The sequence below is a fragment of the Hoplias malabaricus genome, chromosome 7 (genome assembly GCF_029633855.1).
Source record: "Hoplias malabaricus isolate fHopMal1 chromosome 7, fHopMal1.hap1, whole genome shotgun sequence".
Taxonomy (NCBI): domain Eukaryota; kingdom Metazoa; phylum Chordata; class Actinopteri; order Characiformes; family Erythrinidae; genus Hoplias; species Hoplias malabaricus.
In genome coordinates this window covers 8,030,956-8,173,245 of record NC_089806.1, presented here as the reverse complement: position 1 = coordinate 8,173,245, position 142,290 = coordinate 8,030,956, and the positions used below count along the sequence as shown (strand labels likewise).

General features: G+C 45.4%; 3 protein-coding genes across 3 annotated transcripts in view; all 3 read left to right on the top strand.

The window, feature by feature from the left end:
• Positions 1-3,440: 3,440 nt before the first annotated feature.
• On the top strand, positions 3,441-6,133 carry si:ch73-111k22.3 (pleckstrin homology-like domain-containing protein). The gene is made up of 3 exons (XM_066676358.1): positions 3,441-3,603; positions 4,684-4,859; positions 5,631-6,133. Coding segments are annotated over exons 1-3 (390 nt in total). The 5' UTR covers positions 3,441-3,602; the 3' UTR covers positions 5,844-6,133.
• A 15,616-nt stretch (positions 6,134-21,749) lies between these two features.
• On the top strand, positions 21,750-79,340 carry cnksr3 (cnksr family member 3). Its single transcript, XM_066676813.1, has 24 exons — positions 21,750-22,029; positions 38,629-38,792; positions 44,972-45,174; positions 45,943-46,030; positions 48,442-48,483; positions 49,438-49,557; positions 50,042-50,101; positions 50,358-50,426; positions 50,509-50,655; positions 52,558-52,682; positions 54,702-54,898; positions 55,355-55,441; positions 56,776-57,059; positions 59,651-59,713; positions 59,922-59,984; positions 62,268-62,304; positions 64,489-64,658; positions 69,760-69,833; positions 71,659-71,730; positions 73,203-73,264; positions 73,693-73,784; positions 74,545-74,746; positions 77,562-77,743; positions 77,982-79,340. Exons 1-24 carry the CDS (start codon positions 21,978-21,980, stop codon positions 78,219-78,221), a joined length of 2,895 nt encoding a protein of 964 aa, XP_066532910.1. The 5' UTR covers positions 21,750-21,977; the 3' UTR covers positions 78,222-79,340.
• Positions 79,341-121,522: 42,182 nt separating this feature from the next.
• The window catches only part of LOC136701911 (rho guanine nucleotide exchange factor TIAM2), a 32,857-nt gene continuing 12,089 nt past the window's right edge, over positions 121,523-142,290 (top strand). Inside the window, exons 1-16 of the mRNA XM_066676700.1 lie at positions 121,523-121,661; positions 123,855-124,186; positions 124,409-124,781; positions 127,469-127,843; positions 128,208-128,368; positions 128,680-128,972; positions 130,046-130,218; positions 131,750-131,974; positions 132,353-132,538; positions 133,102-133,248; positions 136,432-136,491; positions 137,719-137,889; positions 139,152-139,256; positions 139,470-139,548; positions 140,440-140,529; positions 141,758-141,982. Coding sequence (XP_066532797.1) covers positions 123,861-124,186; positions 124,409-124,781; positions 127,469-127,843; positions 128,208-128,368; positions 128,680-128,972; positions 130,046-130,218; positions 131,750-131,974; positions 132,353-132,538; positions 133,102-133,248; positions 136,432-136,491; positions 137,719-137,889; positions 139,152-139,256; positions 139,470-139,548; positions 140,440-140,529; positions 141,758-141,982 — 2,989 coding nt within the window. The 5' untranslated portion in view covers positions 121,523-121,661; positions 123,855-123,860. The remainder of the gene's footprint in view (positions 121,662-123,854; positions 124,187-124,408; positions 124,782-127,468; positions 127,844-128,207; positions 128,369-128,679; positions 128,973-130,045; positions 130,219-131,749; positions 131,975-132,352; positions 132,539-133,101; positions 133,249-136,431; positions 136,492-137,718; positions 137,890-139,151; positions 139,257-139,469; positions 139,549-140,439; positions 140,530-141,757; positions 141,983-142,290) is intronic.

Here is a 142,290-nt window from a genome sequence, read left to right as displayed (position 1 = left end):
AACCAGCTGCAGCAGAGATCATGCATTTGCTTGTATCCGACTCACGACGGCAGCTCGTAAAATTACGCCGTGGTCTTTTGAAGAGGTTCAAACGCTCCATGGATCGGTGGCCGACAAAAAAATCTCCAGCGAGAGCTGGACGCTGCAATAAGGAAGGAACAAACTCTACTGATCTGTCTGAACTGATGATGGAGCTGTGTTCAGTCCCAAACAACAACAACATGCCAATACACCATGAGTAAACATCGCTTAACGTTACCGCCGCCGTTGTTATGGTTTCTGAAGCCTGCTGTTCCCATTGGAGACAGTGTTTTGCCACATCGTGAGTTACATTTAGCTGCACGGCTGTGGTAGCTGAATCAAATGAGGGACCAGGGAGCAAACAGTGAGTAGAGCCGAGCAGAGCCAAGTAAATTAAGTACCCAGTGGAATAAGTACCATGCTGTATTTAGGCCTAAGATGATTGTGTCTGTACTGAACATGAACTGAACAAGACTGCTGTTCTTCTCACTATTCCCTGAACCAATGAGTATAACAACAATGAACTGTGTTTACACAGTTGTAGGGAAGATAGTAATCTAGTGATCTAGTAATCTAGTCTTTAATATCCATGGATTCTAGTGTCCTAGGGGTCCTAGAACCAATCCCCTGCAGGTGCCTTCAGTTCAACGGTCTGTGATTTTCCTATTTGCGTGGTTCCTATCACCACCACCGTAAGTTTCTGTAAATCTCCAGAACATAGTATTTCACTTTTTCTTCACATCATTTGTTTGCATCTTTAGGATTTAATAACGAGGACAGGTTTAAACATGGGATTTGTTATTACCTTCTGGTCGACTATAGAGCACACCAGGTCTTTGACGGCTGAAAGGGACACGTCGCTGGCGTCCAGATTAACAGTTTCCCTGGTCAGTCCAATCTGGAGGAGGAAGGAGATTCCATGGAAGGACCCTCTGGAGTTGGTGGGGCTGGGAGCACTGAGGCTGCCGTTGGACAGACGTCCGGAGAGAGAGGCCGAGGGGCTGGGGGACGGAGGGGGTCCCACGGGTGCCACATGATGCTGCTGGTGCTGGACCAAGCCAAACGCTCTGGGAAAGGACGGCGGAGACGAGCTGCTGCAGGCGGACATTTGTGCTCGTTCGAGGTCTTCTTTTTCCACGTGGAGAAACCAGAGCAGCGGCTTAAACAAAGTCAGGAAAACAGGAGCATGTCCAAACTCCAGAGAAACGACACCACCGCGCTGGGCCTGGCTGAGCCTACGGCGCTCTTAACATGCTTGTGCGAATGTTCCACCTTATTTTCACTTGTTTACCCTTCTGACGTCCGTTTTTCCACTTTCCCCTTGGACGAACTTCAGCCTAAGTACCAGCGCAGCTCCCACCCTGCCAGGCTGGGACGTTTATAACATTGTTATAAATCCAGTACAGACAGTCATAGGGCTTATCCACACACGGAGGGTCAGGGGCTTCGATCTCAGACGAAATCCTCCTTAAAGAACTGCGGGGACATCTGTGATCGCTGCAAACAATCACAAAACCAGTTCAGGGCATGAACAGCAGAAGTGGCTACAAAGTAGAATAACACTGTCTCAACAAAAACCTTATATCAGTCTTTTATTTTGACAGAATCTGGAGACAACAGCAGCTCTTCACATTGTGTGAAAACTCCCTGGTGAAGAGACCAAGAGTCATTTTAGTCTCTACAGTCTCCGGTCTGGAGACATGAGGTTGTAGAACATAAGGGAACAAGCGTACGTCAAAATGAACAATTACATGACATATCTGTAACACAGTAATAACAGCTTTGTTAACGCTTTTGCATATGTCTCTCATCTCATATCCTGCTTAGCACACCCAACTATACACACAGAACAAAGAGAAGTCTTCTACGTGTAGATACAAGACCTCAAATGTTTCAACTGAACTCTTATCAAATGGTAGTTTACAAGTAAAACCGTATTCATACAGCTACTTCTTCCTGTAATAAATGTGTTATTATACGTTATTACCTCCAACTGAAACAATGTAACTGTAATTCACATGTTATTAGGGATTTAACTTCTACTACATATTATTATAGTGTATTTAACCATAATTTTTGCTAACTAATGTGTTGTTATTACACCCTACATAACAACTAATTTGGTAATTGTTTTTATTACATGTTATTACATTCTAATTGCATCATCTTATCTGAGATTACAGTGCTACTACAATGTATTACAGCTTACATACTCATCTTATTCATAATTAATGTGTTATTACGACATTATTAATTTCTACTAACATCATTTGTAATTCATATGTTATTATATGCTATTACAGTCTAATCACAGCATCTTATTTAAGATTAGAAAGCTACTACGTTTTTGCAGCCAACTACCTTAAGTTATTAAAGGGTTCTTTTGTGACAACAATGGTTCTATTCAGAACCAAGAACCATCAATCTGGAGAACCATTTCACCAGGGAATTCTGTTGAACACGGTTCAATGTAGGACTTTTTGAATATGGTTCTGTTTTACACTAAAAAGGGTTCTTCTGTTGTAACGCACTGGATGTAACACATTTTCAAAACCATATACAACACATTCTGCATTGGTTTAATGAAACATTTCACTATGCAAAAGACCATTTATCCAAATTATTTTAACTGTAATCAATGAGTTAATACAAGTAACAACCGATTCTTTGTTATTAATGTGCTACCACAGTTATTACACACTAATCATCTCCTTTGTTATTAATGTATTACAAGAAGGCTATTACAGTTTACTTAAGAAGCATCTTCTTGGTAACTACAATATTATGTCATTGTATTAGAGTCTAATATAAAGTTTATGAAAGCCTTTAGAGTGAGACACTGAGAAGAACATCAGTCTCCACATCTGGACGGATCTGCATGTGTTCGTGTTGGAAGAAAGCACTGAACTACAGAAAGGTGTTGGTGAACAGGTTCGTATTGAAAAGCGATGTAACGTTAATGTAGTAACTTAAGTAAACAAACATTTGCGGCAGAAAGCGGTTGGTTACCTTCCTCGCGGGGCGGGTATTCCTTCAGAAGCAGGATTCCAGCACAGGCTACTTTTATTACACTTTTATTCATTTCACAGAGTCAGAATTCGTCCCCCGAACTATTACTCCGTCCGAGTCTCTGCGGCTCTGCTTCATCTCAGTTTTTACTTTCGACAGCGTTTACTTCGACAGAGAGACCGCTCTCTCTCTCTCTCTCTCTCTCTCTCTCTCTTTCTCGTTCCCTCCCTCCTCAGCGCACAAACTTTACTTCATGCGTGTCCCCCTCTCTCTCTCTCTCTCTCTCTCTCTCTCTCTCTGTTCTCTCACTTCTCATGTTATTCCTCCTGTGAAAGTAAGTGACATTCTACTACATTTCCCATTAGGCAAAGCCAAACGAGCACTCGCCTGCGCAGTCGCAGTAAGGTCTTCATTCCCCACCGGTTTTCCGCCCAAACTGGTTGGCTCTTAAAGTCCAGAAGGTTGAAGACAGGAGGCTCCCAGAGTGGACGCAGATGTGGAGTTGCGCGGACACAGGTCGTTAATCTCCACAGACAGACCGGAAATGAAATGGAGGACTGGCCAAAAGTCCAAGTAAAATTAATCTTTGTGAATTCTATTTAAAAAAAAAAGAAGACTAAATTAAAACAGATCTGAAATCATTCGATAGAGAACTCACACACATCAAATACTTAAAAAATACGTTTATAGATGAATTAATCTGTCTAAAGGTTAAATGTTAGAGCAGCATCTAAAAAAAAGTAAAACAAACAATAATCCAATTAATGATTTATTTGAAAAACATCCTGAATGAAATCAGCTTGATCTGATTGGTTCTGACAGAAACAGCTCGTGCCGGAGACATGGAAGAGTCTAGAATAAATACCAGAAGCCAGTTTTGCTTCTTTTTTTTCTCCACTTTAATCTGATGTTGAGTCCGTTTTTTAGTGGTTTTATCCAGATTATTCTTTATTTATTAACAATTATTCATTAATATCACATTAAAATGTTTAGATAACAGAGATAACAGAACAATTTTATCGAGTTACCGAGAATACACCTTGTTTTCCTGAGAACAGGGGTTCATGTTGTATTATAAAAGTCCCCCTCTTCATCTCTGTTCATCAGAACGACAGAATTAAATGTTATTCTCAAGAAAAAAAAAATCCCCTACTGCCTTAAAAGTGGTTTGTGTAAAACTCTACACCTCCGCCTTCGTTAGTCCACAAGTCTATCTCCAGACGTGTCTTTACTGCTGGCTTGCAGTTTTTAAGCCCTGTCAGGACTGTTTCCTTAGGTTTATGTTGTCGAAAAAAAATAAAATGAATATATTCCCGTGGATGAACACGTAATTGTTCAGGGAGTGTGCAATGTGAACGTCTAGAGAAAACCCTTGTTTGAATTAATTCATAATTTTGAGGTAAATTGACTCATAACCGCGAGTAAAAAGCATATATCAATCATCCAAAAAATGCGAACACATAAACACGCAAGTTGTTAAAAAGTAAAATAAAAATAATACCTACTTAACTGAAAAGTTCGTTAGTTTTTAATTTACATTCAACCCGCTCTAGCCAATCACAGACCAGGAGAATGAACTCTCAACCAATCAGACCTCAGGTGGGGCGTGGCTTCCCGAATACGGGTGTTGATTGAAGGGTTTTCCGTTAGCAGTGATGGCTGAAGGGTGTGCGACCTCTAACGGCGCCGGGGAGAAGAGACTGGAGGATCCGGAGGAGGAGAAGGGAAAGAGCGGATGGCTGTCCAAGAAAACTCAGTTCACACGGCGCTGGAAACCGGCTTGGGTTCAGATAAAACACTCCCAGCTTCTCTACGGAGCAAACGAGCAGGTACCTGAGCTTAGTTTAGCTTTATCAGTGGCCTGGTTCTTAACACATTACCGGGGCTTATCAGCTTATCAGCAGGACTCCACTGAGGGCCACTGTGTACATCAACCAGCACTTTATGCCCCCCCCCCCCCCCCCCCCCCAAACAATTCCCCAAGAGAATTCACTGGGACCGTGTCCCCTCTTTAAGGTCACTTTAAGCTCATGTGGGAGTATTTCTGTGTGAATGAATGAGTCCACTGTAGACTGTAGATATAGTAGTTTTTATGACATCACAAAGTCAAAACTGGTTGATTTTGCATCATTTATTTATTTTTTTAAACCTTCATCAGACTTCTGTGAGTAATATTTTTTATGATTTTAACAATACACAAAATGATGATGATGATGATTTTAACAACACAGACCCTTTAAAGCAACACTCTGTAGGGTAGGAACAATCCTTTTCACTTTAGGGCGAAAGGGCAAGACTGCGTTAATGGGATGGCCCAGTGAGTCATCAGTTCTGCTTTTAAATTCTACATCAGACTCCTGTGAGTAATGTCTTTAACGATATGGGCCTTTTAAAGCAACATTAGGTAGTATTTTCACCTTAAAATACAGCTTCAAAAACATGGTGATGCTCCACTGAACTGTACTAGGGCGAATAGAACCTCTGCTGTTGCTACACCGCCCCCCCGGCCTGGCCATGTCTATTAAACTGAGATCTTCTCTAGCTTCAGTCACTCTACGCTCTACAAACTACTGTTACCCGTGGGTTGTCTTCTCTCCTAGACTGCGGTGAAGGTGATCCGTCTGATTGGAGCTCAGGTCGAGGCTTTGGAGGGTGAAGGACACTTTGGTTGGACCATAACTCCAAAACACAGTAAACGGAGGTTCGTTCTGCGCGCCGATTCAGCCGAGGAGCAGCAGGACTGGATGGTGGCCATTTGTGAAGCTCAGATGAAGTCAGGAGAACACGCTTCAAACGCATGTGTGGTGCAGTAGGACAGATGCACGTCGCAGACCAATGATTCGACTGGATTACAATACGAGGTCTCATTCATTCATTCATCTTCTGCAACCACTTCATCCTGATTATGGTTGCACTGGCTTTGGAGCTGACCCAGAATTATTGGGTGAAAGGCAATAACACCACGAATACCATCATGGGGCATCACACACTCACACCTCTGGACAAGGTCACACACTCACCCTGTCACTCACACCTGTGGACATTTTCACTCACTCACCCAGTCACTCACACACACACCTAAGGACACTTTTGAGTCGCCAATCCACCTACCAACGTGTGTATTTGGACTGTGGGAGGAAACCAGAGCATCCGGAGGAAACCCACGCAGACACAGGGAGAACACACCACACTCCTCACAGACAGTCACCCGGAGGAAACCCACGCAGACACAGGGAGAACACACCACACTCCTCACAGACAGTCACCCGGAGGAAACCCACACAGACACAGGGAGAACACACCACACTCCTCACAGACAGTCACCCGGAGGAAACACACACAGACACAGGGAGAACACACCACACTCCTCACAGACAGTCACCCGGAGGAAACACACACAGACACAGGGAGAACACACCACACTCCTCACAGACAGTCACCCGGAGGAAACCCACGCAGACACAGGGAGAACACACCACACTCCTCACAGACAGTCACCCGAAGGAAACACACACAGACACAGGGAGAACACACCACACTCCTCACAGACAGTCACCCGGAGGAAACACACACAGACACAGGGAGAACACACCACACTCCTCACAGACAGTCACCCGGAGGAAACCCACGCAGACACAGGGAGAACACACCACACTCCTCACAGACAGTCACCCGGAGGAAACCTACGCAGACACAGGGAGAACACACCACACTCCTCACAGACAGTCACCCGGAGGAAAACCACACAGACACAGGGAGAACACACCTCACTCCTCACAGACAGTCACCCGGAGGAAACCCATACAGACACAGGGAGAACACACCTCACTCCTTACAGACAGTCACCCGGAGGAAACCCACGAAGACACAGAGAGAGCACACCACACTCCTTACAGACAGTCACCCGGAGGAAACCCACACAGACACAGAGAGAACACACCACACTCCTCACAGACAGTCACCCGGAGGAAACCCACGCAGACACAGGGAGAACACACCACACTCCTCACAGACAGTCACCCGGAGCACGAATTCGAACCCACAACCTCCAGGTCCCTGGAGCTGTGTGACTGCGACACTATCTGCTGCACCACCGTTCCGCCCCCTTATACAGAAATTATGTTTTTTAAAATTCTCTCTCTCTCTCTCACACACACACACACAGAGCCCATTGCTGGAAAAGATGAATGTGAGATATAATGTATAACATTTTTAACCTAGCAAATAAATTGAAATACTAAACTAAGTGTATTTGTGTGTGTGTGTGTGTGTGTGTGTGTGAGGCTGCTTTACACCAGCGGTGTCTGACCTTTATCTCCAGCTCTGTGACCTGTTGGAGAAAGCCTTTATAAATAATCCACTGGTGGTTTCCATGGTAGAGTTTTCCACCAGAGCAGAGCCTTGCTGCTGTTAATAGAGCAGTGTCCTCACATGCAGCTCTGATTTGTTTAAAGTGGAAACACTGTGTTATTAGATGCAAAACATCAGGGGAATTGCGGAGGCCTGCTCCTCACCCACTCAGACAGAGATATAGTCTGTTAGGGAAGCTTTGTGTTATGCAAAATCATTTTTAATCACTTGAATTGGACTCTCTGCAGGTTTGGCGCCACTGTTCATCTGAAAATGTGTTTACTCATTCACCCAGTCACACACACACTCACACCTCTGCACAGTGTCACACACTCACCCTGTCACACACACTTACACCTGTGGACAGTGTCACACACTCACCCTGTCACACACACACGTAGACAGTTTCACACACTCACCCTGTCACACACACACGCACACCTGTGCACAGTGTCACACACTCACCCTGTCACACACACACACGTAGACAGTTTCACACACTCACCCTGTCGCACACACACACACACACACACGTAGACAGTTTTACACACTCACCTGTGGACAGTTTCACACACTCAGCCCTGTGGACAGTGTCAAACAGTCACCCTGTCACACACACACTCACACCTGTGGACAGTTTCACACACTCACACCTGTGGACAGTGTCACACACTCACCCTGTCACACACACACTCACACCTGTGGACAGTGTCACACACTCACCCAGTCACTCACACCTGTGGACAGTTTCACACACTCACCCAGTCACTCACACACTCACACCTGTGGACAGTTTCACACACTCACCCAGTCACTCACACCTGTGGACAGTGTCACACACTCACCCAGTCACTCACACACTCACACCTGTGGACAGTTTCACACACTCACCCAGTCACTCACACACTCACACCTGTGGACAGTTTCACACACTCACCCAGTCACTCACACACTCACACCTGTGGACAGTCTCACACACTCACCCAGTCACTCACACCTATGGACAGTTTCACACACTCACCCAGTCACTCACACACTCACCCTGTCAATCACACACTCACACCTGTGGACAGTTTTACACACTCCCACCTGTGGACAGTGTCACACACTCACCCTGTCACACACACACTCACACCTGTGGACAGTGTCACACACTCACCCAGTCACTCACACACTCACACCTGTGGACAGTGTCACACACTCACCCAGTCACTCACACACTCACACCTGTGGACAGTTTCACACACTCACCCAGTCACTCACACACTCACACCTGTGGACAGTTTCACACACTCACCCAGTCACTCACACACTCACACCTGTGGACAGTCTCACACACTCACCCAGTCACTCACACCTATGGACAGTTTCACACACTCACCCAGTCACTCACACACTCACCCTGTCAATCACACACTCACACCTGTGGACAGTTTCACACACTCACCCAGTCACTCACACACTCACCCTGTCACACACACACTCACACCTGTGGACAGTGTCACACACTCACCCAGTCACTCACACACTCACACCTGTGGACAGTGTCACACACTCACCCAGTCACTCACACATTTATAATATTCATTCAGTCATTATGTGTAACCCCTTATCCAGTTCAGGGTTGCAGTGGGTATGGAGCCTACCCAGAATCATTGGGTGCAAGGCGGGTCACATGTAATTTATAATATAAAAAATTTATATCTATTAATATATAAGATAATTGTAGAATATGTTCCAGTGCCACAATGTGTAAGTCAAAAGGTTAAATATTCAGCAACATACAGACCACAGTTACCTGCCATAACCCCCTCCTTCTGATCCATTTAAACTCAGTCTTGCTTAGATTGTAAATGTTTCTGTTTTTAGTATTTAATGACTTATTTTACACAAACCGTATATGCTCCACTTCCACTGCACGTCCAAGATCAGTGTTCCTGAGTAGGGAACAATTGATTTCCAGTTCAAACCATCAGAGGGCAGTGCTTAGTAAAAGATCATTTTCAGAACATGTCAGACAGCTTGTTTTGCATGTGATCTGGACCAAAATATTACTGACTGAATTGTAAAGATTAGAAAACACACTTTCAGTGAACATTGTTGTGATGCACCAAGAGTATTATACAAACAGTAAATTTTCAAATATGTATCATATGTTAGAGTTATTGTAGTATATTGTATTGCATTATAGTTTACCTTTGTTATTTTTTAGGTTCATTCATTCACTGTCTGAAACCACTTATCCAGTTCAGAGTCAGGGTGGGTACCCAGAATCACTGGGCACAAGGCAGGAACACAACCTGGAGGGGGCACCAGTCCTCCACAAGGCAACACACACTCACACACTCGCACCTACGGACACTTTTGATTCGCCAATCCACCTACCAACGTGTGTTTTTGGACTTTGAGAGGAAACTGGAACACCTGGAGGAAACCCACTCAGACACAGGGAGAACACACCACACTCCTCACAGACAGTCACCCGGAGGAAACCCACGCAGACACAGGGAGAACACACCACACTCCTCACAGTCACCCGGAGGAAACCCACGCAGACACAGGGAGAATACACCACACTCCTCACAGTCACCCGGAGGAAACCCACGCAGACACAGGGAGAACACACCACACTCCTCACAGACAGTCACCCGGAGGAAACCCACGCAGACACAGGGAGAACACACCACACTCCTCACAGACAGTCACCCGGAGGAAACCCACGCAGACACAGAGAAAACACACCACACTCCTCACAGACCGTCACCCGGAGGAAACCCACACAGACACAGAGAGAACACACCACGCTCCTCACAGACAGTCACCCGGAGGAAACCCACGCAGACACAGGGAGAACACACCACGCTCCTCACAGACAGTCACCCGGAGGAAACCCACGCAGACACAGGGAGAACACACCACACTCCTCACAGACAGTCACCCGGAGGAAACCCACACAGACACAGGGAGAACACACCACACTCCTCACAGACAGTCACCCGGAGGAAACCCACGCAGACACAGGGAGAACACACCACACTCCTCACAGACAGTCACCCGGAGGAAACCCACACAGACACAGAGAGAACACACCACACTCCTCACAGACAGTCACCCGGAGGAACCCACGCAGACACAGAGAGAACACACCACACTCCTCACAGACAGTCACCCGGAGGAAACCCACGCAGACACAGGGAGAACACACCACACTCCTCACAGACAGTCACCCGGAGGAAACCCACGCGGACACAGGGCAAACACACCACACTCCTCACAGACAGTCACCTGGAGCAGCACTCGAACCCACAACCTCCAGGTCCCTGGAGCTTCAACCTGTTTTAATCATGGGTCACCTCATATAGTGGACCAGCTCTATGGAGCCTACACCCATTCCAACCATTGAGGTCATATCGACTATAAATGAATGGTTTCTATGTAACAGACAGTGAAATTTCCAAAACCTTTCCTGTCTTTCTTTGAGGGACATTGTTTATATTTTGTCAATAGTTTTCCCGTGCATTTGTCAGCAAAGTGGCAATCCTCAGATCATTTGTGTTCCTAAAGGGACTAGACCTTTCCTGGACACTGCTTTTGCAAAAAATCATGGCCACAGTCACCTGCTGATATCTCATATTTCATATCATATCGTTATTACATTGTTTCGCACGTCCAGCCCTAATGTGTTGAAGACTTATGTGAACACCATTCACAATGAAGCACATGTCAAAGCACATCACTTTTTTTTTCATACTGTCCCAGCATTTTCTGAACGGAGGTTGTATATAATCGCTTTCAGAATAGTTTGGTGGTTAAAAATAACTAATTGCTCCTTTAAATCATTTTCATTTGGTAATTTTGAGCCCGTACTGAAGCTGTGTTTTGAAAAGGCACCGTTATTTCACAGCAGTCTCTGTTTCACAGTATTATGAATACCTTTACTTGAGTGTGTGTTCGGGCTTCTCCACACACCTCTAATAACAGGTTTTCCGAAAGCACTGCAGTAATCAATGGCCTGTGTTTTGCTCAGAAAGCCCAAAATAACCACTTCAAGGTCTGTTAGGCCTCTGTAAAAATAGAGGGAGTTTAAGTTAAAGGAAAGTGAAAGTAGAAGATATCTTCAGATAGCGTTTCAAATGCTTCAGAGGCTACTTTAAGTTAATAGTGTTTTCCTCTTCTTGCTGCCTGCGTTCCCATAGGAAACTGAAGGTAACGCCCAGCACACAAACACAGCCTCTCTCTGTCATCATGTGAACCTCTACATTTTCCTGTCACTGAATATAAATCACACACAAACCATCACTCACACTTCTGCCAGCTCAGAGATAACTGTAAAAGCAGTGGCTACTGCCAAATGAGATCAAGCTACTGTTTAAGGGGTTAGAAAGTCATTTTTGTTTACGTCGATGTTTTAAAGTGAGTCTCTTGGTGACTCCTGCTTCTGTAGGAGACGGGGAAAGAGCTTCAGTAACAAATCTGTGATCTCTTCAACTATGTTTACACTATTAAGCATTGTATTAAAGGGTTTAAATATAAATGTTTCATTATTTTTATTATTACGTGTTTTTATACCTATACATGTCCTCCCTCTTTTTATAGTAAAGCCTGATTCCTACCAGCTTGCTTCGGTCACCAGGCTGCGAAAGAAGAAGTCTAGCACACATTACCTCAGAAAAACATAAAGCTCCACTGAAATTAAGGGAATATCTGCTCAACACGCTTGGAGGAGAACACTGCAAGACTGAAAGATCCTTGGGGGGGGGGGGGGGGGGGGGACTACTGACGTGCAGACTGACCAATTAAATGTTTACAGAGAAGGTTATCGACTAATAACGGTAGCTCTACAGTCAGACCGTCCAATCAGAAGACTTTAGGCTACTTCACCACGCCCCCTTCTCACTCAAGCAAACCAATCGGAGTAGGGGAGGGCGGGACTAGTTTGTGAACGAAACGCTTCTCGAAGTTCTATGTAAGCTCTAGAAAAACAACATCCCGGACGTTTGTGAAATTCCACCTGGACATTTTTTAAGTCTAAAAAAGAGGACATGTCCGGGTAAAAGAGGACGTCTGGTCACCTAATTTTGGTGTAAAGAAGTACAACCCACAGCAAGGAGTGTTTTGCGATGCAAATGTCTTATGACACTATCTGACACCGTCTTTGCTGTGGGTTTGTCACGCCTTCGTCCTGTCAGTCTGTTGTCCCCGCCATGTGCTTTATTTGCACATGGCTCTGTTTTGTTTATGTTCGAGTCTCCGCCTTCGTCCCGCCTCCTCGTCCGTGTCATCTGTTCACCCGTCCTCCTTGTTATCTGTCCAGGTGTGTCTCGTTTGTGTTGGTATTTAAGCTCTCTTGTCTCGTGTCCTGTTTGTCGTTCATTTCACATTCTCATTTTGTCACGCCTTCGTCCTGTCAGTTTGTTGTCCCCGCCATGTGCTTTATTTGCACATGGCTCCGTTTTGTTTATGTTCGAGTCTCCGCCTTTGTTCCGCCTCCTCGTCCGTGTCATGTGTTACCCGTCCTCGTTATCTGTCCAGGTGTGTCTCGTTTGTCTCTGTATTTAAGCCCTATTGTGTCACGTCCTGTTTGTCGTACATTTTGATTCACATTCTCATTTATCCTTTCTCATGTCAGTCATGTTATCTGTCTGTCTCCGTAGTTTCTCTCGTCGTCGTTTCGCTCCCCAGTCTAGTCTGTCTAAGTGTTAGTTTAGTTTCATTTCGTGTTGTGTTGTAACTACTGTTTCCTGTCATTGTTTTGTTATTTCTTTCATTATAATTAAAATACCGTGTTTTAGCAAATGCGTCCGCCTCCGTCAGTCCGCTCCGTGAATCCTGACAGAATGAACGACCCCCAGGACGCAGCTAACACAGCCGAAATATTGGACGAAATCCTTAAACAAGGGGAGAAATTACTGGCCAGAACGGTGGGTGATCAACCCGCTGTTTTACAGTCTGTTATGGGAGTTCCTGCCGAATTCGAAGGCGGTCCCAAGTGTGATGGATTTATTTTGCAGTGCAAACTTTATTTTCAGTTTTTAACCTGTCCTGCTCCTCCCGACCTGATCCAGGTCATGTTCCTTAAATCCCTCCTTAGAGGAGAAGCGTTGAAGTGGGCAGAGGAACTACTAAAAGAAAAAGCCTCAACCCTTACTGTTGACTCATTTTGTGGACTTCTAAAAAGACGATTCTCACAACCAGCTCCCGAGGACGTCTCTGCAGGAACCCCTGCTCCCGAGGACTACCCCCTCAGGTCCGGGGAAATTTTTGGGGGGGGGTTAAGGGCTGGTACTGTTGGCCTCGTCCCTCAAGACAAAGGAGATGAGGCTAACAGGGGCGCCTTCAGAAAGCCCCACAAGTGTGCGCCCACCAGACCTCCTAACCGTTCCACAGCTCCAGTCCTCGAGAGCGCGGCACCTCCAGCCGCGCCTATCTTCGTGAGCGCGGCGCCTCCAGCCGCGCCTGTCTTCGTGAACGCGGGGTCTCCTGCCGCGCCTGTCTTCGTGAGCGCGGCGCGCGCCTCTCCTGCCTCCGAGGACGACGTCGCTGCAGGTTCCCCTGCCTCCGAGGACGACGTCGCTGCAGGTTCCCCTGCCTCCGAGGACGACGTCGCTGCAGGTTCCCCTGCCTCCGAGGACGACGTCGCTGCAGGTTCCCCTGCCTCCGAGGACGACGTCGCTGCAGGTTCCCCTGCCTCCGAGGACGACGTCGCTGCAGGTTCCCCTGCCTCCGAGGACGACGTCGCTGCAGGTTCCCCTGCCTCCGAGGACGACGTCGCTGCAGGTTCCCCTGCCTCCGAGGACGACGTCGCTGCAGGTTCCCCTGCCTCCGAGGACGACGTCGCTGCAGGTTCCCCTGCCTCCGAGGACGACGTCGCTGCAGGTTCCCCTGCCTCCGAGGACGACGTCGCTGCAGGTTCCCCTGCCTCCGAGGACGACGTCGCTGCAGGTTCCCCTGCCTCCGAGGACGACGTCGCTGCAGGTTCCCCTGCCTCCGAGGACGACGTCGCTGCAGGTTCCCCTGCCTCCGAGGACGACGTCGCTGCAGGTTCCCCTGCCTCCGAGGACGACGTCGCTGCAGGTTCCCCTGCCTCCGAGGACGACGTCGCTGCAGGTTCCCCTGCCTCCGAGGAAGACGTCGCTGCAGGTTCCCCTGCCTCCGAGGACGACGTCGCTGCAGGTTCCCCTGCCTCCGAGGACGACGTCGCTGCAGGTTCCCCTGCCTCCGAGGACGACGTCGCTGCAGGTTCCCCTGCCTCCGTGGACGACGTCGCAGGTTCCCCTGCCTCCGTGGACGACGTCGCAGGTTCCCCTGCCTCCGTGGACGACGTCGCAGGTTCCCCTGCCTCCGTGGACGACGTCGCAGGGCTTCCTGTCCCCGTGATGGCGGCACCCGCCGCTCCTGTCCCCGTGACTATGGCGGCACCCGCCGCTCCTGTCCCCGTGACTATGGCGGCACCCGCCGCTCCTGTCCCCGTGACTATGGCGGCTCCCGCCGCTCCTGTCCCCGTGACTATGGCGGCTCCCGCCGCTCCTGTCCCCGTGACTATGGCGGCTCCCGCCGCTCCTGTCCCCGTGACTATGGCGGCTCCCGCCGCTCCTGTCCCCGTGACTATGGCGGCTCCCGCCGCTCCTGTCCCCGTGACTATGGCGGCTCCCGCCGCTCCTGTCCATGTCCGTAGGTCGGCCCGTAGGACTTCAGGGCCGATCCCCAGAACTGTGCCCAGGCTGGTTCCTCAGACTGCCCCACAGACATTAGCCAGTCCTGGGCACCCCCCTGTTATTTTGGTTCCATTGTCTGTCCCTGTCCTGGTTCCCGTCTCTGTCCTTGTCCCTGTACCCGTTTCTGCCTTTGTGTCTGTCCCGGTCCCTGTCACTGTGTTTGTGTCTGTCCCCCTGAATGTCTTGGTCCCTGTTCCCCTACCTAGTCCAGTCCAGTTTCCTGTGAGTCCTGTCCAGTTCCCTGTCAGCCCTGTCCAGTCTATGTTTCAACCCCCTGTCCAGTCTCAAGTCTCGTCTCCTCTCCAGTCCCCGTTTCAACCCTCGGTCCTGTCTCCATTCCAGTCCCCTGTCCTGTCTCCTGCCCATGTCCAGTCTTTGGTCCCCAAACATGTCCAGTCCCCTGTTAGTCCTGTCCAGGCCCCATTTCAACCCTATGTCCCGTCTCCTGTCCAGTCCTTGTTTCAACCCTCTGTCTCGTCTCCTGTCCAGTCCACTGTCCCCAAACATGTCAAGTCACGGTATCCATCCCGCGTTCAGTCACCTGTCCCGTCTCCTGTCCAGTCTCATGTCCAGTCCCCTGTTAGTCCTGTCCAGTCTCTGTTTCAGACCCCTGTCCAGTCTCATGTCCAGTCCCCTATTAGTCCTGTCCAGTCCCCGTTTCAACCCTCTGTCCTGTCTCATGTCCAGTCTCCGTATCCGTCTAGTGTCATGTCACCTGTCCTGTCTTCTGTCCAGTCACATACCCCTGTCCAGTCTAATGTTCCTATCCTGTCCAGTGTCTTGTCACCAGTCTCTGCTCCCGTCCAGTCCCAGCACCCGGTCCTGTCATCAGTCCCGTCTCCATTCCAGTCCCCTGTTCATGTCCAGTCTTCTGTCCCCAAATGTGTCCAGTCTCCGTATCCGTCCCACGTTCAGTCCCCTGTCTTGTCTCCAGTCCAGTCTCCCGTCAATTCCCATGTGTCCACTCCTGTCCTGTCCAGTCCGTTCTCGTCTCTTGTGGCCCCCCTTTGTCAGTCTCCTGTCATGTCCCATGTCCCGTCTAGTATATTCGGTCCTGTCGTGTCCCCAGCTCCTGTGTCTGTTCCCGTCCTGTCCTGAGTCCTGTCACCCGTTGGTTTGTTGTCCTGTCTTGTTTTCCGTGCCCTCTCCTGTGCCAGCTCCTGGGGGGTTTAGGAGTACGCGCCCAGGAGTTGCGCGTTCTTGGGGGGGGCATCTGTCACGCCTTCGTCCTGTCAGTTTGTTGTCCCCGCCATGTGCTTTATTTGCACATGGCTCCGTTTTGTTTATGTTCGAGTCTCCGCCTTTGTTCCGCCTCCTCGTCCGTGTCATGTGTTACCCGTCCTCGTTATCTGTCCAGGTGTGTCTCGTTTGTCTCTGTATTTAAGCCCTATTGTGTCACGTCCTGTTTGTCGTACATTTTGATTCACATTCTCATTTATCCTTTCTCATGTCAGTCATGTTATCTGTCTGTCTCCGTAGTTTCTCTCGTCGTCGTTTCGCTCCCCAGTCTAGTCTGTCTAAGTGTTAGTTTAGTTTCATTTCGTGTTGTGTTGTAACTACTGTTTCCTGTCATTGTTTTGTTATTTCTTTCATTATAATTAAAATACCGTGTTTTAGCAAATGCGTCCGCCTCCGTCAGTCCGCTCCGTGAATCCTGACACATTTATCCTTTCTCATGTCAGTCATGTTATCTGTCTGTCTCCGTAGTTTCTCTCGTCGTCGTTTCGCTCCCCAGTCTAGTCTGTCTAAGTGTTAGTTTAGTTTCATTTCGTGTTGTGTTGTAACTACTGTTTCCTGTCATTGTTTTGTTATTTCTTTCATTATAATTAAAATACCGTGTTTTAGCAAATGCGTCCGCCTCCGTCAGTCCGCTCCGTGAATCCTGACAGAATGAACGACCACAAGGACGCAGCTAGCGCGGATTACTACCTCAAGGGGTGTGCCGTTCGCCGGACTCCATTCCGCACAGGCCCCAAAGATCCTGTGGGGGAGGCTTTGAAAGCGGCCTCGGAATGGAGTCGCCGGCTCCAGCTCCTGCCTGGCGCTGTTCCGGATCCTATAGCGGTGGAGTCGACTCGGGAATCGAGTCGTTGCGCCAGCGGGAGTCGAAAGAGTCGGCGGAAGAACCGTGCTGGAGTTCCCCCCTCGACGGAGGATTACCCCCTCAGGTCCGGGGAAATTTTTGGGGGGGCGTTAAGGGTAGGGGCTGTTAGCCTCACCTCCGTACCTCTGAGGCCTGAGGCTAACAGGGGCGCACCTCGAGGTGATCTAATGGGTGCGCCTGTGAAACCCCCTAAACCCTTTACAGCTCCAGCGCGAGCCCGGCGAGCAGCACAAACCCCTGTCCTCGAGAGCGCGGCACGCGCCTCTCCTGTCCTCGAGAGCGCGGCGCGCGGCTCTCCTGTCTTCGTCAGCGCGACGCGGGCCTCTCCTGCCTCCTTGGACGTCGTCGCAGGTCCCCCTGCCTCCTTGGACGTCGTCGCAGGTCCCCCTGCCTCCTTGGACGTCGTCGCAGGTCCCCCTGCCTCCTTGGACGTCGTCGCAGGTCCCCCTGCCTCCTTGGACGTCGTCGCAGGTCCCCCTGCCTCCTTGGACGTCGTCGCAGGTTCCCCTGCCTCCGTGGACGACGTCGCAGGTTCCCCTGCCTCCGTGGACGACGTCGCAGGTTCCCCTGCCTCCGTGGACGACGTCGCAGGTTCCCCTGCCTCCGTGGACGACGTCGCAGGTTCCCCTGCCTCCGTGGACGACGTCGCAGGGCTTCCTGTCCCCGTGATGGCGGCACCCGCCGCTCCAGTCCCCGTGATGGCGGCACCCGCCGCTCCAGTCCCCGTGATGGCGGCACCCGCCGCTCCAGTCCCCGTGATGGCGGCACCCGCCGCTCCAGTCCCCGTGATGGCGGCACCCGCCGCTCCAGTCCCCGTGATGGCGGCACCCGCCGCTCCAGTGTCTGTGATGGCGGTACCCGCCGCTCCTGTCCCCGTGACTATGGCGGCTCCCGCCGCTCCTGTCCCCGTGACTATGGCGGCTCCCGCCGCTCCTGTCCCCGTGACTATGGCGGCTCCCGCCGCTCCTGTCCCCGTGACTATGGCGGCTCCCGCCGCTCCTGTCCCCGTGACTATGGCGGCTCCCGCCGCTCCTGTCCCCGTGACTATGGCGGCTCCCGCCGCTCCTGTCCCCGTGACTATGGCGGCTCCCGCCGCTCCTGTCCCCGTGACTATGGCGGCTCCCGTCGCTCCTGTCCCCGTGACTATGGCGGCTCCCGCCGCTCCTGTCCCCGTGACTATGGCGGCACCCGCCGCTCCAGTCCCCGTGATGGCGGCACCTGCCGCTCCAGTCCCCGTGATGGCGGCACCCGCCGCTCCAGTCCCCGTGATGGCGGCACCCGCCGCTCCAGTCCCCGTGATGGCGGCACCCGCCGCTCCAGTGTCTGTGATGGCGGTACCCGCCGCTCCTGTCCCCGTGACTATGGCGGCTCCCGCCGCTCCTGTCCCCGTGACTATGGCGGCTCCCGCCGCTCCTGTCCCCGTGACTATGGCGGCTCCCGCCGCTCCTGTCCCCGTGACTGTGGCTACGGCCTCTCCTGTCCCCGTGACTGTGGCTACGGCCTCTCCTGTCCCCGTGACTGTGGCTACGGCCTCTCCTGTCCCCGTGACTGTGGCTACGGCCTCTCCTGTCCCCGTGACTGTGGCTACGGCCTCTCCTGTACCCGTGACTGTGGCTACGGCCTCTCCTGTACCCGTGACTGTGGCTACGGCCTCTCCTGTACCCGTGACTGTGGCTACGGCCTCTCCTGTACCCGTGACTGTGGCTACGGCCTCTCCTGTACCCGTGACTGTGGCTACGGCCGCTCCTGTCCCCGTGACTGTGGCTACGGCCTCCCCTGTCCATGTCCGTAGGTCGGCCCGAAGGACTTCAGGGCCGATCCCCAGAACTGTGCCCAGGCTGGTTCCTCAGACTGCCACACAGACATTAGCCAGTCCTGGGCACCCCCCTGTTATTTTGGTTCCCTTGTCTGTCCCTGTCCTGGTTCCCGTCTCTGTCCTTGTCCCTGTATCCGTGTCTGCCTTTGTGTCTGTCCCGGTCCCTGTCACGGTGTTTGTGTCTGTCCCCCTGAATGTCTTGGTCCCTGTTCCCCTACCTAGTCCAGTCCAGTTTCCTGTTAGTCCTGTTCAGGCCCCATTTCAACCCTATGTCCCGTCTCCTGTCCAGTCCTTGTTTCAACCCCCTGTCCAGTCTCAAGTCTCGTCTCCTCTCCAGTCACCGTTTCAACCATCGGTCCTGTCTCAAGTCCCGTCTCCTGTCAAGTCCCCTGTTAGTCCTGTTCAGTCCTCGTTTCAACCCTCTGTTCAGTCTCAAGTCCCGTCTCCTGTTCAGTCCCCGTTCCAACCCTCTGTCCTGTCTCATGTCCAGTCCCCAGTTGGTCATGTCCAGTCTCCGTATCAGTCTAGTGTCATGTCACCTGTCCTGTCTTCTGTCCAGTCTAATGTTCCTATCCTGTCCCCTGTCTCGTCACCAGTCTCTGCTCCCGTCCATTCCCAGCACCCAGTCCTGTCATCAGTCCCGTCTCCATTCCAGTCCCCTGTTCTGTCACCTGTCCATGTCCAGTCTTCTGTCCCCAAACGTGTCCAGTCTCCGTATCAGTCCCACGTTCAGTCCCCTGTCTTGTCTCCAGTCCAGTCTCCCGTCATTTCCCATGTGTCCACTCCTGTCCTGTCCAGTCCGTTCTCGTCTCTTGTGGCTCCCCTTTGTCAGTCTCCTGTCATGTCCCATGTCCCGTCTCGTATATTCGGTCCTGTCGTGTCCCCAGCTCCTGTGTCGGTTCCCGTCCTGTCCTGAGTCCTGTCACCTGTTGGTTTGTTGTCCTGTCATGTTTTTCGTGCCCTCTCCTGCGCCAGCTCCTGGGGGGTTTAGGAGTACGCGCCCGGGAGTTGCGCGTTCTTGGGGGGGGCATCTGTCACGCCTTCGTCCTGTCAGTCTGTTGTCCCCGCCATGTGCTTTATTTGCACATGGCTCTGTTTTGTTTATGTTCGAGTCTCCGCCTTCGTCCCGCCTCCTCGTCCGTGTCATCTGTTCACCCGTCCTCCTTGTTATCTGTCCAGGTGTGTCTCGTTTGTGTTGGTATTTAAGCTCTCTTGTCTCGTGTCCTGTTTGTCGTTCATTTCACATTCTCATTTATCCTTTCTCATGTCAGTCATGTTATCTGTCTGTCTCCGTAGTTTCTCTCGTCGTCGTTTCGCTCCCCAGTCTAGTCTGTCTAAGTGTTAGTTTAGTTTCATTTCGTGTTGTGTTGTAACTACTGTTTCCTGTCATTGTTTTGTTATTTCTTTCATTATAATTAAAATACCGTGTTTTAGCAAATGCGTCCGCCTCCGTCAGTCCGCTCCGTGAATCCTGACAGGGTTAGTGCTGGGGGGCACACTGAATTTTACAAAGGAGCCAAACATCGCCATATTCATTAAAGATATTTTTAGAAGATGATTTAGAATTTGTTCCATGTTTTCTTCATAGGTCTATGTGCGAAGGAATTGTTTGTAAAACATTAGTGTACACAGATTTGATCTCAACAGCATCTTAACTAAGAGTTCATGTCTAAGTAACGTTTTATAAACTGAATGTGGTGCAAAAATGTGAAAAGATAAAAAGTTTCCAAGCTGACAGAAAAACAGCCGCAGTGTAGACATTACACAACAGTGAGTTTATAATAATTAGTTGTGTACACATGCAGTCAAATTACATTACAGTAATCCCTCGCTACTTCGCGGTTCATCTTTCGCGGATTCGCTACTTTGCGGGTCTTTTCAGGGGGGGTTATGGCCGCTATATCACGGATATTGAGGGAAAATCTAGGAAAACCGTGAAAGATGAATAGCCAAAATATTTCATTAAATCCATTAAAATTTCATAAAACTCTTTTATGTATCATTTACAAGTATTTCTTACGTACAGTACATGTATTGTTCATGTCCACATCCGAGTGAAATTTACTTACGCTTAGGATATCATGTAGTTCCAGCTGAAAAACATTATAGAACGACTGTTTAATACAAAGCGTGGGTTGTTAACAGCACAGGGAGGGTTTTAAAAGTCCAAATACTCGTTAAATACATAAAAAAACATCTTTCCTCTACTTCGCGGAAATTCGTTTTTTCGCGGGTGGTCTTGGAACGCATCCCCCGCGAAAAACGAGGGATCACTGTAATGGGGTCAGTCAGTCAGTCATTTTCTGTGGTGATTATTCTTCACGTTATGACACAGTCATTATACTGACACCTATTGACCTGTACTTACAAGAGGTTCTGTAAATGTATTTTGACTTGTTTTAAACATGACCACCCCCATTTGAGGGACCCACTCTGTGGAGTATAAACTGGTTCATTCAGGGAACACAAAGTTTACACATTTTGTGTTACATGTATTAGAAACACTGTAGAAAATAACAAATAATCACATTCGTAAATATTGTTTGTTACTTTTTCTTGCTTAAACGGCTTTAATTTAATAAAAAAAGACAAACGCTCCTATAAAAATAAAGTAAGGGTGAGTTTCAATTATAATTTATAAACAGGCCCCGGTAGGAAATGGGACTGGTCATCGTGTGAAGTCGGCCATAAAGTGTGAGTGAGAGTGGTCACACACACACACACACCCGTAAGTTTGACCTGTTGCTGTAACATGATCCTCTCAGCCTCAGTCTAAACGCCTGCGGTTTCTCTCCGCGGCTCCAGTCCAGCTCAGTCGGCTCAGAGAGTGGGATTCTGAACACCACTAGAGTTTAAAAAAAACACGATTTACTTCGCTTTAAATCTTCCACAATGCCAGCGGGACCCTCGCTTCGAGAATACACCTTTCTGTGATCGAGTTTTTACCTCAGAGTCGACGAAAATGGAGCCAATAACAAAGTGGAGCGCGAGCCAGGTTGTGGATTGGCTGAGAGGTAGGAGTGAAACTGGAAAACAGCCCTTTTTTTTACAACTTTTCTTTCACTCACTGCACTATAACTTTGTACTAATATTGTAAACACATTTTACAATAGTTTTACAATTTTTAAAGATCAGTATTCTCCTCAGCAGTAGCTGTGTGAAGTGGAACAGGCAGAGTTTGTCTTTTCTGTGCGGACCGTTTAAGCCACTCTTTCGCTAACCGTTTTTTAACGGTTTTTTTAATTGACATTTGAAAAGGGGTCCTCTCAGGTAATTGTAAATAACGTTATTTTAGAGTGTGCCCAGTTTACTCTCCTGGTAAATGAAGGCAGTATGCTCTTTAATCCTGCTCACTAATTTAAATACTCACTTGTTCATTCACTTTTACACGTAAATACTTACTAATTGACTCCCTCACGCACTCATCCTCACCCAGTCACTCGTATACTCATGTAGAGTATGTTTCTGTTTATCTGCTGAGTTTAACATTGGAGAACACAAGAAAAACAACAATACAACGAGTCATAAATGTGTTATATAGTTCAGACAGACTCTTCTGAGGGAGTACAAACGTTTAACTAACTTTGTGAACTTTTAAAAACATTGTTGAGAACGTTTTAAGGGGCTTACAAAGCATTGGTTTGTAAATATTAGGAGCACATCCTGTGGGAAGGTGATGTTACAGCGGTGTCAGTGTTTGTGACATTTGAGTTATGAATGTACATTTTGTTATACGTCTTAATAAAGAGGCATTTGAAGACAGTACAGATTTTTCGTACGAGAATTTCTCCACCTGGCGGCACGGTGGCGCAGCAGGTAGTGTCGCAGTCACACAGCTCCGGGGGCCTGGAGGTTGTGGGTTCGATTCCAGCTCCGGGTGACTGTCTGTGAGGAGTTGGTGTGTTCTCCCCGTGTCTGCGTGGGTTTCCTCCGGGTGACTGTCTGTGAGGAGTGTGGTGTGTTCTCTCTGTGTCTGCGTGGGTTTCCTCCGGGTGCTCCGGTTTCCTCCCACAGTCCAAAAACACATGTTGCAGGTGGATTGGCGACTCGAAAGTGTCCGTAGGTGTGAGTGTGTGAGTGTGTGTTGCCCTGTGAAGGACTGGCGCCCCCTCCAGGGTGTGTTCCCGCCTTGCGCCCGTCCAGGTAGGCTCTGGACCCCCCGCGACCCTAAATTGGATAAGCGGTTACAGATAATGGATGGATGGATAATTTCTCCACCTTCAGTGGTCAGATGGGCCCCTGTTCTGTAAGTAGCCTTTACAAAAGACCACCATTTAATGTACACAACCATCATGACTTAAATACCCACCCTGCCCGGTTAACGTGTTCTTATTTGTCTTAAATAACCTCTTGTATATGCTTCCTTAAAGCACCCAAGTCAACCCTCTCCGCTGAGAGTGAACGTGACATTTCTTGGGACTGTCACATGGTTGTGTTATGAATGTGGGATATTTTGTGCTCTCTACATTAGCATTGCGGGTGTGATGCGCCTGTGCAGACTGTAGAGAACACACTCGCAGTAAGAGCAGAGCTCATTTCTGTTTGAAGGATTGAATCATGAGTTAAATGATCGAGCATCTGTAACACACACTTGAACTACTCCTCCTCCTCATCATTACACCGTCCCTCTGCAGCATCCTAATAAAGAGGGCTGTGGGCTGTGTGAAGTTAGACCAGAGCTATTGAACGTAGTGATGATAGTGAACTAGGTACGAGTTTCTATGGTCAAGTTGATGAATTAGTTTTGTTGTGAACACAAAACAACAGCTGCTGTGTGTTGGAAAGTGTGTGTTTTACATGCAGTTATTTCTGTTATTTGTAGATGCAGACAGGATACTGTGTCTTTTCCCTTTCCTTTGCCTTTGTGTTTGGTTTAGTCGTTCATTAACAATAAGAGAATACGCCTGACCTGTTTAGAGCTCCTCAAGTTTACGTTCAGCTGCTGCTAATACAATAGAGCTCTAATGAGAGCGGATTGATGAAGGCTGCGTCTGAAGACCCACGGGTCAACAACACGTCACATGCTTTTAATGCATTATGCCTTTTGGTAGACTTTGCCTAATGTCTGTAATGTTACAGATATGTTTCTGTGCAAAACCACAGCAGCACCAGCGTGATACAGTTTTCTTTGGTAGGGTTTGAATGCAACTTAATGTTCCTCAGTGTGGAAATGTGCTGAAAGTGCAAACAGATGCATAAAGAAGACAAAAAAACACATGTGACCAGAGCCAGAGGTTTTCATTAATAACCCTATTCACGTAAAATTATATAATAAAGCAGCATACCACACCCAGGCCGAGAGGTCTGGGATCAGCCGAGAGGACAGTGCTCGTGTTATTCTGCTGAAGTTGGCTGCTGAGCTGGTGTTTTATACAGCTCTGTGTTGACAGAGCAAATTCTACAGCCTCAAATACTCTCTACTCACATCACACACAGCCGTAACACCTGCTGCTCCCAACAAAACACAGTCTGTATGCGTGCACACACACACACAGCATTCAGTTTTACAACTTTCTATTCCTTACAGACTTTCAGGTTGAGTGTGTTATTAATTTAACTCTGTCTATTTATATGATTTTTGATAATGCACATTGAAGCTTGTCAAACCTAGCAGCAAGTTGCTATGAGAGAACACACTTGTGGGTGGAGCAAGGGGAAGTCTGTTATGGCAAGAGTTTCTTATTGTTTAAATCCTGCTCCCACCCAGTCCCTCTAGAGTTTGTCCCGCACCTGCCCACTCCCTCCAAAAAATCAGCGACATCTGTCCCGCTCCCACCCGCAGTTTAGACATTAACGGCTACTCCAGCCTGCGCAGTCCTGCATCCATCCATCCATTATCTGTAACCGCTTATCCAGTTCAGGGTCACGTTGGGTCCAGAGCCTACCTGGAATCATTGGGCGCAAGGTGGGAATACACCCTGGAGGGGGAGCCAGTCCTTCACAGGGCAACAAACACTCACACATTCACTCACACCTACGGACACTTTTGAGTCTCCAATCCACCTACCAATGTGTGTTTTTGGACTGTGGGGGAAACCGGAGCACCCGAAGGAAACCCACGCAGACACAGAGAGAACACACCACACTCCTCACAGACAGTCACCCGGAGGAAAACTACGTGGACACTGAGAGAACACACCACACTCCTCACAGACAGTCACCCGGAGGAAACCCACGCAGACACAAGGAGAACACACCACACTCCTCACAGACAGTCACGCAGAGGAAACCCACGCAGACACAGGGAGAACACACCACACTCCTCACAGACAGACACCTGGAGGAAACCCACACAGACACAGAGAGAACACACCACACTCCTCACACACAGTCACCCGGAGGAAACCCACACAGACACAGAGAGAACACACCACACTCCTCACAGACAGTCACCCTGAGGAAACCCACGCAGACACAGAGAGAACACACCACACTCCTCACAGACAGTCACCCGGAGGAAACCCACACAGACACAGAGAGAACACACCGCACTCCTCACAGACAGTCACCCTGAGGAAACCCACGCAGACACAGAGAGAACACACCACACTCCTCACAGACAGTCACCCGGAGGAAACCCACACAGACACAGAGAGAACACACCACACTCCTCACAGACAGTCCTGTGCAGACCTCTAGACTGAAGGATGGATAGACAGAGGGAGAGACAGACAGAGTGACATTAAAACAGACAGATAGACAGATAGATAGATAGATAGATAGATAGATAGATAGATAGATAGATAGATAGATCAAGAGAGACAGAGAAACAGACAGAAACAGTTTGTATTGTCTTTTAAAATGCAGTTTAATCAGCTGTATGTTTAGGCTTTAATTCACTTCAGAAACCGCTGCTATTCCCTGTGTCACTAATCTTTAGGAAATCAGCCGATTATCAGAAAGAAATGTGACAAACAGTTGCAGTTTCACTGAACTTTGCTCTCAGCAGTAAATATACACAAGCGAGGAAACGAAAGCAGTAAACAATACGACCGAAACTGACCCCTGTTCAGAGGGTCATTAACAGCAGGACCATTAGTGACACATGTATGACATACAGTAAAATACATATACACACGGATTACTCAAGTAGGTATACAGTATAGAGGGCTTTGTACTAGGGGTGTGTATGCAGTATGTTATACAGGCTTTGTTCTAGGGGTGGACGATATGGCCCTAAATTTATATCACGATATTTCAGGGATTTGGCGATAACGATATTTTTGGCAATATAACTATAATAAAATACTTTTATTAATTTCAAGAACACACTATTGCAACAAAAGATATGTTATATTAATATTAAATATATTAAATTAAATATTTGTTATATATATTACTATAATTAAATGGTTTTAACCACGACCCTGAAATGGATAAGGTGACCTTCACTATTGTAATGAAAAACACTTTCTATAACATTCAGAAGATGTTTCCTCACCATTTGCTATTCTCCAGTCGGTTTACGCTGGAAACTGGTTTAAGGTGTTTACGGAGCCCCAATGTCAGGTGTGTTAGGCTTTCTCTCTCTCTCTCTTTCCCTGCTCAAGGCACAGAAATGGCATCTGTCATTCTTTTAGACAATGAAGAGAACTCCAAACATTCACAAGAGGATATTGCTCTATTCCTTCTCCATAGATGTGTAATATATCTGCGGTTTCACATTATTAAAGGTGGAAATATCTCCAAACTCGGGAGGTGGCTAACTGCGTTACTCTAGTTACAAATGAGTTTCTGTGGTAATTCAAACAGTGAATTAAAAACTTACTTCAAAAAGTTATACTTCAGCTGCGCACAAACAAAATTGTTGGTTTCGTTCTCAAACACACAGTTCCACCTTAAAAGACGCGGAGTTTCGGAACGTAAACAAACTGCATTTCCCCACAACTGAAGTCCAGTAGGGCGGCACGGTGGCGCAGCAGGTAGTGTCGCAGTCACACAGCTCCAGGGGCCTGGAGGTTGTGGGTTTGATTCCCGCTCCGGGTGACTGTCTGTGAAGAGTGTGGTGTGTTCTCCCTGTGTCTGCGTGGGTTTCCTCCGGGTGACTGTCTGTGAGGAGTCTGGTGTGTTCTCCCTGTGTCTGCGTGGGTTTCCTCTGGGTGACTGTCTGTGAGGAGTGTGGTGTGTTCTCCCTGTGTCTGCGTGGGTTTCCTCCGGGGGACTGTCTGTGAGGAGTGTGGTGTGTTCTCCCTGTGTCTGCGTGGGTTTCCTCCGGGTGCTCCGGTTTCCTCCCACAGTCCAAAAACACACGTTGGACTCAAAAGTGTCCGTAGGTGTGAGTGAATGTGTGAGTCTGTGTTGCCCTGTGAAGGACTGGCGCCCCCTCCAGGGTGTATTCCCGCCTTGTGCCCAATGATTCCAGGTAGGCTCTGGACCCACCGCGACCCTGAATTGGATAAGGGTTACAGATAATGAATGAATGAATGAAGTCCAGCAGTGGTCCTCATTGCTGTTGACTGGCAGAGCTGCTGATGACGTACCAGGCGAAGTGGAAGATTTTAACCACAACACTATGTACCTTTTTCCAAAGGGCAATATGAAGTGCAGGGGAAAAAAATAAGGAATGGGATTACGTATTACACTTTACGTATTACTGTTGAAAAAAAAATGTTGCCTGCTGTTAATTTAAGGCATTTTTTTAAATCTGAAAAACCAACAAGAAAAACATAGTACATGCAGATGCCAAACAAGATGATACACAGCTTTCATATCACTTCACAAAACACAGCATTTGAACATATAAATAACCATAACCCTGTGTGTGTGTGAAAGAGAGAGAGTGAGCTTGGTCCTCATTAGCTCCTCCCTCTCCCTAATAAAAAGACCACTCTGCAGTGTCAGCATGAAGTTAATCTTGAGTGGAACCATGTGAGCTCCACTTCCCCATTCTTCACCAGCCTGTTCACACCGTACACTGCTTTTTTAATGATGCTCTGCACGTTAACGTCTCTCAGCACTGAGGACACTTCAGCCCCTCTCAGTCATCTAACGAAGCATGCATTAGACGACAAACTTCTCAACAGGCTGCTCTCCAAACTGCGCCGACAGCGGCTTTTAAAGTAGTGCACAGCCGCGCAGGACGGGGTCAAGATGTGAATTTGTCCGTAGTAGATGAGTAATAGATAGAGGTAATTGAAGGAGATGGGCCTTGCATTATTATTAAACTGAGTATGGGAATGGGTGAAGAGCAACAATAGCGCCACCACTTGCTTTAAAAGGAGACAAGGTATTAACAGATAAATTATTGGCCATGGGAAACACAGAAAGAATATTTCATGAAATGTTTTAAAACTAGTGCTGCCAATATTAACCCATTAATGGTTAAACGCTTAAATTTTAAAAGGTGATAGTGCGATAAATCGCAATAAATTTTTATAGACGCCGGCACAATGGTCACAGTCACACAGCTCCAGGGACCTGCTCCGGGTGACTGTCTGTGAGGAGTGTGGTGTGTTCTCCCTGTGTCTGCGTGGGTTTCCTCCGGGTGACTGTCTGTGAGGAGTGTGGTGTGTTCTCCCTGTGTCTGCGTGGGTTTCCTCCGGGTGACTGTCTGTGAGGAGTGTGGTGTGTTCTCCCTGTGTTTGCAAGGTTTTCCTCCGGATGACTGTCTGTGAGGAGTGTGGTGTGTTCTCCCTGTGTCTGCGTGGGTTTCCTCCGGGTGACTGTCTGTGAGGAGTGTGGTGTGTTCTCCCTGTGTCTGTGTGGGTTTCCTCCAGGTGACTGTCTGTGAGGAGTGTGATGTGTTCTCCCTGTGTCTGTGTGGGTTTCCTCCGGGTGACTGCCTGTGAGGAGTGTGGTGTGTTCTCCCTGTGTCTGCGTGGGTTTCCTCCAGGTGACTGTCTGTGAGGAGTGTGATGTGTTCTCCCTGTGTCTGTGTGGGTTTCCTCCGGGTGACTGCCTGTGAGGAGTGTGGTGTGTTCTCCCTGTGTCCGCATGGGTTTCCTCCGGGTGCTCCGGTTTCCTCCCACGCTCCAAAAACAACACGCTGGTAGGTGGATTGGCGACTCAAATGTGTCTGAGTGTGCGTCGCCCTGTGAAGGACTGGCGCCCCCTCCAGGGTGTGTTCCCGCAAACCTGAACTGGATAAGCGGTTACAAAAATTGAATTAATTTTCTAATTGATTGACAGTCGTATTTAAAACACCTTTTATTGCTCCTGTTTGAATTTCTGAACCTTAGCTTATACACTGCAGTTACATAGTGTTAGATGTGTCACATGACCCTCTTCCCATTGAAAAGACAAAAGTTGGATCCAAAATGGCCGACTTCAAAATGGCCACCATGGTCACCACCCATCTTGAAAAGTTTCCCCCCTCCCATATACTAATGTGCCACAAACAAGTTAATATCGCCAACCATTCCCATTCTATTAAGGTGTATCCAGATAAATGGCCCACCCTGTACTGTTCACATCAAAATTATATTGTATCGACCAAACATAAGAAATTTATATCATAAATCTTGGCCATATCGTCCGACCCTAACCACACCACCCTTCAGTAAACCTCCCTGTTCAGAATGGCCTTTTTCAGCGTGTGTTCCTTTAAATAATAACGAGCCTCTCGCTGTTCACCCCGACTCTGAGCGCACAGCAGTGAGGAGCATGGAGCAAAGGCTCCATTGTTTAGGCGTTTTTGCTCAGTTCTCTTTCTTATCCATTCTCATTTTCTTCGTTCTAGTTGTGTTTTGCAGTGTTTCACCTCGTATCTGTGCTCTTACATAAACGTGAGTCCAGCGCTGAGGACTCACTGGAGAAACACAGATGAGGATGATTCTGGAATCTTTGCACTCTACGTGCGAAACAACAAAATATCAGAATTACATTTTTTATCACAGGTTTTCAGACTTGGGCAGCCCACAACAGACAGACTGGGGAATGTTGGTGGCCTCCAGGTCCCCAAATTAATGTATGTCTGCACTGAACAAATGATTTTTTTAAATAAAATTTCCATTTTGACAGAGATGTTATCAGCTTCCACATTTTAAACTCATATAAACATCAGGAACTCTCGGTCTTCGCTTGTTGTGGGGGTTGACTTGTGATAGACTATTGTCTCATTGGCCTTTGTCTGTTGTGTTTCATTTGTTTGTTTATCCTTCTATTGTGTTGTTCTTAGGAGCCGTCTAGTGTAAGGTTCTGTAGGGAACCAAAAATAGTTCTCCTATAGTACTGTTGCAAGGAAAACTTTAATAGCTTTGTAGTTTCTTTGTCTCTCTCTCTCTCTCTCTCTCTCTCTCTCTCTCTCTCTCTCTCTGCCCGTCTGTCTCTGTCGTTCTCCAGCTCACCCTCCTGCTCTTTCTACTCTGCTTGTGAAGAAGATGGATGTGATGAGCAGAGAAAGGGAGTGCTGTTTAAATGCTGTTTTATCGACTCTCCAGTCTGCTTACTCCTCTACTTCTCTAGGTTGGGGGTGGGGAGGGATAATGGGGTAAATATTCTCTCTGTTGACCCCCCAGGCTTTGGAATGCCGTCTCAGGCCAAATTCCACTTATTCACAGCTTAGACAGTGGAGCACGTGGCCGGCGTGATGGACTGACCTGGGTTCAGTCCAGCGCAGACATGACCCACTCTACTACTGGGCTAACAGTAAACAGTGGTGTTTTACTGATCTGGGTTCAGTCCAGCGCAGACATTACCCACTCTACTACTGGGCTAACAGTGAACAGTGGTGTTTTACTGATCTGGGTTCAGTCCAGCGCAGACATTACCCACTCTGCTACTGGACTAACAGTGAACAGTGGTGTTTTACTGACCTGGGTTCAGTCCAGCGCAGACATTACCCACTCTGCTACTGGACTAACAGTGAACAGTGGTGTTTTACTGACCTGGGTTCAGTCCAGCGGAGACATTACCCACTCTACTACTGGGCTAACAGTGAACAGTGGTGTTTTACTGACCTGGGTTCAGTCCAGCGCAGACATTACCCACTCTACTACTGGGCTAACAGTAAACAGTGGTGTTTAACTGACCTGAGTTCAGTCCAGCGCAGACATTACCCACTCTACTACTGGGCTAACAGTGAACAGTGGTGTTTTACTGATCTGGGTTCAGTCCAGCGCAGACATTACCCACTCTACTACTGGACTAACAGTGAACAGTGGTGTTTTACTGACCTGGGTTCAGTCCAGCGCAGACATTACCCACTCTGCTACTGGACTAACAGTGAACAGTGGTGTTTTACTGATCTGGGTTCAGTCCAGCGCAGACATTACCCACTCTACTACTGGGCTAACAGTGAACAGTGGTGTTTTACTGACCTGGGTTCAGTCCAGCGCAGACATTACCCACTCTACTACTGGGCTAACAGTGAACAGTGGTGTTTTACTGATCTGGGTTCAGTCTAGTGCGGACATTAGTTTACTAGTAAATACGTTTTCTTGAAGGGCTGTAGGGCTAATATTACCTCTCCGTGGGAGTTTGTCACTCTTCAACTATAAAATATTACTGAAAGCTTCAGAAAGTCACTGTTTCACGCTGTAGGCCTTCGGTGCAGTGTAGCTCTGAGAAGGCAGTGTGTCCCAGCTCTGGAGTGAGACTGAAATCCTGGAGCAGTTTCAGTCAAAGCCAGAGAACAATAAACATTCCTCACGTCCCTAAAGAGCCACTGAAAAAAAGCTGAAGGCTGATAAGGTGCTACTGAATTTTACACACAATAACTTTCCCACCGATTCTCTATGGGCTGCTTAGAGAGAGAGAGAGAGAGAGAGAGAGAGAACTAAAAATAGAGAGCAAGTGAAACAGAAAGAGGGAAGTGAAATTGAAAAAGGATCAGAGGAAAGCGAGACACAGAAAGGGATAAAGATATAAACACAGAACAAGAAGAACAGCGAGAGAGATGGAGAGGCTCTGCTCTCTCATTTCTAACTGAAGGCTGAGAGGCCAGAGTTTTGTGCTGTTAGTAATTAGAAGCTGGTGGTGTGAGGGGGTGATGAGGATGTGGATTAGTGTGGCTTAGCTGAGAGTTTCCCACTGGGTTCAGTAGGTGACCCTCCAGTTTAACAACACTTTTCACTCACCAGGGCTTCATACACTCCTGGACAACAATTCAGTATCATTCATTCATTCATTCATTATCTGTAACCCTTATCCAGTTCAGGGTCGCGGTGGGTCCAGAGCCTACCTGGAATCATTGGGCGCAAGGCGGGAATACACCCTGAAGGGGGTGCCAGTCCTTCACAGGGCAACACACACACACACACACACACCTTCACTCACACACTCACACCTACGGACACTTTTGAGTCGCCAATCCACCTACCAACGTGTGTTTTTGGACTGTGGGAGGAAACCGGAGCACCTGGAGGAAACCCACGCAGACACGGAGAGAACACACCCACTCCTCACAGACAGTCACCCGGAGGAAACCCTCGCGGACACAGGGAGAACACACCACACTCCTCACAGACAGTCACCCTGAGGAAACCCTCGCGGACAGAGGGAGAACACACCACACTCCTCACAGACAGTCACCCGGAGGAAACCCTCGCGGACACAGGGAGAACACACCACACTCCTCACAGACAGTCACCCTGAGGAAACCCTCGCGGACAGAGGGAGAAAACACCACATTCCTCACAGACAGTCACCCGGAACGGGAATCGAACCCACTGTAAGCAACTGTAAGTTAGACGCAGAAGCATACATTATCCTTAACTCCCTAAGCTAGTTGCTCTGTGGTTTATTAATGGCCGTTAGGTGGTTGCTATGTCATCTCAAATGGTTGCCATGAAGCATGAACTCTTACGAGGTAAAAAATTGGAAATTTCCTTTCCAGTTTTATTTATAGAGAATAGGATCATGACGTAAGGCATTGTGAACAAAGCAAGGCATTATGGGATTTTAGGACACATTAGCTTTGGTCGAGACAGAGTAGTGTTTGTGTTGTGTAAAGCAAAATCATTCTCACAACCGCAGTGGAAAACGTACTGCAAATGGAGTGCGTTTGTTCAGTTTTCCAGGTTGGAAACAACAATGGGACTCAGGTCACTGAGTTAACACAGAGACGTTGTATGGCATGAGCAGCAGCTGTCAGACGAGTAAACATCATTTACTGTACGTGAGGGCGAGGACATGCTTTTTTTTGCATCTGTGTGCTGTTCTTTGACTAATGAGATTATCAGACCACAAACCGTGACATAAACCTTGTGAATTGAATGTGATTTGCGTATCGTCTCTTTCCAATGAAAAACATACCTCTGTTTTTGTCAACGTTAAGTTTACCGTGTCTGTTGAACACTGTCCTTTACATTGTGTCAAAAATTCATTATGAATCGACCAATAGAAATTCTCAAGAACTGCTTTTCACTTTGACTTCCATTGAAAGTTAAGTGCTGGAAGACTACTTCAGTTCGTAGTCTCTTTATTTGTGTAAAAATATTGGATATTGTTCTGCTGAGTGCACAGTAACCGTATCTGAACTGAAAATTCAGGAGGTAAAACAGTAAAGTGGCAGTGAAACCTTCAAACGTAGTTGCCCATTCTCTATAGAGCACTTTTACAGCTGGTTTTGGCTCGCAGCAGCTTTATAGAATTTCAGGTCTGAGCCAGAGTTGACGCATACAGACGCATTAGAGGCAGGAAAGACTAAACCTTAAGAGGAAGGAAGTCTCAAAAGCGGGGAGCCTGTCCTCCTCTGGTCGAAACTGAAGCAAAACAAAGAGCAGGGTATAAACCAAGAGCAGCACACATAGGGGTAAGACATGTCCAATCAAATAAAGACATCTCTCTCAGTCAGACTCAAGATGTCTGGAGTTGGTTCAGTGTCAGTATCTTGAAAACCAGCAGACAGAATAGTCTTGAATATAATAATATTACTACTACTACTAATAATAATAACAGGCTTTAGATTACATTTTGAACTGAATAATATGCCTACATTTGAAGAGATGAACTGTCTGGAAAATGCTCCTCTTAACGATTGTCTTCTTAGTTGAGTTTCACAGGGTCAGCACCATTCTTTCTTCACGTTGTGACTGATGCTAAAATACACTAATTGCTGCATGTTAAAGGCTAAGCACCACTTAATGGACCTCCATGAATATTCCACATTATTGTAGTTACTGACAGATATAAGTATGAATTAAAATGAAAATAGCTGCTTAATTTGCTTTAAAACTGACAATTTTATTAAATTGACGGAAAAACCCGAGCTCGCTACGGAAATTCTTGAACGCAACCATGACGTCACTGGTGGACAACAGCTGAACAACGCCGCGGTAAAACACCGTTATGACTGACTGTTATGACAGTATCTAGCTAAATAACCAACATTATTCATGACAATAGCCTAGCAATAAGCTAAACTCAAATGTAGAGGTACCGTTATTCTTGTAAATGTGATCGAAGTTGAACTCGAATTCATCCGACACTATAAACCTCCGTAATGCAGCTACGTAGCCGAGTATAATCTGAGACACCGAGTTTAGCGAGTCAAGCTAACGTTAACTAACACCAACTAAAGCAGGCGAAGTGAGTGTCCTTACCCTGTTTACCTCCATGTTACAGAGGCTCTTGAACACCTTTCGTTGGTGTCCTTACATGCCCATATTGTTGGAAAAGCGCCAGTGAAATGAGCTACAGATAACGGAGTGAGCGGATGGTCCTTTCCAAAGTGTCCGTTTAAAGTTGACAAATTTAGTCCATTTTCTGGATATTTTGGGATCTTTGTGCCATTTGTTCACAGATGTCCCACTGTACATTGAATGATTGCAGCCAAAAACAACACACCTTTTCGTCATTTTGCATTAAATTAAGTGCTTCTAGAGTTGTTGTCCACCATCTACGTCACAGGCAAGACGCCTATTAGAGTTTCCCAACACCGTTGGGGGGGGGGGGGGACCAACAGTCTTTTAAACCTTATTCCTTGAATTAGTAAGAAATAACATGTTTTCTGACTATCAATAAACACAAGTTAGGAACTCAAACTCCACTGTATTTATTTGTTGGACACTTTCATAGAGCTGGGGCTTAGCCTTTAATTGTTAACGTGGTGATTCTGTAACTGTCTTACCCCAAAAGTCTGGTCAGATCTGCAGGAATGTTCAGACAGACAGCACTGATGTTCAGAAATATTCCCACATTTTCTCAGGCTTTGAAGTGTGTTCCAGTCCTGAGAGCCCAGGCACGCTAGGCGGTGCTTGGAGAGATAAAAACAACACTGGGGATTTGCTTCCAATCTCTTCTTTTGGGAAAGAATTCGTGGACGGACTGTTCACTTCACTTAAGTGCTGGTTACTCAGTTACATCACTAAAAAGTGGAGTGTGTACTTTACATGCTAATTAAGTCCTGAAAAATCAAAGCTGCATGCTAACTGCTATTTGTGAAGCTAGTGCAAGCTAATTATGCTAACTCTAGACCAGTGGACACTCTCTAGTGTGAATTGCCAGTTGTCTGTGTATTTAGTGAATTTTAAAGAGTGCTACACTATGCGAGAAGTTGTGGACACCAGCCAATCTGGCACTTCTTCAGATACGAAGGCTTTAAGCAGGTAGTTCTAATTCAGATGTTCACTATCCATGGGTTAGTGTTTCTGTCAACACGTTTAGTTCTCATTGAGACTTTAAACTATCCACGTCACATTTTTAAACAGAGCTCTGTTCGTCTGTCAGTCAGTAAATGAGCTCAGGCTGCGTCCCAAATAGCACCATACTCCCTACATAGTGCAGATCACAGATAATAAAAGTAATAACACTGCACCCAGTCAGCAATTAGACACTAATTCAGCAGGGAAACGTGAATCTTATAGCTCGCACTGCAGCGTAGAAACATCACTGACTGATCACTCACACTTTCAGACCAGAACTACTTTATTGAACTAAGCCAAAGCAGAAAAACAATCACAATAAAACATGATTACACTCTCAGGGTGGGATGGAGGGATCAGATTATTTATCTGTAAACAGGGGGAAACCAATGAGACTAAGGAATATATGGCTTGTGCCTATAGTCTCTTACACACTTAAACAACACAAGAGTGAACTAAGATGAGTACTCAGTCTTGTATATGATCTGTGTTTGAACAATTCACTCAGATTTGGTCAAAAGAGCAGAGACATGCTAACAGCTAACAGATTGTGACGTGCTAACAGCTTTGCATTAGAGGCTATAACAAAAATCCTAATACGGCTAGCAGAAGGTAAGTCTTTTTCCCTCCATTATGCAACACAGTTGGATCCTTTATGCCCCTGACACAAAGGCAGTGGTTTTCTGTGCTTCTGAGTGCTGTGAGTCTCTCTCCAGGGCAGGGAGAGGAGCTGTGTATGAGATAAATTTATCTGTCTTTCCCATTCGTTTACATTAGTGTCGCACTCTGAAACCGGACAATCGGACTTCAATAGGGTGCATACACACACACACACACACTCACACACACACACACACACACACACACACACACACACACACACAGTCACTGTAACTGAACTGTCCTCTTCTTTTAGGATTTGTCCAGCTCTTGGTTTGAAAATAGATCTATATCAATGCGTGGTGGTCCGGTAATGACGCTGTTGGCCCCAGTCGCTCTCTGTCTTTTCTGAGGATGGAGAATGCAGCTGTTGTCCCTTTGGGGTGAAAGAGGGGCTGCAGTGCTTGGCAGCATTTGACCCTTGCCCCCTCTTACTCCCTGGCGTTCCCTTTGATTGAGAGAAATAGAGTCTACCCCCCACAAAGGGGCTCTATTCACTCGGCTGTCACTGCAGCAGCACAGTGAGAGATGCATGGAGCCATCCCCCTCCCCCGTCACCACCATAAACACAAAATACAGTGGGAAACAGACACCTCAACACAGTCTCTCGTGGGCGTCTTTAGTTTGTGCGTTCACAACTCACAATGGGCTGAATCATGCTTTAACTTTATTGAAGTCGCTCGCCGATGTCGGACGGTTAGTTGTGGCTCACAGATATCACTACAGTCTATCCCAGAGGCACTAGACTGAGCTCAGTCACTCCAGAGAATGTTGAAGGGTTTTATACCGCTCTGTCCAACGCTGGGCATTGGGCATGGTGACCTCAGGCTTGCCTTACCTCAATCTTTCCAGTGGACATCACACAAACTGCTAGCTTAGTACAGATGAACTCCCCTGGGTTCTGCTAAAAAGCTGAGTTCAGTTGAGTTATACCTTCCAACTTTTCAACTTACAGTGTGAGTGCTATTAGCTAAGGGTCATTAGGCTTTTTGAAAGCTAAGGGAGAATAAACAGAATAGGCTGGTGGCAGACACATCTGCGTGAGGGAAACACAAACGCCATCTGTCACCCTGCACGCCTAACAAACAGTGAATGAGTGTGGTGTTGAAAAGCTGCATTTGTCGCCTCTGCACCTTTAGAGCAACTTAGCGAGCAGTTGCTAAACTCTCAACATAGCAATGAAGCACATCAGGCCTTGAGAAAACTCTGAGCTGTGTGTTTTGGGCACTAACGTGTGAATGGTCTCATACGTGTGAACTACACTGGCATTTTGTCTGAGTTTCAGACAGCTACCTGGATCAGGACTCAGACCAGTGTCTCTTGGGTGTTATGCTGGAGATACAAGAGTGTGTTTGGATGTGTGTTTTTTTTAATAGAGGATTATGTGAACACCCACATATGTCTGAACTTTACTCTGACTTTATCCTCCTGTCACAGATAAAATCACACTGAGTACGTGTGTGAACAGTCACTAATGTCCCTGAAATTTCTCTCCATCTCCTGCGCATTCAAACACATGTGCTGCCCCATGCCTAAAGCATGCGGAACATTTCCCACTGCCAGAATACATCTGACACAAAATCTTCTGTTGTGTTCTGTATATGTGAAAGGACAACTCCAGATCTGATACTTCACAGAATCTCTCTGTTCTGTGTTCATATGTGAAAATAGCTTGTGCGTGCGTGTGTGTGTGTGTGTGTGTGTGTGTGGTTGTTCTCAGATCTGAAGTGAGAGTAGAGATTTTCCTCTCTCTCAGATTTAAGTGCTGTTTGTCAGTCGAGGACGATTTGGATGAGACACCAGGACTCGGGTGGTTGTTAGGAGGTTTTAATTATATATTCAGCATTAAAAAAACTCATAAATCAGTTAGATTTTTATACTTTTAGATATTCTATGTATTGTAATATTAAAACTGATATTAGAAGTTGTTTTATTATATATATTTGTAAGTATTAGTTGTATATGGAGACTATCAGTCTTCAATTCTCTCTCTCTCTCTATCACACACACACACACACACACACACACACACACACACACCTTTGTGAAATACACTTAAAGCCTGAGTAAATATATTTTATTGACATACTGTTTGTTCTAACACTCAAATGGTGTCTAAATAGGCGAACCCTTCAACTGTGTGAATCTGACTCTCTCTCTCTCTCTCTCTCTCTCTCTCTCTCTCTCTCTCTCTCTCTCTCTCTCTCTCTCTCCCTCTCTCTCTTCCTCTCTCTCTCCCTCTCTCTCTCTCCCCTCTCTCTCTTCCTCTCTCTCTCCCCTCTCTCTCTCTCTCTCTCTCTCTCTCTCTCTCTCCCCTCTCTCTCTTCCTCTCTCTTCCTCTCTCTCTCTCCCCTCTCTCTCTTCCTCTCTCTCTCCCTCTCTCTCTCTCCCCTCTCTCTCTCTCTCTCTCTCTCTCTCTCTCTCTCTCAGGACTGGATGATAGCCTCCAGCAATACATACCAAACTTTGAGAAGAAGAAGATAGATGGAGAGCAGCTGTTGAAGATTTCTTACCAGGATCTGGAGAAGCTGACCGTGAGCCGCATCGGACACCAGGAGCTCATTCTTGAGGCTGTGGACCTTCTCTGTGCTCTGGTCAGTAGCAGGAATTACACTGGAATGTGTTAATCAGTCTAAGTAGTCGTAAGTAGTTGCTGTATCTCGCCAGGTTCCAGAAGACAACTATCTAACCATCTTAAATTAAACCCCTTATTTCACAAGGGAACACAGCTCTCCAGTGCTCTCCCGCTGTCCAAACAGCCTTGTTCAGAACGAGGAGCGAGGAGCAGAAGCTCTGGTTTTTAGCCATTTTTGCTCTGTTTATTTTAGCTGTTTTTGATCAGGGCTCTTATATCTCCGCGTTCGTTGTCTCTGATTTGCTCCATTTAACCTCATCTTTGCACCATCACCGCAGGTCTAGGGCTGTGAATGGAGAGACTAGTACAGGGAGGTGGGCTATCAAAGATGCAGCATGAAATCAGAAGGACTTTTTTTACACCAGGTTTTCAGACTTAGGAAGGTCACCAAAGGAGTCTGGGTGGTCTGTGTCGATTGGTAGACTCCAGATCCCAAAATTAATGCGCTAATGCACTCAAAAAGTGATTTTTTCCCCCAACTGTCCCTTTTAACAAAGTCCTTGTAGGACTTTCATTACACTCAGCAGCTCAGGTCAACATGCCAACGCCCCTAGGCAGTTACTTCCGTTCATACAACACCAGACTCATATCTCTATCAGTGGGGAGACCCCCTATAATCCTGAAAATGAAAGTCTCTAACTTTTCAATAACATGTGAAATCACTGATATGGAAGCATTTGGCTCGAAGAATGCTTTCTGTTTGTTCTGGCTTCTGTGAATGGACATATCTCCACTGTGACGGTACTCTGCTTATTAACCTCTGCCGTGTGGAGCTTTAAAGGCTTGCCCCTTCATGTCTCCTCCGGCTCCTAGACCTCTTTACCGCACCAAAAACCGATGATGGATTATCTTCTGCTGAAGCCACAGCTCATACTTGTGGGCACATTGTGACCTGGTCACTCAGATGGATGTCAGTGCCACTCCTGGACAGGGCCCTAGAGTGTCACGTGTCTCCATTATTGGGTCTAAAGGAAAGTTGGAGGTAGACAGTGAAGAGGAAAGCAGGGATTTCCCACAAAGCCCAGTCAGCTATTAGACAACGGGCCACATTACATGGAGTCCAGTATAAAGTCGGCTAGTAAATCAAAAGCTCTGTTTTTCAGCCACAGTGCTGTAAAACGCAGTCCAAACAACATGCTTGGATGGCTTACCTGCCTGTCTCCTACATCACCCTTTAGAGATTCTCTGATCTATCTGCCCCTGCATGCTTGGAGAAGGGACACACAGATGTGGGAGAAGGCTTCCAACAAAAAGAAGCCAGAGAGCAAACCAGATTGAACGTCTGTGTAGCTGTTGGGTGTTTTCTTGTGCTCATTTCACACTAGAAATGGTGTAGTGTGAATATAATTTCACACCAGACGTCACACACATGCATCACGAGGCAAAAGTGGTTTCTGTTTGCTCTGTTTTTTCCTGTGATAACTCCCATCTACAAAAGTCTGTGTTATTTGTATAATGCTTAAAGGCAACCTTCATGGTTTTAATATAAAAAAATAAATAAATAAATAAATTTAAAAAAAAAATAATAATAATACGGGTGGCATGGTGGCGCAGCGGGTAGGTGTCGCAGTCAAACAGCTCCTGGGACCTGGAGGTTGTGGGTTCGATTCCCGCTCCAGGTGACTGTCTGTGAGGAGTGTGGTGTGTTCTCCCTGTGTCTGCGTGGGTTTCCTCCTGGTGACTGTCTGTGAGGAGTGTGGTGTGTTCTCTCTGTGTCTGCGTGGGTTTCCTCCAGGTGACTGTTTGTGAGGAGTGTGGTGTGTTCTCTCTGTGTCCGCGTGGGTTTCCTCCAGGTGACTGTCTGTGAGGAGTTGATGTGTTCTCCCTGTGTCTGCGTGGGTTTCCTCCGGGTGACTGTCTGTGAGGAGTGTGGTGTGTTCTCCCTGTGTCTGCGTGGGGTTCCTCCGGGTGACTGTCTGTGAGGAGTGTGGTGTGTTCTCCCTGTGTCTGTGTGGGTTTCCTCCGTGTGAATGTCTGTGAGGAGTGTGGTGTGTTCTCCCTGTGTCTGTGTGGGTTTCCTCCGGGTGACTGTCTGTGAGGAGTGTGGTGTGTTCTCCCTGTGTCCGCATGGGTTTCCTCTGGGTGACTGTCTGTGAGGAGTGTGGTGTGTTCTCCCTGTGTCTGTGTGGGTTTCCTCCGGGTGACTGTCTGTGAGGAGTGTGGTGTGTTCTCTCTGTGTCCGCGTGGGTTTCCTCCGGGTGACTGTCTGTGAGGAGTGTGGTGTGTTCTCCCTGTGTCTGCGTGGGTTTCCTCCGTGTGAATGTCTGTGAGGAGTGTGGTGTGTTCTCCCTGTGTCTGCATGGGTTTCCTCCGGGTGACTGTCTGTGAGGAGTGTGGTGTGTTCTCCCTGTGTCTGCATGGGTTTCCTCCGGGTGACTGTCTGTGAGGAGTGTGGTGTGTTCTCCCTGTGTCTGCATGGGTTTCCTCCGGGTGACTGTCTGTGAGGAGTGTGGTGTGGACCCACCGCGACCCTGAACTGGATAAGGGTTACAGATAATGAATGAATGAATAAAAATAATAATTAAAAAAACATTTTTAGTAATTTCTGAGGTCTTTTCCACAGCATTTGCAGCTCTCCAGTCTGTTTGCTCCCAAATGGATTTTTTCAGAAACTGTCGTTTACATTGGTTTTCCCAAAATCTCAGACTAGGTAGTAATTTTATTTCAAAATCATTGGGATGCTTCACTGCTTCGCTGTAACAGGGAGAATACAGCCTCTGTCATTGCTACTCCTGGCTCAGCGTTTCAGAAACTGCACTATGTAACTTGAGGGAGGTTAGACAACTACCACAGTGCTGTAACATTGATTTCCACTGTGCAGATGTAGGGGGGCCCCCAGGAGCAAAAATACTGAACCTTACCTAGTGTTTCTTTAATTTCCAATCTTTTAATTCAGAGGAGTGGCCTGGATTAGAGCTTTTGTTGTGTTTGACACCTCTTCTGTAGACACTGTATAGGACACTAAACCCACTCTAGGGCCCTGTCCGTGTGTGATATTAGCATCTCCAGTGATCTGGACACAAGTGAACAATGACATATTCAGTCTGGAATACATCTACAGTGTTTCTGTTTTTCTTCCTTTGCCTTGGACCTCCTCCTGGGGCCAGAAAGCAGGAGTTGGGTCTCTCCTCTGCTGTAGGATGTATGGTAAATATATGCGAGGGCTGGAGGGCTTCTCCAGCTGTGGAGGAGACACATCCACCGTGTATGACGTTGTGGTCCACACAGAAAGCTCAGTGTTAGTGAAGTGTAAGCAGTGTGCTGCTGTTTTTGTTGGTGCTGTATACAGTATGAATGGAGCCTGATTAAGCCCTGACTGTAGGGGAGACTATCTGCTCAGCCGGAGTTATCAGTGTCCACTCTCTATTATACATCTGTACTGAATGGGGTTTAATAGCGTGAAACTGTCTGAGTGACCGCGTTAAAGAGACGTGGGGGACATGAGAACACACTGCCGTCCGGAAGATCTCTTTATCAACTTAGGTTTGAAGCTGGTGCACTAGATGCTGGAACATTCCCTGTGAGGACTTGATGTAGTGCTGGTCGGTATGACCACAAATCAATATCACGATTAATTGTACGTTTTACCATGATTATGATTAATGAACGATTATCTTGTTTGAGTATTTTTGACCCTCATAGTTCAGTGACGAGGCTTGTGCTGTAAAAATGCTCCAGTGTTAAAGCTGGGATGTTTTTTCTAATGTCGCTGGGAGCTTGTTCCTCTCTCGTTTTCTGTTTATATTTGGTGTGTGATGGTGCTTTGGCTGAAACTGCTTTTTCTCAGTGTTTACAATTGATTTATTTTTAGTTGCTCGGTCGGCCTCGGTGTTTAGGTTCTCCACCATGTGGCAGATAGGCAGAATCATGTGACTACAGCATGGTAATGTGGTGTTAAAGGGACAGTACACGAACACATAGTGGGGACATAGATTGAAATAATCGATATAGACAAGATTATGTCGATTAGAAGTTCTGACTGTCGATTTCGATTAATTTTCGATTAATTGCCCTGCCCTATTTCTGGATCTTAAGCAGCTCCAAATCATCCAGAATGCAATGGATGGAGTAAACCAATAACTTCATCGCTCTGGAGAACTCTGTGCTGGGGGAGTTCATACTCTTTCACTTGATGCCAGTCATTGGGCATGTTGAATTCAGGCTCATGTGCAGCTACTCCAGACACTGTCCATAATGTGCAGTCATACCATACTTCAACTGTAGCCTTCAGCTGTAATAGCTTTGGGGAGTAGACATTGCCCCCACTCTCCACATAAACTTTACTTACATATCCCACAGGCTGTGAAGTGTAAGTGTGTGTGTGTGTAAAAGTGTGTGTGTGTGTGTGTGTGTGTGTGTGTGTGTGTGTGTGGCAGAAAGCACATGGCCGAGGCTCAGAGGAAATGAAGAGGTGCTGTAATATGGAGCTGGAATAGACTTTACATGTTCAGAGTGAAGCTGGTGAGGGGAATGTTCTGGAAGATATCTCCTGGAGAGCAGGAAACAGATGTGACCCACCCACCTGTCAGAAAACCCCCACCCTGCTCACACACACACACACAGCGTGCAAAAGCAGGAAAATGTCTCATGCCATTGTTCCTGCAGCTTCCGTCGGTTACAGTCAGATGACTTGCTCTGCCGGTCACTCAGCGCCGCTCATGTTAGAGTTAGTGCTTAAATGGGACCTCTACCTGCTTTTTAGAATTCAGACGTGGGAAACGTAGGGGTTTGATGCCCAGCTCTGGCAGAAACACCATGTTATAAGAAGCCATGGGCAAGACTCCTAACTCTGCATTAGCTTTCCCCTGTAACAAGACAATAATAACGTCACTCTGGATGGGAGAGTCTGCCATGAACTATGAGGCGTTTCCTCATCAGGTTGAGTCTTTTCCTGCAGTGTATTTGGGTGCAGATGTTCCTCATGGTTTGAAGCAGGACACTGTGTGTTTCTTTGTGTGTGTGTGTTTGTTAGAGAGAGTGAGAGAGAGAGAGAACTCAAGGATTAGAGCAGAGAGAGCAGAATTGCCTGATCTCAGTCAGGTTTTGTGACAGAGTGTTGAAAGACGTGCTCCCACACCTTTAGGATGTTTCACACTGTTGTCATTAATGAGGAGGGGCCCCTGGTGAATATTTCACAGGGTTGTCACTACTTCCCTTACAGTGTCGCTGTGTTGACAGCTAGCGACTGAAATATTAACATTTCTACAGCAGAAAGTGACCGATGATGAATGGTGTAGAATGAGGCTGATAAAAATGCTCCAACAAATGGCCCGGCTACACACCGTAGTTGTGAAGCTGTATATCAGAGAGACAAACCCAAAAACCTGAAGTGTGAGCTGGGGCTCTAAGTGTAGAAGCTGTGCTGAGCAGTAGACTCCAGACATTCTAGGTTCTACTTGTTTATACAGCTATAGCCTAATGATTATAGAGGTGCGCTTGGGATCATGAACTTGCTGTTTTAATCTTGACCCTTGACCAGCAGGAGAATTATGGGGTGGTGGGGTGGGCGGGGTTTGTGTGTGTTAACAGCCACAGATGGGTTAATTACCAAGGCACAAATTATCTTTGGTTGTTCAGTGACAATAATAGTATGTAGTACCTGGTGCTAAATAGCATTGTTAATGGTTAAACACTACTAATGTTGCAGTTTAGTCACAGAAATGTAGGCACATAATGTAAAATAAGCTGTCCAGTCGTGTACAACATTTCACATCTGTATGCTACATGTCTAGACTTCTCCAGTCCCAGAGTCCAGCGCAGGGCTAGTTGGCATCAGGGGTTTGAACGGTCCCGAGGCAGGACGCTGGAATCCGCTTGAAGTCAGGTGATAGCCGCCGGTCCGCTGGCTGGACAGCTGGAATGTGGCGAGGGTTTTTTAGCCGCTCGGTCATGAGAATGACCCAGAGCTCAGTCCACTGTCACACACTGTTACTGCCCCGAGAGGGTGTGTTTACTTTAACTTTAGTCTGCTAATGCGCACTGCAGTGGGAGATATGCCGAAACGAAAGCCTGGATTTGGACTCTGATAAGTCTGGTATGTGTGTGAAGGTGCCGACTGTGGCGAGGCCGCTCGGTAATAGTCAGTAATGTGTTTGGTCTCACTGCCGTGATTGATACCGTGTTTTCTTTTATTTACAGAATTACGGGGTGGAGACGGATAACCTGAAGACTCTGGTTGGCCGGATGAGGGCAGCATCCTATAACCTGCACAACTGCACCTCAGAGAGGAGGAAAAACCCCTCATACACTGGCAGCAGCTCCGGCAAACCACCCAATGAGTTCCTCACTGCGGTGGTGGAGCTTATAGCAGCAGCCAAGAGCATGCTGGCCTGGCTGGACAGGTACACAACACACACACTCAAACTGATACACTCTGAGGTGCATGCACTAACTGACTGTTTTATCAGTAAACGTGTTTTTCTTTTGTTTAATCAAAGTCCGTTAAGTCCTTGCCTCTACGGCTTTTATCTGGTTTACTAGGACATCATCTGACTCTGTGGCATGAAACCATGTGACGCATTGTTGAGCTGCTAGTGAGCAATGAGGGAAGTTGGAGCAGAAGAGTAAGGACAGTTCACTTCTCTCCACTGAGATTCCAGCTGCAGAGACAGACATTTTCATTGAACTGTTCGAGAAGAAAGAAATGCATAGTGCTACGGGAACTGTGGCAAAAAAAGGAAGATAACGTAGAGAGGGCTGTTTTATCCTCAGAAAAGCCCAAGATGTGAGGAAATGGCCGTAGATACGGTTTCTGACTCTTTTTAAGTGTGTTTCTGCTCAACCCTCCAGATCCCGATGACCTAATTCTTTTTCTATGCCCAATGTTCCTGCCTCTTGTTTTTTAATGCCATCAAAACACACTCCCTCCTTTTCAAAACACTCCTTTAAAGTGAAGTAATGCAGATGTGGAGCTGACATAAAGATTGCTCCTTAATATACACTACACTGCTTGCTTGGGCTTGAGACGACACATTCCTCGAGCAGCAGCTCAGACAGGAATGCCTCGCTGTGGTGTAAAGAGGACGGTTTGACTTGAAATGGACTTGAACCCTTCTCCCTCTCTCTCTCTCTCTCTCTCTCTCTCTGTTTCTCTCTCTTCCTTCTGTCAGGACTCCTCTGACAGGTGTCAGTGACTTCACCTCCACCAAGAACAGAATCATCCAGCTGTGTCTGGAGCTCACCTCCACGGTACAGAAGGTCAGTGCTGTTGTTACACTGCAGAGACATCTACACTCCAATTACCAAAGCATTTAGCAGGCGTCGGTGTTGAATGTTCACCTTGAATATCATCGCTAGGCCTTTGGCCTTTAGACTAAATAACATCTGTACTAGTGTTATTCATGGTACATTCAATGTCACTGAGTGCTGAGAATGATCCAACAGCCAAATAATATCTGGCCAAATAATATCTGAAAATTACATAGTGATCTCTTCCTTCAAATGAACTCTGTTTAGTGTGTGTGTGTGTGTCTGTGTTGCCCTGTGAAGGATTGGCGCCCCCTCCAGGGTGTATTCCCGCCTTGCGCCCAATGATTCCAGGTAGGCTCTGGACCCACCGCGACCCTGAACTGGATAAGGGTTACAGATAATGAATGGATGAATTCTGTTTCTGGAAATGACTCTGGTGACATCCAGCGTCACTGTGAATGAATTCACAGATCGATGGATAAAGTCAGGACAGAGTCATGGTTTATCAACTGTTTACAGCTGGGTCTGATCTTACTGATATGGGATACACATATGTAGATGTGCTGAGCGTCTGGCTCAGCTCGTGAACATTGAGAACAACAGAGATAATAGTAAAGCACCTGGAGTCTCACTGACCACGGCTCTCAAAAACACACCAAGGGAGCATTTTCCTGTTCTTATTTCCATTTATTTCTTGGGTTTCTTTTGAAATCAAACATTGGATGAGGGGCCGTTTTCCCATTTTATGTCGTTCACTGGTCTTTTAGCAAACCATTGAGGACAATATAACATGCTCTAAATGACCCTGTCCAGGTCCACTCTGCGATAACTCTTTATTTGAGGCTCTGAGCTCCTTCTGGAGCTTCTTTTTCTGGACACGCCCACGGACAAGAATAGTTGCTGCACAGAAGAACCAACTATTCTTTGGTTCCAGCTGGGATGAATAATGTTTGTTGAGGGTTATTTGTGATGTTTGAGATTAAATGACCCGTGAAAGTGGATGTGCCTAATAAAACAGAAGTGTAAATAAGTCAAAAGCTACGGACTCATTGTGAATTCAGAAAGCCTGGGCCCGGGCAGCACCCGAAACAGTGGTTGTGATAAGAACCTGTAGTGGAGCACATATGTTTTCACTGAGTGAAGGCTTTCCTCTGGTATTCTGGCCATGTGTGGGTGGAGGCCTCATAAACGTGTTTTATAGTCGCATGCCTACCCTCCATCAGCTGTTTCCCCTCCCCCGCCGCCCCAGAGGAGCTGCAGTTGTCTCATCACATTTGTTTACATACAGAGTTTGATGGGGCATTGATAATGTAACGTCAAGGGACAACTTGTTATGCGTTTGGTCCTCTACAGTAAACTGTGCCACAAACAAGGGCGTTCCTCCCTTAAAAACAGGCTCCCAAACTTCTTATGCCCATATTATTTATTCAATACTTCATCTTCAGTAAGCAGTTCATACCGTTCAAGTCACAGTGCCAGAAGCCTTCCTGGAATCATTGGGAACAAGGAAGGAACACCCCTGGACGGGGCACCGGACCATCACAGTGCATCACACACTTACACAGACACCTGTGGGCACTTTCACACAGCCGGTCCAACAGGCAGCATGAATATTAGGACTGTGAGAGTAAACCAGAGCACCTGGAGGAAACCCACACTGACACAGGGAGAACACACAGAGAAGACCATTCTGACAAATGCACCATCACCAAAGGTGCTAACCATTTTTGCACCACGTCCTGCTGGTTACAGCATCATGCCAAGATTCTGAAGACTTGTTTACATATAGAGAAATATTCATATAAAGTTTATATATTCATGTACATACAACGTTCAGACATCGTAGTCTGCTACAGCTTCATTATGGGACGTGTCCACTTGTACATTACCCAGTCCATTTCAGTGAGAAGGTTATTCAAAGTCATACACGGTGCATAGAGAGGAAGGTTCAGCAAATGAAAGCAGTGCCTGCCTTATTGGCTGATCACGCGCAGAAATACCAAACATCGTCTGGTTTGCATTTCTCTTCATTTGCACATGGCTTCAGAAAGAGCAGGGTGTCGGATACCTTCAATTAGAGAAGACTTAAAAATGTAACACAGTTTCAAGCAAGCATGTGATGATTTGTTTTATGTATTTTTGACACAAGAGCACACTTCAGACACTCAGCATGGCCTCTTTGCTGATTGGCTACGTTTGGGTAAATGAAGCAGTAGATTTAATGTGATTTTGTGCCTCCAAACACATACTAGACTCAGCCTGGAGGAGCCTACGCTCGTCTCCTGATCCTCACAAATTCGCTCTTGGTTTTTTGTTTGTGTTTTTACGGAGTTTTATTCGTGTGTTTACTAATGGTCGTCGGCCTGTGGGAAGCATGCGGCGCTGTGGCATCTCAAAGAGGATCTTCTCTTTAATTACAGGACTGCACTCTGTACGAAATGGAGGAGAAGACATTGGAAGTGGTGAGTAGGACGTCCCTTTTCTGGCATTGGAAAGTCACCCAGGCTGCACTCATCATAACACACATTCACATACTGACCCCTCTCTCCTGACCACAGCAAGGGCTCAGCCTGGTCTCCTGTTCCTGAAAAGATGGAGCTGGAGAGGAATGCGTGTCTCTATTGTGTGCTGTAGGATGGAGGATGTTTTTCTCAGGGCCGGGTCTGAACATCCTGTGTTACATAACTCAACCCTCACGTACTCCGTGGACACAAATGGCTGTTAAGGCCTTTTTTAGCAACACGCTTTCCCTCCACATCGCACTTTTAGGGGCAGAGAGTGATGGCTCCCAATTGCAGTGCCTCAAAAGTGCCATACTCCCTCTGTAGTGTACGTCACAGATTAAAAACTAATACTGTTACACCCAGACAGTGCACTAAATGACAGCGGCATGTGAAGGGTATTTGCCCTTGTGCCCTTTACTCACAAGAATCATTTAAGGAGGTGTCCGCAAACATTTGGCCACTGTGTGCTAAGGTTGATGTTTCCAGTTCCCGGCTTGATTTGGGGGCTCTTCTGTATGTCAGCGCGACGCTGAGTGTGTTTAGATATTTCCAGCAGCGCACCAGGATTGTTCTGTGTTGTTTGAATGATCCCTGGCCTCAGCCCCGGAGCCAAAGCAGTGACTTCATCCCGGAGAAATGTGTTCCATGCTCAGCGTCGATGTGGCAGATGCGACAGTGCGAAGTGTAGCTTCATGTTTTGATTTATGTAGGTAATAAGGTTTCTAACCCTGGATCAGCGGGGAAAAGAGGGGCAGGAGGAGTGTGAAGTGCACTTGAGCCAGGCTGCCAGGGCAGCTTGTGTCCACTACCCCTAATCACTAGTGAGTGTGTGTGTGCGTGTACACTGAGGTGTCCAGATATCCTCGTACAGGGTAAAAGCCTGGTTCATATTTTTGTCTCCATTACTGCCAGGCTCAAGTTTTGACTGGGATCTGTGATACGACCATGAGGATGACCGCTGACCCTCTGAAGAACCGCACTGCCTGTCTGGAGGAGGTCCACATCAGCAACATCAAACCAGGGGAGGGGCTAGTGAGTACACACACACACACACACATATATATATTTAACCATAAAGCAGGGATCAGTCATTTTATTTTTTATTTAGTGCTGCTGTTTTATGGTAAACAAATGACACCGCAGTCCCCCTTTTGTGATATTGCACTGAGCTGTAATAGAGGGAATAGAGCCTCTCTCATTGCTATTCCAGGTTCAGCACTGCAGAAACTGCACTATGTAACTTTTAGAGGCGGGTATGAACCCCCTCCCGTCACACACCTCTCCATTTGACCCAATCCCTCAAGGTTTAAGCACAGGGCTGTAAAAGAGAATTACACTTTGGAACGATAGGGGGAGCTCAGGAGCAAAAACACCAAATCGTACGTAGTGTCCCTTTAAAAGCAGAAAGGCCTGAACATGCAGAAATGATGAGTGTTGTGTCTGCAGAACTACTCTCTCACTGCTGCTTGGTACCACAAACGGATGATGGTTTGTTTTCCTGTGTTTTTTTCCACAGGGGATGTACATAAAGTCCACTTATGATGGTCTGCATGTTATTACTGGAACCACCGAACATGTGAGTGACAGCTTTCCATCTCAAATCTGCTCTTTCCTGAGACAAATCACTGTACACCTGCCCCTTAGTGGTGATGCACTTAGGGTAAATTTGCCCCTAGTGGTGGTGATCCCAGGGTATAGTACAGTAACACTACAATGGCACACTTTAAGTGGTATAGGTTCTAAACGTTCACTCTCTAACCCTGCAGTCTAGCAGGTTATAACAGAAATGGCTGTCTCTCTCCCTCTCTCTCTCTCTCTCTCTCTCTCTGCAGTCTCCAGCAGACAGGACCCAGCGGATCCACGCAGGAGATGAAGTGGTGCAGGTCAACAGACAGACAGTGGTCAGTGTCATTGTCCATTTTAGACCTCGTACTCATAGTTACAAATCCATTAAGAATAAACTGAGCGGTTTTGTTGTTGTAGGTGGGCTGGCAGCTGAAGAGCCTTGTGGCCAAGCTGAGGGAGGACCCTCAAAGTGTGGTCCTCGTTTTGAAGAAGAGGCCTTCAGGAACCTGCAGTTTCACCCCTGCTCCACTGAAGAACCTGCGCTGGAAGCCCCTTGCTGGACAGGTAAACACTGATTAACATGGGGGGGGGGGGGGGGGGGACGTGAAGCTGCCTCCAGCCTCAGGCACAGGGGCCAGGTGGTCCACACAGTAAGACCAGGCAGGACTCAGGCGGCTTAGACAGATGGCACATTACTCAACTCATCTCACTACTTCGCTTCTTTGCTTTTCCTTTAGGTAAATTTGGTCTCTTGTACCTGGAACCGGTTCTTTTTTAGTGTCCGTTCACTCGTGGTTCTGAGCGAGCCGAGTAGGGACTATACTGTGATGTGTAAACCTTGCAGAGCGCTGATTGACCAGAGAGAGTCGACACTCTGCGTGACTCACTGCAGACGTCCAGCACAAACTCGCCATCTGTAAAATCTTAAAGCTACAGTTTTTTTTTTATCTCAAAACGGCAGCTTGTAAAATTGTGCCGTGGTCTTTTGAAGAGGTTCAAACGCTGGACGCAAGAATCCAACGAGAACTGGATGGAACTCTGGGAGCTGGGTTTTGACCCAGACAGCAACAACATCGAATAGAGCCGAGAGTAGGTACCATGTGGTGGAAAAGGTAGAAGCGACGCAAAATGTTTACCTACACCGAGAGACGTATTGCAGCAACGCAGATCCCAACAACTGTGATTGGTCAGCAGTCGGGCGAACAGGATTCAAGCTGAACTGAAGAAGTTCAGGAATATAAACTCTTACACTACGAAGAATTCATGGCGGGAGAATTCCTCAGATTGGTTTGGACGTCATGGAATGAATACAAATGTTGTAACAAGGAAGAAATACAGACACCACCTGAGAAAAACATAACCCATGATGAGGAGCAGGAACAAGTGGAAAACTTTGTTTCTTTCCTGGAACCACATTTAAACTACAATCTGTTTCATATAGTGCCCTACTCCCTACAAAGTGCACTTCACAGGTTATAAAACTAACACTAAATACTAAGATCTGAATGTGTGAGTGTGTGTGTGTTGCCCTGTGAAGGACTGGCGCCCCCTCCAGGGTGTATTCCCGCCTTGCGCCCAATGATTCCAGGTAGGCTCTGGACCCACCGCCACCCTGAATTGGATAAGGGTTACAGATAATGAATGAATGAATGAATGAACTTAGACTCTTTTGCTGTGACGTTATTGCACTTTTTGAACCACTTCATTGTTTTGGTTTGGCAAGAAAAGACATGTCCCCCACCACCCAGGACGCGTGGTAACGGATGGGTTTCTAAAGGTGCACCACAAAGAACAATGACACTCTTCACACAACTCACAATCTCACTCATCTTTTAGATCTCGAATGAAAACATCACACACACACACACACATACACACAGTGTTTTATTTGTGAACATTACATAGACTTCAGTACTATTGTCTTAACTCTAAACCTAAACTTAACCCAACTTTAAAACTTGTTTTCATATTATATTTACACTATGAGTGGTTCTCCACAATGTGATATATTCCTTATGCACCCACACACACACACACACACACACACACTTTCAGTGGAAACCTGACATTCACGTCACTCGTCGACGTCAGGCTCAGTTTCTCCAAACACAATCGCAGGGTGCGTTGGCTCCTGAGCTTCAGCCATATCAGGATGTGTGTTTAAACCTGATATAGATTCTGCTCTAAATGTCAGACGTCCAGTGACTGTGTCCACTGTTCTTTTTAAAACACTCACTGCCCATTGGAAAAAGCTTGAGGATCATTAATCCACTGGGTTTAAGGATGCACTGTGGGTAATAAAGTTTGTGTTGGTGTTTAAGGTGGTTTATCCCCACAAAACTGCGACATAAATCATTTCTCCCCAACTGTTGGTAACTGCACTATCGGGTTATTAACACCAGCTTTGTCTTGTAACGTTATGTTAACCTTCCCTTATACAGAAGTGTTTCTGTTGCTTTGTCTCAGGGTGGCCCTTACACTCCTGCGGCCCAGTCGTCCCAGCCTCCTCTGGAGACCTGTGTTCAGAAAGATAAGCCGGCCATTTTGGACCTGTACATCCCCCCTCCCCCGGCTGTGCCTTACACCCCACGGTGAGAGACTCTCTGCTTTCCTCTTCCACTTCTCTAATCACAAACTGGATTCCCTCTCTGTGTGGTTTTACCATATTCCCATACACTTTATAAGGGAACTTTACTTTGCGCTTCACAAGTGCCACCTAGCGTAGAAGTTCACCATGTAGATGTACAGTTACAGACAGTGAGGGCTGGGATTTTATTTTTTCGGGAGGATTTTAGGGGTGGGGAATTTGCTCACTTAAAGGCTAAACACCACTTAATGGACCTCCATGAATATTCCACATTATTGTAGTTACTGACAGATATAAGTATGAATTAAAATGAAAATAGCAGCTTAATTTGCTTTAAAACTGACAATTTTATTAAACTGACGGAAAAACCCGAACTCGCTACGGAAATTCTCGAACGCGACCGTGACGTCACTGGTGGACAACAACTGAACAACGCCGCGGTAAAACACCGTTATGACTGACTGTTATGACAGTATCTAGCTAAATAACCAACATTATTTATGACAATAGCCTAGCAATAAGCTAAACTCAAATTTAGAGGTACCGTTATTCTTGTAAATGTGATCGAAGTCGAACTCGAATTCATCCGACACTATAAACCTCCGTAATGCAGCTACGTAGCCGAGTATAATCTGAGACACCGAGTTTAGCGAGTCAAGCTAATGCTAACTAACACCAACTAAAACAGGCGAAGTGAGTGTCCTTACCCTGTTTACCTCCATGTTACAGAGGCTCTTGAACACCTTTCGTTGGTGTCCTTACATGCCCATATTGTTGGAAAAGCGCCAGTGAAATGAGCTACAGATAACGGAGTGAGCGGATGGTCCTTTCCAAAGTGCCCGTTTAAAGTTGACAAATTTAGTCCATTTTCTGGATATTTTGGGATCTTTGGGCCATTTGTTCACAGATGTCCCACTGTACATTGAATGATTGCAGCCAAAAACAACACACCTTTTCGTCATTTTGCATTAAATTAAGTGCAGCTTCTAGAGTGTTGTCCACCATCTACGTCACAGGCAAGACGCCTATTAGAGTTTCCCAACACCGTGGGGGGGGCAACGGTCTTTTAAACCTTATTTCTTCAATTAGTAAGAAATAACATGTTTTCTGACGATCAATAAACACAAGTTAGGAACTCAAACTCCACTGTATTTATTTGTTGGACACTTTCATAGAGCTGGGGCTTAGCCTTTAAGAACATCTGATGTCCTACAGGAAAAACTCACTAATCTTAACTGTGCATTTGGTCCAAGTCTGATTTATTATCATTTCTTCAGTGCTGATGTGATGTCAATACGGACAATATTTACATTAAAGGAGACATACGAATAAGTGATGTTTTGAATGCATTAGTGGGTTTATTTGGAGATCTGGGGCTACCAACCCACGCACTGCGAAATAAAGCAACCCAGTCAATTTGTGTGATCCGCCTCAATCTGAAAATAAACGGTAAAATGAGTCATTCAGGTTTTATTCCGTCGTGTCGATAACAGTAATTTCATAACTGACCCGACTCCTTATCTGAGTCTCTCCAATCACAGAGCTGTGAGAGTTCAAAGACGAGGTTAAACAGAGCAAAACAATCGCACCGAGTGTGGAGAAATAAGAGTTAAAACTGAGAACAGAGAGGAAAGAGAACAAAGCGAAAATGATTAAACGTCAGCTTTTATGCTCCTTGCGCCTGACTCGTTCTTAACAGGGTTGTTTAGAAAGGGTGAGAAAAGTGCTGTGGTATTTGATCCTTGTGGTATTTTGACCAAAGCAAATCACAAAGGCCCCAGAACTCAGAAAGTGTTCACAGAGAGTGGAGATAAAGACTAAAGTAGAACAGCAGAGTTGACTCTAGAGCATATCATCAGTGCACTGATAATGACAATACCCCTTGCCAGACTGGCTGCAGTCTTCCAGCAACATGCAGCTCCAGCGCGGATGCTTTACAGTGTATCCAGCCTCCACAATGACTAACTGCAGTTGTGTATTTAATCTAACCACAGTTGACAATGCTTTTCTTCTCTCTTTACAGAGATGTGAAGTCCAGTGCTTGCTCCAGCGTGAAAATGCGGCAGAAGGCTCCAGAATCGCCAAACTCGTCTCTGGACCGGGCTGGGAAACGGCACTCGAACCTCCCCGACTGCAGCAGCAAGCAGCCGACCACCAGCACCTCCCCTCCAGAGATCGTCATCCCCCAGGCCAGGCTCCGCCAGCGGACCCCGTCTAGAGGTCAGCACCAGTTTTGAACCCTACACAAACCCCAGACATATTTGATTCTTCACGTTGTGTGTTTGTTTGTTTTACTGTGTACTGGAGGTACATTCAACGTAGCGAATACGTAAAACAAGCTTATATCCCACCAGTTAATCGTGTGTTCGAATCATCACACACTGTGTCATCACACCCTGGGTTCATGTCTGAGGGTCATCTTGAATAGAGTTGATTGCGGGGTGTGTGACATACACACACACCTGTATGCACAACCCATCTGTTCCTCCAATCAAATGCTGAGCTGACTCTGTAACACTGAAGTGCGGAGAGAGTGTGTTGACTGGCTCAGAGTGTGTGTGTGTGTGTGTGTGTGTGTGGACAAAGCAGGCACAGTATCAGTGTTTTGTGATCGCTTTATGAGATGTTTGAGAGGAGCTGACATGAGTGATTATGGTCGTGTGTGTGTGTGTTTAGGGAAGCCGAGGCCCGTGTCGATGCCTGTGGACGTGTGTCTGGGCCTGTCTCCCTCACCCCACCCCCCCTGGGCTCTTGGAAGCAAAGGTAACAGAAACACCTGCCGTCTTTAGACCTGAGCCGAAGCAAGCTCTGCTAATCTCCTGCTTTCACCTGGAGCTTCACACACACACACACACACACACACACACACACAGCCCCATTAAACACATGCTTCGAATTCCTGCTCCGTGTTTATACATCACTAATTACAGCAGGGTCGCTGTGGGCCCGAGTGTGCCTTCATGAACCTGCTCACATTTTAAAACATGCTCTACTTCTCTTTATTTACTAACAGTCACTTTATTAGAAACCCCCACCCTGCAGCACCACCTAGAGGTGACTGTAGGTGGACAGACAAAACTATGATAAATATTGTATTGTCTTAGTTTCACTCGTGTCCTTTCAATGCATTATGATCCTTTACTTCAGGACAAGCGTAAAACATCACTAGCATTACGCTGATGTCTCGCTAGTTAGTCTAGAGCTCCACCTTAAATGGTGAGGCAGTTGCATTCTGGCACCTGAGACCACTGCAATATTTAAGGTGGAACTGGAAAATTCAAACTGATTTAGGAGTGGGCGAAAATATAAGACGGTCGAACCCTTCTGAAGGCATGACGTGCTAAATTTAACTAAAGTCCCGCAGCGCTCCTCTGATATCACTGCAGAGCTGCTACAGAGCACCGCTAGTCGTCTGGGAATGGAGCGCTGCTCTGTTTTATTTGTGTTCTGATGAGTTATTGGGTTCTTGAAGGGTCGGCTGTAGTAGTGGACTGTTTCTAATAAAGTGGCCAGTTGGTGGAAATCAGTGTTGCTAATACAATGGGCAGTGTTTCTCAAACTGAGGTCAATAAGTGGAAGTGAGTGTTCCTTAGAAATTAGCTAGTGTTTCTAGTAAAGTGGCCTCTATGTCAATGAGTTTATTTTAATTTCTCTCCTTCTCTCTGTCTCTCTCTTTCTCTGTCTCTCTCTCTGTCTCTCTGTCTCTCTCTCTCTCTCTTTCTCTGTCTCTCTCTCTCTCGCTCGCTCTCTCTGTCTGTCTCTGTCTCTCTCTCTCTCTGTCTGTTTCGCTCTCTTTCTGTCTTTGTCTCTCTCTCTCTGTGTCTGTCTCTCTCTCTCTTTCTCTGTCTGTCTCTCTTTCTGTCTCTCTCGCTCTCTCTGTCTCTCTCTCTCTCTCTCTCTCTCTGTCTCTCGCTCTCTCTGTCTCTTTTTCTCTATCTCTGTGTCTGTCTGTCTCTCTCTCTTTCTGTCTCATTCTCTCTCTCTCTGTCTGTCTGTCTCGCACTCTCTCTCTGTCTCTCTCTCTCTGTGTCTCTCTCTCTGTCTCTCTGTCTCTCTCTCTCTCTCTATCTCTCTCTCTCTCTCTCTCTCTCTCTCAGGTGAAGATGTTTTGAGGCGGTATCTGAGTAATGAGCGAATCCCCACTATCTCTGAAGAATCCCCATGTTACCCGGTCCCGTACAGACCCCCAGGGCAGCGGCTGGTCCGAGGGGTGGACCACATCCGGGGCAGTCAGTGCTTCATCAACGCCGAGCTGCACAACAGCGCCACCATCCCGTACCAGGAGGCGATCGCCAGGAAAAAACCCCCAAAGAGCTCCAAACGCCTCTCGGCAGAACCCTCTCTGTTCAGCAGCTGGATCGCTAAACTCAAACTCTTCTCCCACTGACCCCCGCTGTGAGGACGCACTGAAGAGGAAGGATCTGACAGCAGAGACTAATGTGACTAACTTCGAATACAAGCCAGAATCAATAGTATGATGAGGTTTCCGTCGTTTAATGGGAAGCTAATGGCGCTGACTGAAGTCTAGTGCGGGAGAAGAACGCTGGACAAGAACGGCTCTAACCTGGGGCTAACAGGGACTGGTTGTATCGCTCCAGACAACACGGTTCCACTGCTCCACAGCCCGGTGCTGGGGGAAGCTTTATAGCCCTGTAACATACGCTCTGCATTGGGCTTGGTGACCTTGGACCCATGTGCAGCTGCTCCAGAGCATGACATTCAAGTTCATGCTTTTCTACAGAGATTATATACAGTCTGCGCGTTCCTCAGTTGGTTTCACTGATTCCGTGAGGTGTCCACAAACATTTGGACGCACTGTGCGGTCTGAGTAGCTGTAATATTCCTGCTGCAGTCTCATAATGTGAAAAACTGACTGCATTTAGGATGCATTCGCCTCCTGAAGTATCAGTCGTTGTATTTGTGTGCGCTGCTGCCTCCTGTGCCTTTGCTCAAGCATCACACACTGGCTGCCATTCCATACCCAGTAATATGATTATTACTATTATTATTATTATTATTATTAAAGACATTAAACCATGAGAGCTTTGTGTTGACCGCTGATGAAGCTCTTCATGATGGAAATATGAGATGTAACTCCTTCCTCTGAGACTCGTGAAGACACCCCAACACTGTTTTCTGTCACTGGAGCTCAACGCGCTCGGAGGAGAACACTAGGCTTAGGCATCGCCAGGGATGGAACTCACAGACTCCTGATTCTAGGGCCAGTGCTTTGACTGTTATTTTAAACACCTGTGTGTGTGTGTGTGTGTGTGTGTGTGTGAGGAGTCACTACCCCACTCTGGACTTTATGGGGATACTGGACTCATAATAAAATATGTATTTAAGAAGCATTGACTTTTCCAAAGTGTACAGTTTTACAGTGTGGACTTTTTCATCTGTTACAGATTAACACACGTCTGTTTTATTCCATTACAGAGAAATGTTTATTAACAATGCTGTGTAGAATATCTGTCTTTTTCCATGAGAAAGATACTGAATCAGGTCAAAATCAGTTCCTCTGCTCTCTGTAGGTGGACTGTGTTTGTTTGTGATGAGTAAATTATTTCGTTTGTGTTGAAAGAGCTCTGTATATATTTTCTTTAGTAGTTTCACGTTTTAGAAGAAGTCGTTTTATTATGTACACCGTAAGTGGCCCGTGGTGGCGCTGCCGCACAGCTCTGGGTCCATGGAGGCCTGGGTTTGAGCTTCGTCTCGGGTCACTCTCGGTTTGGAGGTCAGTGTGCTCTCTCTGTGTTCCCTGTGTTGTGGCGACCCCTTGTGGACGCAGCTGAAAATGAAACAATTTTATTACCGCAGAGGTCCTGCCACTGGGGTTAAAAAAAGGCTGTAATTAGCCGAGTGTGTTCACAGATGAGAGAACGCGTGTATGAATGTGTGTGTGTGTGTGTAAAGTTGTACCAGGTTTTCTATAGTTACAGAATTGACTTTGTATGTGACTGCTGTGCCTTCACGTCAGACTTGCTTTATGACCCACAGAAATGATGATTATAAGTGGGTTTAACACTAGTAACACAACATTAGTTTAAATAATGCATGCAGTAATGTGAGGGTGTTAACCCTGAAGGCTGATAGTAAATGGACCTGATTCACTGTGCATTGTTAAAGGAGTAATATATGTCGTTTTGTCTGTTAACAGCGGGATTGTTCCCATTTCCTACTGAGCTCCTGTGCAAATGTAACTAATATAAAGCACGTCTGAATGAGAAAGTTCCTCCATGTGTTTACAATTCAGGTTAATAACGAATAAAACAAATACCCAAACCCAAATCTTTCTATGGCTCTTTGTCATTCACGACACTGGTAGAAAATGGCGGGGGGGGGGACGACTACTGACGTGCAGACTGACCAATTAAATGTTTACAGAGAAGCTTATCGACCAATAACGGTAGCTCTACAGTCAGACCGTCCAATCAGAAGATTTTAGGCTACTTCACCACGCCCCCTTCTCATTCAAGCGAACCAATTGGAGTAGGGGAGGGCGGGACCAGTTTGTGAACGAAACTTCTCGAAGTTCTATGTAAGCTCTAGAAAAACAAAATGGCGGACCTTTGTGAAATTCCGCCCGGACATTTTTTTTAAGTCTAAAAAAGAGGACATGTCCGGGTAAAAGAGGACGTCTGGTCACCCTAACATTAGACAGTCAGTGTTTGTGTTTCATTTCACTAACACGAACAGTTTGGTGGTGTGCTGAGAAATAGCGCTTTTTAAAATGTTTAAGAAACAGCGGCGCCTCGTGGTGGAACAGTCGAAGTGCACCACCCTCACCATAGTTACCCGGTCACCGCTTCAGTCAGTATGGAGCCTGGAGTAAAGGCCAGGCCAAACACACTAACTTACAGGTATTATTTTCTGCTTTGAGAGCTGCTAAAAATATTGTCGGGGGTTGATGACGTCAGTGGTGTTTGTATTTGACTTAGACGTGTGTTGTATCTGAGGATGTCCATATCTAAGTTGTTTTTCAGAGCCATTTTATACTCGAATTGGAAGCTGCACTCACTCGAGTGCTGGTTCCAGGTATGTTCAATCGTTATAGTCTTCAACTCGTTCATGGGAACCTGCTTTTGTAGCATTTCTCGAGTTGTTTTCCCCTCAGAACTCTGTGTTTTTTGAGCTAGGTTTTTCACTGAAGCAGCTCCACAAGGCTGACCCTCTCACACATTCATGGCGATATAAAACATTATTTTCGCTGTATTTAATGTTTTTCCTCATTTTTCGTTTATAGAATTTGCCTTCTTCTCTTGCTCCTCCTGAAGTGATCTGCAGTAACTCCAACATGGAGAACTATGTAAGTATACCACACTTCAGGAAATATGTGTAGTTTATGTGTGAATATTTCAGTGTTTAAATTTGAACATTCCTTTTGTAATGGCGTATTCTATTGGTTTTCTGGATGAAAGTAAGTTAACATCAAGTTAACATCAAGTTTTTAATCTTGTTTACACGCTCTGTTGTGTTTATGCGCTAAAAGATATATCTGCTGTGTAGAGTTTCCATTTGAAAACTGCAGCGTTCAGACAGCCAGAGTTTATGACATTCATTCATTCATTATCTGTAACCGCTTATCCAGTTCAGGGTCGCGGTGGGTCCAAAGCCTACCTGGAATCATTGGGCGCAAGGCGGGAATACACCCTGGAGGGGGCGCCAGTCCTTCACAGGGCAACACACACACACACATTCACTCACACTACGGCCAAACCACCTACCAACGTGTGTTGTTGGACTGTGGGAGGAAACCCACGGGGACACAGGGAGAACACACCACACTCCTCACAGACAGTCACCCGGAGGAAACCCACGCAGACACAGAGAGAACACAACACACTCCTCACAGACAGTCACTCGGAGGAAACCCACGCAGACACAGGGAGAACACACCACACTCCTCACAGACAGTCACCCGGAGGAAACCCACGCAGACACAGAGAGAACACAACACACTCCTCACAGACAGTCACTCGGAGGAAACCCACGCAGACACAGAGAGAACACACCACACTCCTCACAGACAGTCACCCGGAGGAAACCCACGCAGACACAGAGAGAACACAACACACTCCTCACAGACAGTCACCCGGAGGAAACCCACGCAGACACAGAGAGAACACAACACACTCCTCACAGACAGTCACCCGGAGGAAACACACGCAGACACAGAGAGAACACACCACACTCCTCACAGACAGTCACCCGGAGGAAACCCACGCAGACATATGGAGAACACACCACACTCCTCACAGAGTGTGGTGCCGCCCAGGGTTTATGACATCAAAAACTTAAGTAACCAATACTATCAGGTAGTTTTGTAGCGTAGTTAAGCTGCAAGCAGTTGTTGGTGAGGTGCATTTTAATATATCCATACACAGAGAATGTAGGCAAAGGTGTAGTTATATTTAATTTACAGCTTTGCAATTGTAATTTTTTTTTTATAAACGTTATACAGCTGACATTCTGATGAAAAGGGATGAGTTTTTAGGGGTTTAGCCGAAACAATCACCAGAGGAGGTTGGTACATTGTTGGAAAAAAATCATTTTCAAGAGACGTGTTTTGTGCTCTATATCCTTATTACAGTTCTCATTTTATGTTCTGTTTTCCAAAGTATTTTAAAGGAAATGTGTGCAGAAGTGTGCTCTCTGATGAGAAAGTGTTCACTTATTTTCACTTCGAAGACCAACAAAACCTGGTTAAACTTGATTTATTTAAATAATAATGCACTAAAAGAGCACTGGACTATCGTCTTTTATCTTCACCCACTGTCCATTCTCTCAGCTCCACTGATCACACCTGAGCACTTTGTAGTTAAACAATTACAGACAGTAGTTCACATGTTGCTCTGCATACTGCTTAATGGTCAGGACCCCCACAGAGCAGATGGGATGTGGCCGGTGGATCATTCTCAGTGCCGCGTTGTGTGTGTTGTGCTGGTGTAGAGTGGATCAGACACAGCAGTAGCTGCTGGAGTTTTTAAAAACCTCAGTGTCTGGACTGAGAACAGTCCACCGACCAAAAAACATCCAACTGTTCTGTGTCGACTGATGGAGGACTAGAGGACGACCGACGCACTGATGAGCTACTGTCTAACAGAGTGCTGTCAGAGCACTCAGAGACAGTGAGTGAGGTTATGAACCCATTTACAGTTAGAATTAGAGTTTTAATTTGGTCAGAAATATTGACACTTCATATTAGAGTGTATGTAATGTGTAATGGTTTAGGCATTACTTAATTTCTCTGTTAGCTACTTTAAGCTGCATGATTCAGGCACCAGAAATGGCTTGCCATATATATATATATATATATATATATATATATATATATATATATATATATATATATGTATGTGTGTGTGTGTGAGAGAGAGAGAGAGAGAGAGTGACAGAGTGACACTGAGAAAGCCTTGTAAGAGGGGAAGTGTCTAAGAGCGTGTGGTGTATGTGCTCTTGAGCCAAACTCAGTTATTACTCTTGATGCGTGCGTGTGTGTGTCAGTGCTGTGGTGACTGTGTGGGCTGATGGCTGTGTTGCTGTGTTTTAAAGCTCATTTGCCTTTACCCTTCTGTCCCCTTGACTCAAGCTTCCTCTGCAAGATTTCTCCAGTGTGGGCTGTCGAGGTAAGAACATCAAACCCAACACACATCAAACTGAACACACAACTAAACACACACTAAAGGGACTGGACCTGCTCTGTACTCTGATTGTGTTGCTGCACGCTGTGGTTTGGGTGTGTGGAAGACGCAGCTTCAGAGGAGAAGAAAGGACCTTGACTGTCAGCGTAAGTGAATGTAATGTAGTTCTGGACCGTGCCGACTGCTCTGTTTGTTGTGTCGTCTGTCTGTTTTGACGTCGTCAAGAAGGCACAGATGCGTTCTACTTCTAGGAAACCAAGAGGAAGAGAAACAGCTTGGATTATTTGGGAACCTCACAGTGAAATACTTTTTAGTACTTTTGTATTCCATATATTCTGTGGTATCAGAATTGACAGCGTTGTGTTAATGATTAATAAACCATATCCTCTACATATAACATTCAAACATTGCTGTTCAGACCTTTTCTAAGACAGCATTTAGCTACAAATATATTATTGAGGTGAGGATCTCAAATGCCTCACCGGTTGGTCCCAGAACACTATCAGACGGAGTTCCATCGCACCAGTGAACACGGTTCCACTGCTCCACGCAGCTGCTGTTCTTTTTAACCACAAAGAATGACAATGACCTCTGTGCCGCTTCAAGAAACGCACTGACCACGTCTGAAAAACGCTACCGATTTTGTGATTGGGTTAGCTTTAGAGCTGTGAGTGATCATCATAAACCTCAGTCTAAATAGAATAAGAACCCTGATGTGAATCAATGTGCAGGACTGGAGATTTAAAAAGGCAGCTGATGAACAACAGCTGGAACATCTGCCCACTCATTGTCTTCAAAGTAAGTGCATTTCTGCTGTTTACCTGAGGACAGAGTGATTGCTTGTGGTGACTATCGTTGTGTCCTTGTGCCGCGGATTTCTCTTGTGGAAATGTAAAATTGCACATAACTGTGAGTCGGAGGAACATTTGGTAACGCGGGCTGTGCTTTGGTCTCTTTCCTCTGCGCATGAACCTGTGATTGTGAACACACAAGTGAATTTAGTCAAGGCTTGGTGATTGGCATTGTGGGTGAGTATGAATTATCTACAGCTGCGATCGTATCTTCGGGTTAGATGTCGTCCCGGAGTGGACTTTCACGCATGCAGCTCACAGTGGGAGATTTTCTGTCTCGCAGCGGAAGGTGAAACACATGCTTTAGGCCTGGCACAGCGCCTGTGAAGTACAGGAGAAGCTCCGGAACATTCCCCACTCGCACTGACTCAGTCTTTACTAGGGCGCTAACAGGATAAAATCCTGCTCCATGTCTAAAACAGGTGTTTAATTTCCTACTGCAGGATGTATAAAACCTAATGCTGTGTGCTGCATGTGTGAAAGACAACTCCGGGACATCTCCGGTGCAGATAATCCTCAGTTTCTCTAGAAATGGAGTTAACTCGCATCTTAAAACACCTCCGGCTTTAAAACTCTATTTCAGACTTTACACGGCATCACACTGCATTGTGCAAACACACACACACACACACACACACTTCTCCTGGTTGTGTAATCCTGTTTCTTTGCATTTTAACTATAAAAGCTTACATACAGCAGCTTGAATAAGATGGATGAGTGCTAGACAAATATCTAACAAGCACAAATATCTAGTGTTTAGTCACAATAATTACATTGGGGACTTTTGAAATGTGTTTTTGAAAAAGGGTTTACTGCAGGGTTTGTTTATATAAAGATGAATGCCACTAATATTTTTAGCCACTCTTCTGTTCCGTGTTTTTTTTTTTTTTTTCCTTCCCCCTTTTGTCTTTGTTCTGGAGCCTTTCTCTCCATTTGTGGCCATAGGTCCGTTATGTAGTGGTTTTATTGTATATTTTTATGTAGTGGTTATATTATGTAGTGGTTTTATTGTATATTGTTTATTTAGGATATTTAAAACATTTTATATTCCACTTCTAATGTATGAATGTTGTTAATAACTTGTGTTTAAACTAAATGTTTATTGCTCTTTAAAAGAGTGTAACTGCATTATTATGGAAATATATTCAAGATGACGATATTACAGTTTATCGCAAATATTCCTCTGACAATATGTCAACCACAAAACATCGTGACACTCTTAGTCTGGTGTGGAACTGACAGCTCTTGACTTATGGCCAACTTGTGGCAAAACCCATAGAAATCTGTGAACATGTTTGTGTGTGTTTCTGCCCGACAGGAAATGCCGTGATGAGTCGGAGGAAGGTTTCGGTGAAGGACCTCGGCTGTGTGGACTCTCAGGCCTGGCTCTACAAAAGGAGCGAGAGCCGAGGCTTCCTGGGGCATAAATGGAAGAAATACTGGTTTGTGCTGAAGGGAAGTTGCCTGTACTGGTACAAAGGTGAAATGGTGAGTCTTGTCTTAGTTCTTGAGTCACTAAAGCTGTCACAACACTATGGCACTGAAACGAACGCACTGTTCCACATCCCCAGTCTTCTCCAGACATGGAGACTCAGCACATAATTGATTGACTTAGTTGTGACAAACGGAACACCAGCTGGAAGGTGTTGACTGGATAAGATGATGACTGTGGTTTGGACACACATCGTCATTTCCATGTCGGCGTAAGTGATAACTCACAGCTACGGCACCCACTTCCATTCCATTTCGTTTATATATTCATGTTACATCCTGTTCAGGGCCATGGTGTGTCCAGAGCTTCCCTCAAATCTTTGGGTGACAGGGGAAACAGGAACACACCCTGGACAGTGCATCAATCCATCACACACACTCACCCAATAATTCATACCCATGGACCATTTTGCACAGCCAGTACACTGTCAGAGGAATCCCGTACCTGGAGGAAACCCACGCAGACACAGGGAGAACACACCACACTCCTCACAGACAGTCACCCGGAGGAAACCCACGCAGACACAGAGACAACACACCACACTTCTCACAGACAGTCACCCGGAGGAAACCCACGCAGACACAGAGAGAACACACCACACTCCTCACAGACAGTCACCCGGAGGAAACCCACGCAGACACAGAGAGAACACACCACACTCCTCACAGACAGTCACCCGGAGGAAACCCACGCAGACACAGGGAGAACACACCACACCCCTCACAGTCAGTCACCCGGAAGAAACCCACGCAGACACAGGGAGAACACACCACACTCCTCACAGTAAGTCACCCGGAAGAAACCCACGCAGACACAGGGAGAACACACCACACTTCTCACAGACAGTCACCCGGAGGAAACCCACGCAGACACAGGGAGAACACACCACACTTCTCACAGACAGTCACCCGGAGGAAACCCATGCAGACACAGGGAGAACACACCACACTCCTCACAGACAGTCACCCGGAGGAAACCCACGCAGACACAGGGAGAACACACCACACTTCTCACAGACAGTCACCCGGAGGAAACCCACGCAGAAACAGGGAGAACACACCACACTCCTCACAGACAGTCACCCGGAGGAAACCCACGCAGAAACAGGGAGAACACACCACACTCCTCACAGACAGTCACCCGGAGGAAACCCACGCAGACACAGGGAGAACACACCACACTTCTCACAGACAGTCACCCGGAGGAAACCCACGCAGACACAGGGAGAACACACCACACTCCTCACAGACAGTCACCCGGAGGACTCAAACCCACAGCCCCAGGACCAAAGTGCTGCACTTCCATTCATAACACTTTCTTCTGCACCAAATTACACCAGAACTGCAGTGTCAACCTTTCATCATTGAGTATTGTACTTGGAGATCATGATTACACCCTTTTATATGTGCTTGGGTAAACTGTGCTCTGGTCATTCTTTATTGGGCAGTGTACCCAATCCTCTGTGACATCATAAAGGATCAATACCTGGACATTCTGATGCATACACCCAGTTGTTTCTTCAACCCAAATCTGCTCGAAGCGTGTGGCTGTAAGCATCACCTTAAACCCCTCTGACTTACAGGAAGGGGTGGTGGCCTTGAAGTTGTGGTTCTAACAATCTGAAGATTCAAGTGACATCATTTGAATATATGGCCTTCAAATGTGCTGATTCTTCTCCTGTTGCAGTCATTACCATCACCACAAACGGAAGCCTGTGTTTTATAAATTTAACAAACTTATCTTTTTATTTTGCAAGCCTACGTTTTTTTCATGTGAATCTGTGGGTGATATTTAGATAAAGTAGACACAAGTAGAAACTTCACACAGCATGTCAATATCCCCACACACAATCATCATAATCTTAACCTCCTTTGACTTGAACACTTTCACAGCAGGTGGGTCACTGGTTGGTGCCAGAACAGTTGATTGCTGAGATTAGTTTAGCAAAGCACAGGGACGTTCCTAGGACTTACAGAAAATCTCATCAGCTCTTGCAACCTCAAAGAGATTGATCCTTGTCTCTATGAAGTCATCTCCATCTACAGTCAGGATGTCTCCATAGCACTAGGTCAGAGGCCTTCAGATCCTGATGTTTGATTGTAAAATGGCCGACTGGTATGTCAGTATACCTCGCCAGTGAGGTACATTAGCAGCCGCAGCTATAGTGGCACACCCGCTAGCCATTTTAAAATACCAGCCTGGATCCTGGATCCAAGATCAGGACAAACAGTAGACAAACATACCACTTACGAGGTTTCTTATTGAAATACAAGGCTGACCTCAATGCTACCTGTTCCTCATAGTTTTCCTCTGTTGTCACCCACGGCGAGACACACTGTGGTAATGTACCATCCTTCAGTCCCTTGCTCTGCATTTGATGAGAATCTTTTTAATGCCCTCTCTTCCATTTGACCAACAAACTCTGCCTTTTTTTCCACTGGATTTAAAGCCTGCTGTTGCCATCCCAATTCTTAAGAAGCAACACTAGACACTACTGGTATCAATAAGTACAGGCCCATAGACGGCCTTCCTTTTGTTTGTAATGTTTTGGAAAGATGTTTATGTTTATATAATGTTTATGAGCTTTTCAACTCAGTATATTCCCTGCTTCATACTACACAGACTGCTCTCTTCATAGTTGCTGAGGACTTCTGACTCACTGCCAACTCTGGTTCTCTTTGCTGTCGTAAATGTCTGCACAGCTCACTCCTGTGTCAGTAACAGGCAACACTTTGTCCCTCTCCAGAAAAATAACACCTCTCTTTATTGCTCTTTTTACACAAGGTGTCCTCCAAGCATCTGTCCTTGGCCCTTTTAATCTTCATGACTCACATGCTTTCTCTAGGCCAGGGCTTCACACCTGTGGGCTGCAGAACACTAATGGTTCAGTATATGTGAAATTCTTTGAGACACCTGTTGGCATTAAAGGATTTTGCAGCCTTAAAAGGCAGGCACTTGGCACTAATAGGTAGAAGCAGGGGTAGAAGTAAGACCTCACACATCTCACTTGTGTACTAACATCTTTATGTATATTAGATGCTGCGATTGAACTGAAATGGATGATCTATTTTTAAGAGACAGTTTGGGCCTTAATTCTAATGTTTTCAGTGTCAGCATCTGATAAATAAAACGATTTTACATAAAGTTTCCTTGTGGGGATTTATGCTTTTAATTTATAAACATGTGGGCCATGAGGTGGACAAGGTTGAGGAGCCCTGCTCTATGTTCAGCTGGTACAGTTATACCACCTTCTCTATTAAACGCCTGTATCTATCATATAAACATGTTTGCATACACATTTTCTCAGATCTCCTTCTAGTTTGCCCCAAATCATTGGATTTACCACAGCCCGGGTGTACTGTCGCGCTGTAGATATATTTGAGTTTTTGGTCAAGCCTTCTGCTACTGTTTGAACTCTTGGTGTAGTTTGACTGCAGTGGCCTTTGCATTGCCCTCCAAAAATATCGCAAGGTGACAGTATCTTCAGAACTCACTGCTAGAGTATTTGCACTCCAAGCATAGTGCGGTTTTGTTTTTGTTTATTGCCCATGCCGGTCATTTGATCTACTCTGTAAAGTGTTTTACTTTAATACAAAGATTTATCGGAGTAAGAAAGGTCATAAACATTATTTTAAATATCTGTATGTGTTTGGTGTACAAATACGCTTTAATGTTTTTGTGTAAAGTGTAATTGTAATTTCATTTTCAAAATTCAAACATACTCCCACTCTTGTCATTTTATGAAAACTGTTTTGTAGTTTTCCATTTTAAAAATGGCGAATGTGAAGCATTATTTCATCACAGAAGCATTTAATCCCAGAGCGTTAGTTTGTTCTTTTCTGGAGGATACTACAGGAGGTCCTCGGGTTACGTCAGTCCCGAGTTACGATGTTTTGTGGTTACGACACATCTCCCATTTACTGTGTAAAGCCTTGTTTCGACGTAAGTGGTTTTGTGTCGTAACGTGAACTTCGTGTTTGGTGTACGCGGCGGAAGAATACACGGTTACACGGCTCGAGACCGAGGAGGATAGGTGTGAGGATAGGATACGTGCTTACAGTATGTTATTTACGTACAGTATGTACGTATGTTCCGACTTACACCGGAAATCGGTTTACGACGCGACGTAGGAACGGATCAACGTCGTAAGTCGAGGACCCCCTGTATTCTATCCAAAAGTATGTGTGTGTTTTGGTTTAGACCGTTAGTGATTGTTGATGGTATTAAATGAAAATAAAGCGGATCTGAGACGGCTTCCTCGGGCCGTCAGGCTGCTGAACAACCAGTAACACAATGAATCAGTGCACAGTCTGTCACAAACTCACTTAGCGCCCAGCTCTTTACCTTTCACCCTTTATTTACTGGAACTCTGACTAAACTCAGTCACACTGCACCCACCAAACATGCTCCCTCTCCACTCACCTTGTCACCATTCAGTTAGGGAACTTTATTCTGTTATAATTATAGATTTTAAAAACTGTGTTGATTCCATACGCCCCGTTTCATCTCCAGGACTTTTATTATGTTTTTATTTGACACAGTTCTGTGATGAAAGATTACAGACATCCACCTCTCCTTCTGGAGAAGAGAATGTAACGTACCTTTACGGAACACCACTGGACTTTAACACCACTGCTGTACATTTACACATAAGTCATGTGTGTGCTGTTCTCTTATTATATTATTTTTAATATACTGCATGTGTTTCGTGGTGTAGTTGAATACTTTTGAATAAGACTAACATATATAAACAAGGTTTAGTCATAGTAACGGTGGTAGTAGATACATCTAAAATTCCAAACCGCTGCATTTCTTTCCACACGTAACTTGTATATTTTGGGAAGGTCTGTGTCCTAAAAGCCAGTCCTCATTGGAATCACAGTCGACAATTAGCATAACAAAGCTCTCACAGAGGGTCATTGATCAGGGGCTAAACACAGAGTAGATTAACAGACTAAAGAGTACATTTTTTAAAGTACAAACTCTGTTTAGAGTTCGAAATCCAATCAGGGTGAGTTTAAAAGTGGGGTCTGGAGACTTCAGGTTTTCAGGTGTTTACCGAGACTCTTGTGGATCTCGTCTCTCTGTCTGTTCCAGGCTGAGAAAGCGGAGGGCTTCATCAGCCTGAGAGGCTTCACGTTTGACCAGGCACAACAGTGCAGGAGGAAGTTGTGAGTTTTTTTTTTCTTTTTCCTGTATATTATCAGTTACTTGGCAATTGTGAAAACAAGTGTTGACTTGCTGTACTGGGTTCACGACTCCAGTGTAGACTCTTCCCTTCACTGGTGTCGTATACCTATACTTTGCATCGTGTCTGTTTAGTATGTATGCTGACATTTGGTGTACAGGGTCGGCCATTTATATGGATACACCTTAGTGAAATCAAACATCAAACTTATTGGGAATTTCACAAGAAAAACAATGGTGTGCTTGGTTTTAACGGAACTTGGGCCATTCCCATGTTATTAAGGTGTATCCATATGAGTGGCCCACCCTGTAGGATGCCTGTATGTTCCAGAATGACACTGTGTACCGTGCTGTAGTGTAGTGTATATGTACATTCTCAGTATCTCTATCAGGACCGCTTAAAACAATCGACCTGGGAATTAATTTGATTTGGCCCAAGCACTCTGGCCCAATGCATGAGTAGCTGAAGTTATTTCTATTTCTATGTTGGCTTTTAAGAGAAGCCCCTTCATCAGTGTAACCAGACCTTACTTGGTCAGAACGCACCTTTGTGTCTAATGATAAACATGCACTAACAGACAGAGCTGTGTAAAGTCTCTGAGGTCAATGCCCTTTCGTGTAAAGAAGTAGAGTTAAACCAAGCAGAGAATAGATTTCAGCACAGTTCAACTTCTGCTCTAATAGCATGCTGCCACCTCCTCCCCCAGACACAGGAAATGTTCTGGTAAACACACACACACTTCACTCAAGTGCTTTCACACGCTTCCTTTACAGACAGAGCCGCCGCATGTGGCTCACTAAGTTGTGTGCAAATGTTTGGGCACCTCTGGTCGAGTGATTTTCTGAGGGGAATTGAGTGAACACAAGTCTGGACACGTTACTGCGTATTTGCTTATTGCAGCTTATTGGAGGCAAAAACACAAACCGTGGTGTGTCCAAAGAAATGACACCCATTTATACGTACTGTTTTAGTTTTATTTTCTAAAGTATTTTAACAGATAAATGGAGATTAGGCAATGAAACCAGCAGAAAGTGCTCTGTGTTTATTTAAAAAGGACGCGGTAGCTTATGTCTAATTCTAAAATAACACAGAGGCCAGTGCTATGTCTGTTAGCTTTATAATACACTGTATAATTATAGTCACACCCCCCAGATGCAGCTGAGAATGAATGGAAATTGATCAGTTAGCATGAGATCTTTACATAGACACTTGCTGTTGTTTCTATGACCTCCAGCTCCACTGACCACGCACAGGAGCACTTTGTAGTTCTACAATTACAGACTGAAGCTCATGTTGCTCTGCATACCTTGCCCCCGTTCATCCTGTTTTAAACCCCTCAGTGTCTGGACTGAGAATAGCTCACCGTCAAAAAACGTCCAGCCGACAGCGTCCTGTGTCACTGATGAAGGACTAGAGGACGAGCGACACACACTGTGCAGCGACAGATGAGCTACTGTCTCTGACTCTACATCTACAAGGTGGACCAACGAGGGAGGAGTGTCTCACAGAGTGGACAGAGAGTGGACACAGGGTTTAAAAACTCCAGCAGCACTGCTGTGTCTGATCCACTCTACACCAGCACAACACACACTAACACACCACCACCACGTCCATTGAGGAACAGGGTGAAAGGAGATAAACAAGGTATGCAGAGCAACGGGTGGGCTGCAGAACAAAGAGCTGCTGTGTGGTCAGTGGAGCTGAGTATAAAAATACTTTGTGTTCATCCATTTATCCCACGGATGACAGTAGGTTTTAAGCAGATGAAGACTTTGTACGTATATTTTGTGTGTGTTTATTTCCTCTAGCGCTATAAAGGCCAGCCACCCGCAGATTGTGACGCTCTTCATTGCAGCTGAGAGCACCAAAGACATGCAAAAGTCAGTGTGAAAAGTACAAGTAGTAAGATCACACCTTCTCTCTCTCTCTTTCCCCCACCCCAACCCTCTTTCTCTTTCTCTCTCCCCCACCCCACTCCTCTCTGTCTCTCTCTCTCTCTCTCTCTCTCTTCCCCCCACCCCAACCCTCTATGTCTCTCTCTCTCTCGTTCTCTATTTTTTTCTCTCTCTCTCTCTCTCTCTCTTCCCCCCACCCCACTCCTGTCTCTCTCTCGTTCCCCCATCCCACTCCTCTCTGTCTTTCTCTCTTTCTCTTTCCCCCCACCCCAACCCTCTGTCTCTCTCTCTCTCTCTCTCTCTCTCTCTCTCTCTCTTTTTCCCCCCACCCCACTCCTCTCTGTCTCTCTCTCTCTCTCTCGTTCCCCCCACCCCACTCCTCTGTCTCTCTCTTTCTCTTTCCCCTCACCCCACTCCTCTCTCTCTCTCTCTCCCTCTCTCTCTCCCCCCACCCCACTCCTCTCTCTCTCTCTCTCTCCCCCCACCCCACTCCTCTCTGTCTCTCTCTCTCTCTCTTTCCCCCCACCCCACTCCTCTCTCTCTCTCTCTCTCTCTCTCCCCCCACCCCACTCCTCTCTCTCTCTCTTTCCTCCCACCCCACTCCTCTCTGTCTCTCTCTTCCTCTTTCCCCCCACCCCACTCCTCTGTCTTTCTCTCTCTCCCCACCCCAACCCTCTCTGTCTCTCTCTTTCTCTCTTTTTTCTCTCTCCCCCCCCCACCCCATCTCTCTACTCATTGCTGGTATTATATTATCTTTTACTGCAGTGTTATAGTCATGATGTTTGTTAATTCAGCTTTAGAATATGCATCTCACGAACATCAGAACTCACCCCTCAGTGTAAGATGAGTGCCCCTGTGTCTTTAACCTTTGCTCTCCTTAAAGATGGGACCAAATCTAGTCTCAGTGGTGTTACACTCATCCCAAACATCTTTTTTTGAAGCATTTCCATTAACTGACCAACTCGCTCATGTTTTGCAGGCTGACAGCTCTCCACAAGGGGGCGCTAATCCCAGCCAAATAGCTTCATTTTCAAAAGTGCAGTTTTTGTCAACTTTTTCATTTTACACAAATCTCATGTTGTACGCGTAAATGCAACAGACCTAGCTTAGCCTTACGTTATTGTCAAGGTTGTAATAGGTCCTATATGTTCTAGAACATGTCTATTTGTAGCTGTGGTTAGAGCTGATGAGGCCGAGGCACCGCACACTGACACTGATTAAGGCTGTGGGTTGTGTATTTGTGAGTTCATCTTTCTCTTCACTTAGAGGGCTGTACGTTTGCATTAAGTACATTTTAAAAACGTCATTTAGAGAGGTTTTACATGAATTGTTCATTGCTAAATTTAACGTTTAATGTTCATTGTAAAGAGACTTATTTATTCATTACAGTGTCACAATGGACAATCCTGAAATTCCCCTTTAGATTTTTATTTATTTATTTATTTATTAATTACCAGGTGGTTGAGTAAACTCACTGCAGCCTCCAGGAAGCAGGAGGTCGCAGATACTACTGCTGAAGGTAAGGATGCCATGTACACACACACACACACACAAATTAATATAAAAATAACAAAAACATAAAAATATTAAAAGCTGCTGTAGCTTTCGCAGAGAACAGAGTTGATCCTTTTTTCCCCCGATGTGTTAAAGTGAGTAAATAAACAGTGAATGTGAATTAAAAAGGAGTGAAATGTGTTTTCTGTTGAAGTGTATCAACTTATTTTCTCTCAGGAAATGAAAACACCATGTCAAAGAACGCAGTGGTAAACTGGACGACTGTTGCATAAATTATAAGGGAGATCAAAGTAGGCCAAAGGTGGCTTGTGCCTTTATGTGGTCACAGCATTTTCTGTAGTTGCTTCACTGTGTGTGTGTGTGTGTGTGTGTGTGTGTGTGTGTGTGTGTGTGTGTGTGTGTGTGTGTGTGTGTGTGTGTTCGCTTGCCTAGAATGCTACAGTGAAGCCAGTGATGATGAAGATGAGGAGGAAGAGGCAGCAGAAACCTGTTCCCAATTCACAGAGCAGCTCAGCACAGTTAATGTGAGTAGTGTTCCATTTTCAAACGCACTGATGAACTTTTTATTGCATATGGGCCAAACCACCACCGCCGTATGTAGCCCGCCCCGCTAGTTATAAATAGGTCAGATGTCCATGGTCACCCCTGCTCAGTCTCACTCTCAAACCGATGGCTTTTCATGCGTTTAGGTCAATACACGTCTATTCAAACGCCATCCGTTCCTTAGCGTGTAAATGGACGAAGTGTCCATGGGAACGCCATCCCACTGGCTCCTGTTTAAACGTGTTTTTAATGTAGATGATTAATGGCTTCTTTCCTGAGCACAGACAAAATGTGTTGAGATTGTTAACTGTGGTCAACAACCGCATGCTTCTGATGCAGCAGGTGGAGCTGAGGTTTTTAAGGTGCTGAAGCATCGGACGTCAGCAGCAACACCAAACTGAAAGAAACACATTTTTTTTCTCACCTTGACAGTTAGCGCAGACAAGCTGTAGGTACATAGTGAGCTGTCTTGTTTGGTGTTGCTTCTGCTACTCGTTCCGCAACCCCTGAACTCGTGCTGAACTGAGCTGTGACTGGTTATCGTTTAAAGGAACAGGCGCTGAAACCTGTCGTTCTGAACAGTGCTGTTTAGACAGGGGGAGAGCACTGATGTAGGGTTTGATCCTTGTGGTGTTTTGATCAGAGCAGGTCCCAGATGTTTCAGTAAGACCTTAGAGCTGTGTTCACTTGTGGTATTGTCTAAATTTGCGTATTTATTTACAAGTGTGTGTGTTTCTGCAGGGATATCTGCCTCCTCCACGCTCTTCTTCATCTCCGTGTCCAGCGATGCTTCCCCTGGTGTCTCCGGTGTGTAACATTACAGAGTGTGAGAGTTCAGACACTGAGTCCTGGCTGGAGCTCAGTTCAGACTCTCAGGCTCTTCAGGCGACGGTCGCTGAGGAAACCCCACCATGCCGACTGCAGGGTTACCACGGCAATGAGCGTGAGTGATGACCCACTGCTCGCCTCAGTGTCCAAAACAAGCTGTCCTTATGTGGGTTTAAGATGCATTGCCACATACACACAACCCCCACAGAGCAGGTGTGATGTGGTGGTGGATCATTCTCAGCGCTGCAGTGACACTGACGTGGTGGTGGTGTGTTAGTGTGTGTTGTGCTGGTGTAGAGTGGATCAGACACAGCAGTGCTGCTGGAGTTTTTAAACCCTGTGTCCACTCTCTGTCCACTCTGTGAGACACTGCTCCCTCGTTGGTCCACCTTGTAGATGTAGAGTCAGAGACAGTAGCTCATCTGTCGCTGCACAGTGTGTGTCGCTTGTCCTCTAGTCCTTCAGCAGTGACATAGGACGCTGTCGGCTGGATGTTTTTGGTCGGTGGACTGTTCTCAGTCCAGACACTGAGGGGTTTAAGAACTCCAGCAGCACTGCTGTGTCTGATCCACTCGTATGAGCACGTCACATAATAACACCACCACCACCACCACGTCAGTGTCACTGCAGCGCCAACCAAACGTATGGGTTCTAGCCATTGAACACGGGCCACATTCATAGAGGTATTAGGACTGAGAACTTTAGCTTCTCCGATCTGAAAGATAAGCTCATGGAAAGAGGGTGTTGTGATGAGCTGCGGTTGTTTTTTTGAGTCAGAAAAGGAAGCACGTTGTTTTAAAAGGTGTGATAGTTTCCTTTATGTCTTTAATGTTCTTTTTTTAGAACATTCATAATATTCACATGGTCAACTCCGTACTGTCACGTGTTGGGAAGTGAAATAGTTTTAAATCTAGTTGATTTTTCGGTAACACTTTACAGTGGGGGTACATTAATTTACTTAAGACTAAGGTTTAAGAATAAATCTTAATAAATTGTAAGGTAATGTCACTATCAATCATTAAGTAATAATAAAAAACAGGAAGTAACCTTAAGTAAAACATTCTTATTCTTGTTTCTATTATTAATTAATTATTGTGTCTGTGCTTAATTGTTGTCTTATTCAGATAGCCTTTAGGATGGGTGGTATCCACATTTTTCATACTGTCTCAAAATATTAAAAAGATGTACTGTATTACTGGGTGTAGGGGGGTGCTGCTTGAAGTGAAGGGTTTTCGTCGTTGTGCAGTTCAGCTCAGCACAGCCCGACAGTTCACACTGACACCTTTTGACAATAAAAACACGTTTCTGAGAAACAGCAAATTTTTAATAGTGACTGCTGCTGGAGGAACAGAAATGTTCGTAAATAAGCTAAGACCGGTCTACACAGTTTAGAAGCATCGTTGACCTACTAACAGGCACATATGGTTTAGCGCACCACAGCAGATGATTTTCCAGCGTACAGTGAAGGGTCATTGAATTTTCAGCTTCCTTCATCTCCCTTTAACCCAAACTATGCAGTAAACACTCAACTGCAGCGAGCAACTGGGCTTGTGCTTTATTCCTTAACCATTTTCAGAGTGTGACATCAATAGTCAGTGAGCTCCCACAGCACCCCCTGCCTTTGGCTCTCTTAAATGCACATGAATGAACTCTGGTCTTGTACTTGTGAAGTGTTGCTGACTTTTATAATATTTCTCATTGTGGGATTGTTTTAAATGAGATGATTTTGCTCATGTGAAGACGTACAGCTGAGGCAAAGTTTTGCACATAGAGCTGGGCTTAAGGCTTTCAAGCTAAGTTTTTCACAGCTCCACATATTTTATGTAACCTTACATTTTGTGTTTAGGGTTTGCATTTTATATTCAAGTGCGGCAGGTGGTGTCGCAGTCAGACAGCTCCGGGGCCCTGGAGGTTGTGGGTTCAATTCCTGCTCCGGGTGACTGTCTGTGAGGAGTGTGGTGTGTTCTCCCTGTGTCTGCATGGGTTTCCTCCAGGTGACTGTCTGCGAGGAGTGTGGGTTTCCTCCGGGTGACTGTCTGTGAGGAGTGCGGTGTGTTCTCCCTGTGTCTGTGTGGGTTTCCTCCGGGTGACTGTCTGTGAGGAGTGCGGTGTGTTCTCCCTGTGTCTGTGTGGGTTTCCTCCGGGTGACTGTCTGTGAGGAGTGTGGTGTGTTCTCCCTGTGTCTGCGTGGGTTTCCTCCGGGTGACTGTCTGTGAGGAGTGTGGTGTGTTCTCTCTGTGTCTGCGTGGGTTTCCTCCGGGTGACTGTCTGTGAGGAGGGTGGTGTGTTCTCTCTGTGTCTGCGTGGGTTTCCTCCGGGTGACTTGTCCAGCCAAGTTTGTTGGACTCTTTGCTTGAACGTGTTTTCTCCAAAAATTATCTCTGAAGTCCTGGTCAGGACCTTGTGATGGCCATTCAAGTATATTCTCTTTGTTGTCCTTAAGCTATTCTGACTTAACTTTGGAGGAGTGCTTAGGATCATTGTCCTGTTGGAAGACCCACCAAACCGTGTTTGTGCCGTACCACACTTCCTTCATTTGTGTAAAATTGTTTGTGCAGTTGTTTGGAGAACCTTTGGTTGTTTGTAAACGTCTCATGATGTGGAATCAGATGTTTGGAGGTCCAACATTTAGTTTTCTGAAGTCTTGACTGAGTTGCTTGGATGTTTCAATTGTATCAAGAGTAAAAAAATAGACACTGACTATGAATACAGTGACGATTTGTCTAAACGTTTGTTTTTATGATCAGAAGCTCTGTAAAACTTTTAATTAATTTTAAAATCTTACAAACTCTTTATACAACAACTCTAGCTGGTTGTATATAAACATTTTTCCCTCTGAATATTTAACAGAGTAAAATTAAGGCTAAAAATAAATCTCTCTCTATGTAATGAATTTAGAAGATGCCCCAACTGTGTTATACTTCCTCCAGGACCTCCGTCTGATGAGCTGGAGATGCTGTATCTGGACCTGAAAAACGCTAGCCTCACGCCCTGTGGATCTCTTCAGCCTTTATCCAAGCGAGATTACAGGTCCTCCTTCATCAGACGCTGCAAAAACGACATCATCAACGAGAAATTACACCTGGTCAGGGCCCTCAACAGCACTTTAAAGGTAGGACTGGAGGAGCACAAGGTGAATCACTTGCTCTTCGTGGACGTCCAAAGCGACTGAGAATTTCAGAATCTGTGGCTGCTTTATCTTCTAAGAAAATGAATCAACTACATAGGCATAGATACATATATAAAAGTAGCATTTTAAAGTCTTAATATGAGGCAGACAGCAGGGGGCAGTATTGCCAACCAGTGGCTTTACAACAAAATAAAACAGTGTGTGTTGTGTTGTGTTCCAGGCCAAAGAAGCTGACCTGTTGGCCATAGAGCAGGTTCTGGCTGATACAGCTTTGGACGCCACTAAATACCGACACTGGAGGAATGCTAATGTTCTGTTGCTGGAGGAGGTCAGCCACAAGCCTCGAGCGGCAGAGAAAGCACCACCAACCAAACTAACTCCACAACCGCCCCAACCCCCTGAGTCCGGAGCGTCTGAGCAGGGCTCCAGCCCCACTGTGTACGCAGAGACCAGTGTGTGAGTGGAAACTCCTGGACAGTGACCTGATTGTGGAGCAGGGAGACGGTTGTTTTTGTTTTTAAACCCATTGTTCTTTAAGTTATTTAACTTGTTCTTTGATGTTTTTTTTTTTTTTTAATATGATTTTAAATGTTACTTTTGCACCATTTAAAAACAAAGGAGTTCTGTCCATTATCATCCTCTGGTTGTTTAATAAGAAAACTCCTCTTGGACTCTTCAGACGACCTGCTGGGTTGTAAACATTCAGGGAGTTGCTGGAGGTAAACAGCAGGTGGCAGTACTGAGTTATTGTGGATGCCTTTGAAATTCATACCCAACCATTTATCACTGACCTCACAGCAGCTATTTGTTCTTCTACAGTTCCAGACTGCAATTCACCTGTTGCTCTGCATACTTTGTTAGCACCTGTTCAATGTTCAGGACCCCCCACAGAGCAGGTGTGATGTGGTGGTGGATCATTCTCAGCGCTGCAGTGACACTGACGTGGTGGTGGTGTGTTAGTGTGTGTTGTGCTGGTGTAGAGTGGATCAGACACAGCAGAAGCTGCTGGAGTTTTTAAACCCTGTGTCCACTCTCTGTCCACTCTGTGAGACACTCCTCCCTCGTTGGTCCACCTTGTAGATGTAGAGTCAGAGACAGTAGCTCATCTGTCGCTGCACAGTGTGTGTCGCTCGTCCTCTAGTCCTTCATCAGTGACACAGGACGCTGTCGGCTGGATGTTTTTGGTCGGTGGACTGTTCTCAGTCCAGACACTGAGGGGTTTAAAAACTCCAGCAGCACTGCTGTGTCTGATCCACTCTACACCAGCACAACACACACTAACACACCACCACCACGTTAGTGTCACTGCAGTTCGGAGTATGACCTGCTCTGTGGGGGTCCTGACCATTAAAGGACAGAGTCAAAGGGAGCTAACAAAGTATGTAGAGCAATATATATGTACAATGTGTGCTGTATATGTTCCATGTGTTTGGACAGGAACACATCGCTTATGGTTCGAACAGTGTTTGGCAGTGATTTGGGAGAAATTCTCTTTGATATAATTTAAATAATTGTCTGTAAAAATCAGTTATTTTATTGCTTCTGTTTTACATAAATGTGTATTTACAACTGTAAATAAATACCTGAAGTATTTTATCTTGTTGGGTAGTTTCTGTCTGTAGATGACTTTAGTGGTTTGTTTAAAAGTTGAGCAGTGGAACTCTGACGTGATGGGGCTCTATTCGGTACCTTTGGGATGAGTTGGAGTGGTGTGTCCAGAACTTATCCATCATCAGCACCTGACCTCACTAAGGACGCTTTTCCACTGCACGGTACCTGCTCGGCTCGGCTCTGCGCGCTTTCTGGGATCTGTTACTTCATCACTTTTCCCTTACCACAAATCGTAACCCATGACGTCACAAAACCCTGCCTCTAACGGGAACAGCGGGCTTTGGAAGAGCTCTCGCTGGATTCTTTCATCAGCCAACGATCCCACGAGCGTTTGAACCTCTTCAAAGGACCATGGTGTAATTTTACAAGCTGTCGTTGTGAATCAGATAAAAAGAAATGTGATCTCTGCTGCAGCTGGAGATTTTACAGATGGAGAGTTTGTGCTGGATGTCTGCATTAAGTCTCTGACCAATCAATAGTCTGCAAGCTACCAAGGATCAAATTAGCTTAAAGGCCAGGCACCAACTCTATGAAAGTGTCAAACAAATAAATACAGTGGAGTTTGAGTTCCTAACTTGTGTTTATTGAGAGTCAGAAACATGTTATTTCTTAAAAAATCAGGAAATAAGGTTTAAAAGACCGTTGCCCCCCCAACCATGTTGGGAAACTCTGATAGGCGTCTTGCCTGTGACGTAGATGGTGGATCGCCTGTTTTAGTTGGTGTTAGTTAACGTTAGCTTGACTCGCTAAACTCGGTGTCTCAGATTATACTCGGCTACGTAGCTGCATTACGGAGGTTTATAGTGTCGGAGGAATTCGAGTTCGACTTCGATCACATTTACAAGAATAACGGTACCTCTACATTTGAGTTTAGCTTATTGCTAGGCTATTGTCATGAATAATGTTGGTTATTTAGCTAGATACTGTCATAACAGTCAGTCATAACGGTGTTTTACCGCGGCGTTGTTCAGCTGTTGTCCACCAGTGACGTCACGGTCGCGTTCGAGAATTTCCGTAGCGAGCTCGGGTTTTTCCGTCAATTTAATAAAATTGTCAGTTTTAAAGCAAATTAAGCTGCTATTTTCATTTTTATTCATACTTATATCTGTCAGTAACTACAATAATGTGGAATATTCATGGAGGTCCATTAAGTGATGCTTAGCCTTTAAGAAACAAACAAACAAAAAAAAAAAGAGTAAAGCTAAGTCAAGTAGGACCTTGCAGTGGAAAAGAACCATAATGCACTTGTGGCTGAATGACATCGCAGTCTTATGGAAATGTAAAAGACCAGATTTTTAAATTTCCTCAGCAAAGGTCCAACATCATAATTTCTAATGATATTCAGTATCTTGAAGAATGTAATCCCCTTTCCACAAGCGTCTCCCCAAAAATCACGTTCTGTTGGCCTCCAATAATCAGACAATTGCACAAAGCCCTTGTTCACATTAGTCCACAGCCGCCATCTGCAAGTGTGAAGTGCACTGAAAGAAGGATCACCCCAAAGATTCGTCAGTGCCGAGCTGAGGAGCGTGGCTCCAGCCGACAGATCGTACTCAGCCATCAGTTGCTGCCTTTTGTGTCGAATCAGGAAGAGCTAAGCCTCTGACACTGATTTGAATGAGAATTGAAGACGTCTGCGCACTAGATGGCGCTGTGGGGCTCTTTGGCACAGAAAGAGACGTTTAAGCTGCTCAAACTGTTAAATATGGCCTCCCACCTAACGAAATTAAATCAAATAAATTAAATCTACAACACTGTGTTCCTGTTATGGGAAATTCAGGGAAGCTGGAGCTGCCAGCGACTCCCCCTTGGACTCTCTCGGGGGCTATGTTGGTGGTGTTGTTGTTGTTATGGTGACTGACCTGGGCCGAGGTGTATCCACTGTTAGGAGGCGGGGGATAAGGGCTCTGCTGGTTCTGTCATAAACCAAGTCCAAATTACTGTTTGTTCACACATATGTAGGGGACTGTAATTCGTGGCATAGTCGCATATTTGTGACATTTTATACGACAATATCGCAATCATAAGTGATCGGGTAGTTACCATAGAAACACTATGCGACAGCAACAGGAAAACTCTTCCTCATTAAGGCGTCATCACTCATAACATAGAAAAAGGCATAATGTGAATTACACATAGGCTTTTATTACAACAAAAACAAAGTATTTTTTATAATCCATCCATCCATTATCTGTAACCGCTTATCCAATTTTTAGGGTCGCGGGGGGTCCAGAGCCTACCTGGAATCATCGGGCGCAAGGCGGGAATACACCCTGGAGGGGACGCCAGTCCTTCACAGGGCAACACAGACACACACACATTCACTCACACACTCACACCTACGGACACTTTCGAGTCACCAATCCACCTGCAACGTGTGTTTTTGGACTGTGGGAGGAAACCGGAGCACCCGGAGGAAACCCACGCGGACACGGGGAGAACACACCAACTCCTCACAGACAGTCACCCGGAGCGGGAATCGAACCCACAACCTCCAGGTTCCTGGAGCTGTGTGACTGCGACACTACCTGCTGCGCCACCGTGCCGCCCATTTTTTATAATATTTCTCCTAAACAATGTTTATTATTGGTGTCCTACTTTAGCTTTAACGCTAACAACATTTCTTTCACTTAACGTTATTTTGACAAATTTTCAAAAGGTTAATACTGAAAAGGACAATTCTCTAGCCATTATTGCGTCGATATTTTAGCAAATAATGAATTATTAACGTTATATTTTCCGTAAATAAATATAAGACAGTGGTATTAACGGGTGGCAATGACGTCATAATGAGGAAGAGTTGTCGTGTTACTGTCGCATAACACGGCGCACGGATATGACGGTTTCTATGGTAATTACCCATTCACTTATGATCGTGATATTGTCGCATAAAATGTTGAAAATATGCGACTGTGTCACGAATTGTAGTCCCCTGTATATGTGACTATATCATGAGGGAGTGTGAGGCCGGGGTGTGGCTGTGACTCATATCCCAATATGTGTTTTATTTTTTATTTTATTTATGTATTTATTTTTGCAGAAACATGCACCATGTAAAGTTTGGGTTAGTTTTTGTAGGCTGCCTCAATCAGAAAATATGGGGTAAAACAAATCGTTTTAATCTGCTTCATCTTCTGACGTATACTCTAGTCTGAGTATATCCAGTCTCTTCACTTGACCTGCTTTAATGTGAGAGCACTAAAATGGAGTCACACTGGGAAAAACGGACACAGTTAAGAGAGAGAATTAAGAAAACTTAGGAACAATGAGAGAGCAGAAATAAGAGAAATGGAGAAATAAGTGTTTCTGTTTGCTCCATTCTCACTGCTGTGTAATCTGGGGTGTAGGGCAGTGTGGTTAAAGTAAGCTGTGGATTATTATCATTTAAAGGAACAACTTCTGAAACTGACCAGTCATGTTTTGAACAGTTCTGTTCAGACTCCATCACCAGCAAAAAGATGGTGGGAAACTACACACTCTGGTAGAGTTTATCGCTTGTGATTGGCACCAAATGTTGTCTAAAAGAGCTTTACAGGACTTTGTCACTAAAGTCAGAGTTTCGCACCGAATATTGTGTATAACGTGAGTGTTCAGTGATATTTCTCATAGTCAGCAGTGAGGAAGGTCCTCCTCCTTCATTGTGAGGCTGTCAGTCATTACACCACGTCCCTCTCCGCTGATGTCCCGCCTCCCACGGCAAAATAGGGCCAAAAGTCTGAAACTGAAAAACAAGGATCTGATTTTGAACAAAATATCTGTAAGCGAAAAAAATAAGATCGGAATCAGAAAACATAAAATCCTCAACCGAAAAATATAAGCCTTCAATTATCAAAAAATATAAAAATGAAAAATTTAGTTTGAACTGAAAAAAAAATCCTACTCTTATTTTAATTTTGAACACATTTTAGAATATCTCTAAGTTCAATCTCAAGATTTGAAGTTTCAGTATAAGGGTGTTTTTCTTTTCAAAAGTTTCTAAAAATTTGTCTCTAAAGTATTGCCATAAAAATGTTGCTGTGAGGTTAGATCCCTGTAGTATTTTAACACATTGTTAGGACCCAGAACTTGACAAAATTTTAATGCAGTTTGGATTATAATCTTATACACACTGTAGGTCCTAGAGCTACACCCAGAATCAAAAAGGCTTCTCTAACAGAAAAGAGCACTGTAGGATGTTCCCAGGCCTGAGTAAGAATCAGTGTACTTAGATTATGTTTCTGCTAGTGGGGGGTTCTGCAGCATTGTTTCCCCATATAACTCTTTACCTGAGGCATCAAATAAACGTCCTGCTCCTAGTTCAGAACATCTGTGGTTCCAGAGCTAGAATGCATAAAATTGTGTCCGCAGGGACCACAATAACTGTTTTACTGAGCACCTCTATTTACAGAGGCTAACTAGCCAGAGGCTAACAGTCTGCTGTTCACAAACACAGTGGAGGTAAGACAAAAGATGAGACAGCAGCACATTTCAAAAAGGTAAAGAGTGTTAGCTTTTGCTTTTAGCACATTGTGAAGAACAAATATCACCATAATGACAGGAAAACATGAACATTTGTAGATAGAGGATATCTGAGGACATTTAGCTGGTCCTCACAAAACCTATAAACATCCATTGGTGCATTTTTGTTAGGTGTAGGTTGGACTGCCCAGACAGCGAGCAAATATCTGTCCACTGGCATAAAAGGGCTGACTGTATTTGCCACATTTGGGAATTAAAATGTTTATATACTGTATTTCTGAGTCATTCATGTCTTCACAAACTGTCCTCTACTGTGTACATCCATTCATTATCTGTAACTGCTTATCTAGTTCAGGGTCGCGGTGGGTCCGGAGCCTACCCGGAATCCCTGTGCGCAAGGCAGAAACACACCCTGGAGGGGGCGCCAGTCCTTCACAGGGCGACACATTCAGACATTCACTCGTATACTCACTCCTATGGACACTTTTGAGTCACCAATTATGTGTTTTTGGAGCATGGGAGGAAACCGGAGCACCCGGAGGAAACCCATGCCAATACAGGGAGAACACACCACAATCCTCACAGACAGTCACCCAGAGGAAACCTACGCAGACACAGGGAGAACACACCACACTCCTCACAGACAGTCACCCGGAGCAAACCATTGCAGACAGAGGGAGAACACACCACATTCCTCACAGACAGTCACCTGGAGGAAACCCACGCAGACACAGAGAGAACACACCACACTCCTCACAGACAGTCACCCGGAGCAAACCAATGCAGACACAGGGAGAACACACCACATTCCTCACAGACAGTCACCCGGAGGAAACCCACGCAGACACAGGGAGAACACACCACACTCCTCACAGACAGTCACCCGGAGGAAACCCATGCCAATACAGGGAGAACACACCACAATCCTCACAGACAGTCACCCAGAGGAAACCCACACAGACACAGGGAGAACACACCACACTCCTCACAGACAGTCACCTGGAGGAAACCCACGCAGACACAGGGAGAACACACCACAATCCTCACAGTCACCCATAGGAAACCCACGCAGACACAGGGAGAACACACCACACTCCTCACAGACAGTCACCCGGAGGAAACCCACGCCGATACAGGGAGAACACACCAAACTCCTTTACTGTGTACAGCAAAATATACATATGTTTTAGACCCTTTCACCATCACTCCACCACCGCAGATTATTCACACAAAGTAAGAACACGAAACAGATGGACAAAAGAGATCATTTCATGGACATTTACGGATGACTTCACGGTGGCGTTGAGCCAGAGCAGCACTAACGTGGAAGCTCCAATCTCCAGCCATCCTATAACACACTGAAAACATGCCAGACCAGCAGTGATGTTCAATGCATGACTTTACATGAATTACAGGACTTCAGCCTAATAGCTTTTCCCTAGCAGGCACCGTCCTAGTCCGCCTCACACCCATAATTCCTGGAGTGCTTTCTCTACTCTCTCCAGGTGACTAGACAGACGTGAGTCTGTGCTGGAGAGGTTATTATTATTATCACTGCTCAGCCTCCAGTAGTGTATACACACAGATAGCAGAAGATGGATGATCACGTGAACCTCCATCACTGAGAGTCTGGAGGCCCTCTCATCGTAACATGCTGTTATTTTTAAGCTTAAGGACTTATACACAGCTTCGTTCTGGAATCTTCTTTGGCTATTCTTAGAAAGTCATATTGCTGTGGAAAGTTTGTGGGGGGAGTAAAGTTTGTGTTGTCTCAGGGGAGCGCACGTGAGCATGTCGGCTTGGACGATATCCACCGTTTTCCTGACCTTGAGTATTCCACCAGGAGATGTTTGGCCTCCAGTTAGGTCTTTAAAAAGTTACTATTCTGCATTTTATCTTACGTTTTTCTCCCCAGTACCTGCACATATAACGTATAAAGTATGATTTATGTTCCAAAAACACATTTCTACATTTTTAACGCTGTGCTTTTAAGGCTGAAGCATGTAAGTGACCCCTAATCTGACTCTGTGCCTCATTTGTAACGAAGTCAAAGCTGAAACAAATAAACTTCATCTGCTCTTTCAGCCACAGGGATCTGTTTACTTCTCAACGACCAAAAAAAGCACAAGGTTTACTCATTTTCCTCATGTTCTATTTTGCATCACTTCATGGGGAACAGATGGAGCCATGACAAAAAGCAGTCATATATCATTGTGTTCATTGTTGTAGCATCATAACCATGAAAAGTTCAAGCTTCACTACACCTTAGTATTCACGTACGGGCTGAAGATTTATTGTTTATGTTTTAAAACACTATACAGGGTGGGTCATTTATATGGATACACCTTAATAAAATGGGAATGGTTGGTGATATTAACTTCCTGTTTGTGGCACATTAGTATATGGGAGGGGGGAAACTTTTCAAGATGGGTGGTGACCATGGTGGCCATTTTGAAGTCGGCCATTTTGGATCCAACTTTTGTTTTTTCAATTGGAAGAGGGTCATGTGACACATCAAACCTATTGGGAATTTCACAAGAAAAACAATGGTGTGCTTGATTTTAACGTAACTTTATTCTTTCATGAGTTATTTACAAGTTTCTAACCACTTATAAGATGTCTGATAGCTGATAGCAACACCGCAGGAGAAATGCTAGCACAGGCTTCCAATATCCGTAGTTTCAGGTGCTGCACACCATTGTTTTTCTTGTGAAATGTGTGAGGAACCTTTTATAGGTTTAAAAATCCATCACTTAAGTTTCTTTACCCATTTTAAAACATCAGCAAAAATGGTTCTTTATGGAACTAAAAGTGGTAGTGGCATTGCTAAAATAACCTTTTGTAGCACATTTATGTAAGTGATATGGATAATATTATTTTAACTACTGTATATAGTCCAATTTTCTCCCCAATTCTTGGTCACCTCCGGTGAGCCAGGACTCCACCAACCGCACACAAAGCCACCAACCTGGAAGAACCAAACACGCACAGGCTTCTTCCAAGACACGTGAAGCCAGCTACCACCTCTTTACAAGCTGTTGGAAACACAACATCACTGGACAGCTCAACACGCTGGGGAATGTAAATTGGCCAGATCTGTCACATCAGCCAATGTGTTCCCACTGTGGGGGTGGCACTGAGTCGGTTTGGTTCCTGTTCAAAAACTTATTTTGGAACCATTCTGCTTGTTTCTAAGAACATAAATTGGAACCAGAAAATGTTGTTCCCAGCTGTAACCAAATAATAGTAGGTCTTTCAGCGTGAACCATGACCATGGGTGTGTCAAGCTAAAGAAGCTCCAGAAAGAGCTCAGAGCCTCAAATAAAGCAATGTCACGTCCAGTGGAGCTGAACTTGGTCATTCACAGAGTGCTATATAAATAAATAATAGAGAATAAAATGTGATCGGTGTTCTACTTTTCTCTGCTGTTCGTGAGCTCCATGGTAACATTTCCAAAGGTATGTCATATCTCACTCAGATTTAATGCTGAAGACAGTGGATTAACTATGACTCTTTCCTGAATCTATCTTGATTTTTATTTCTGGCTCTGGTGCTAAATTCAGCCACAGTGACACAATGTATTCTTGGTGCCCATCAAAACTGGTGGATAGCAGCCAATTTACAAGAACCCTGAAAGGAACTGGTTCCAGGACCAGAGTTATTTTGTTTAGAAAAGGTATTAGAGCGAGGTAAACTGTGCTCTGTTGGAGTCCCATCTTTATATGCCTGAGGTATTACCCGGGATTAAACTGGTGATCGCTGATGGCAGGGCAAGCAGTTGGACAACTGCACCTACAGTATACAGATTGATCAGAAATAACATTACATTGTACTGCCTAATATTGTGCCCAAAACAGCTAATATCCACTGAAACTCCACAAGACCTCCGAAGCCATCCTGCGAAGTCTTGGGTGGCACATCAGAACACTGCTCAGAACATCACACTGCTTCTGACCGCTTGCCTTTTTCCCATTGTGCTTCATAGTTGCTGCTCTTCCCTGGGTAAACCTGATTCATCGAACCAGGACCCATTCCACCTTTGATGCTCCCATGCCCAAGGGTCAGCGAGGGCACTTTGATTGGTCTGAGGCTACACAGCCCCATACGTGTTCTGAAACATTTCAGCATTAACCCTTTCAGCATGTGGAATCAGACCTGAAAGTCAAGACTTCACTCTCCACATGTGTGAGTGAACCTTATGCATCCATGTACATCTTGCCATGTCCTTCCTTGGACCTATTTGGTAGGTACTAACCACTGTATAACAGAAACTCCCTGATCTGACCCATTCATATATATATCACCCAGGTTACAATGTATCAAGATCATCAAGTTATTCATGACACTTGTTAGTGGTTTAAACGTTGCGGCTGATTGGTGCATATTTGTCAGCGAAACATCACAACTACAGTAAAGTCAAAATGGAGCTTAGTTGTCATAAATGCACTAGAAAGTGAATGATACAGTTTATAAATGCAATAATATCCACATATCACCAAAATCAACGAGTAATGTGTTGTCCAAGATATGGAACTATGCATCTTACCAACTTCAAAACCATGTCATTTAACTTTAAATCCAGTGGAACTGGGGGTAGGCCTTTCAGCCTCTTTTACAGCCTGCAGAAAAACACACTGGAGCCTGAACCAAACTCTCTATCCCATACATTCCTCAGAGTGACTGTGGTTTTGGAGCCATGAACTGCCAGGAAAGCCACACAGAGAGAAAGCTACAAAGAGAAGACTTCTAAAGACCTTATCTCCACTTCAGAGCAAGAAAAGCTCTCCTCTGTTTACTCCCATTAAAAATAGAAAGGGCTACGACCAGGTCGCTCAGATACAAAGCCCTGTCATTGTCTCCCTATTGAGTATGAGGTTGTGATTAAGACTTAGGAATAGGTTACATATTAATTAGAGTTCATTAACGTAACTAATAATACTGACTAATACAAATATTCCAGTAATCATGTTCATAAATATAAATCTTATGTATAATGTTGCCAAATTGTTTTACCGTATATTCATTCATTATCTGTAACCCTTATCCAGTTCAGGGTCGCGGTGGGTCCAGAGCCTACCTGGAATCATTGGGCGCAAGGCAGGAATACACCCTGGAGGGGGCGCCAGTCCTTCACAGGGCAACACACACTCACACCTACGGACACTTTTGAGTCGCCAATCCACCTACCAACGTGTGTTTTTGGACTGTGGGAGGAAACCCATGCAGACACAGGGAGAACACACCACAATCCTCACAGACAGTCACCCGGAGGAAACCCACACAGACACAGAGAGAACACACCACACTCCTCACAGACAGTCACCCGGAGGAAACCCACGCAGACACAGGGAGAACACACCACACTCCTCACAGACAGTCACCCGGAGGAAACCCACACAGACACAGAGAGAACACACCACACTCCTCACAGACAGTCACCTGGAGCGGTCCTCAGTGATGCAACATCCATCTGAAACAAGAGATCATAACTGGACTCACTCTCTCTTCTCTTCCATAACAGATCTTGGCAGTTAATATTCTCCTCAAAGTGTGTGGAGCTCTGTGACATTGTGTTAGCAGCGGTTTGAAAAGAACTAGTGGCTCTCCCCAAGTTTTGGGGGAACTTTGCCCTGCCTTTATCCAATAATCCTGCCTTTCTTTAACAGTTTGGTAGCATTAAGTGATTGTAGTGACTGAAAACTGAGAGCAATTAAAACTTGGGATAAAAACTCCCAAGAGACTCTGAGATTAGGGGTTTATTTAGAAGAAACATAATAAATGTGTTAGTAGTACATTGGGATTTATGTTATACCTCAATCACCACAATATCCATTAACATCTTTTTCATAAAACAAACCGTTGTAATCGTTGATTTGCAGCGGATCGATGAAGATGTGGGTCATGTGCTGAGATATTCCTTTTCTCTCAATATATACTTTAATTTAAACAAATCAAAGTCCCTATATTTCACCAGACAAAAGAAACGCTAAGTGTACGAATCCGTATCCTTGAACTCTGCTCCATGTCCCAATGCCCCAGTTCCGATCAGGCTTTATCTCCACTGTCAATATCAGTCTTGATGGGTTTTCTGTGCCTCTGTGGATCTGTGTGAATAATAATGATATTTGGCCAGGAGTCTTTTCTCCCCTTGGAAATTCCCTTTAGAGATTTCTCAGAGTATGAAATGATTATATTTCCCTCTGTGTTTGGATCTCTGATGGAAAATGCCCCTCAGACGTGATTATGTTAAGTGAGTGTTTGCTCTTGTCATTAACACGGGTTTGAGGAAGAGATGCTAATGGATGATGGGGCTGAATACTCAGGGGAACTGAGACTATATTGCCGTTTACCTCTAGTGTATCTGCTATTTAGTCCCTGAAGCTAAAGCTAAAGGCTATGTTTTGAAACTTGCGTGTGTGTCGTTGTTTTTTTTTAAAGATAAAAACAAGTGACCACAGAGACATCACAATGAACAAATGAAACACTCAGACACTAATATGATGAACCCAAACTGTCTGGGTAGCTGATTAGCAGTGAGAAATAAGGTCAGGAGGCTCCAGGAGAAATGTGTTAGTGCTGGTGCATGTGACTCTGCTGATAAAGTGGATCAGGTCATGGCACAGCACAGTCTCCATCATCCCTCCTTCTTTTGTATTTCTTCTTCAAACTGTTCAAACAGGTTACAGTCATATCTTTAACACTATGAGTTGGTGATATACAGAAAAATCAGGACTTGTCAATGCAAGATCAAGGCTGTCTCAACAAACCCAGCAGCTTTTAACACTGTGCCATGATAAAGGGACCAACAGAAGAATCTAAAAATATTTAAAACTGTTTTTATTTCCCTGATATTATGGGAAATCTCACCCTTTTCACATTTGAAGATGTATAAAATAATTTCTAGGCATCTCAGATATTATTTTTATTTAATAAAATACCATTGAACACTTGCTTGATTCCCACTCCGGGTGACTGTCTGTGAGGAGTGTGGTGTGTTCTCTCTGTGTCTGCATGGGTTTCCTCCGGGTGACTGTCTGTGAGGAAGTCTGGTGTGTTCTCTCTGTGTCTGCGTGGGTTTCCTCCGGGTGACTGTCTGTGAGGAGTGTGGTATGTTCTCATTGTGTCTGCATGGGTTTCCTCCGGGTGACTGTCTGTGAGGAGTGTGGTGTGTTCTCCCTGTGTTCGCGTGGGTTTCTTCCGGGTGACTGTCTGTGAGGAGTGTGGTGTGTTCTCTCTGTGTCTGAGTGGGTTTCCTCCGGGTGACTGTCTGTGAGGAGTGTGGTGTGTTCTCCCTGTGTCTGCGTGGGTTTCCGCCGGGTGACTGTCTGTGAGGAGTGTGGTGTGTTCTCCCTGTGTCTGCGTGGGTTTCCTCCGGGTGACTGTCTGTGAGGAGTGTGGTGTGTTCTCCCTGTGTTCGCGTGGGTTTCTTCCGGGTGACTGTCTGTGAGGAGTGTGGTGTGTTCTCTCTGTGTCTGAGTGGGTTTCCGCCGGGTGACTGTCTGTGAGGTGTGTGGTGTGTTCTCTCTGTGTCTGCGTGGGTTTCCTCCGGGTGACTGTCTGTGAGGAGTGTGGTGTGTTCTCCCTGTGTTCGCGTGGGTTTCTTCCGGGTGACTGTCTGTGAGGAGTGTGGTGTGTTCTCTCTGTGTCTGAGTGGGTTTCCTCCGGGAGACTGTCTGTGAGGAGTGTGGTGTGTGGATGGAAATATTGCACACATCCCTTGGCCAATGCAGACACAAATTTTCCTCATAAAAACTTTCTCACTTTGTTTTGTTTATGAAAAGGCACTAGTGGAGGCTAAAGTGTCTAGCTGTTTTGCATACTTTTGCATGTGTCTATAATAAACATGTGTTGTGTCTGCTGTGTTGTGTGTGTTCACAACAGCGTTCACAATGTAGCTATTACCAAGATCCCCAGGTTCTGTAAACAAAACATTTTGGGGGCAGTTCAATAAATGGGGTAGTTTGTGCCACCTCCAGTGCTCCACAACTACGACCCTCAAAGAACAGAACAGAAATAAATGATGGAGTGTATGACCATCTCAAAGCAATGTAGGTATGTCTTTCTGTATGTCTTAAAAAATATTTTACTGATTGTTCAGTTAGCATCTGCTTGTCATTTCTATTGTAATAAACTGTGTGTGTGGAGAAAAACATGACATAATCTTGGAATAATTAAAAAACTGTCTAATGTGCTTGTAAATATTAAATATATTCATTTAGACCGGCTAAAATGTGTCACAATTACACGATAAATGTAAATAGTTCATGGCAGGGTAAATAACAGCTCTTATTATCACTGTAAAACTTTAAGAGATTACGAGTTTCAGGATTGACTGAGAAGACAAAGATGCCTCTTCATCGTCAGCACACAGCACTCAACAATTCTACATTGTAGTAAACAATTTTAATAACAATAAACAATTTTAAACATTTTAAATCTCATTACATTTAGCCATTTTAACCTGTTGTTTCTATGGGATCAAATATGGGTCATTAATATTTTGAGCTCAGGTTTGTGAATGTGTAATAAAAAATGTGCAGCTTTAGAAATATATGATGCCTGTGTGAAAAAGTCTAAATACTAAATAATAATAATACATTTTATTTGTAATGCACTTTACATTTCAAAGAAATCTCTAAGTGCTACAGGATAATTAGGAGCAATAAAAAATCCATTAAGAAACAAGTAAATAGAAGATTAAAGGAGATAAATATTAAAAACATCCAACCAAACATATGAATAGACTCCGAAATCATTTGAACATTGTTATATTCTTTTGTCAAAAATGAGAAAGACAGGGTAGAGTTTACCGTGAATCGAATTGCATCGCTCAAAAGAATCGGCTCAAAGAATCAATCTCCCCAGCGCTCCGTTTGAAGTGAACCCGCGTACTCCTATACAAAATGTGTGTGTGTGTGTTTCTGGGACCAAAGTCACGTCACACGTTGTAAGAGGACCACAAGCTGACACCCGGATCATCAAATTATAGGCCCATGGGCAAAAATGTGTAGTTGCCTCCAAGTAGCTATGTTTTTAGAGATGTGGGTATTTTTGTGGAACATTCCCTGTTAACTGTAACCGCAAGACTTTCTACTTTCTCTCAGAGATAACGCAGGTTATTAAAGTAAGATTTTCTAGGAGGGACTAGGATTTTACCTCGTTTGGTTGCAGCATTAAATGATGGACAACTAACTCTGGTTGTCGATTGGCTAAATAACTGACGACCAATGAGAGGGCCTATTGTCACCAATCATAGTGCTTTATTTACTAGTTCCGAACCTGCAATGTGATTGGCTGAGAGACGTTCCAGGAGTGTCAATATTACACGATTACAATATTGCACTCAGACCGAAGCACTTCAGATATCACTCCGCAAAATACATGTAACCTAGCAACGACGCCAAGCGATTAACAAGACCGTGCCTGGACTTTTTCACACAACGGCGAACCGGTACATTTTCCGTTCGCGCGCATTATTTTGAACAGAGTAAAGAGTTATGGCGCAGTGGACCGTTATCTGTTTTCTGACTTGTAAACAAAAGAACATCGGAAAATAAAACCCCAGTAAATTGCGATACTCCAGATTGCTCACTTTTAAATTAAACAGAGAGAACGTGGCATCGTTTAGTGTATGATATATACATCACAACGATCTAAATAATGGTTAAACCTCGCGAAAGATTGATAAACAAATATTTCTCACTGTCTTTATCTTAAAACCTAATAATAAACGGCGATAACAAACTGTGGTATTATCTAGGGTGACTAGACGTCCTCTTTTACCCGGACATGTCCTCTTTTTTAGACTTAAAAAAATGTCCGGGCGGAATTTCACAAACGTCCGGCATTTTGTTTTTCGAAAGCTTACATGGAACTTCGAGAAGTTTCGTTCACAAACTAGTCCCGCCCTCCCCTACTCCGTTTGGTTCGCTTGAGTGAGAAGGGGGCGTGGTGAAGTAGCCTAAAATCTTCTGATTGGACGGTCTGACTGTAGAGCTACCGTTATTGGTCGATAACCTTCTCTGTAAACATTTAATTGGTCAGTCTACACGTCAGTAGTCGTCGTTCCCCCACCCTATTTTATCGTAATAATACACTCGAGTTCGTGCTATAGCGTCAGATATTAGCACTACTGATTTCCGGCCTCATGCCCACGACCACAACACACCAATATCTCACGTTATAGCACTCCCTCTCGTGTACTATTGCCTAATAATTAACACGTGCTTGTTTGCCAGTTGTCCATGTATCCTAAAACAGCCAGTTTTCATATTTTGTTAAAATGCTTACGTGGGCCCCCAAGTGTCCTGGGCCCTTGGGCACGTGCCCATAAAAATCCATTGAATAATCCGGGCCTGCACAAGGTAGTCATCACAAGGTAAATTATAATATAAAAGTGAAGACAGTTTTTCTGAGGTCTTAGAGAAGCATTGGTTATGGTTAAGTGTGGGGTCAAGATAAGTGTCAGGGCGAGGATGAGGATTAGAGTTAAGACGAGGGATACGTTTCGGCTATTAGTAGTTATAGTTACATTTAGGAGAAGCATTACTCTCAATGTAATGTCCCCACAATACATGGACACTAACGTGTGTGTGTGTGTGTGGTAGGTGTGGTCTCCGCTGATGTTGAACGCTGTGTGTGTGGATAATGAGGCAGAGTGAGCTGAGGAGAACGACAGCAGCTTTCACTCGGTTCAGAATTTATTTATGGACTAACAACCCAGGCACACTTCAGTTATTTTGCTTTTCTTCAGTTTCCAGCCGCTGGTGAGTAGATACCTCGACCTCCCCCCCTTTTTTCTAAGGTTCTGTAGCCGCTTTAACCTGGTTTTACACACACTGTAGGCTCCTTACAGTTTCTGTTTAGCTGGAACTATAGAAGTGTGTCTTTCAGGGGCTGAAAGGACTTAGAGTCAGGCCAGAGGTGGGTAGAGATTAAAGCCATTCATAAGTCAACGTGTTCCTTGGGTATATTGGTGAGTTAAGTAGAAAATAGGTAGTTCAGATAACTTCTCAGGTCCCGAGTGAGTGTGATGTGATCAGTGCTGAAGTGTGTACCACTCTGAATGATCAATATCAGTATTTCAAAATAAAATTAAAATGGAACAGGAAAGTCTTATTTACTCACGACTGTACTCGAGTAGAAGTGCTGTAATTTGCAAATACTGAAAAGGAAAGTACAAAGTTATGGGTATATTGAAGTACTGAAGTACATGTAGGACGGTATGGTGGTGCAGCAGGTAGTGTCACAGGCACAGAGCTCCAGGGACCTGGAGGTTGTGGGTTTGAGTCCTGCTCCGGGTGACAGTCTGTGAGGAGTGTGGTGTGTTCTCCCTGTGTCTGCGTGGGTTTCCTCCGGATGACTGTCTGTGAGGAGTGTGGTGTGTTCTCCCTGTGTCTGCGTGGGTGTCCTCCGGCTGACTGCCTGTGAGGAGTGTGGTGTGTTCTCCCTGTGTCCGCGTGGGTTTCCTCCTGGGTGCTCCGGTTTCCACCCACAGTCCAAAAACACACGTTGGTTAGGTGGATTGGTGCCTCAAAAGTGTCCGTAAGTGTGAGTGTGTGTCGCCCTGTGAAGGACCGGCACCCCCTCCAGGGTGTGTTCCTGCCTTGCGCCCAGTGATTCCGGGTAGGCTCCAGACCCACCGTGACTCTGAATTGGATAAGCGCTTACAGACAATGAATGAATGAAAATGAAGTAGATATACATTTCAGAAAATGTAACTCTGGACTGTGGTGCACATTACTCAGAATATTCCATCTAAAACCCAAAGATTAAATATAAGAAAAGACTGAATTTAAACCACTATCCTGACCTCCTGAGTAATGATGGAGATGATGGGAATGATCCATGTCTTTAGCCAAACTCTCATGATTTCATTCTGACATTAGAATGACTTGAAAATTTGTTTGAGGTAAAGCCACCATTAATTATTCAGCTGTGAATGCTCTGTTATCTCTGTTATCTGTTATCATTTTCCCATGGTGGAGACAGCTGTTGGATAAGAACCCATACACACACACACACACACTCATATCTCCTGTGAAATCAGTGGACATCAACAGCAAAATAAAAAAAATGAATTAAAAATAAAAAAGTGGACATTTTCTTGTACTGTGGCAGTTAACTGGACCTCCTTAAAAAGGACAGAAGCACAGATTTCTTCTAAGAACAGCTCATTACTATGGAGCAGCTCCAGTTCCCCGTGGACCGTGAAGCAGTTACAAAGCCGTGAAGACCCCCAGAGCTTGACCCCATTTTTTTTTCATTCTTACGGCTCAAGAAACACCTGCTACTCTCTGCATAATCATTTTACCAACACAACCCCCCCACGCTCTCTCTTTCTTGATCTATTTATCTATCTGTCCATCTGTTAATCTTCTCCAGATATCCTACCTTGGGGGTTCACCCATAGCCTTAGGCTTTAACGTGATATTATACCAGATCTTTGGTGATATTTCAATTGTCATTGATCTGATGCTGTTCGTTGCTCTCAGTAGCAGTTAAGAGATGAATTGTTATGTGTCCAGGAGTGGTGATGGGAATGTGTTTTAATAAACAGTAAATGTGAATATGCCCTGGGATGTATGAGAATAACAAACGCCGCCCGGTACACTTTGTTTAAACAAGTGATTACAATACAAAGGAGTGACCAAGGTCCAAACAACCATTAACCCACAAAGGCAGGTGCATCCTTATCTTCCAACATGCAACAAAACAGCTCCCCTACCTCCCTAACTGGAACACACACACACAGACACAGACTAAACCCCACCGCGAATGAAATAGAAGCCACTCCCTACAACCCCTGCACACAGTGTGAGCATTTACTATCCATGTGTTGCAGATGACGTCACAGTGTTTAGTAGCCACCAAAACTGTGCACTTTAAATAGTTTTGATGTTACCCTCAACACTTGTAATCCTCAGGAAAGGAGCTCGGGCCGCATCCCGAATAGCACCATACTTCCTAAATAAAATAAAACTATAAACACTGCACTTATACAGTAATTAGGCACTAATTCGACAGTGAATCATGAATCTTATAGCTCTTTAAAAATTGTTTTCCACAAACATTACGCCTTTTACACTCTGACGCAAAGAGGAGGTGAGCTTCTGTGCTTCTAAGTGTTGTGAGACTCTCTCCAGCGCAGGGAGAAGAGCTGGGCATGAGATAAATCTATCAGTCTTTCCCAGTGCTGTCCTAAATTACTTGTCCAGTACAAACAGGATATGAGAAAAGCAAATCTGGATCAGACACATGAAAAAAGCTGAACATAGACATGTGCAGATGTGTGGAGTGGCTTCTAAGATGAAGACGTGGGCAGTTCTCCTATAAGGTCTTTCACAATGATTTCTTTCCTTCTGTTACATCCTGACTGTAGTTCTTTACAATATGTGTCTTATTGGGACAATACTGTAACCTCTTTAGTGATATAAAAAATAAATAAATAAATACATCCACAGCCTGTTGCCCTTCGAGAATCTTGATGTATCTTCATTGTGTCTCAGGGGGGCTCTGGTCCCCCCCCCCCGGGCAAGTTGTGAGAGTGTGTGTGTGTGTCTTTTGTTAGGCTACAGAGGAGTGTGTGTCACAGCAGGTTTGTTAAAATAGAACACAAAGGCTTGGCTGGAATTAGGCAGTGTGGCGCTGGAAGTAAAGCTGATCTGAGATCAGTTCCAAAGCAGCATCTTCAGTCAGTGCTGCTGCTTATGGTACAAAGGAAGCTCTGTTGTGGAAACACTAGCCCATAATCACCACTGTCTTATTCTGCCCTCACCAGTCCCTGGCTTTCTCTGTACTGGCCTTTCTGATCAGGATCACCACATCACGGAGGAATGCACTCCCGCCTGTATTTTTATTTATTTATTTTTTTTTTTACCTCGGCCTGAAACAGCATGAATTTGAAACGTTATATTTGTAAATTCTGGCTCCGTTCACTGGCTAAAATGGAAGGAAAATTTTCTGTGGCCTTGGGATTTTGAAAGTGTAAGCAGATGAAAACCTCCATGAAAATGTATTGAACATACAAATATACAGTAGAGTAATCCTCATTCTTGACTCATGCAAATTTTAAAGGGAAAAATAAATATTGCAAGCCATTTACCACATCAGAAAGGGGGAGGAGCAATATGTCACAAACGTCTTAAACTCAGCTATTTAATTCTCCTCAGCCCTTTATACCTATCAGTGCACCTTTGCCAGGTGTTTCTCATTGAGCTCACATCATTAGGTAACTGATGGAAGGCAGTCATGTGGCTGAAGCCCTGCTTGGCTTGGCTTCTATCCTGGCTCATTAACTGACCGGGAGGTGGGACACAGGCAGCAGCAAGGTTTTAGAGAGCTCTCTCTGTCCGGTCTCCATCGGCTCAAGCTACAGTTTCTTCTCTACCCTGAATGCAGTACAGTTTGTTTATTATGGCTTTAGTTTTGTGCCACAGTTCTGTATGTGCTTGGATATTTTGAGCATGAAAGAATGACTTTTTTTTTTTTTTGCAAGCACATTCAACAATCATGCACGGGATTCATAATTTTAATGAAAGGAAAATATAAAGGTGTCTTTGCTACTACCTCTCCTGTGTACTCTGTGCCTCACTCTTCCTCGCTCCACACATACAGCCTTCATAAAGTGCATCAGAAACCACAAATGAGAAAAGTGATATGATTGGATGGCCTGACTGCTAATCGGCAAAGCCAGAAAGACACAGGATGAGAATGTCAAAATAATATTTATTCATTCATTGGAGCTGTGTGACTGCGACACTACCTGCTGTATACAATTTGTTTACAATTACACCTTGATTTATGACACAGAAGAACATTGCATGGCTAAAAGTGTTGCAGCCAGTTAGCAGACTGGCTGTGTACACAAAAAAATCAAATGATGACTAGTTTTATTCACGAGCAGGAAGAGGAGACATGGTCTGCAACAGCAGCGTCACAGGCAAAACAAGGCCAGTGGCTTTGTTGGAAGAATCTCGAGAAGTGGAATATATCTTGGCAAGAGTTGTGGGCAATAGAGGCAAGTTGTATTAAGTTTTTAGTTTGGGACAGGAATGAAGGGCAGCTGTGAAGGAGTTATCAGAAACAGCTAAACGGTGTAGTCTGTGGTTGTGTATCAGAAGAGCACAGACTAGGGAAATACACTGAAGAGGTGTTATTGTGGTTGTTGGTGATGTAGCACGTGAAGTTCACATGGAATTGGTGGCATTGAGCGTGCTTTAACGGTGCCGGTGGGGCTGGGCTCTTCCTGTGCAGAGCTAGTGATGCTGTGTGTGGTTTAGGTTCTCATGGCTGGGCTCAATGAGTAACCGTAGTTGTTAAGTGTAGCTAGTTGTTGATCAGATTATAAACAATCACAGCAACTTTAGTGAGTAGGTGTAGGATTTGAACAAGCAGTATTCCTGCCTTGCGCCCAGTGATTCTGGGTAGGCTCCAGAGAGCAGGTGGGCCCCACTCTCTAAGCTCTAATGGATTGGTATGATATTTTACACCTTATTCTGTGTACGATGTTAATTAATTAGAACTGATATGAGGCAGGTGTGAAAGCAGAAGCAGATTTCAGACATTGTACATGTCTTGGACATGGAAGGTGCGAGATATCATCCTGACGTAAATCATCTGGCAAAGAAAGGGCAGCAAACCTGGTCTTAGCCTTGAGTAATGAGTGCGATCTCTTGATAACAACAGATCATCCCTGTTTTTGGCTTCAATAGAGTGCGAGGGCTCAGCGATTCCATGTGTTTATCTGGCCAGGTCCAGTGGCTGACGTTAGTCCACCTGATGAGGATCGCTAGATTGCAAGCACATGGAGCTGAAGGGTGGCTGTGGAATGCTGAGTTAAGTCCAGCGTTTCTGAATCTGACTCGTGTCCAGAGCCATTAGAGTCTGTGTTTTCTTTAAGCTGATGAGCTCCCCTGGAAAATCTCAGCTTTCCTACGGGAGCCAGTGCTGTATGTGTGTGAGCAGCAGTGTCTGCTATTCCTCAGTACACTATTAACCCAAATGCTAATGGTGAAAATGTGCTTTATTCCCCCTCACTAAATACAGATCCGACCTTCTGGATGAAGTCTTTGGAACGTTTTGCAACGTCTTAGATCCTACAGGGTAGTCCTTATCTTGAGATCATCTGTGTAGAGCTCTGTAGCCCTTTCTTGTGTTTATTTCAAGGCCCATGGAAACTTAATTACATTCCCAAGTATCCTTATATCCAACCTCTTGAGACCATGGCCCATAGCCTCACCTCCTCTAGGGACCATAGATAAAATGACCACCCCTTGTTCCAAAGGTCACCAAGTGACCATATGGCCAGTGACCACCCCGGTTATTGTTTGACTGATTAGGGCCTACACCTAGTTAAGCTTTGTTTAAAATGGGCATTCAATAAGGCTGGATTCAATGAGAGCAGCCGTCTGTGACTATTTATAAATGTAGCCCATTTGAGACCATGGGAAAATTAAAATCAATTACACTGCAGCTGACAATGCCTGAATTCACACATTATCTCGGTTGATCAAAAACAGCCAATAATCATGACATAGGTCTTTGTATATGGTATTTTTAGTAAAGGGGTTGTTACCACCACAATAAAAAGTAGTAATATCTTTAGCAGAAGTAAACTTATTTGAGAAATGATCAAGAATGTCCATCAAAATTGCACTTGATTGAACTTATCTGAGTAAAAGTGACTAGTCCCACATAAATATAGCCATTTTTAATTTGATTAAATTTGCACATGTGCACTAAATCTATCCAAATCGTATGTGTCCTTTATGATTGGACAGTATCCCTGATAGTCTCTTGAAAGTGTATCACTACTTATCACCATAACAAACGTTGTCATGGACGCCCACTTCTTTATGTGACTTTAACAAGAGAGGTAAATACTTTAAGCTAGTGGGAATTCTTTGATGACACCATGAAACCCAATGACAAGGGTTTTGTTGGAGCTCATCCTTGGCTTTTCCACTTGTTTGTACAGTGCTGTGCTGTTTAATATTTCCATGTGTAGTTTCCACAGTTTTTTATGAATGGATGGATCAATAAACCCCCCTAAAATTACAGGTTCTCTTCATCATTTTGACGACCACTTTTTGAGGGCGCAAAATCAAAGGCCATGGCAAACCAATGGTTTAAGAAGGACTTGTCAGAACTGAATGGTTCATTCCCCAATGAATATAATGTGACTGTCATTCTCTGTTTCCCTCTTTTCCATTGACTTGTTTACTGTTTGAAATGGCAGTTTCCTTTTATACTTTATTAGCATATTCCTTGGAATTTAAGCAATAAAATAGTCAGGACTGCCCACAAAAATTATGAATATTCAGTGAGGTTAGGAACATTTTTAACTGTATAATTCTTTCTCTGTATACAGTTTCAGTTTGAGAGATATCATGGTTGTGATTTAACTTATAAACAATGGAGGTGTTAGGGTTCACAGAATTCACGATTTGATATGCATAGATTGTTCAAATCAGCAATAATAAAGTGGCAAACATTAAAATGGTGATGGATTAATTTACTGTTTTTTTTAATTACATACTTGCAAAATTTCAAAAGAACGCTTTAGTCATAAACTATTTCAGCAAAGTTTTTAGACCCCAACTCATACAATCACTCTTCTCAAATCAGGGCATTGATTGGGAGTTTGGTTTCCCTTTGCTACTAATTTTAAAGTTTGGTAATTTTATAGTTTGGTTTCAGATATGAGCGATGATGATGGAGCGTAACCATGGAAAGGGGCATAGCCCAATATTGTAATTCTAATTCAGATGCTATTTTAGAAATCAACCCACGGTATAATCCTATTTCTGTCAGTCGGAAATAGTCAGGTTAGTGCATATGAATTTATAGGAAATTAGATATTAATCCTGATGTCTGTTATCAAACTGTAGTGTAACCTAGACTCTGTGTTTTTGGGTTTATCTTCTTGTTGCATGATTATAACTCAGAACAAAAACTTGCTGGTTATTATGTGGTACACTCAAAATACGAGCAATTCTAGAGAATGTTCATACATATGGTACAGTCCATACACAGTTAGGACATGGAAGTCAAAGAACAAGTTAATTTTTTACTTCGTTCAGTCATCCGTTATCTGTAACCCTTATTCAATTCAGGGTCACGGTGGGTCCGGATCCTACCTGGAATCATTGGGTGCAAGGCAGGAATACACCCTGGAGGGGGCGCCAGTCCTTCACAGGGCAACACACACACTCACATTCACGCACACATTCACACCTATGGACACTTTTTGAGTCGCCAATCCACCTACCGACATGTGTTTTTGGACTGTGGGAGGAAACTGGAGCACCCGGAGGAAACCCACGCAGACACAGGGAGAACACACCACACTCCTCACAGACAGTCACCTGGAGGAAACCCACGCAGACACAGGGAGAACACACCACACTCCTCACAGACAGTCACCCGGAGGAAACCCACGCAGACACAGAGAAAACACACCACACTCCTCACAGACAGTCACCCGGAGGAAACCCACGCAGACTCAGGGAGAACACACCACACTCCTCGCAGACAGTCACCCGGAGGAAACCCACGCAGACACAGGGAGAACACACCACACTCCTCACAGACAGTCACCCGGAGGAAACCCACGCACACACAGAGAGAACACACCACACTCCTCACAGACAGTCACCCGGAGCGGGACTCTAACTCACAACCTCCAGGTCCCTGGAGCTGTGTGACTGCGACACCTACCTGTGCTACACCGTGCCGCCCTTAATTTTTAACTTGTTTGTTGTAAATCTAATGTGCAAGGCCTTCCATCCAGCACCTGAAGTCCTAACTCAGGGGTGTGGGCAATCGTATCCGCACAGGGCTGATGTGGCTGCTGGTTTTTGTTCCAACCAAATAAGAGGTCACATGATCAGTTATTTTACTGAGACCAACTAATTAAAGAAGTGAAATCAGGTGTGCTCTGGCCTGAATAGACTAAAATCCAGCAGCCACACCGGCCCTTTGCGGATAAGATTTAATACATTCAGAAGCACTGCAGCCAGTTTTAGAGATGGAAGACGTGAAATCCTGGCGCTCTGCCTGATGAACTTATTGATGCCCTGTTAATCTTTTAGTCTGTGCCTGTTATTCATCCTTTTTTCTAGCAACATTTTGAGACTCATCCTCATAATCATGCATGAAACCAGTAAATGAGTGAGAGAGAGTGTAATGTTAAAGTTAAAGAGCAACACTGGTGTCCTGCATTTATTTTTCCGTTGCTGGCCACTGCTGGCCTGGAGCCTGGTTCCATCTCTAATCAAGTTTTGTAAGTGCCTTCATGTCTTTTGTGGGCAACCGTAGAAGAAGGGTCTTCTGTTTCCAGCTGTCTGAACTGCTGCGGTGTGGAATTTGTGGTGGATTTTCTACCTAATTAACCTCTATTTTCTTGTGCATAAGGACGCTTTTTTTCCCAATGGAGGAATGTGATATGGCTTTAGTGCTCTTTGCGTTTGGTTATTTTCTCTAAGCCTGGCTCACGCGCAACATTAGCCTGCTTGTTTGGACCCAGCAGAACCGTGTAATTCCACAAAGGCAGAGTAGACTGGATGGAGGGGGGGTGTCGAGATACCATCTTCACAGTTTATTTTAGCCAAACTCAACTCAATTCGTCGCACTGCATGCCAATGTCCTACACCCACAAAGCCTCCGCACCTCACCCCAGGCAATAGAACAAACTTTACTTCGTAGTTGATGTTTTTGCTTTTGTTGCTGTTGTGCACTTTATGGCTAAATCATTGTAGATATGTCTTTCTAATGGTACATTAATGCGCAGCCATTAGCGCGTGATGCTAATTGGTGGGGTATAAGCTTCTATCATTTCTTAGTGTTGTAGCTCTAATGTAAAACTAAAGCAACAAAGGACATGCACCAAACTTGTGTTAGCTGACTCACTGCATGAAGAATGTTCTTTGTTTTAAGATGTTGTTTAATGCCCTGTGTGTGTGGGCAGTGGGGGGATATATCGTGGTTATGTACATGTGGAATTGACTACCTTATGGGGACAGAAAACATGTTCCAAAAGTGTAAATCACAACAAGTGATGGGGTAAGGGTGAGAGTTAGGGTTAAGTGTTGAGGCTAGGGTACTAGTTATGGTTTAGACCAGGGTATGTCTCCATGAAATGCATGGAAGTCCATGGAAGACTGTGTGTGTGCGACAGAGAAACACGGCACGTGGCCTGGCTGCTCAGCTGAAAAGCCGCAGGTTTGGAAAGCAAAGAGCCAGTGAGCATCAGTGAGTTTTTGCTGCAGAACATCAGGCCGCAGAGGAAGGGACGGGTCCTGTCTGAGAGCAGACTCTCACCCAAAATAAACAGAGCCAACATTGACCTTGGCTCAAACCTAACAGCCCCCCTTTCCCTTCCCGTCTGCTTTTTAACGTGTGGAAAAGCAAACGTGAAGTGTGCTGAATGTGCAGAGTTATAGGTGCGGATTTGGCGAAGCTGACACATTCATTTTTAAGGTGCTACCATGACTGGCTAAGACGCTAACACTGCTAAGACTTCTAAATTCATTTTCCTCTCTGTCTGCCACTGAAGTACTTACACTCAGTATTACTTTCAGGCTTTAGTACAAAACCACCATGGCTGGAATTCACTTTTTTCTCAGTGCTGCCTAGTATAGCGACACACTAAAGACCTGAAACCAGAAGTGGCTTACAGCTAGAGAGATAGCTCCAGTTCCATGAACTCCAGTGTTATTGGATGTCACTCCAGAGAACCCAGTGCCCCAGTGCCGAGCAGGTTTACACCCTTTTGGCTGACATTTGGCATTGTTTATGGTGAAGTAATCTTTATATGTAGTATAAAGATTACACATGCTAAGAAAGTTACTCTACAGTTCTTCTGAATCAGTATAGAGTTTTACTTTTTTACTACAACCACAACATGCCTTATGTAGAGTACCACAGCTTTAACTGGAACATGGTTTTATTCTACTACACCCTCTTTTATGAACTCCCCTTTATTCCACTGTCTCATTAGGACATAGTTGTCTCACACATCGACATAAAGCCCCAGGACACTGGAAATCTCAAACCCAGAGCATATGAAACTGAGGATTGTGGAGTGCCCACAGCTGTAATTTGGAGAGTCTTACTTCTGTATATTTCTGCTCGGAGTTCAGAAAGGCTCCATTCTAGGAGCAATACATTTTCTATCATGTGTAAGTTCTACAAATATTTCAGAAAGGTATTATTTCTGGTTGCGCTGATGCACAACTAGTTATGTCGCATTTTAGTCTGTTGTTTTACCTCTAGATCCGAAGTCATTGTTCCAGGTTCCAGGGTGGGACTTTACAATGGTCAGCCTGTAAGACACTTATACCTGGCCAGTCAGGCGCGTTAGCATTTGCAACTAGAGTGTCATACCAGCCGGCCATTTTGAAAATGACTGACATATATTCATCACCCACTCCTAACTCCTCTGGCATATGAAGTTCCACCTTAAGTGCTGCAGTAGCATCAGGCACCTGAATGTAATTGTTTCACCATTTAAGGTGGAACTGGAAATTCACTCACTAACTACAGAGACATCAGCATAGTACTAGCGTTGTTTTATGATTGTTATGATGTAAATCGTCATAATACATTAAATCTACATTAAACTAAAATTGTACAGTAGTTATCAGAGTTTTTAAAAGAGAAAAACACAGTGAACTTCTTCTGTGTTCAAAATATATACAAAACAAAGACAATAAATGACAAAACGTATATATGGTCTGTCATTGGCTCCCAATTAGAAGTTATTCTAATATGTGTGTCATTGTCCCACTGAAGTCAAAGACGCCTCTCCTGTGAATCATTCTTGTTTTCAAGCACAGAGAGGGCAAAAAAAAACCAGTTGACGCCATGTTAATTGCTTACTGTCTTCAGAGGTCGCCCCAGAGTGAGACTGCCTTGGTGCCAATCCCTCCCTTTGGTTTGGTTGGTTAAGCAGGCACTTCTTCCTCTTCCTTTCTCGGTCACCATCACAGTTAATTTCATTGCATTCAGTTTTCATGTTTTTCCCAGGCATTCCCCCTTCGATAATGAGAGGCCATGTGCCACAGCTGTGTTTAATTGCAGATACTTCTCTGTTTCCCTACTTTATCCCCCCCGTTGTTCCCAGAAGAGGGAGATAGGGCCTGTGCACTCTTTCATCAGTGAAATCGCTTGTGCGTTTACAGTATACTGGTTGGCACTGTACCACACATAGATACACACAGACCCGTTTATCTTGGTTAAACAGTCAGAAAGTAGATTTATGTGTTCGTAACTTGTCCAGATGTTTGTAGACATCTCTTTTACTGAGTGTCTTGCGCTACTTTAAGGTGCACCCATTTGCTGACCTGTGTGTACAGCTTGTGTACACTCCATGTGTACATCTCCATTGAAAAGCATTGCCAACAAAATGCGATGCGCCTTAACTTATCTCAAAATTCTCAAGCACGGGCAACCATGACGTCACTGGTGGACAACAGCTGAACAACGCCGCGGTAAAACACCGTTATGACTGACTGTTATGAGAGTATCTAGCTAAATAACCAACATTATTCATGACAATAGCCTAGCAATAAGCTAAACTCAAATGTAGAGGTACCGTTATTCTTGTAAATGTGATCGAAGTCGAACTCGAATTCATCCGACACTATAAACCTCCGTAATGCAGCTACGTAGCCGAGTATAATCTGAGCACCGAGTTTAGCGAGTCAAGCTAACGTTAACTAACACCAACTAAAACAGGCGAAGTGAGTGTCCTTACCCTGTTTACCTCCATGTTACAGAGGCTCTTGAACACCTTTCGTTGGTGTCCTTACATGCCCATATTGTTGGAAAAGCGCCAGTGAAATGAGCTACAGATAACGGAGTGAGCGGATGGTCCTTTCCAAAGTGCCCGTTTAAAGTTGACAAATTTAGTCCATTTTCTGGATATTTTGGGATCTTTGGGCCATTTGTTCACAGATGTCCCACTGTACATTGAATGATTGCAGCCAAAAACAACACACCTTTTCGTCATTTTTCATTAAATTAAGTGCAGCTTCTAGAGTTGTTGTCCACCATCTACGTCACAGGCAAGACGCCTATTAGAGTTTCCCAACACCGTTGGGGGGGAGGACCAACAGTCTTTTAAACCTTTTTCCTTGAATTAGTAAGAAATAACATGTTTTCTGACTATCAATAAACACAAGTTAGGAACTCAAACTCCACTGTGTTTATTTGTTGGACACTTTCATATCGCTGGTGTTTAGCCTTTAACCTCGGTAACCTCACTGTTTTTAGAATATCAGGATATTTTTGATCTGAATACATACAAAAATGCACTCACACAAACACAATCTTGCATCTCTGACTTGTGGGGACATTACATAGGCTCCCATTCATTTTTGTGCAGACTTACCATTAACCTCTCTCTAAATACCAGCGTAACCCTAGGCCTAACCCTAAACTTTACCCAACCTTAAAACACGTCTTCACCTTAAAATGTAATGACCGACTTTGTGGGGACCAGCTGATGCTACACACAGTGAAGACAAGTCCCCACATTGTGAGTGTGTAAACAGATCTTGGTCCCCACAATGTGATATATACCTGGCATACAAACACACCCGCATTACATGTACACAACTCAATTTTCTCATCTATGTGTTCCCTCAAGGGACTCGTTCGTCTCAAACTGTTCCTTAATAAGAGAATGTGTGTGTGTGTGTACATTCGTGTCTGCAGTAATAAGCCCGACTCTTAGACATTGCTCAGTCTGTGTCTTCAGGGGAGTGAGCTTTATGGGGTAAATGGTAAGCTTCTGGCTCTGAAGTCCTCACGATTAGGGCTCTAACGTGCCGAGAACACTGGGTCTTTTCCCAAGGCTCTGTGTGAACTTCGTTGACCCACAGTGCGTTTCGCTCTTGGGTTTGAGCACGAGAAGCCGATGGGATCTTTGCACCGGGGCTGTAAAAAGCAGTAATGGATGCAGATGTTTTTCTTTATGAGCTTCTGTGCATTAGAAGGTGGAGGTGATGCTGCCGGTCTAAACAGGGCTGTTATTATTCACTGGGCTTGGTGATGTTTCCTCTCCCCAGTTCATTTCGTCTGTGTTCACTGGAGCTCCGTTGGTCCAACTCATCCCAAGGGCATGTAATGGAACATCGTTATTCCGGGTAATCCCAAAAATAACTCCAGAATTCGTTCAACGGAGCTTTGCCACTCCAATTCATTTCAGAAGCTTCTTTCTGTTTCATCCCAGAAATGTTCACTCCAACTCATCCCAAGGCTGGTCACCTCTAACTTATCCCAGTGGTGTTCAATGCAGTATCAGCAGTCGATCTCATCACAGTAGTCTTCACTGGGATTTTGTCAGTCCAATTTATCACAAAGGTGTTTGATAGTATTTTATCACTTCAGCTCACTTCAAAGGTGTACAATGGCACGGGATCCCTTCAAAGAATATGTTTCTACTGCTGCACAGTCCAGTGTGGGGGTGGAGTGGCTTGTGCACCGCGTCCCTTGTTACGGCCATTGTTTCTCTATGGAGACTGCACACCGGGATGCGTGTAAATATACAGTATACATTCTGTATATGTGCAAGCACAGCATGGGCATGTAGAATAGACACAGTGTTTATTACAGTAACACATTAGACCACTGTACTCGTGGAAGCTTTTGTCCATCATTGTTTTCCATGTGCTCCAGTGCTCGTGAGCCGCTCCCACTGTTGCATAACAGGCACGTCTCTTAAATTCCTGGTGGTCAGATCAGATTCTGTGGCACGGATCTGAAGTGTGGAGCAGCTGATGTTATGTAAGAGAACGAAGGGGTTTGCTGCTGTTCTTCTGTTTACATGTTCCTCTGGCCTGGAGGAGGAGGAGGAGGACGACTGAACTTCAAAGCAGCTTCTGCAGCTTAAAGTTGGAGGTGGATGGGCGGACAGGCAAAGGCAAGCCTGGGTGTGACTGCAAACCTAACGCCTCTACGTTCCTCTGTGGTCAACACACTGCACTCTCTCTTCAGATAGAGAGAATTAAAACGGGAAGTGGATTGAGTGACTCACTTTGTCCCAGACTCTGGCGTCTGTGTATGTTTTTTTTTTTTTTTTTTATTCTCAAGGCTTGGGTCGGAGATTGTTACCAGGTTTTAACTCCTTGTTGAGTCTCACTTCTTTGTTTTCCTCTGGTTGTCACTGTGAAGGTTTCAGTGCTTTTAAATCTGTAAAAACGACCATTCAGTGTGGAAAGACCACATGACAACCACACATTAAATCACAATTAAACACAAACTAAGCAACCTGTGGTGGTGGTGGTGGTGCTCCCTGTGTCCCAGCTTAGTTCTCCTGTGTGATTTAGTGCTGTGTGTGTGAAGGAAGCTCACAACACTCGTGCATACCAAAGGGCAGTTGTCCATTTTATGATCATCTGAGACAGAGGGAGCAGAAATTTAAATCCCTCCCCTGCCCTGACACCTCAGTTAGCACTTTTCCACCAAAAGAACTCTGGTTCTTGAACCGGTTCCGTTACTGATTCTTGAAACTTTGGTTCTTTCCAGTGAACCGGCCCGCGTTTCTGCACGTTTAGAAGGCTACCAGGAACACGTAATCCTATGGGAGTATAAACTGTTAGAGTGATGACAGGTTCATTGTTTATTCTTTGTTTACTGTGGAGTCAGATCAGAGTGAGGTATAATACTGAGTAAATGTTGCTGAGTTCAGAGTCATCGTCCTGAGCTTATGAACAGTGGAGAAATGTAACCAAGTCTAACACACACGGTGTTTGCTCCAAACACAGCCCCAGAAACACACACAAACGGAGCATGTTCCTGTTTTATTTCTCATTATTTATTATTATGAAACATTGTAAATGACCCCGTCCAGCTCCACTGGACGATAATGCTGTGTTTGAGGCTCTGAGCATTTCTTGAGTTACTTAACCTCGACATGCCCACGGACGACATCAAGGTTTGCTGTGAAAAACCAACTTTTCTTTGGTTTCAGCTGTGAATGAACTTTTCTTGATTTCATGAACCAGTTTCTGTTGGTGGAAACGCACCGAAAGGTTCCAAGTTTGGTTCAAGAACTGGAACCGTTGTGGTTTTTTCGTTGGTGGAAAAGCGCTAAGAGACCAGTGGTTTTTGGAAGGACCAGAGAATCAAGGCAGTTGGAGTTAAATCCTGGAGGGAATTTTTCACTGTTAATTTTGCCACCTCTAAATATTCAATAATGTAATATTATTTTCAATATCATTATAAACCTAAACAACCTCTGCTTTATTTCCTATAATGTGCTACTGTGTCTGTAGTTACTTAAAGAATAACTGGATCTCACCAGTTTAAAGTAAACCCCACTCTATGATCAATTTTGTAAAATGCTTAAAAATAATATAAATGGTGCTGAAAAACTTCCGCGCTCTCGGATCATATGCTCAAATGTCATGCAACAGTTAACAGTTCATAAATAACACTACTAATAACTGAATCGTTGAGAGTTTAGAGACTTACATCCCAAGAACCCGTTGAACCATTCTTGGAAATGGTCTGGTATGTAAACTTGCTCTTGGTGGACATGGGAATGGAGGCTGTGTTTATGGTCCCCATTTCTAAAGTTCAACTCAGTTGTCCTCTTCTGACTTGTTAAAGGCAGGAGAAGGCTATTTAATAGCTCAAGGCCGAAAGTAAACAACGGTTTTCTTGTTGATTATTACGTCTGTGTGCCAGTGAGAGAGATGGAGAGAGGGAGAATGAGACTTGTCCAGTCTTTCTTGATGAAACGGTATGTCAGCAGAGCCGTGTCGCTAGCTGAGCATTGTAGAGGCATGGCCAGGAGCCAGCTGGGGTGCTTTTGTCTCCTGAAGGTGTCAGAGGTATTTTTCACAGCTGATCAGACTGGAAAAACGGTGATGAGGCTCGCTGTTCTCTCACATCACCATCATTTCCAGCCGTGTGAACTCCAGGTTGGAGAGCCGATGTCCTGCACTGGAGCTGCACAGTGGCTCGTCGGGTAATCCTTATTGTGATAAGGGTCTTCGCAGTGCTGACACTGGAGAGACTTTTGATATCCAGGCATGCCTCGAACCAGTCACTCGGTGAGACGGGGGGTGGGGGCAGAGTTACACTAGGCATAAAAGTAGTGGTTTTATAACGGCCCTCTGATGTCTTTGTTTCTTTTATCTTAGCTATTACTCCAGATACAGTCATTGCAATTGGACAAGTCAGTTATGTTGTTAGATGAAGTCCTTGCAGTAGTGGAATTCCCTTCATTGTAGTGCATAACATCCTAGTTCTAACCGTAGTTGGAACCTTGGCTGTTTTACTGTTTGCAGAGAGCGTCCTGAACAGTCACAGATGCTCTTGTGGAATTGGTGAATCAAGACATTCACATTATTCAACAAATGCAGATCTATTTGGTCAAAAACACTGTTTTTCTTGGCCTTAATCATTTCCGAGAGTTCATCTTGGTGTTTGTTGGTGTAGAGCAAGGCGTACTGTAATTACAATGTGTCGCAGTTTGTGATATGGTGTTTTGTCCGTGTCTTGCAGCTCTATTCTGCTTTTAGCTGGACTGTACAGAGTGAAAATAAAACACCAGCAACACAATTGCAGGATGTGGCCTAGCTGGTTTTGGCTGGGTGGGTGTATTTTCTTCATGCTTCACTGATCCCAACATTCCCTTTCAATCTTTCACACTCTTTCTGAGAGGACAGACCCAACGAAACTTCAAGTATCAATTCTTTTAAGCCCTAGTGTGATCCCTTAGTTGTGTTACTTTGACAAACCTTTGATGGTACTCCACTGAAAAGAAATAGATTTCAAATTTTGATGCTCAGTTTTGTGCAAGAATTCCCACAATTACAGACATACTTCACACTGCATTGGCCTTTCATATCAATAATCATTCATTCATTCATTATCTGTAACCCTTATCCAGTTCAGGGTCGCGGTGGGTCCAGAGCCTACCTGGAATCATTGGGTGCAAGGCGGGAATACACCCTGGAGGGGGCACCAGTCCTTCACAGAGCAACACAGACACACACACACATTCACTCACACACTCACACCTACGGACAATTTCGAGTTGCTACTCCACCTACCAACGTGTGTTTTTGGACTGTGGGAGGAAACCAGAGCACCCGGAGGAAACCCACGCAGACACAGGGAGAACACACCACACTCCTCACAGAGAGTCACCCGGAGGAAACCCACGCAGACACAGGGAGAACACACCACACTCCTCACAGACAGTCACCCGGAGCGGGAATCGAACCCACAACCTCCAGGCCCCTGGAGCTGTGACTGCGACACTACCTGCTGCGTCACCGTGCCACCCCTATCAATAATCAATAAAAGCATTTTCCTGGTGAAATAAATCCTGAATGTGTGCACACCAGTGTGTGAAGTGCATCAGTTGTGATTGTGAACAATAACGGCAGCGTGGCTCTTCTTCCTTTATACGAGACAGGACACCTATCAGCACAGGGAAAGCTCCAGCAGCATCAATACTTGTTTTATGATCTCACCTATACACTCCAAATCAGAAACAAAACCAACAGTGAGGAGCCTAGACGTTTCCTCCTCTACTGAACTGCGTCTCCAGTATTGAGAGCTGAATCATGTGTGTATCGTGCATGTCTATTATTTATGGATTAATCACTTTAAATCAATGTAAGTCTTTTATGATTGTGCCTGAGCTCATCGTTTTATTAATTCCACAAAAAGTGTGGGAAATAAGTGTTTTTTTAGAATGTACACACTCCAATCACTTTCTGTGGCTTGGCTTGTGACATAACACACGCTATGTGTGTGTGTCTTAATGTGTGCAGTTTGTATGTGGTATCAGTGTGTTTACTCAGGCTTAGCAGTGACCACAGCGTCCTGCCCATTAGTGGCCAGCTGGAGGCTAGATCAGGCTCAGTCTCAAAACTCAGATTACTAAGTTAGGAGCAGCTGCACATGAAATGAAGGTCACACTACTCTGAGCAGGGGTTAGAGGGTTGTAAAGCACCCCCAGGGTGTGGAGCAGAGGAACTGCATTCTCTGGAGTGATGAATCACATTCCAGTACTTCAGTGATGAGTTGGAGTGGCATCCATCCAACATCAGTACCTCGCTTACCTAATGCTCTTGTGACCGAGCGCCATCAGATCTTCACTGAAATGTTCCAGCATAAAGCATACAGGCTTTTGATGTAGCAATGCTTAACTACGCAGTGATGGATGGCCACTGGACCCTAGCACCTGTGTGACGCAGAGGCATCTGGACTCTGAATGGCCCGAGCCAGGCACTCGTCCTCATTGTGCCTTTCTCATCCCTGTTTTCTGAGGAACAAAGGAGAAGGATAAAGGAGTGTGTTCCTCTGGAGGGGGAGTGGTTTTCCCATCCCTCTGTGCGAGGAGAAAAGTTTAGAAAGCTGTGACATTTTAAAAAACTCATGTCCGAATCCCAGTTGTGAATCAGTAAAGGGCGAACCAGGAGATGAATCAGGAATCACATCCAGAAGTGATGGAGGTGAGCTTGGTTCATGTATTTACTCTTAAAGCAACACTAGGTAAGGTTTGGTATTCTTGCTCCTGGCCTCACCCTAGAGTCCTACCCTCCAGTATAAGTTACATAGTGCAGTTTCTGCTGTGCTGAGCCTGGAGTACCAACGACAGAGGCTCTATTCTCCCTGTTACAGCTCAGTGAAGCATCACAATGATTTTGAAGTTGTAATTTTAAGGTAATAATACTAGCTAGCGTTGCTTTAATAATCAAAACCACATTTCTATTAAATATGTAACCGTGTGCTTATATGTAATATAGTAAATATGTGCCTATCCCTGTCCAAAGACTGAATTTACTGTCTTTAATCAAGCATGGTATGCTCCTGGCACGACTTCTATATCTGGGTGATTTATTAGTTCTGAGTAGATTAGTTCTGGATCACAAACGCCACTCCACCTCAGATATATTGGAGCAGATCTATTACCCCAGAGAGTGCAGTTCCACTGCTCCACATCCCCATGCAGGGGGAGCTTTATACCCACCCTAGGAGCAGCTGATCTACTGCCTCTGTTCTATATGGAGGTTATACAGACTGTGTGTGTGTGTGTGTGTGCAGCTGAACAACAGTGCTATCAACTATTCTCGTGTGTACAGTGCATCTATGAACTTTTCACATACCATAACATTGGTTTTCTATGGGAATGTCCCATATACGTCACATATCTTCTCAGTGCTGAGCACAAAGAGGAACATAAATGCATTTTCACGGTGCCTGCAGCAGTGTTTATGTTTATGGAGGAAGAGGAAAAAGCCCAAAGCTGTGCACGGAAGCAGCTGCAGGGACACACCCAGCCAATGTTCTGCTCTCCACCTGAAATAAGCCCAGCTCCACCCGTCTGAACACATACAGAGCACAAGGGCTCCTCTCAGAGAACAGGGCCAGCCCGGCTTCCTGAGGCCCAACCTCATATATCCCGCACTTCACACACACGAGTGTAAATATCTGACCTCATGGCTTTCTCTTTTCTGGAAATATTTCAGTGCGTTTCATTTAACCGTTCAAAAATCAAGTATGCTTAATTTGTAAATGTGAAAACACCAGCTGGTTATTATCTCATATTAAATGCTGCTATATAAAGTGCCTTTAAGACTGGTGTATGTAAATGAGCTCTGTTTTGACTGGCTGCCCACAGCAGCAACACTCTTTATAACTTCAGCACGAATGGGCGCTGTAGTTAGATTATGTCTAAATATGTTAGAACATCAGAAAAATGTTAATGTTCCCCTCTGGTCATCAGTTAAACCTCTAAAAACACATCCCTCTTAATCGGAATAACAGATCTGGAACTTATTTGTAAGAAACAATACCCTGTTGTGCCTTAAAAGAGTCTGAAATGTGAGCCGACACCTTCATTCAAAAATGAGAACCTCCGTCTCTGTCTCCACGCACCCCTTTGTCGCTAATCTGCAGCTTGAAACAACCCACCTCAACTGGGTTGAGATCATTGGTTCCTTAGGTTTGTGATGTAAGAAACCATGGTTGTCTAAATCTGCATGTTTGAGATAGTCTTTGGTACCCTGCAGTTTAAAGCAGAAATGCTCAGCCGTGGTTTATTTAGCTCCTGATACGTCTTTTAGCTTATAAACAACAAGGTTAAAGATTTCATTTTCACTGGAGGGGGTCTTTAAATAAGAAAGGTCTGTGTTTACAGTTGAGTTTCCATGAGTGAACTCTACGGTACCTGATCATACTTTACCAGCGTTTACATTGTACTTCAGACAGTGGTGGAGAAGACCCTGTAAATGCTTTTGAATCTCCATCTTCAGATGCTTTTTAAAATTCGTACTGATCTGAAGTGTCTGTTCCCATGGGAAGTCTCGGCCCTGTGTGTGTAAAGCCAGGCCGTGGTCGGGTTTTTCCTGTGGGCTGAATCCAGTTCTACCTCAGCTGCCTAGCGCTCAGCTTTTCCTTCCTCTCCGGATTCTCCTGACGCAAGCGTCTGCTTTCCTGCCATGATACCACGGAGGAGCGGATGGTGTCAGCTTTTTGTGCTCATAGTCCCCCCGACCTGTGTTTGAAGACTTATCTGTTTCTGCTTTTCACATGGAAGATTGACTCCCTCTCGGGTCAGCTCATGTCCAAATCAGTAAATCTTGGATCCTGGTTATTTGTCTAACTTCAAATTCATGCTAATTTTAGTAAAACTACACCATAGTCCTGAATTATTAGAGAGCATAAATGTAGGGTGACCAGACGTCCTCTTTTACCCGGGCAGAATTTTCAAAAACAAATTTTGTTTTTCTAGAGCTTACATAGAACTTCGAGAAGCGTTTCGTTCACAAACTAGTCCCGCCCTCCCCTACTCCGATTGGTTCGCTTGAGTGAGAAGGGGGCGTGGTGAAGTAGCCTAAAATCTTCTGATTGGACGGTCTGACTGTAGAGCTACCGTTATTGGTCGATAACCATCTCTGTAAACATTTAATTGGTCAGTCTGTACGTCAGTAGTCGTCCCCACCCCCCCAGGAGATGATCAGATCTGGTCACCCTATATTATCGCAATAATACACTGGACGGTCTGACTGTAGAGCTACCGTTATAGAGCTAGCCCCCCCCCCCCCCCCAATAATTATTATAATAATTATTCACGCAAATAAATGTATAGCTTTTTGCACTTAAACTAACTCCCTAACCCACCAACAGTTGGAGTGTATTGGAGTTTTTGATTTTGTTTAGCATTAACTTGCTAATGCTACCACCAGAGTTCTAAAGGATTATCCATTACATCCACTGTAAATTATAACAAACTTCTTTCAAACCATTCACTGTTATTCCTGGATTCGTCTGACGTTTTTGATTAGAGGACGTCTGATCTGCGCTAACATGCTAATGGACCTGTCAGCGTCAACTTAATTCGGGCTTGTATTGTGGATTTCAAAATAAATATTTAAGCAAAAAAAAAAAAGACTCATGAAACTAACTGAACAACTCAGTTGTCACTGTCTCAGATATGTTTTATTTATTTTATTTATTTAAAAACTGGACTGAGCTAAGGCCTATAAAATCATGCCCATTAAATTCATAGCGTACTGTTTTATTAATGGACAGTTAATGTCAGCTCAGCTCAGTCTTTCTGTAAGCAGTTAAATAAACTCAGTGTTAAGGCTTCGTAACTAAAACACTCAAAGGAGCACAGTTTTCAAATTCTGCGTAAATTTATGAAACAATTAGAAGAGTTTCTTGAATTGTTTTCGGTGTGTTATACACTTTAAGTTTTAACCACTGCATGATTTTTTGAAATAGTCCCATGTTTAATTTCTGCCTGTTTTCAGCCAGATTTTACACACAACTCTTTTTAATGCCAGTGATTTCCCAAAATCAGTTCATTGTATTCCCTTTCAGTCATTACTCTGAGGTTAGCTTAGCTTGCGGTGTATGTTAGCTTTGAAGTCACATTAACTCTGAAGTGCTTCAGCCTTTGGTTTGCACAGAATTAAGTGGTGCTGTTGTGTGCCAGTTGCTTGGGTTTTCTGTCACTGGCGTCGTTTAAACGTTATGTTGTCGTGCCACAAGCTCATGCCATCAGCAGGAGAAGAGCTTGATTGGAAACTGGATGTGGCTCAGTGACTCCTGCGTCGTTGTGTTCAGCCGCCGATGGTCTGGATATTCTCTGTGCTGTGGCTGCTTTACAACATTTCTGCTTTATGCCAGTCATCCATTAACACTATGGCCCCGTCCACATGGATCTGTTTATTTTAAGAATGGAGATTTTCCTCTCACCGTTTTTGAAAAGTTTCCCTGTCCAGACGAATATGAAAACGACTGCATTATTATGCCAATCCAGCAGGGGGCCATAGTACCTCTAAAAGAGTGGCTTAAAAACACCAAGAGAAACACAGTGTTAAGCAAAGTGTTAATCCTAAATCACCCCATACTCTCTACGTAGTGCATTATGTATTAATAATACAGTGTCATTTAAGTACTGACCAGTATTATTGGACACTGTTGGTCACCTCGCTCAATCCCAGTATGCTAAGCTATCAGTGTTGGACTGTGGAGCTGAGGAAACAGGATGTGAATCAAATACAGACTCAATATGTTCTGTACCACTGTTTGTAATTAAATTAAATTATTACTTTCACGCTTACACTGAACAGCAAAACACAAGACTCATCTATAAGACGTAGTATTCAGTTACTGAAGTACTTTATAGGTTCACGGTTAATCTTAGGGACCCCCTAAACACATGAAGGAAGCATTTTTCCAAGTAATCACACCTCAACACTCAGGACTAACAACACGCTCACTCCATTGATCTCATGCCTTTTTCCTCCTTTCCCTCTTTCTCCCCTTCGCTCTGTGGCTGAAGGCGGTGGTGTTGATGGTGGTTGTGGTATTCTGGGCTAAACAACAGGCCCAGTCATAATGGTTCCCAGGCGACCAGCTGCCATAACCACCAAGAAAAGCCCACTCAGCCCTAGAAAAAAGACAAAATGCACACATTCATTATGAGTTCACTTCTGAGGCCCAGACTACAGGAGCTTATTTCCACACACACACACACACACACACACACATACTTGTGCTCGTTTTTGTGGATTGGAATATTTTTTCTAAAGCACACACACACACAAACACACACAAACAATATTTCTCCTGGCGCTCCTATGGGATTTCTAATAGTACGTTAGCACTAACCGAATTTTGGAGCACATATTTTACCCATTATTTATCAAACACTAACAAATCTTAAAACTTGTAAAAGACATCATTTTTATGGGTAATTTTACATTTTTAAAGCTTCTTATATTCTTATATTACTTTGTAGCAGTTTTACAGTGACTCCTTCAGTAAAGACCCCTGGCAGAAAACAGTTGTTGATCCAGATTTCGTTTCTAAAAAACTAACCACAGTTAGACTTAATTTAGTGACAGTCCTGTGGCACTTCATAATTATGTTGGAAGTCAGACAGAGATATAAGGCCTTGGTTTGGCCTAACCAATGGGAGTGCTTGATTTACTGTAAATACAATGGGGAAACATCATGATTGGCCAGTTTTCCATTTTTTAAAGTTTAAGATTAATTTTACTCTTTTGATCTGAAAACATTAAAATAACATGCATGCCTAGACATCATTGTGTGTGTGTGTGTGTGTGTGTGTGTGTGTGTGTGTGTGTGTGTTCTATGGCAGATGTAAAGTCCTGGGGGAGTTGAGGTGTTTCTGTTTTCCTCTCTTCTTACTGTATCTTCTTCCCTTTCCTTTATCCGGAGCTCCAGCAGATGGACCTCTATTTTAATCTCTGACACAGCTCCATTATTTTTGCACTAATTCTCATTTTCCAGCTCCTAATATCATATCTGTTTTCCATTTGTAGCAGATATTTCCCTTACGTTCATACTTTTGGAGAGGGAATTTCAGAAGCTTAGTGGAAAATCACTTTCCGAGATTAGACTCTTGTCACCAGCAGGATTCATTAAGTCATTTTAAAAATAAGAGGCTTGATGTGTTTTGATACAGTTTCAGTCTGCGTTATCCATTCTGTCTTTTGCCAAAATAAAAGTTCCAACACAGTGAAACTCTTCTTACAAAGAGACAGAAGACAAAAGAGAAGCCATTGGTTCAAGTCAAGAATTAACGCTTTGAATGCATGACCCTATAGCAATTAAATCTGAGAACAGCAGCGACCACTGCTGTCTGCTGTCTGAAATTCCACCACACACACACACACACACACACACACTTTCTATAACTTCTACTAGCCCAAACCTAAGTTTAAAACAAGTCTTCACCATAATATGTAAGGATTTACATTGTGGGGACCAGCTTGTGGTCCCCACCGGGAACTAAAGACCCTCAATGTGAGTGTGTGTGTGTGTGTGTGTGTGTGTTGCTACACATGCATACACACTCACTCAGACACACACACATTCACAGAAGCTCAACAAGTGCACCTGACCCATCAGAAGAGGTCTGACCAGGGGCGTCTCCTCATTTCGGCCTTTCTACATTCCAGTGCAATATGTTACTCTGGAAGATCGGAGGTCTCCGGTTCAGGGGTCACTGAGCGCCTCTCTGAAGCAGCAGATGGCCAGTGGAGCTAGCACACTCTCACACACATGCACACAAAGGCCCACAGACTGAGACTTTCAGCCATTCAGACCATTCAAGTCGTCTTGCAGGAGGGCAGAGAGGCAGACGTCCCCTATCGCACTTGTTACGCCTCTCGGACCCCCGTGTCTGAAGGCCCTCTCGCCTCATTGGCTGTTTCCGCACAGACGTCTCCTGAAAAGCCACTGTTGTTCACCGCCGGCTGCTGCTGATGATTATCATAATGAAGCAGAGAACCTCCCCCATTCACGTTCAGCACAGATGAGGGATAGCTGCACATGAAGGAACATGGCGGTTGTAGGAAGGAATGTCAAATAGTATCAGAGACCAAACATAACACGGTGTTGGGTAACCGTGGAAATGGGGGTAGAATAATCAAGACCATTGATGTAGAGAAACCATGGAAATGAGTGAAGCATATAACTATGAAGGTGAATGTAGAATAACCAAGAAGATGAGTGTATTGTAACCATGGAAACCAATGTGGTCAACTGTATTTTTTATTAGTGGTGAATTTACCAATCAGCCCTTGTTACAGTTTGCCTAATGCTATCTAATGCTAAGAGAGTGGGGCAGTTTAATTACGTCTCCAGTATTTACACATTAATGTCCTCCACAGCCTGCACTTCACTTTGAAAGGGGTCGGGAGGCGGGAGTACCATCCCCGAGTGGAAACTATGCCTGTGGTTGTATGCAGTCTCCTGTTTCACTGAGTGCACAGAGGGCTTTGGTGTGTGTATGGAGGGGGGGTGTACGTGGTAGTGGTTGTATTCAACTCCAGACACCTCCTTTCAAATCAGCTCACTCCGGTGTCAGAGGTCAGGGCTGTGTTTCGCGGTGATGTGTGTGTTGAACCCGGGAGAGGATGGGTGTGTGTTGAACCCGGGAGAGGATGGGTGTGTGTTGGAGTGTTTGCCTGCAGCTGGACCCTGCAAACCCCACCAGTCGCTCGGTCAGAGGATAATAAACCCTCGAGTACCTTAATGTTTTTCACCAATTATTAGTTGTTGAGGGCACAAGAACACTCTTTTCCTCCAAGGCCAACCCACCACTTCTTTTCAAACTCCTGCATCACATTAGCGAAGAAGGCAAACTGCCCAGATCTGTTACATCAGTTGACAGACACCTAGCTGTGTTAGTTAACACTTCAAGCAGAGACTAGTGGAGATGAATATCCAACTCAAACCGTTCAGAGTGAGGCCCGTTGTGCTCTCTGGAACTTGGGGCCTTGTCTGTTATGTTAGCTAACAGACGGCTAACAGAGGCATCCCTTTCAGCTGTCACTTTCCCCATCATAGGACTCTTAAGGCACGTTTCCACACTACCACCTGTACTACTCAACTCTACATGACTACTCCCTGGAATGTAGCCGGTAACGTTGCTAAACACTACGTCTCTAAAGGGAACCATGGGCTGTGGAAACCACAACAACGGTGGCTGTAACATTTAAGTGCTGTTTACTCATTGTTCATTCACATGTTGTTGTTGTTATTGACTTGGACTGAACACACTGTTCAGTAAAGTTATTAGTTCCTTTTTGCCTTTGCACTGCTGGAACGCTAAATAACGCCATATAAGCTTTAATCACTAGTAGCCCCAGTGCTACACCAAAAAAGCAAAGATTTTGCAGTAAAACCTGGCTGTAAGCCGTTGAGCTTTTCTTCATACACACCAAAACACAGCTGTCATGTGGATTGTTTTGAAGAAAGCCTTCACGTGGAGCCTTGTTTGGAAGTCTCCTCTTACCTCTGAGTCATTATGGTTGCAGTCACAGGAAAATGAATGAAAATTGTTTTAAATTCGAAGGCTGAAAATAAACAGCAGGACAGAATGAAGTCTGCTCTTGTGGAGCCTTGTAGAGGGTACGTCATGGAACCTGGAGAAGCCAGAAAGAAAGCGTGAGGGCTGTTTGGATTTGGGGTTGGGGGATTGGGGGGTTTGGTGGCCTTCCCACCACACACACACACACACACACACACATACACACACACACACACACACACAAGGACTGGCTGTGTTTCTCACACAGGTCCCTCCCTCTTCTGTTTCCCCACAGATGAGCAGAGAGGCAGCGGGACAGCTGGAGGGGGAGAGAGAGGGAGTCAGAGAGAGAGAGAGAGATCCCTCGTAACTCTGGAAGAGCTCAGTGGACTGGAGGACAGCACAGAGAAGGAGTAATACAGAGAACAGTGGGACTAACAGAGGACTGCACTGAGGAATATGACGGGTTATTTCTGATCAACCTGAGGACGGGAATAACAGCTGGTACGGTTTACGTCTATCCGTGTGTAGCATTACATACTTTTAATGTGTGTGTGTGTGTGTGTGTGTGAGAGAGAGAGAGAGCACTAAGAGTGAATAAAATACATAGGTGTGTGATTAAAGTGAGTGAGTTAGAATGAGAAATTAAAAGAAAATTGAATTAGTGATGAGAATGAGAGAGAGAGGAAGAGAAGAGTCCATGTAATGAGAGAAAAGCAGGAAAGAGAGAAAGCTGCCAAGTACCAGAAAGTAAAACGAGTGTGTGTGTGTGTGTGTGTGTGTGTGTGTGTATGTGAGGGACAGAAAGTGTGTGTGTGTGTGTGAGTGAGAGAGGAAGAGTGTTGTGACAGAAAAAGAGTGCGTAAGAAAGAAAATACAAGTAAACAAACAAACATCACAACGCTGAGTAAAGCTTGTCCAACCTAGCAACGGTTGCTATGACAGTTTGTGGGCGCATGTGAACTTAAGGAATACAGCACTTTCTTATTAACACCTTCAAGGTTGGACAGGCTTTACACAACATGGTAAAACTGTTACCACAAACTCTCCTTAACCTTTCAGTCTCTTTTACTTTTACATTACTGACGTTTACCAGGGGCTCTTTCCAGACTGTCCACCGCACAGAATGTGTCCAAAAGGTGTATGGTGTAAAATACAGCCAAAAACAAATATTAATGTGTATACAGTGTGTCATACTAAAAAAACCTTGTCTCTCCATTTCTCCTTCTCCATTTTTCAGTCACTCTTATTATATATCAGCAGCAGCCTTTTAGACTATACAAGGATTTAATGAATGAAACCACAGAACTGCTCTAAAATTACTCCAAAATAAATCTTTCTACACTGAAGAGTTATTCCTTCTTCTGTAACGTTACTATTTTAGAGATGAATGGCTTTTTTCGACTATGACAATATGTAGATATATAGTTCTTGTTAAGTATTAAGTTTTTGTTAAACTAAGAACTCCCTGTGTCTGCGTGGGTTTCCTCCGGGTGACTGTCTGTGAGGAGTGTGGTGTGTTCTCCCTGTGTCTGCGTGGGTTTCCTCCGGGTGACTGTCTGTGAGGAGTGTGGTGTGTTCTCCCTGTGTCTGCATGGGTTTCCTCCGGGTGACTGTCTGTGAGGAGTGTGGTGTGTTCTCCCTGTGTCTGCGTGGGTTTCCTCAGGGTGACTGTCTGTGAGGAGTGTGGTGTGTTCTCTCTGTGTCTGTGTGGGTTTCCTCCGGGTGACTGTCTGTGAGGAGTGTGGTGTGTTCTCCTTGAGTCTGCATGGGTTTCCTCCGGGTGACTGTCTATGAGGAGTGTGGTATGTTCTCCCTGTGTCTGCGTGGGTTTCCTCCGGGTGACTGTCTGTGAGGAGTGTGGTGTGTTCTCTCTGTGTCTGTGTGGGTTTCCTCCGGGTGCTTCGGTTTCCTCCCACAGTCCAAAAACACACGTTGGTAGGTGGATTGGCGACTCAAAAGTGTCCGTAGGTGTGAATGTGTGAGTGTGTGTGTTGCCCTGTGAAGAACTGGCGCCCCCTCCAGGGTGTATTCCCACGTTGCGTCCAATGATTCCAGGTAGGCTCTGGGCCCACCGCGACTCTGAACTGGATAAGGGTTACAGATAATGAATGAATGAATGAAAGATCTCTTAGTAAAATCTGGATATGTGCTCGTCTTAAAACTTCTTAAAACTGTTAGAAGGCAGTGAGGGTGGTCTCTGAAAATAGCTAAATTTGAAACTGTTTTTTTATAGGGTTTTTATTTTGTGGTGTCAGCACGGCAACAAAGCCATTGTTGTTTCAGAACTTCATTGGTTCCATCAGCTACAACAACACAGTCATGTTCATTAACGTTACGACTCTAAATAAAGGTGGCTACGATGAACCATTCAGTTGAGTAGGATTTTTGATGATGACATACATAGCATTCAAGTTTCACAGATGTATGTGGCATTTGTCCAGTGCTCATTCAGGTTTTAGTCTTGTAATAGAGGTAAAATGATGCAGTGTTAGGAGTCTTGCCCAAGGACTGTGCGGTTTTCCTGCCAGAGCTGAGAATCAAACCAGAGGGCAGTGGTGTTATCCACTACACTGACCAACCATTACAACTTCATGAATATTGCCATGGAAAATCCATTCCACAGAGCCTCAGTTAGTTATTATTTACAATCCTCCATTGTTTCCAATCTCTGTTTGTTTCTGTTTGTGCTCCTAGCTGAGAATGGGGAACACAGACAGTCAGCACAGCAGCTTCATCCTCCCCAGCAGGACCCGGCCGTGCTCTCTGAAGATAAACTCCCCCATAGAGGAGGTGCTGTCCCCCCACAGCTGGTGGAGGAGCGCAGGAGAACGAGGAGCGGCAGCCTATAAGACTCGTGGCTCATCCAGGACTGGACAGAACCAGCACAAAAACAGCCAGCCTTACACCTCCCGCAACTGTGAATACATCAAGAGCAACAACAACAATAAAGCGCCGCCCGGCTCCGTTCAGAACAACAGCGAACTGGACTACGAGTGTCTCCTGGCCCACCAGAAGATCTGCTATGTGTAAATATCTGTCTAAACACTGTCCTGTGTTTGATACTCCCACATTCACTCAACCCCAGAATCCAGTACTGCATCCAATTCACTTCAGATTACAATGTGTACACTTACAACAGCAACATAGACAGTAACTCCACAGTTGCATTGATAGTGGTCATTCCCCATTTATCTCCAAATTACATATTGGTCACTGATCTATTTATTTTTACCTCTTTGTGCATACAGCCAGGGCACTAGCCCCCAACCCTCAGCCCGGAGCTCTGGCTCTGAAACCTGTCACAGCAGGAATAGCCCCAAAGTGCTGTTCAGACAGGACGGAAGCCTGAGAGTGGAGTTCACCAACAGCAGACCAGAGCTGGACGATGTCCCGAAAGACTCCACGCTGAGGGACAGTAAAGGTAGCTCCCTGAGTTCTGACGTGTCCTGGTACGACTCTCCGTGGGGAACTGGGACGGATCTCTGTGATAACGTCTTCACCAGCGCTCAGCCTTCTGACAACAGCAGTGGCTACACCACGCTGTCCTCCTCACGCACTGACGACTACATCTCCTGTAACACAGCCCCTTTAAACACACACGTCACTGACGACCTCCACCAGGTAGGGCTGAGCAATCTCTCTGTTAAACAATACCACAATATCAGCTTTCACTGTAGTGATAATACAGAAGGGTACAAGATGCGAAGAAGCATCTAAGACCCTGTTAGGGCTGGATTTTACTTGGGTAGGTTTTGGAGATGTGTTAATCCAGTATGAATCTGCAGTGTTTTTCTGTAATAAATGAGATATTTAAATCCTGTATTAGGGTGGCAAAGTGGTGCAGCAGTTAGTGTCTCTGTCACAGCTCCAGGGGCCTGGAGGTTGTGGGTTCGAGTCCCGCTCCGGGTGACTGTCTGTGAGGAGTGTGGTGTGTTCTCCCTGTGTCTGCGTGGGTTTCCTCCAGGTGACTGTCTGTGAGGAGTGTGGTGTGTTCTCTCTGTGTCTGCGTGGGTTTCCTCCGGGTGACTGTCTGTGAGGAGTGTGGTGTGTTCTCCCTGTGTCTACATGGGTTTCCTCTGGGTGACTGTCTGTGAGGAGTGTGGTGTGTTCTCCCTGTGTTTGCATGGGTTTCCTCTGGGTGACTGTCTGTGAGGAGTGTGGTGTGTTCTCCCTGTGTCTGTGTGGGTTTCCTCCGGGTGACTGTCTGTGAGGAGTGTGGTGTGTTCTTCCTGCGTGGGTTTTCCTCCAGGTCACTGTCTGTGAGGAGTGTGGTGTGTTCTTCCTGTGTGCGTGGGTTTCCTCCGGGTGACTGTCTGTGAGGAGCATGGTGTGTTTTCCCTGTGTCTGCGTGGGTTTCCTCCGGGTGACTGTCTGTGAGGAGTGTGGTGTGTTCTCTCTGTGTCTGCGTGTGTTTCCTCCGGGTGACTGTCTGTGAGGAGTGTGGTGTCTGCGTGTCTCCCTGTGTCTGCGTGGGTTTCCTCCGGGTGACTGTCTGTGAGGAGTGTGGTGTGTTCTCCCTGTGTCTACATGGGTTTCCTCTGGGTGACTGTCTGTGAGGAGTGTGGTGTGTTCTCCCTGTGTCTGCATGGGTTTCCTCTGGGTGACTGTCTGTGAGGAGTGTGGTGTGTTCTCCCTGTGTCTGCGTGGGTTTCCTCCGGGTGACTGTCTGTGAGGAGTGTGGTGTGTTCTCCCTGTGTCTGTGTGGGTTTCCTCCGGGTGACTGTCTGTGAGGAGTGTGGTGTGTTCTTCCTGCGTCTGCGTGGGTTTTCCTCCAGGTGACTGTCTGTGAGGAGTGTGGTGTGTTCTTCCTGTGTCTGCGTGGGTTTCCTCCAGGTGACTGTCTGTGAGGAGTGTGGTGTGTTCTCCCTGTGTCTGCGTGGGTTTCCTCCAGGTGACTGTCTGTGAGGAGTGTGGTGTGTTCTCTCTGTGTCTGCGTGGGTTTCCTCCGGGTGACTGTCTGTGAGGAGTGTGGTGTCTGCGTGTCTCCCTGTGTCTGCGTGGGTTTCCTCCGGGTGACTGTCTGTGAGGAGTGTGGTGTGTTCTCCCTGTGTCTGCATGGGCTTCCTCTGGGTGACTGTCTGTGAGGAGTGTGGTGTGTTCTCCCTGTGTCTGCGTGGGTTTCCTCCGGGTGACTGTCTGTGAGGAGTGTGGTGTGTTCTCCCTGTGTCTGTGTGGGTTTCCTCCGGGTGACTGTCTGTGAGGAGTGTGGTGTGTTCTTCCTGCGTCTGCGTGGGTTTTCCTCCAGGTGACTGTCTGTGAGGAGTGTGGTGTCTGCGTGTCTCCCTGTGTCTGCGTGGGTTTCCTCCGGGTGACTGTCTGTTAGGAGTGTGGTGTGTTCTTCCTGTGTGCGTGGGTTTCCTCTGGGTGACTGTCTGTGAGGAGCATGGTGTGTTTTCCCTGTGTCTGCGTGGGTTTCCTCCGGGTGACTGTCTGTGAGGAGTGTGGTGTGTTCTCTCTGTGTCTGCGTGGGTTTCCTCCGGGTGACTGTCTGTGAGGAGTGTGGTGTGTTCTCCCTGTGTCTGCGTGGGTTTCCTCCGGGTGACTGTCTGTTAGGAGCATGGTGTGTTTTCCCTGTATCTGCGTGGGTTTCCTCCGGGTGACTGTCTGTTAGGAGCATGGTGTGTTTTCCCTGTGTCTGCGTGGGTTTCCTCCGGGTGACTGTGTGTGAGGAGTGTGGTGTGTTCTCCCTGTTTTTGCGTGGGTTTCCTCCGGGTGCTCCGGTTTCCTCCCACAGTCCAAAAACACACGTTGGTAGGTGGATTGGTGACTCAAAATTGTCCGTAGGTGCGAGTGAATGAGTGTGTATTGCCCTGTTAAGGACTGGCGCCCCCTCCAGGGTGTGTTGCTGCTTCGTGCCCAATGATTCCAGGTAGGCTCTGGACCCACCGTGACCCTGAACTGGGTAAGGGTTACAGACAATGAATGAATTAATGAAATCCAGTATGAATCTGCAGTGTGTGTAGTTCTTTTAGAGTGTGACAGTGATAACTCTGGGGTGATTCAAATCCAGTATGAATTTGTAGTGTGTTGAGTTTTCAGTGTGACTGTGATGGCTGGGGATTAATTGTTTTATTGTTGGGCGTTCTAGTAAATTATGCTGATTATCTTGTTAAAACAAGGTGTTTATAAATTGTGGTGGTGGTGGTGCATGGACTCTATTGTGTTGTTTATAGTGATTGTTAAGTGTGTAGTTGTGTTTAATGTACAAAGTCTATAATTAAAAGTATATAATTAAATTAAAGACATATAGATATACAGTAGATTTTACAACATGCTCATTTGCCTCTTATGTCCTGCACTGTCACCAGTCCAGAATGAACAGCAGCAACGTCTATGTCCCTGGTTATTCTGGGCGCGGTGAAGAGGACAGCGGCATCGGAGACTCTGTCCTGCTCTCCATCGACCAGAAAGACTTTGTCCTGCCTTCATTTGGTGACCTCTACACTAACCCAAACCTGACAGGACCCTTCCCCACGACTGGAATGCTGCCCACAGTTCAGGACCAGGACACCGCCGACCTCCAAGACGAGAGACACCCAGAACCTCAGGCTTTCTCCTCACTCACTTTACCTTGTAGAAAACCAGCGGCTGACAGCAACAGCAGGAAAGACTCCCTGAAAAGCCGAATACGCCGCCTCGGCGACTGGACCGGCAGCTTGAGCCGGAAGAAACGCAGGCTGCAGGTGAGGGATGAAAAGAGTGTGATGTGGGCAGACACAAAACAACACCAAGGGAAGCTCGGCTCTTTGTGTGCTTCTTTCAAAACATAGACGCTGCCCGAACACCTGTGTGAATGCTATCAGATGAATGTAGGCCACTGAATGTCTCACTGACTACTCACTTTGGTTAGTGACCACAGTAATATTAAAGCAGTCTATAAACGTGATTGACAAACCTATAAACATACTGACTTTAACTGCTCGTTTCTTTCTTTTCAATCCTCTTCACACAGAAAGTGTGAAGCAGTGCTTAGCGCCCTGGCAGCGAGGTGTTAGCCCTGTAATGCGAGTGTGTTAGTGTTTACTCTCCTCTTCTCCCCTCCCTCAGGAGCCGAGCACCGTGGAGCCTGTCAGCAGTGGAGTGGACGGTCTGCTGAGCGACTCCACTCTTCAGCTGACCTGTGGACCATACTGGAGCGGCATGGTGTCCAGCCAGACCCAGTCAGCCTGCTCTCTAACCGACCCATACGTGCCCTGGAAAACAATCAGGTGTTCAGCATGCAGGGCAACACTCAACCTTTGTGCCTTGATTTGAATAAGCGACCGAGCATTAGCTGGGGGTGTGTTTTTATAAAGTGCCAGGGATGGAAGTGAGGTTAAACTAATGAAAATGGGAATTGTGCCACACCTTATGCACTAACCGTGCATTAAAATGAGATGAAGTGTATTCTTTGTAGAAAATATCTGAGCTAACTTTCACTCAAAGTCAACAAAAGGTGTTATTCTGCCCTATTGTCCACTCCCTTGTTGATCTACGGCATGTTTTCTACGGCCTCAATGTCTGTTGAATTTCTCTGCAGTGTCCAGCAGAGTCAGAGGCAGAAGGTGTACGAGAGCTTCATGCAGGATCTGGAGCCGTGTGGCGCTCTGTCGGATGCTCTGCAGGCCTGTGAGTGCGAGGGGGAGCAGGGCGAGACCAGCAGTGGATCTCTGGGCTCTCTGGAGCAGATGGAGCTGCTGTTTGAGAAGGAGCAGGGCGTGGTGCGGAGGGCTGGATGGCTGGCTTTCAAACCACTCATCAGCCTCCACAAGGAGCGCAAACTGGAGCTGCTGACCCGCCGCAGGTGGAGGCAGTACTGGGTCACACTCAAGGGTGAGAATCGCTCTTTTGTATACATTCTTGGTTCTGAGCTACCCCCTGCTCGGTGTCTTTAGTGTTTTTTCCTGTTCTAAAGCAATTAATCAGGTCATTAACAGGTCCTTCCTGAGCCGAAGTGGGTGTGACGAAGAGGGAAAACAGTAAACGTGTTGAGTACTTGGGCTGAGTTATATAGCACATACTTCTGAAGTAAACTCGTTGTTCTGTGTTTGGCCTCATGGTGAAAGATACATATCCAAAAGGGCTTTAAACATGTAGTGTATGTAGGCTAATGCAGAGTTAGGAGTCTTGCCCAGAGTGTTTTCTAGGTCTGATCAAAGGTTATTTTATTAATTGACCCAAATCACCACACTCCTCACAGACAGTCACCCAGAGGAAACCCACGCAGACACAGGAAGAACACACCACACACCTTACAGACAGTCACCCGGAGGAAACCCACGCAGACACAGGAAGAACACACCACACACCTCACAGACAGTCACCCGGAGGAAACCCATGCAGACACAAGGAGAACACACCACACTCCTCACAGACAGTCACCCGGAGGAAACCCACGCAGACACAGGGAGAACACACCACACTTCTCACAGACAGTCACCCGGAGGAAACCCATGCAGACACAGGAAGAACACACCACACTCCTCACAGACAGTCACCCGGAGGAAACCCACGCAGACACAGGAAGAACACACCACACTCCTCACAGACAGTCACCCGGAGTGGGAATCGAACCCACACTTTCACTTTCAGTCACTTTCAGTGGTAACCAAAAATATTCCAGAATATCCCTTTCCAAAATATCACTGGAACTAAGCAGATTTCTCCACAGGAAACGTCCCCACCTGTGATAAACACACACATAGTGTTTTGCTGTTGGTACAAATCTACACTCACTCTCACTGGATCCTCTGAATTATTTGACAGTTATGGGTTTGAAATATGATTATTCCTATGTCCAATCAAACATGGTTCTTCATCAAACTGACATCCTAAGGCTGAAGCATGAAGTTCAGCAAATGCGTGCTGTGATATTGTATGTCACGCCTGCTCTGTTTTGTCCTCAGGCTGTACACTGTTGCTGAGCGAGGCTAATGGTAAAAGTGGTCTGGAACAGGAGGCCGTGCCCCGTTACGCCCTGCAGGCCGAGGACAGCATCGTCCAGGCTGTCCCCGAACACCCCAAAAAAGAGCACGTCTTCTGTCTCAGCAACGCTTACGGAGATGTCTACCTCTTTCAGGTGTAGATTCTATTACCTTTAGATTTTGTTGCTGAATGCAAAAGTTTGGGTTATTTTGGCGCACAGGTCTTTTTCAGGGTTCAAAGAACATACATTTGTCTATATTTATTTTTTTATCAGATATTTTTCTGCAGTTAAATATGTCGTATTCAATGCTCTGTGAAGTCAGGGTTGATCACAAGGGCCCGAATATTTGCATATAATGTACTTCAAGTCTTTACCGCAAATGTAGTCATTAAAAAGATATTTGACGCCTGGGATTGCGTACGTTATCATAAACCTCAAACTGCAATGAATTTTTAAGTAATCACTGAGAGACTTGCTTAGACTTGTGACAGAGTTTGAGGCGAGCGTGTGATGATTTAGGCGTGTCGTTTGCACAATGCTAATTGGAGAGGAGCAGCAGTGTCTTTACAGGAAAGTCTTCATGCTGCCGGGCAGTTATTTCTACTTGTGCAAGACCAGGCTCCTGTCTAGGAGGAGATGTAGAAACCCCAGACTGAAGGCCACGTTAACGTCTAAAAAACACTCTTCAAATTAGTGGTAAAATATAAAGGGTTTGTAGTGATTAGAGCTGGTGTGTTTGGGATTTCTGATGTAATTGACCTAGTTAAAAATATTAACAACACAGCAGCTTTCTCCCCTTATCCAAACAGCCCTGTTCTGAACAGCCTGTTCCTTTAAATAAGAATGAGCCACTCGCTGTTCACCCAGACCCTGAGCGCGCAGCACTGACGAGCGAGGAGCAGAAGCTCTGGTTTTTAGCCGTTTTTGCTCGGTTGTCTTTCTTCTCCGTTGTCGTTTTCTCAGTTTTTACTCAATGCACTTATTTCTCTGCGCACATTGTGTATGATAACCTCCTCTTTTTTTCATAATAAAAGTTTTTCTTTCATAAAATGTCACCTTTAATTTGCACTCCTTTACATTGCAATGATAATATACCACTTTTACTACACCTTTAATAACTGTGTGTAAGGCTGAGACTATAAACCTGGCTTCTCTTGTCTGTTTTTCCATTCAGCCCCCACCACAGAGTAAGAAACGTTCTTATATCTCATAATGCTCAGGGTGATTGTCTGCTTACTTGTAGCAGGATCACATCCAGAAACCACATTGCGCTTTAGAATGGATTTTATTTGTTGCTACACTAGCTCATAATGACTAGGTTGGTCTGTATATTATGCTCCCTCACTGCCAGATTTGTAACTCTGTCTTGGTAAACTGTGGACTGTAATGAGACATTGGCCGTGTGTGTCTCAGCTGGAGGGCTCTGTGCTCTCATGTTTGTGGGCTATGACATTCTCTTGGAACAGGAGAGGGCTCTGTTGTGTTACGCTTTATTCTCATTAGATTTCTGCTTTAAATCTCTGTCAGAATTCAATCGTCCACATACAGTATGTGAATGTATAGAATGGGACACCTTGGAGCAGCTGTACATGAGCCTAACGTGAATGTCAGCTGACTTTAACGGTCCCTGTTGATGTCCATACGACCCTCTGTGACCCCCTCTTCACCCTCTCTGGTCCTGCAGGCCTCTAATCAGACTGACCTGGAGAACTGGGTGACGGCCATCCACTCGGCCAGTGCCTCACATCTGGCCAAACGCCAGGGAAAAGAGGACACCCTGCGGCTGCTCAGGACCCAGAGCAAAACCTTGCTGCAGAAAATAGACATGGACACTAAGATGAAGAAGATGGCCGAGCTGCAAATGACCGTCATCAGTGACCAGAAGAACAGGAAGGCGGTGGAGAGCCAGGTGAGGGAACATATTACACACTGAGCGATCGCTGGATTAGGAACACGTACCTTGTTTCTACGCTCACTGTCCATTTTATCAGCTCCACTGACCACACAGGAGTCCATCTGATGCTCTGCATACTTTGTAATCCCCATTTCACCCTGTTCTTCAATGGTCAGGACCCCCACAGAGCAGGTGTGATGTGGTGGTGGATCATTCTCAGTGCTGCAGTGACACTGACGGTGGTGGTGGTGTGTTAGTGTGTGTTGTGCTGGTGTAGAGTGGATCAGACACAGCAGTGTAATGTAGAGTGTAGATATACAGTGACCGTTGAGTGTATATGAAAAGTCACAAACATGTAAAGATAAATGGAGGTGTGTTGCTGTTGTTTTGCAGATCCAGCAGTGGGAGCAGAACCTGGAGAAGTTTAACATGGAGCTGTTCAGAATGCGCTGTTATCTGGCCAGTCTGCAGGGCACCGAGCCGCCGAACCCAAAGAACCTGCTGGGCGCCGTTGGACGCCCTTCCAAACTGGCCCTCAGCCGTCTGGGCATCTTCTCTGTGTCTTCGTTCCATGCCCTGGTGAGGAGAGAACACCACTTTCACTGGTCAAGCTAAAAAAAAGCCAAGTTAGAGTTAGGTGTAGAAAGGTGGGGATCACTGCCCTATCAGACTACACCTTGGCTAGACTCCTAACCCCTCATTCTCGTAACGTCTGTGCCATTACAGTGATTGTAAATCCATCTGGATACGTGTGTCTGCCAAGTGCTGTAAGTAATGTAAATAATAGCAGCACTTCCCGTGTCACATCTTCAGTCGTTTAGAGGCGGTTCCTAGCTCTTAAAAAGATACAGGAGCAAACAGTGGTTGCGTATGAAGTTAATCTTGGTTAATTACACTTGCATACTTGGTTTAATGGTTTGCCACAGTTAATTTCTACATGGATATGAGTCAGAGGATTCAGTTTTGGGCGGAACACTAGTAAGACAGCACCATACACAGCCATTTTGCTCTTTCTCTCAGCTCGCGGTTGGCTGTCTGGGAATTTTCTCGGCTTCATCCTTCATTCCCTGCTCAATAACAACAACTACTCACTTACTGAACCAAAGTGACCTATGTGTGTGTGTGTGTGTGTGTGTTTATAGATGTGCACACGTGACGAAGCCACTCTGAAAAGACGTTCCCGCTGCCACACTAGAGGCGTCCGTAGCAAGAGAAGCATTTTCTCCTCTCAGAAAGGACTGGACAGTCTGAGCAGACGAAACCATGAAAAGAGACAGTCCCTGTCCCAGGTAGAGTTCAAAACAAACACTCACTCAGAAGCACACACACGGAGACAGCATTTAAAAGAATCTACGCTGTATTCCCAAACATCTGTGAACACCCCTTCAACATAGAGCTTAGAGCCATGTCTGCACACGAGCCTGAGGTCTGTAAACTCAGTGCCAAGAGTGGTCTAGAGTGGTGTAAATCAGCCGTGCAGATAAAGAACACGGTGTAAAGTATTCCCAGAGTGCAGAAGCTGTCAGAGCAGCAAATGGGGTACACACTACACTGCAATGATCCTTTTTAAACAAACGATTTAAAAACCATCGCCATTTCCCTGTTGTTTTATAGTATCACTACTTTACTGCAACCAAAAACCTTGCACTAGGCTGTGGTGGAAAAGTGAACCCTTTTTTTTGGTCTTATCACCTGTGTAAACAGCTCTTTATGATCGGGGGCCTGGCTCCCGCCCCGTGGCACCTTTCTGAAGCCCCTCTGTTTGAAACCTGTTTGAGTCCCTGGCTCAGATTAATCTGTTGAAAAACACTGGTTGCTGGAATGCGCTTTAACACTCTTTATAAAGCGTGACCTACAAATTCCCCGCCTTGTTTTGCCTGTAATCTTTTTATCTGGCTAATTGCTAAGGCACTGGTCATGTGCGTTTGGAAAGCAGAACAGCTTCTGGACTGTTGCCCCCTTTTTATTTGTTAGCGGCTGCCTGACATTCCTGTTACAGAGGAAGGCGTGACGGGTTCATTAAAACCAAAATCAACAGGCCAGTGCATGAATTACATTGCTTTCTATACAACCATGCATTAGCATTTGGAAGGTTTGTCTGCTCATATTTGCATTATGGGTAATAGACTGTCATACAGTGTCAGGGACCATGTAGAGCCCCACACGGGGCCAATTCTTGCCCTGTTCAGTGCCTTTGTTACATTCACTCAGCATGTAAAGATCATTCCCTAGTAAATGTAGGGGAGTTATGTTTTGTTTGTGTTACAACGTCACAAAATGAACACTCATAAATCTTGTTCACACTTCAGTCACATTTTATTGTTAATCTGATTAAACAAATCTATAATAAGACTTTGCTAATCTGGTCTCAAAGAGTTTATTTGATCTCTTGGAAATATAAAAGCAACATGGAGCTTGTATACCGTGTTAAAAATGGAGATCTAAGAAATCTTCTGGAATGGCTTCTGAATGGAGCCTCTGTTGTTGCTACTCAGGGATCAGCACTGCAGAAACGGCACTATGTAACTTTGGGGGAGGGTAGGAAAATACCAAATCTTGCCTAGTGTTGCTTAAAAGAGGCAAAGACCAGCACTCATGTAGTAGGCTTGATATGTTACTCATCAGTGGTGATTGCTCAAAGACTGCAAGGGAAGCTCAGCTTCCCCTAAAATGTAAAAAAATAAGTGATCAAATATATACTGTTGTGTGTACATGTCATTGAATAAATATGCACAACAACGCGCTCAACTTTTGTTCAGAATCAGCTTCTTATCACTGGTAAAGACGCGGCTTTCCTCTCAATCATTCCCGCAGCTTCACAGTGCTTTATACAGTGAGGACGTCCACAGAGTTCAGCAGCGAAGTGCAGCGAAACGAGACGAGTCATTGGATAAATGCTGGGCTTTGTCCCGCCCATCGGACGCTCAGCGTCTCTGGGGGTCTATGGGGCAGTGGGCTGGCCTCGGCTGGCCTGAACGCTCAGCTTCTGCATGATGATTGGATGATCTGTCTGAGGCTAAATCCCTTTTTGAGTGACAGAGAAATGAGCGAATCAGCGATCCTTTGGTGTAAAGATCCGTGGGAGCACAGGCGGACACACTTCACATGGGCCAAGGCCGTTTAAGCAGCCTAGCTCTGCTGGCCATTGAGAGGACACTAGTCAGGTCCCTGGAAAAGACGCCTTGTTGGTACGACAGGGTCACAGATCATTTTCTTAAAAAGGAACGGAGGGTAGAATTTACGTATAAATAAACCAACACATTTTATGATGTAGGCTGAAATTGAGCTTCCCCTCCTTGAAAGACCAGCATCCGCCACTGATACTCATATAAACAGCACTATTGCTATATAGAGACGTCTGTTTTGTCCACATAGTAGGTGCTTCAATCCCGACTGAGCTGTCAGGTCAGGAAACACGAAAACACCCCCAACCCCTCCACCCCTCTGGGGTATTACAAACCCTCCCACCACTTCACTCCTCAGCTCTCATGCTGCAGCTGAAACAGCAGGAAAAATACAACAGCGCTGTTCATTTCAGCTCAAATCTCCAAATCCAGGAGCTCCAAATCCACGCACATGCTCCCCGCCTGAGTCACGAGCGATTGGAGGTGATTGCTCAGCCCCTGCAGTCTGGTAATGACCCACAGCAGCTTAATCTCAGCCCAAAGACCCCTAATAACACTCCCCTCCAATGAAGGAGGTTAGCATGAGCCACATGTGCCTAATTGCTGCAAGCTGGAGAGGGCAGGAGAGAAACAGAAGGTTTGTGTAAAACCACATAGATATCGCACAGCTGGAAAAGACTGGCCTTCTGTCATCTGCAGTCTGCCCGGCTCTGGTCAGCAGCAGACATGGCCATGGGGAATTGGAGGGTGGGTGGGGGGGGGGTCAGTGTGATTACTTCCAGAAGGCTTTGATGACTTGGCTGAGGTGAGTTATCATCACTGACCCCCAGCAAGCACTGAACTGCTCCAGATGCGGCACTGGTTCAACTTGTTAACGCTAATTCACCCCATCTCCGTCCTTTCAGGTGTTTAAGGGTGGCTTTGGGTGAAGGATTTCCAGTATGCCCCTATGATCAGCTCCAGCCCCCAGGCCCGGGTTGTGGTGTGATGTGTGTGGTCATTGTGTGTCTGTCTGAGGTGCTGTGGAGGATGGTGATGGCTGGTTGGGACAGACGGGCGTCTGGGTGAGGGAGACAGTGGCTCGTGCTGGTGAAGGCTGCTGCATTAGGCTGCCCACACTGAGCTGTAATTACAGCATCACTCGGGGCTTTGATTATTTCCTTCCAAACCTCAGAAACCCCTTTCTGTTCCGATCCGGGGAAAGGAATAGTATCAAAGCTGCTGACTCAGACGTACGGTTTCTAATTAGGAGCAAAGATAGAAACCCTGCTGCTTTTTTTGGGGCACGGATGTTACCCTGGAAGGATACTGATGCGTTTGTTTGTTTGTGTCTTATTCTTGTTGCAGATATTTGAAGGACACACCCCTGGAACTCTTTGCCATCCAGCAACGCAAAGCAGCTCTGAGGTACTTACACACCACGGCATAAAGGAATAGAATCTGTTCCTTTTATGGGCTAAACTGTTTTTACGATCTGATCTTGTTCTGCTTCTTATGTAGAGACGCTTCAGAATTGTCCCACCTCCTTGTCGGAGTCTGTCCAATCACAGCGCTGTAAAATCTGGCTTAAAGCCAGAGCCTCTGCTCCTCGCTCCTCCTGGGTCCCGGTGAACAGCGGGCGGCTCGTTATCATTTAAAGCAGCAGGCGCCGAAAGCGGTCGCTCTGAACAGGGCTGTTTAGACAGGGGGAGAATTCAGCTGTGGTGTTTGATCCTTGTGGCGTTTTGGCAGGTGTGCGGAGAGTAGCATCACTGCCACCGCCTCCCTGACACATTTGTTGTGTTACTGATTAGAACGTGTGGTTTAAAAATCTACACCACTAGGAGGGCCTTAATGAAGAGCCTAATGGATACTGCAGCTCTTTGCACATCCCATAATGCCCATATGTGCCATTCAGAGCGTTCACTTTCCCCCATCCAACTCAGCAGGTGCCCCCTCACAGACTTTCCCCACCAAATGGAACCAGGTTTTCCCACTGTCTGTTTGTTAAAGCCCCATGCTGTGCCAGGCCCAGGTGCCAGCGGCATTGTTGGACAGGAGCTTTCTCACCCCTCTAATCCCCTGAAGGAGGGAGCGGGAGTGTGTTTCTGAGGGTGGGGGGTGGCTCTCTCTGTTCTCCGAAGGCTGGGCTTACACAGCTGTCCCAGCAGCCTGCTGCTCTGTTGACACTGCGCTTTGTAAACAGGCCGACGGCGTGTGAAGAGCCTCCATAGAGAAGGGGAGGAGCCTCATTTCATCACAACAACTATTGTCAGTGAACTCTGACCTCAATGAGGTGTTGCCATGGGCACCAGATACATTAGCATTAGCTGTTGCTCCTTTAACTTCTGTAACTTAAAAATGAGTGTTTACATTGCTGTCCTTGACGTTACAGGGGTTTTATATTCCACATTAGGAAAGCCCTACCCACCCACGACAGACTTTATTAATCCCTGAGGGAAATTCAAACGTTACAGCAGCAAACGAATAGTGTGAAAAACTAACAAACACATAATCAATGATCAAATTTACACTGTAACCCTGGAGATATAAAATATTATGTTTAATTATAATTCAAGTGAACTTACATAAAAGCTATAGAATTCATACACTAGCTCTGTGAATATACAAATATCTGTCCTCATTCCTTCCCAGCAGAGACTGGACGGTTTGCTCAAACTGCACCCTGCAGCGCCCCCTGAAGGCCTTCTCTGGGACTGCCCTGTGGAGAGCATGGTGCTGGTGTCCATGCCTGATGGTCAGGCCCTCAGTGTTCCCGTGAAGCAGGATTTCCTGGTGTCCGACCTTCTCTCCGTGGCCTGCAAGGTAACTCCTGTCTCTGTCTTCTACAGGAGCTTCTTCTGCTTCTGAGTCAGCATTTCCTCCCTCCTGTGGTTATCCTGAACTTGATGAAAGAAGTGAAAAAAGAGCCTAGAGCAGCTTAAAACTATCCCCGTGTCCCTGCATTAATCACCTCACATTCTTCAATAATTAATCACGTATCCTGGAAGCTCTTCCTCCTAAAGCAGTGGATCAGCCAAAATGTACCTGTACCCCATCCTCATTTCCCCAAATGTAGTGGATCGGCCGAGCCTCGTTTGGTGTCAGATGTTTGCTTATATTCCACTGTCTATATTTTTAACATTGGTTTATTTTATTTTAAAAGGCCTTTCCTAAGCCTTACCCTCAATGCTCCAGCACTAAACTAAAAAAACGAGATCAGACAGAAGACATGTCTCTATATTCTACAATGGGTTCCCTATCAGTGGCTCCCACCAAGGTTGTAAGAAACCTGGGTGTCATGGTTGATGACCAGCTGACCTTCGCAGATCACGTTACCGCTGTAGCTCCATCGTGCCGCTTCTCCCTATTCAACATAAGGAAGATTAGGCCATACCTAACTCAACATGCAACACAGCTCCTCGTTCAGACGTTAGTAATCTCCCGTCTAGACTATTGCAACGCCCTCCTGACAGGTCTTCTCCTGACCGCTACAGATGATCCAGAATGCGGCAGCACGCCTGGTCTTCAACCAGCCTAAAAGAGCACATGTCACGCCCCTATTAGTTGAGCTGCATTGGCTACCCTTAGCTGCTCGCAACAAATTCAAATCACTAATGATGGCCTTCAGAGTGTTCACTGGTTCTGCTCCCATCTCCCTCAATAGACTCTTAAAACCATACGTTAGCGCCCGCCCTCTCCGTTCCTCAGAGAAGCGCCAACTAACACGACCAACCCCCCGTACAGGTCAGTCGAGGCTATTCTCATCTCTGGTACCACGCTGGTGGAGCGAGCTTCCAAGCACTATCAGAGCAACAGAATCCCTCTCTGCATTCAAGAAATCATTGAAAACCCAGCTCTTCCAAGAGTATCTCTCTGAAAGTCTTTCTTTAATGCACTTATTACTTCCTGGCATATTACACTCAATGTAAGGTACTTTGTATAAATCGTGCTGTAGTTTGAATGTTAGATCCTCTTTTGTAAGTCGCTTTGGATAAAAGCGTCTGCCAAATGCATAAATGTAAATGTAAATGGGTTAAGAGGAAAAACTGCAATTTTCACTGTAACATTGCTGTTTCTGGTTCCAGGCGAGGCAGATGGACCCATCACAGCATTGCTTGCTTGTGAAGAGGCGTTTGGGTTCAGACGTTGAGGCCAGGTCTTCGGCTCCCTCTGACCTTCTGAGAGAACTGGTAAGACGTCAGTTTCAGTGGCTGTATCATTATCTGTAGCGTGATGGACTAAGACCAGTGTCACAGCTGGGATTTATATTTCAGTCTGTGTAACGTTTGTTGTTTGTATCCTGCGAGTGTCAGTAAGAAGAGAGGAGAGGAGAGTTAGTGTAAGGTCTCTCTGTGCTGAACTGAACTGGATCTCAGTCCCGTCGATGCTCTTGTTTCCCTCAGGTCTACGATGAACTCGAGGTTTGCCCTCTCAATGTGCGCACTGTACTCATGTCACGTCAAGACAATGCCATGGATTTTGGTGAGTTTGCAGGACATTTAGTGGATACACAGCATGTTGTGTGTGGTTTTCTGTTGGTCCTAGGGTGCTACACAGTCCATTAATATGACTTACATATATTTATATTGGCAGCACAGTGGCGCAGCAGGTAGTGGCGCAGTCACACAGCTCCAGGGACCTGGGGGTTGTGGGTTCGATTCCCGCTCCGGGTGTATTCCCACCTTGCGCCCAATGATTCCAGGTAGGCTCTGGACCCACCGCGACCCTGAACTGGATAAGGGTTACAGACAATGAATGAATATATTTATATTACCAAAGAACATAGTTTATTCATTCAGTCATTGTCTGTAACCTTTAAAAAGCAGATCAGGGTCACGGTGGGTCCGGAGTCTACCCAGAATCACTGGGCGCAAGGCAGGAACACATCCTGTAGGGGGCGCCAGTCCTTCACAGGGTAAAAATACAAAGTGAAATATCTAATAAATGATTAAATTCACCTCCTGTTTTTTTGTCAGGCTTGAGTTTGAATACACTTCTGACTTCTTTAGGTTTGTTTTGAGATGAAATGTAATGGGGTTGTGTTCTTCCTGCAAAAGGAAGCACAATGCAATAAACAGTAGATTTTTTGTAAATTCAAACCGTAATTTTACAAACACTAACGAGGTAAATATTTAAATTTGAAGCTGCAGTTTTAACAGAACTTCTATTCACTAAAGTGAGGTTTAAGGTAGATACTACATGACATAATATATAAAGTTAAATCACGACTAGATGATGGTTATTAGTAGTTAATCGTAAGTACAGCACCAGTGTGGACCTTCCGTGTGCCAGGATGTTTCTGACAGTTCTGAGAGTTCTTTGGTAAATCTCCCTCTCTTCCTCATGGGTGTATCATGTGATGTGTGTGTGCAGGTTTTGCAGTGACGGGGCACGTGGATGGCTTGAGGAGGAGCCACATTTTCATCAGTGAAGTGCATCCAGGTTCCCTGGCCTTTGCTGAGGGTAATTCATCTCCACACTCTGAACTCTCCTTGCACTGCAGCATTTATGTTCTTTACCAGCGGAGGATGGACAGTGTGGTGCTACGCAGCACATAACACTGATGAGGACTTGTGTGTGACATTTATGCAGCAGCTGTTAGGTTCTGGTGACAGAATAATTTCATGCAAAAAAATAATATTTAAAATAAATTGTAATTAATGGGGCGGCACGGTGGCGCAGCAGGTAGGTGTCGCAGTCACACAGCTCCAGGGGCCTGGAGGTTGTGGGTTCGAGTCCCGCTCCGGGTGACTGTCTGTGAGGAGTGTGGTGTGTTCTCTCTGTGTCTGCGTGGGTTTCCTCCGGGTGACTGTCTGTGAGGAGTGTGGTGTGTTCTCCCTGTGTCTGCGTGGGTTTCCTCCGGGTGACTGTCTGTGAGGAGTGTGGTGTGTTCTCCCTGTGTCTGCGTGGGTTTCCTCCGGGTGACTGTCTGTGAGGAGTGTGGTGTGTTCTCCCTGTGTCTGCGTGGGTTTCCTCCAGGTGACTGTCTGTGAGGAGTGTGGTGTGTTCTCCCTGTGTCTGCGTGGGTTTCCTCCGGGTGACTGTCTGTGAGGAGTGTGGTGTGTTCTCCCTGTGTCTGCGTGGGTTTCCTCCGGGTGACTGTCTGTGAGGAGTGTGGTGTGTTCTCTGTGTCTGCGTGGGTTTTCTCCGGGTGCTCTGCTTTCCTCCCACAGTCCAAAAACACACGTTGGTAGGTAGATTGGCGACTCAAAAGTGTCCGTAGGTGTGAGTGTGTGAGTGAATGTGTGAGTGTGTGTTGTCCTGTGAAGGACTGGCGCCCCCTCCAGGGTGTATTCCCACCTTGCGCCCAATGATTCCAGGTAGGCTCTGGACCCATCGTGACCCTGAACTGGATAAGGGTTACAGATAATGGATGGATGGAAATTGTAATTAATGTATCATATTCTTTTTTAGATCTTGCTTAGAGGTTAAAACCTAACATGAAAAGAGGCAGTCAGTGAAAATGTATTTGACTCTGAAAGACCTCCTAAGTTTGGTGTATATCATCAAGCACAATGAATAATATCAAGCTTGCATTCCTATCATTCTCCACAATGCAATTCCAAATTACGAAAAGCGTATGTGATACATGATTATTTTATTTTTTGAGAATTACTAGAATATTCTTTTGAACCTCTGATTGTTTGTGTTCTTTTGAGAACTCTGTTGAACCTCCTTTTGATGTGTTCAGGGCTGAAGTGTGGGGACGAGGTCCTGGCTGTGAACGGAGTGACCGTGTCCACTCTGGATCTGGGGCTCATTCACACCTTCTTCAGTCAGAACTCACTGCAGCTGGTCCTGAGGCGTGAGGAGCTCGTCTCTGATCAGAGCGGCGTGTGGCCAGAGTGTGACCCCAGTGACCCCTACTGCCCTCCTCCGCTACCCAGCCCCACACACACACAGCTGGCATCTTCAGGTACACTTCAGAGAAGATACTAATTCAGACATTTATTTCCTCACTCGCCCATTCACTCATTCACTCATGTTTAACAAAATGCTCCATGTGACTGTCTGTGAGGAGTGTGGTGAATTCTCTCTGTGTCTGCGTGGGTTTCCTCCAGGTGACTGTCTGTGAGGAGTGTGGTGTGTTCTCCCTGTGTCTGCGTGGGTTTCCTCCGGGTGACTGTCTGTGAGGAGTGTGGTGTGTTCTCCCTGTGTCTGCGTGGGTTTCCTCCGGGTGACTGTCTGTGAGGAGTGTGGTGTGTTCTCCCTGAGTCTGCGTGG

Excerpts from the sequence above, each read along its gene's own strand:
- si:ch73-111k22.3 (XM_066676358.1), top strand. Across the intron at positions 4,860-5,630 it reads TCTACGGAGCAAACGAGCAG|ACTGCGGTGAAGGTGATCCG; the intron begins GTACCTGAGCTT and ends CTTCTCTCCTAG.
- cnksr3 (XM_066676813.1), top strand. The coding sequence starts at position 21,978 with ATGGAGCCAATAACAAAGTGGAGCGCGAGCCAGGTTGTGGATTGGCTG. Across the intron at positions 48,484-49,437 it reads AGGAGAAGACATTGGAAGTG|GCTCAAGTTTTGACTGGGAT; the intron begins GTGAGTAGGACG and ends CATTACTGCCAG. Across the intron at positions 74,747-77,561 it reads GGGTTACCACGGCAATGAGC|GACCTCCGTCTGATGAGCTG; the intron begins GTGAGTGATGAC and ends TACTTCCTCCAG.